Source organism: Saccopteryx leptura, chromosome 11, assembly GCF_036850995.1.
Source record: "Saccopteryx leptura isolate mSacLep1 chromosome 11, mSacLep1_pri_phased_curated, whole genome shotgun sequence".
Lineage (NCBI taxonomy): Eukaryota > Metazoa > Chordata > Mammalia > Chiroptera > Emballonuridae > Saccopteryx > Saccopteryx leptura.
The window spans coordinates 64,034,136-64,160,832 of NC_089513.1; the positions used below are offsets into that span (position 1 = coordinate 64,034,136).

Here is a 126,697-nt window from a genome sequence, read left to right on the forward strand (position 1 = left end):
TCCCCATTGCAGGGCTTACCTTTTCACAGCCCTGGGCACTATAGGAACTCGAGGGACTCATCCTGTGGGTAAACTCGCAGTGTCCTTAGCCCTAGCCGGTGCTAATGGCACCAAATACACACCCTTTGGTGCTGTTCATTTTAAGCCACCATTTAGAAAGCTGGCAGGATGCTCTGGCCCAGAGAAAAGTCAGAGAAAATCTAAATTTAGACTAAAGGATTTGGGCAGCCTTCTTGAAACTCCGGTTCCTATACAACCCTGGCTATATCACCTGTCATATCCCTTGTCACTTCCCTTTAAAACCTACTAGCAGTCTCCTGACAGCACTGGCCATTTCTCCAGACCTCTCCCTCCATCTCACTGGCTATCTCCCTCTGTAGTTGTTTCTACTTTATGTTAATAGCAAGCGTGGTGCCCTGCCCAGAGCCCTTTACCAGGCTGGAGAACCTAGCCCAGCTGCCATGAGAGATGCTGACAGCTCACTGCGTACCGGGAAGGGATACCTACCGGTCCCACTCTCCAGCGGCCAGGAAGTCCTGCCACGGGGCACGTAAGGCCGCCCTGAGTCAGGGTAGAAACAGCTCTGGGGGCAGTTTCCCTGCAGAAGTCCCCTAGGACTAGTCTCCAGTGAGACCATGTCCTCAGCCGATTCCTCCCTGCCCTGCCCCACGTCCCTCGCTGCCCTTCTGCTGAGGGTCCTCCCTCAGCATCACCTGACGAGGATCCCCGTCTCAGTCCTGCTTCTAGGGACCCTAATCTACCACAGGTTCCCTATGTTTGCACTAGTGAACAAAGTTTCCAACATCAGGGCATAAGGAGATTTTGCTTTTTTACATCACTCCTTCCTTTCCTCTTCTCTTCTCCTCCTCTCCCACTTCCGAGGCAGTGGTCTTGACCTGAGGAGGCTCTCCATCAGCTGTCCGGACCACCTTCTACGTGCTGTGGAGCCTGGCAAGCCAGCTATGACCCGGACAATTCTTAGCCTCGTAAGGCTCTCAAGGGCACCAGGATTGTTCTGAGTACTCAACAGGTAGTACTCATGGTGTTCCCTTTCAGACGGAACATCAAGGCACAGAGAGGCTGAGTCACTAGCCTGCGATGACAGGAGACTTGACTTGGGGTGGTGAACACACAATACAATATACAGAATATATATTATAGAATTGTACACCTGAAACCTATATAATTTTATTAACCAATGTCACCACAATAAATTCAATTAAGTAGATCAGAAACCACTTAAACAGCTGTTTATAGAGGACTATTAAATTATTATACCACAGCTACATCCTGAAAGACTAGGCATCTGTTAAAATGAAGAAGCTGCTTTTTAAATACTGATGTGGAACAACGTATGAAGTGTATGAAGGTATTTTTAACAAGCATCACAAAAGAGTGTGTATAATATGCTACCATCTTGTGTTTATTAGAAAGAGGTGTGTGTACATCTATATGTGTTCTCTGTCTACGCGCATGTGTCTGTGTGGGTATGTAAGTGTATGCTTGCATGTGTATATATGTGTGTGGATGTGTGCGCATGTATGTATGTAACAGGTAACAACCATTATCTTTGGGTAGAAGACTGGGAGCTTGGGGACAGGCCTGAGGGAGGCACACCATTTTCTAAATTTTTACTACATGAACCTAGTACCATATTTTTGGTGTATTACAAATCCTTTAAAGAGAAGTAGCATGGAGTAGAGCAAGCATGCGCATGGCCTACTGGAAAGTCAGAGACGGGTCTAATCCCTTCGGAATGTGGAGGAACAGCACCGTGTGGAAGGCTGTTCACTGAAGATGGAGGGCTTCCCTCTCTGTTCTACAAAGACAGGGGCTAAAAATTCATCTTGGGGTCCCAGGGAGTGTACATAACATCAGGGACACTAACTAGCTTCTTGCTAGAGAAGAGACGGTCATCACCTTGGAGATGACCAGGTGGCCACATTTAACAAGGTGGGCCAGAAGCCCTGTTGTTCTAGTAAGAGGGTGAAATGAGACCCCTTGTGGAGTGAGGGTTGATAGGCTCCCCCCAGGGCCTGACGAGGGGCTGGATGGTAGTTCCCAGTCTGCAGGAGGCAGAAGTCAGTTCTGCTGTGTGCTCCTGGGACGTCCGGGGCCCAGGAAAAGGGCACAGAGGACTGCCCAGCGAGGGGCTCCAGGCCCCTCCGTCCAGGCTGGCAGAACCCAGGTGGGGAGCAGCCCTAAGGTACGGTGCAGGTCTGTCTGTGGGCGAAGTCTAACTCCCAGCAGCAGGCCTGCAGGAAGCAGAGAACTTGGGGTTGAAGTCAGACTGCGCTCCACTGGACTGTGGAAGTCTCATGGAATCTCCCTCCAATGTTTAAAGCTATGTCATGCTTGATACATGCAAAATACAGTAACATGTCTCTATGATCCAGCATAATGATGAAGAGATACATGTGCCCAATCTTCATACCTGCCTGGGAGATACTTCCCCATCTGTCCCCTGCCTCCCTCCTACCCCTCCTGACCACATCTCTCTCCTACCATTTTAAAAACAGTATCTCAAAACAATACATTTTTTTAGTGATATAGGATTGTATCATTCTAAACTCAATTTTCTTTTCCACTCAACAGCAAGTTCTAAGAGTCACATGATAGTGCATATAGTTGTTCACTTAATCGTTTCATTTTCGCTGTATAATACTCTAGATGTGTCTATTCTCTTTCCACTAGACATTTGGTTGTTTTATTTTGCTAGTGTGGATGCTGCTGCTCTGAGCATTCCTGCCCCATTCCTGGGCATGTTGTCCCCGGAGGGCAGTTGTGTTCACCTTTACCAGATGGCACCACCCTGTTTTTCCAAGTCGTCCCACTGCACGTGGCCATGAGGAGCTTATAGAAAGAAACTACTTTAGATTCATCTCTGGGCTACACTGAGCCAGGACTTGGGGTTCAGGAAGTGGAGGATGGGGAAGACATGCCGGACTCCTCCAGCAGGTGCGGCAAAGCTGGTTGTCCATGGGTAGAAAAAGTTCCTACTTGTCCCAGAATCCAGAGTCTTAAAATGTGTCTGGTCTTCAATGGTTCCATCCCTGTGAGTTTATTCTAAAGAATGAACATGAGGGCCTGACCAGGCGGTGGCACAGTGGATAAAGCATCAGACTGGGACGCAGAGGACCCAGGTATGAAACCTTGAGGTTGCCAGCTTGAGAGCGAGCTCATCTGGCTTGAGCATGGGATCATAGACATGACCCCACGGTCGCTGGTTTGAGCCCAAAGGCTGCTGGCTTGAAGCCCAAGGTCGCTGGCTTGAGCAACGAGTCACTCGCTCTGCTGAAAGTCCCGGTCAAGGCACATATGAGAAAGCAGTCAATGAACAACTAAGGGGCCACAACAAAGACTTGATTATTCTCATCTCTCTACCTTCCTGTCTGTCCCTACCTGTCCCTCTCTTTGTCCCTCTCTGTCGGAAAAAAAAAAAAAAAAGAAACAGACATGAGAGAGTCAGGAACTACTATTTTTGCTCATGTGTGTTCAATGTTTGTATGTACCCAATGTCCTCAAGATCAAAGACATGGGCAATGACCTAAATGTTTGATAACAAAGGAATGGCTTAACAGTGTTCTCTATGCAAAATTATTTCCTAAACATTAGAAACTCATGGGGCCCATGGAGCACCATGGGGCATGTCGACCGGGTGTTAAAGAGTGGCCAACCAGACCCTTGGTTGTCTTCATGCCACAAGCATGGCTACACAAACATGAATCAGCATACAGTTGCGGCCTCCTAAAAAACAGGCAGTCAGAGGTCAACCAGCCTTCCAAGCAAGTGAATTACTCTCACAGACAACCTGGAAGAGGGCTATGTCCAAGGGGTGGGAGAGCAACAGGAGAGAAGCAGCCTGCGCCCCCCAGTGGCTCTGTGGGGCAGACTTCCCACCAAGTTTGACCATCTTTCTCTGGACAAGAGATACCACCTGGTTGCAGCTACCATTACCTTTATCCTAGTAAGAGACCTATAGCATCACTGGATAAGCGGCACCCTGAGACAGAGACCCGCTGAACTCCCGCGTTATTTTGCTGACACCATTTGAGCAGCCTTGGATCTTGCCTTTATTTGAGGCCAGAGGCCAGCTGCTGAAAGGCCCACAGACGTTGGCTGCTGCTGACCCACACTTCGAGGACCTACAGACACACCATGGGGGAACTCTGAGGGGGGCATCCTGAAGGCCTCAAGCAGATTCCTGAAAAGAAGGGGACTAGGACCAGCCTGAGAAAGGAGAGCACCGTAAGCATTATCAGAGTCTGGGGTGGGAAGGTGGCTAAGCTGCCAGTCTCTGCCCAGCTCAGCATGGCATTCATGAGTCCCCACCATAGGGTGTGGAGGCACCACAGCTGGTCTGGCCTCATCCCTGCCAAGCTGCCTTTCTGAGTTGTGTTCTGATTTCAGTTTTTCAAAACCTCAAGCATGCCCTGCCCTGTTCTTCCCAAAGTTCTGGTATTTTTATTTATCAGCCAAGGACACTGAGAAAGGACCCCATATATATAACCAGTCACTAAGGAGACATTCAGTTCCTCCTAAGGGACCCCCATGGCTGGCTGTCTCCCCAAAGCTGGAGGGGTGGATCCTCATTGCCAAGCACCCAACACATGCTATAACACACACACACACACACACACACACACACACACACGGGTGGAAAGTGGCCCAGGGCACAGGGCTTCACTGCACTGCTTTGGGCTTTAATCTCTGGCCCAGGCAGAGTGAAAGGTTAGATTTTCCCCAGGCTGAGACTGTTTTCCCCACAACCCCACAATTTAGCACCTCCCACATGATGCGCTCCCTCCATACCCCTGTCCCCAGGTCGCCCCTCACACTTGTGCTGTGCTGTGGAGGTAAGCCAGGCTCTCCACCAATCCTTTCTGATTTTCATAAGCACCTGGCATTCTTAGGCCATGTGGCAGCAGGGGACACTGAGGCTCAGAGACTCAGTGAGATGTCAAGATCAGACAGTCCCACACCCCAGAGCAAATGGCAAAATGAAGTGGGAAAACTCCAAACTGTCAGAAAGTAACAAAACACATTTATTTCAATAACATGAGTCCAATAAAACCTGCCTTCATAGTGCACCTTGGGCTCTGTGCGCACAAAGGCAGCCTAGCATCCAGCTGGACTAAGGTTGGGGTCAGGGCTGGGCCAGCAACAGGACAGGTGGCCTGCTCTGTGACAGGCAGAGTGAGGGCAGCTCACAGCTGGCTCCTGTGCCATGCCTGTGGACAAGGACAGCCCCAGCCCCAGTCCTGCAGGGGAGGCCCGTCTCCTTGGCCAGAGTGGGTAGGGTGGGAACCGTAGGCCGCCTTGAGCCAGCATTCTGCTCTGCTGCACCATGGCCAGGATCAGGAACAGAGCTGACAAAAAATGGCCTCTCTGCAAGTTAAAACGCTATGGCTCCGACTTCACCCACGCACAGATTCTAGGGAAGCACCTGCCAGCTAGAGTAGTTAGAGGAAGCAAGCATCAATCCACAGACAGGGCACGTGGCAGGCACAGCTGTACGATGCCTGAGAGGGCTGCACCCAAACCCAGCCAGGTGTGATATCAGCTCAGTCACACACAGTGGTGGTAAGAATGGGGTTCCCTGGGCCCGTCAGCAATGCCCACTCTCGGGCCACCCACCCCTGAGCGTGAAGTCTCGGCAGTGTGCCGGGCCCCGCAGGGGCGCCGCAGGCTAGTGCAGCCGCAGGTAGGCGGGGGCAGAGTAGTTGAAGAGCAGGAAGTCCATCCTGTAGAGGTCAAAGAGGCGCTGCTGGTAGAAGGGGCTGATGTCCTGGAAGAGGCGCGCGGCCAGATCGCGCGTGGTGGCGGCCTTGGCCCGGGGCGGTGGCGCTGGGAAGCGCAGACCCGGCGCGCCCACCAGGCCCAGCACGAAGGCCGCATCCTCTGCCAGGGTCTCGAACTTACCCACGACGTCGTAGCGCAGGCGACACGGGTGGCAGAGCGCGTGCGCGCGCTCCCAGTGCTCGTTGAAGGGCTCCTCGCGGCGCGTGCGCGGGTCCAGCAGGTAGGCCAGGAACTCGGCGAAGCGCACGTCGTGGCCGCGGGCCAGCGCGTCGGGGCGCGGGCGCGGCCGCAGGCGCCGCACGATGCGCGTGCCGTAGCGGCGCTGGAAGACGGCGCTGGCGGGCCGCGCCAGCTTGTTGTGGTAGGCGGAGGCCAGGCGCTCGAAGGGCTCGCGCACGAACAGGAAGGCCAGGTAGGCGCGCAGGCGCCGGTTGATTTCCGCGGGGCTGAAGTCGGCCAGGGAGCGCAGGCGGCCGGGCGCGTGCGCCTCGGGAGCCGGGATGGCTTGAGGGTCCCCGCCCCCGGGGCGGCTCAGAGCCAGCAGCACGCGCTTCCAGTTGGTGCAGGCCACCTTGGGCACGTAGCAGTAGAGCAGGCCGTGCGTGTCGTCCACCAGCACGTGGCGCAGGTCCTCCGGCTGCAGCAGGCGCTGCCGGCGTGTGTGGCGGCTGCAGGCGCGGCGCAGCAGATCGCGCCGCTGCCGGTGCACCTCGGCCAGGGCCGAGCTTGGACCCTGGGGACGACAGGGTTTGGGGTCCGGGCTGCTGCTGGACGTAGGCGGCCAGCAGCCTGTGTGAGCCAGGGCCCCGCAGCAGGTAGGGAACCTGGCCTAGAGCCCCAGAGCTGCCACGCATCACTGTATGATTTGGGGCCAAAGCCTTTGGCCTGGATCTGGATGGGGGGGGGGGGGGGGGGGGGAGGAATCTAACTGCAGAGGCAGGTGGAATGATGTGACTAGTCACTTGTTGGATACTCAGGATTGAGAAGGTCCTGATAACGAATATGACAGGATCAGAGTAAGACTGATAAAGAAGTCTGACTTCAAAAGACTCACCTTGGGAGCAAACTGAATATCTGCTGTTTACTAGAAGTAGTATAGTGTATAAGAATGGTAGTGATAATTCCATATAAATAGAGTTGAAAATGCAGCCACTTGCAGGCTATTAGGATTTTTTTTTTGTTTGTTTAATAATAAAACTAGCTAATTCTGTATTTATGAATTAGCATGTTCCTTTGGGTCTTGATTTCTTCACCCACCCAGTCCTCCCCCCAACAGATTCTAATCTCAGTACTTTGGTAGGAAGCTTGCTCTCTCTAAGCCTGTTCCTCTGTGAAACAATAACATCTAGCATTTATCTAGCACTGTTGTGTACCAGGCACCGTGCCATGCCCTTTACGGCTCTATGAATTAGGTAATATTAGGAGCAGTACACTTGGGTGCAGCCCTTCCTACCTACCCTGCTCAGCTATAGCAACAACCAGGCCAGTACCTCCAGCAATTCACCTGCGTTTCTTCAAGTCCTTCCTGCCCTAAACAGGATCTTCACCTCCAAGACTAACCCGACAAACCCCTGCCCCCCTCTTTGGTAGTTTTTTTGTCTAAGATTTCTTAGAAGAAAATGTATTTAATTTCTAAATATTGCATGAAAAACCTTTAGATAATAAGATAAATATTGGTAAGGATGTGGGAAACCAGAACCCTCATTCATTGCTTGTGAGAAGGTGAAATGGAATGATGTGGAAAGCAGTTTGATAGCTCCTCAGAAGAGGTAAATGGCCAGCAGTTCCACTCCGGGGTACGAAGTATGTACCCGAGGTAACTAAAAGCCTAAGTTACACCCAAACCTATACACAAATGTTTAGAGCACCATTATTCATAATAGCCAAGGAATGGAAACAACCCAAATGCCCATCCATTGGGTGAATAAACAGTATCTATGTGGTCAATCCATACAATGGAATACTATTCAGTCACAAAAAGGAACAAAGTTCTGATACATGTGAAAACATGGATAAACCCTGAAAACATCGTTCACATTAAATAAAAGAAGCCAGATCTGCAAGGCCACATGGATGATTCCATTTATATACCGTATTTCCCCATGTATAAGATGCTCCCATGTATGAGACACACACCTTAATTTGGGGGCCCGAAATTTGAAAAAGAATGTATTACATAAAGTTATTGAACTCAAGTTTTATTCATCATAACATTCATACAACTCCTCATCACTGTCAAATGCAAGTAAAAAAAACAAAACAAAACTACAACCACTGTGTAAGACACACCTAGTTATTAGACCCCAGTTTTTTCGGGAAAAGGTGCGTCTTATACATGGGGAAATACGGTACGTGTCCAGAATAGATTCATAGAGACAGAAAGTAAATTGGTGGTTATCATGGACTAGGGGTGGAGAAAATGGAGAGTGACTGCTAATGGGTAGTGGGTTTCTTTTTGGAGTGATGAAAATGTTCTGAAATTAGATGGGGGTGAATTTTGTGGTATGTGAGTTATATCTCAGTTAAGAAAAAAGCCTTCATAATGTTTCCATTTCAGAGAAGGCCAAAGCAGCATCTGCAGTCGTGGGACTATCCACGCAGTGCCTGCACGAGAATATCTGACACTGTGGGAGGGAGTGGGGACTGTGTGGGCACGCGTGGGCGTGTGTGGATGCGCCTTTACAGATATCCCACAGACATCCAACATACTTTAAGAGCAAAAGCTAAAGTAAAGAATGGGACTTAACATGACACACTTTGGATTTAAAAAGGGTAAGGAAGGAAATAAAACAGTTTCAAAAAAGGATGAATTGTGGGGACTCTCTTTTAGATATATGCTGAAATAATCACAGAATCAACTAGGCTAGGATTTGCTTCAAAATAATACCAGGTAGGAGGGGGACTGGGAGTGTGAAGATGGACAGGAGTTGATTGTTGTTTAGACGGGGTGATAGAAATGTGTGTGTTCATTATACTATTCTCTCTACTTCTGCATATGTTTGAATTTTTCAAAATGAAAAGTTAAAGAGAAGAAGGATAATGTACCTGTGAGATTTTGAAAAGGAGCATAAGCACATGCTAGAGCATATGATGCTATATACATGCCCAGAATGTGTCTGGAAGGCCTCACAGGGAACTGGGCACTTCCACGGGTACCTGGGGACCAGTGTGAGAAGGAGAGGTGCCCTGCACTGTGCACTCTTTGGGAATGTCGAATGCCCTATAGTGCTTATATCACTTTTTAAAAAGTCTCACTGTGGGGGTGGCTGCCAGGTTCAGCCGTGGCTGCAGGGGGTCTGAAGGCACTTGGAGGATTGCATTCTGACCCTGTGAGGCACAGTCTGGCTCCCTGTGGGTGCCAGAAGAGGACTGTCACCAGGGGCTCCACAGCCAAGGTCTGCTTTCAGCTTCCAGATGACCCAGCGTGTTTCCTGTGGCAGGGAATGGTGGCCATCTGTCCACCTGTGAGTCTCCCTGCTCCCTTGCCAGCAGACCCCAACTGTGTTAGGCCAGATACCCAGCCTGAGTTACACCTTCATTAAAGGGACAAGTCCAGGGGTGGGCATGTGGTTTGTTTCTGGCCGGGGCAATGTAAGGGGAAGTCTGCTGGGTGGCTCCCAGGAAAGACTCCTTCAGGAGAAAAAGTGAGGGCTCCTGAAGGAAGAAAATCCTTTGCCTCACTCCTTCCCCTTCTGCTAATCCATGAGGAGATATCAGCGCCGGGCTGGCATTCAGCTTACAACCATGAGGCAGCAAGGCTGTGGCAGAAGCCAACATCCACTGGATGTTGGTGAGCAAAGTATTGCCACTGTCCATGGGGATGCTGCTCTCTGAGTATCTTGAGAAGTACACACAAACTATTCTAATGGCTTAATGTAGTCTCAGTCGGCTTTTATGTTGTTTGCAGTCCCCTGAATACCTACATAGTCAATGCTATCTCCATTTTATAGGTTAAAACACTGAGGCTTAGAGGAAATGAGTGGTCTATAGTTCTCTGGTAGTGAAGCTCCAGCTCAGGTCCCTCAGGACTCAAAAGCCAGAGCTGTATCTGCTGGCATGGAGCTGCATCCAGCAGCAACACCTTCATCCTTCCCAGCCTGGCTACACTCAGTTGCTTGGATCCTTAGCCTGGCTTTAGTCTCTGTGACCCCTGCGATCTTCTGAGGGTCCTTAGCTTCCCTGTGCCTCAGTCTCCTCATCTGTAAACAGGGATAACAACAGCCACACCTTACAGGGTTGCTGTGAGGACTGAGTTCATTGAACTAGAAAGCCTGGTACACAGTTAGCACTGGTTGGCCAGGGTGTTTTTCTTACTAGTATTTCTCTAGCTGCAAGGTGCTAAGTTTCCAGGTCTTGACACCCCAAGGTCACTGGGTCCTTAAGATGTGAGGGGTCTGAGCCAGCCCATCTACCTCTCAAAAGTCTGTGGAGCTAGTGGAACTGGGGACCTTATAAGAGCCTAGCCTGCCCTTGACTCGCTGTGTGGCCCAGAGCAACCCAGTCACCCTCTCTGAACAAAGGCCTGCCTACCTGTAACCCAAGGGCATAGTCCAGATGAGCTCCACGTGCCCCTTCAGTTCAGTCCTTGGGGATTCAGTGAGAAGCCACTTTCCCAAACCCAGTTTGATCATTGTCCCTGGTTTAAAACCTTCCATGGCTCCCTATTATCTTTGCCCTCCCCACTAGACCACCCCAGGCCGTTGCCCACCCCTGGTTTGCCTCGCACCCCTTCTTCTCTCTTCTTCTCACTTCCAGCTACTCTGCCCCTACTGTTTGCTTCCCAGCTCTTCCTCTGCAGGTCCCAGCTGCACCGTCCCTTTCTCAGAGAGGGCCTCTCTCCACTTATCTGGACTAGGACCGTTGTACCACATACTTCCCCTTTAGACATGAATCAGTCACAGGTCAGCGGAAGTGGTGATCAGATAGTATCTTCCCCCCACTGGAATGTCAGTTGCACAAGGGCAGGAAACCAGCCTATCTTGTTGTGGCCAGCTTCCTGAGCAGTCTGCATACAGTAGGTGCTCAAAACTTGCTGCCTGAATCAGTGCCTCTGAGTGTGGCTGTTTGGGGGGGGGGTAAGCCAGGGGGTATTGCTCTCAGTAGGAAACAACTGTATGTGTTTGGGGCACTGTGTGGTCCTGGTGGGTCCAACAACAGAAGTGAGGTTCATGGCCCAGTAATCCAGCTGGTCCATTGCTTAAGGACAGGTATGGCAGGGGGTGCTCCTTCTTGTTTCCCTATTGTAGATGGTACTAAATTTGAGGGTTCACTTAGTTTCTCCCCACTGGCCTGTCAATTCCCTGAGGGTAGGCTAAGTATCTGTTTCACTCTCTTTCATATCCATAACTCAGAAAAGTACCTTGCAGAGTGGGCCAGTCTATTATTATTCAGTAGATGATAGATGGGTGAGGGGGAGACAACAGCTAGCTCAGTTTGCCCCCAAAATTTGCCCTTGTCACCTCCCCAGGAATTATAGTCTCTGAAAAGATCCTGTATTTGCAGAGGATGACTTTCTGTGCTCAGTGCGGGTACCAGACCCATGACAACTGGTCTACACTGGAGCTCTCGGGTTCCTTTGTCTGGAAGCAAAGGGCAAAGTCCCAGGGTGGATGTCTGTCCACCTACCTGGTCCAAGTCATAGAGCATCTGCAGAGGACTCCTCCTCTTCCCACCAAGCCAGATGGAGCCCAGGGCCCCGTTTTCAGTTTCTGTGGAGCATAAAAAAATAGGGGTGTCATTGCTTCATCAGACAAACTGGTTTTGGCACTAGGAGGCTCAGCCAGCTCATCTAGGGCACTGTTAATCCATTTCTGAGACTCAATTCCCCTCCTGTCCCACCTGCCTTGGGATGGGTGGGAAGTTGATGGAGTGTGAAGAAGCACTGACAGGGTGTTAATTGACCAGGGCAGAATGTTATGCTGCTTCCATATTCTACCCTGTAGAGTTGAAGGGTGGCAGGCAGGAGGGATGAGAGGAAAGGTAGTACCAAGCCCATAGCCCTCTGGGAAAGGCCTGACCACTCAACCTCATCTACCTCAATCTGCCCTCATTTCATGCCCCACCCCTACCATCCCCATGACCAAGGATCCCTGGGGGTTCAATTAGCTACCTGTCTGTCCAGAGAGAACTGGGAAGTAGTTGAGGGAGCACAACCTAACTGCAGGTTCTCCATCTCATCCACTGTGGACTCCTACAGCAATCTGTACTTTTATTAGCAGTGTGCTTGCTTCTTCATGGTAGGTAATAGGTTTAGGTGTCTCTCAGACTGGATTTCCCTGAGGGCATAAGTACTATCTGTTTCAGTGACAAATTCCTCAATCTTCCTAAAACTATCAAAAACACAGCTTGCTAATTTTATTCTTCACTCAAAATGTGTTTTAAGGACTATCTTCTTAAACATATTCAAGTAGTATGAATATATGATATTTTTAGGACTATAATCAATATAGGTGAGGAAAGGTTCAAGACCTTCTTGATCATATTTTTCTTATATATGATCATGCTTATTAATAAACTAATAAAGTATAACACAATCTTTACAAAAATCACCAATATTGGAAAATCTTTAGATTGACCAAGAAGAATAAATGAAGACCCAAATTAATAAAAACAAGAATGAAAGAGGACACATTAGTACCAGACCTTATAAAAATAAGAAGGGAATATAAGAGTATAATATGAGGGAGGCAGCAAGATGGTGATGGAGTAGGTGGACATACCAACTTCCACCTCCCAGAACCAAAGAGGGTTACAACTTAATTTTAAGAGCCATCATCTGGAAAAACCAACTTTAGACTAAACTAAGAGGACTCTTTAACCAAGGAATGCTGAAGAAGCCACACTGAGACTGGTAGGAAAAGCAGAAACGCTGAGAGGGCTGTCCAGCTCCCAGGAGCAAATGGTAGCCTGGAGAGACTCCTATGGCGAGAAGTGAGCTTAGCGGAGAGGGGAGAGTCCTGGGCCCCAGGAACAAAGCCCCAGCCTGCAGCCCCAGAGCCTAGAAGAAGTATATGGACAGTATTTAGCTGCAAAACAAGTCAAGATACTGTTTGTGAGAAAGAGACAGATTTCTCAGACCCAGGATTCTTCTTAAAGGGACCACACAGAAAACCTCTTTCACAACCATTCACCCGGGGGATGGGGAGAGATGAGAGGACCGGAGTAGCAGGAAGAGAGTGTAATCTAGGAGGTACAGGGAGAAACACTTTGAGGGACAGCCACCCTAAACCCTGGGCTCACTCACCCCCCAAAATCTAAAGTGAATATTTCCCCTGGAACTAGCAATACCAGCAAAAGGAAGCAGGACACCAGCCAAAAAAGCTCTCCTGAGGCACTCAGAGCAGAGTTGCTTAGAAGAAGGGAGCCTTCAGGAATATAGTATTGAGTGCTAGGGTCTGAGCTGCATTGCCCCCACCCACACTGCTGAGGGCTTGCGGGAGGGCTGGTGGTGGCAGGACATGTAAGTGTACTCCCGTGGGTGGGGGCGGAAGCCAGGCCAGCCATGACTGAGGCCCGGTGTGAGCTCAGTCTCGCTGGGCAGGGGCAAAGGGAATGCACAAAAGTGGTCTGGCCCAGCTGCAGGGCAGGGCAAACAAGAGTGGCCCTGCCTGCATTCCCACCCACAGGGGAAAGGCGAAAGCCAGGAAACTACAGAGACCCACAGCTGAGCATGGGCACGCAGCCCCACCTGGCACATGGAGCAGGGGCTTGTGGCCACGCACGTGCACAGCTCCGCCCGCAAAGGCGGGGTGAAAGCCAGGGAACAGGCAGAGACCTGCAGCTGAGCAAGAGTATGCAGCCCTGCCCCATGGTGCTGAGGCTTGCAACCCCGAAAGAGTACACAGGAGCAGCCCCACCCATGGGGGTGGGGTGAAGGCCGAGGCCAGCCAAGGCTTGGAGCCTGGGCATGTGAACACAGCCCTTCCTGTGGAGGAGAGCTGGAAACTGCAGCAACAGCCACAGCGGGCTAGGGCAGGCGCCGGCAATGCCCATACCCAAACGCCCAAGGCAGCAGCAGAAGGGGTAGTAGTCCTGCAGACATACCACACCTAGGGAACACAGAGCCCATACCCATTGGACTCCAGTGGCCACACCCTTCTTATACACAGACAAAATGGGAAGGCAGAGAAATGCAACTCAAATAAATCAAGAGAAATCCCCAGAAAAGGACTTGAATGAGACAGATATAACCAAATTACAAGGTGCAGAGTTTAAAATGATGATTGTTAGGATGCTCAAAGATCTTAGAATAACAATAGATGGACATAACAAAAATCTAAATAAAGAAATAGTAAATATAAAAAAGGACATCGAAATAATAAAAAAGAATCAGTCAGAAATGACAAATACACTATCAGAAATGAGGACCACAGTTGAAGGAATTAAAAACAGGATGGATGAAGCTGAAGATCAAATCAGCAAGTTAAAGGACAAGATAAACGAAGGCACAGAAGCAGAGCAGCAAAAAGAAAAGAGACTCAAAAAATTCTGAGGGAACTCTAAGAGAGCTCTGTGACAACATGAAGAAAAATAATATCTGCATCATAAGGGTTCATGAAAAAGAAGAAAAAGAACAAGGGATAGAGACTTTCTTCAATCAAATCATAGCTGAAAACTTCCCTAAATTGATGCAGGAAAAAGTCACACAAGTTCAAGAAACACAGAGAACTCCATTAAAGAGAAACCCAAAGAAATCTACACCAAGACACATGATAATTAAAATACCAAAGCTAAGAGATAAAGAGAAAATATTAAAAGCTGCTAGAGAAAAAAAGGCTATCACCTACAAAGGAGCCCCCATAAGGATGACATCCAACTTCTCAACAGAAACACTTGAGGCCAGAAGGGAATGGCAAGAAATATTCAAAGTAATGCAGAACAAGAGCCTCCAACCAAGACTATTTTATCCAGCAAGGCTATTGTTTAAAATTGAAGGAGAAATAAAAAGCTTCCCAGACAAAAAAAAATCCCCCCAAACTCGAGGAATTTATTACAACCAAATCAATGCTGCAAGAAATGTTAAGGGGCTGTTTTAAATAGGTCAAAGGGGGAAAACAATATAGCAAAAGAGGAATACAGCTTTAAAGAATAAAATGGCAATAAACAACTACATATCAATAATAACCTTAAATGTAAATGGATTAAATGGTCCAATCTAAAGACATAGGGTAGCCTGACCTGTAGTGGCGCAGTGGATAACGCGTCGACCTGGAAATGCTGAGGTCACTGGTTCGAAACCCTGGGCTTGCCTGGTCAAGGCACATATGGGAGTTGATGCTTCCAGCTCCTGCCCCCTTCTCTCTCTCTCTGTCTCTCTCTCTCTCTCTCTCCTCTCTAAAAATGAATAAAGAAAAAAAGAAAAAAAAAGAAAGACATAGGGTAGCTGCATGGATAAGAAAACAGGACCCATACATATGCTGTCTATAAGAGACACACCTTAAAACAAAAGATGCACATAGACTGAAGGTAAAAGGATGGAAAAAGATATTTCATGCAAATGGAAATGAAAAAAAGCTGGGGTAGCAATACTTATACCAACCAAAATGGACTTTAAAACAAAGGCTATAGTAAGAGATAAAGAAGGTCACTACATAATAATAAAGAGAGCAATCCAACAGGAAGATATAACCATTATAAATATCTACGTACCTAATATAGGAGCACCTGAATATATAAAGCAGACTTTGATGGATATAAAGGGTGAGATCAACAGCAATATTATAATAGTTGGGGATTTCAATACCACACTAATATCATTAGATAGAGCCTCAAGAAAGAAAATTAACAAAGAAACAGCAGACTTAAAGAACACACTAGATCAACTGGATTTAATAGATATCTTCAGAACTATTCACCCTAAAGCAGCAGAATATACATTCTTTTCAAGTGCTCATGGTACATTCGCTAGGACAGACTATATGTTAGGGCACAAAAGTGGTCTCAACAAATTTAAGAAGATTGAAATCGTATCAGGCATTTTCTCTGATGACAATGGCATGAAACTAGAAATCAACCACAACAGAAAAACTGAAAAATACTCAAACACATGGAAACTAAATAGCATGTTATTAAGTAACGAATGGGTTAATAATGAGATCAAAGAAGAAATAAAAAATTCCTAGAAATTAATGATAATGAGCATACAACAACTCAAAATTTATGTGACACAGCAAAAGCAGTACTGAGAGGGAAGTTCATTGCATTACAGGCATACCTAAAGAAGCTAGAAAAAGCTCAAATAAACAACTTGATCCTGAATCTAAAAGAACTAGAAAAAGAACAGCAAGTAAAGGCCAGAGGTAGTAGAAGGAAGGAAATGATAAAGATCAGAGCAGAAATAAATGACATAGAGGCTAAAGAAACAATACAGAGGATCAATGAAACCAGGAGCTGGTTCTTTGAAAAGGTAAACAAGATCAATGAACCTTTAACCAGACTCATCAAGAAAAAAAGAGAGAGGTCTAAAATAAATAAAATTAGAAATGAGAGTGGAGAAATAACAACTGACACATCAGAAATACAAAGGATTATAAGAAAATACTATGAAGAACTGTATGCCAAAAAAAAATTAGACATCCTAGGTGAAATGGACAAATTCCTTGAAACATATAATCTTTTAAAAATCAATCTGGAGGAATCAGAAAACCTAAACAGACTGATTACAACAAATGAGATTGAAACAGTTATCAAAAAACTCCCAACAAACAAAAGCCCTGGGCCTGATGGCTTCACAAGTGAATTCTACCAAATATTCAAAGAAGAACTGACTCCTATCCTTCTCAAGCTATTTCAAAAAATTCAAGAGGAAGGAAGACTTCCAAGCTTCTTTTATGAGGCGAGTATAATTCTGATTCCAAAACCAGGCAAAGACAACACAAAGAAAGAAAATTATAGGCCAATATTCCTGATGAATTTAGATGCTAAAATCCTCAACAAAATATTAGCAAACTGGATCCAGCAATAAATGAAGAAAATCATACACCATGATCAAGTGGGATTTATTCTGGGGAGGCAAGGCTGGTACAATATTTGCAAATCAATCAATGTGATTCATCACATAAACAAAAGGAAGGACAAAAACCACATTATAATTTCAATAGATGCAGAAAAAGCATTTGATAAAGATCCAGCACCCATTCATGATCAAAACTCTCAGCAAAGTGGGAATACAGGGAACATACCTCAACATGATAAAGGCCATCTATGACAAACCCACAGCCAACATCATACTCAATGGGCAAAAATTAAAAGCAATCCCCTTAAGATCAGGAACAAGGCAGGGGTGCCCCCTTTCACCACTCTTATTCAACATAGTTCTGGAAGTCCTAGCCACAGCAATCAGACAAGAAGAAGAAATAAAAGGCATCCAAATTGGAAAAGAAGAAGTAAAACTATCATTATTTGCAGATGATATGATATTGTATATAGAAAACCCTATAGTCTCAGTCAAAAAACTACTAGCCCTGATACGTGAATTCAGCAAAGTGGCAGGATATAAAATTAATACTCAGAAATCAGAGGCATTTTTATACACCATCAATGAACTGTCAGAAAGAGAAATTAAGGAAACAATCCCCTTCACTATTGCAACCAAAAAAATAAAGTACCTAGGAGTAAATTTAACCAAGGAGATTAAAGACTTGTACTCAGAAAATTATAAAACATTGATAAAAGAAATCAAGGAAGATACAAACAAGTGGAAGCATATACCATGCTCATGGTTAGGAAGAATAAACATCATTAAAATGTCTATATTACCCAAAGAAATTTATAAATTTAATGCAATATCAATTAAAATACCAATGACATACTTCAAAGATATAGAACACATATTCCAAAAATTTATATGGAACCAAAAAAGAAAACAAATAGCCTCAGCAATCTTGAAAAGGAAGAATAAAATGGGAGGTATCATACTTCCTGAAATCAGGTTATACTACAAGGCCATTGTGCTCAAAACAGCTTGGTACTGGCATAAGAACAGGCATATATATCAATGGAAAAGAACAGACAACCCAGAAATAAATAAACCCACACCCTTATAGACAACTGATATTTGACAAAGGGGGTAAGAGCATACAATGGAGCATGCTTCAACAAATGGTGTTGGGCAAATTGGACAGCTACCGGCAAAAAAAATGAAACTACACCACCAAGTTACACCATTCACAACAATAAAAAAATGGATAAAAGACTTAAATGTAAGCCATTAAACCATAAGCATCTTAGAAGAAAACATAGGCAGTAAGCTCTCCGACATCTCTCGCAGCAATATATTTGCTGATTTATCTCCACGGGGAAGTGAAATAAAAGACAGGATAAACAAATGGGACTATATCAAACTAAAAAGCTTCTGCACAGCTAAAGACAATAGAACAGAATAAAAAGACATACTACACAATGGGAGAACATATTTGACAATACATCTGATAAGGGGTTAATAACCAAAATTTATAAAGAACTTCTAAAACTCAACACCAGGAAGATAAACAATCCAGTCAAAAAATGGGCAAAAGAAATGAATAGACACTTCTCCAAAGAGGACATACAGATGGCCAATAGGCATATGAAAAAATGCTCAACATCACTAATCATTAGAGAAATGCAAATTAAAATCACAATTAGATATCACCTCACACCAGTCAGAATGGCGCTCATCAACAAAACAACACAGAATAAGTGCTGGCGAGGATGTGGAGAAAAGGGAACCCTCCTGCACTGCTGGTGGGAATGCAGACTGGTGCAGCCTCTGTGGAAAACAGTATGGAGATTCCTCAAAAAATTAAAAATCAAACTGCCTTTTGACCCAGCTATCCCACTTTTAGGAATATACCCCAAGAACACCATAGCAGTGTTTCAAAAGGGGAAATGCACCTCCATGTTTATGGCAGCATTGTTCACAATAGTGAAGATCTGGAAACAGCCCAAGTGTCCGTCAGTGGATGAGTGGATTAAAAAGCTTTGGTACATTTACACAATGGAATACTATGGGGCCATGAAAAAGAAGGAAATCTTACCTTTTGCGACAACATGGATGGACCTGGAAGGTATTATGTTAAGTGAAATAAGCCAGGCAGAAAAAGAAAAATATCATATGACCTCACTCATTTGAGGAATCCAACAAACAATGTGAACTGAGGAATGGAATTGAGACAGAGGAGGGATCAAAGGGACCAGAAGAAAAGAGGACAGAGGGAAAGGGGATGATAGGATGGGATAAACCTGAAGGGAAGGGGGGACGGCGCTATGGAGAGGGGGGCAAGGGAGATGTTGAGGGGAATACATGGGGTGGGGGGATGCATTTAGGGCAACTCTAGAATCTGTGTAAACACAATAAATTAAAAAGTATAATATGAACAAGAGTAAATGACATAACCTATATGAATTGGAAAATTCCTAGAAAGACACAAATTCCTAAAATTGACTCAAGAAGAAATACAAAATCTCAACAGACTAATAACAAGTAAATAAACTGAATTAGTAATTTTTAAAAGGAAGCCAGATTGAGACAGGTGGGGGGGCAGAGATGTCTGGAGGCATATCTTGGCTGCAGAGGTCCCCAGTGAAAAGTGAGGGTGTCCTAGATCCACATCAGTCCTCTTAGCCTAGAGCACCAGTTCTGGGAAGAAGAGTCATCATAAAATCTGGTAGGGACTCTGTTTGGGTGAGACAGAGGGCTGCTATAGACACAGGCATCCTCTACAAGAGCCCAAGCACAGAACCACTCACTAGCAAACACTTGCCCTAAAACTCCAGAGAAGGGACAGCAGTTAGAAAAGCACCAGAGACATATGGAGCTTCAAGGTGAGAACTAGAGGGGCAGCTTTATGTGGCAGGTGCCATTGTTACTTTGTTGAGGCCTTCTCTCACCCCTACACCTGGCAGGTGCTGGCAGGCACTATTGTTCTCTGTTGAGGCCTAAACCCCCTTCCACCAACCTACAGGAGCAGTCTGTACCCAAATCTGAGTCTCTATCAACCTGCCTGTCAGCACTCACAACACCCTAGTGATTCTCTAAGACTCCACCCAGCCAACTCAGGCATCTACCTCTTCTAGCAGCTTTTCCTCACAAGCAACTCTCCTCAGACTGTGCTTAAAACTTTCCTAAAATTTCTCAAAGGTCCACAAATCAAAAACAAGCATTGGCTGCCTTTGATAAGCCCTATACCTCTTTCTGAGCAGCTCCAATCCTGACACTTGAGGCAGCCAGCCTCATTTTTCAGCATAACCTTTCCCGGGCACCTTCAAACAAAATACAGGAAACTACTAACTGAAGATTACTCTGTAGCTCCTTCCAGGTGGCCCTCTGCCAGACACAGGCAGCAGCTGATCTGGTATGTGTGGGAGCCCCTCCCCAAAGGCTCTAGAACCAACATACCTTGTGTCTGGATTCAGACCACACTAGAGCACCACCCAATAAGCTTCAAAATTGACACACCCATAGGGGAATTCAGCAGGCATTAGAGCCCCACTAAAGTGAGTCTTGCTCCATGCAGTCAACACCACACAACAGCTCAACTGCTATAGTCTAAGGTCAGTCCTCACAGCAAGTTAGCGTGAGAGTCGACTCCTCCCACTGATGTGCCAACAGCAGTCAAGGCTTGACTACAACAGGGGGGCACATACAAACCACTCAAGAAACACACCTGGATCACGTGGCTCAGGTGACTGAGAAGATCGCACCACTGGGCCCCACAGGACACCCACGACATAAAGCCACTCTACCAAGACCAGGAGATGTAGCAGAATTACCTAGTATATAGAAACAGACGCAGGGAGGCAGCCAAAATGAGGAGACAAAGAAACATGTTCCAAATAAAAGGACAGAACAAAACTCCAGAAAAAGAACTAAATAAAATGGAGACAACCTATCTACCAGATGCAGAGTTCAAAACACTCAATCTCAGTGAGAACTTCAACAAAAAGATAGGAGTCATAAAAATTGAGATAGAAAACATTAGAAATAGGCCCTGGCCAGTTGGCTCAGTGGTAGAGCGTCAGCCTGGCGTGCGGGGGACCCGGGTTCGATTCCCGACCAGGGCACATAGGAGAAGCGACCATTTGCTTCTCCACCCCCACCCCCTCCTTCCTCTCTGTCTCTCTCTTCCCCTCCCGCAGCCAAGGCTCCACTGGAGCAAAGATGGCCCGGACGCTGGGGATGGCTCCTTGGCCTCTGCCCCAGGTGCTAGAGTGGCTCTGGTCATGGCAAAGCGACGCCCGGAGGGGCAGAGCATCGCCCCCTGGTGGGCAGAGCGTCGCCCCTGGTGGGCATGCCGGGTGGATCCCGGGCGGGCGCATGCGGGAGTCTGTCTGACTGTCTCTCCCTGTTTCCAGCTTCAGAAAAATACAAAAAAAAAAAAAACACAAACATTAGAAATAATAAGTCAGACGTCCTGGCCGGCTGGCTCAGTGGATTGAGTGTCAGCCCAGCCTATGGATGTCCCAGACTCAATTCCCAGTCAGGGCACACAGGAGAAGCAATCATCTGCTTCTATCCCCTTCTTTCTTCCCCCTCTCTCCCTCTTCCCCTCCCACAGCCAGTGGTTTGATTGGTTTGAGCCTTGGCCCAGGTGAGGAGGATAGCTCAGTTGATTCTAGCATTGGCCTCAGATGGGGGTTGCCAGGTAATCCCAGTCAGGTCGGATGCCTGATTCTGTCTCACTATCTCCCCTCCTCTCATTTTAAAAAGAAAGGAAAAACAAGCACCTGACAAGGCAGTAGTATAGTGGCTAGAGCATCAGACTGGGACGCAGATGACCCAGGTTCAAAACCCCAAGGTTGCTGGCTTGAGCACGGGCTCATCTGGCTTGAGCATGGATCACTGGCTTAAACATGGGATCATAGACATGACCCCTTTGGGCTCACAAGCTTGAGCCCAAAGGTCGCTGGCTTGAAGCCCAAGGTTGCTGGCTTGAGCCCAAGGTTGCTGACTTAAGCAAGGGGTCACAAGCTCAGCTGCAGCCCCCTGGTAAAGGCACATATGAGAAAGCAATCAATGAACAACTAAGGAGCCACAATGAAGAATTAATGCTTCTCATCTCTCTCCCTTCCTGTCTGTCCCTATCTGTCCCCTACCCCCGTTTCTCTCACACAAAAAAATTTTTTTGAAGGAATCAACAATAGTTTAGATGAAGCAGAGGATTGAATTAGCAATTTGGAAGATAAGGTAGCAGAAAATACCCAATCAGAAGAAAACAGAAAAAATAAATTTTTTAAAATGAGGATGGTTTGAGGTGCTTCTGGAACAGCATCAAGTGTAACACTATTTCATCAGAGGGGTAGCAGAAGGAGAAGAGCAAGAGCAAGGTATTGAAAACCTATTGGAAGACATAATGACTAAAAACTTCCCTAACTAGGTAAAAGAAATAGACATACAAACCCAGAAAGCACAGAGAATCTCAGATAATATGAACTGAAAGAGGATGCCACAGACACATGGTAATGAAAATGCCAAAGGTTAAAGACAAAGAGAGAATCTTAAAAGCATCAAGAGGAAAACAGTTACCTACAGGGGAGTTCCTCTAAGATTGACAGAGAATTATCAACAGAAACATTGCAGGCAAGAAGGGATTGGCACAAAATATTCAAAGTGGTGAACAGCAAGGATCTATAATCAAGATTACTCTACCCAGCAAGGCTATCATTTGAAATTGAAGGAGAGATAAAGAGCTTCTCAGGCAAGAAAAAGCTAAAGGAGTTCCTTGACATAAACCAGTATAACAATAAATGTTAAGAGACTTTTTGAAGAAGGAGGAGGAGGAGGAGGAGGAGAAGGGAATCAAAAATATAAATAAGAATATGATAATAACTACATTCCTATCAATAATTAGTTTAAACATAATGAATTAAATACCCCAATCAAAAGACATGGGGGGCTGTATGGGTAAGAAAACAAGACCCGTACATATGCTGCACATAAATGGCTCACTTCAGATTGACACACACAGGCTGAAAGTAAACAGAAGGAAAAATATATTTTATGTGAATGGAAAGAAACAAAAAAAAAAAGCTGGGATAGCAAAACTTATATCAGACAAATAGACTTTAAAATGAAGACTATAACAAGAGACAGAGAAGGACACTTCATAATGGTAAAGGGGTCAAGCCAACAAGAGAATAAAACACGTGGTAAACATTTACAATTCAACATAGGAGCACCTAAATATATAAAACAAATATTGACTGACATATAAGGAGAGATAGACAGTAATATAGTCATAAGTGAGGACTTTAACACCCGTAGACATAGATCATCCAGACAAAAAACCAACAATGAAAACAGCAGCCTTAAATCACACCAAATAGACCAAATGGATGTAATTGATATTGTTAGAATATTTCACCCCAAAGCAGCAGAATATACATTCTTTTCAAGCACACATGGAAAGTTTCCAGGACATCTTGGTAGGCCATAAATAAATCAATAAATTTAAGAATATTGAAATCATATCAGGCATCTTCTCTGATCACAATGGTATAAAACTAGAAATCAATTACAAGATGAAAAGTGAAAAACACTTGGAGGCTAAATAACATGCTTTGCTGTGCAGGAGGTGCAGTACAGAGTTGCAAGTACTCACAGATGGATTTTAGGGGGAAATTGATTATGATTAATAACAATAAAAAATTATCAAGGCAAAATCAAAAAGGGGTTTAAACTTATTTAACCTAAAGTAGAATAAAGAAAAAGAAATCAATGAAACAATGAGCTACACAACATCACCAGGCAAAGAAACATCAGCCTGGACTCTAGCTCTATACAACATCACCAGATGAAGAAACATCAGCCTGGGTTACAGCCTGGGTTACAGCTAGTTAAAGCAATAGACTAAGAAAAAGAATTATGAGTATGTACAAATCTCACCAAACCATGGAGGAACACATCACCAGACCAGAAGTGTTAGCCTGGGCTCCAAAGTCAGCCACCTGCTATGCACATGATGAGGAAGAGTTGTCTAGAGCTTCAGGGGTGGCCCAAGACCCTACCTTTTAATGGGAAAATTTTAGCTGAAGGCTATTGCATGAAGGCCCTTTATGCATAGCCCATAGGAACAAAGAAAGGTTACCACATTCTGCAATAATTGACTAGGCCAGCAACCAAGTGGTTAAGAGCATCCTTCCTGGTTTCCAGGGAAACTACAGTAGGATGTCTCATCCCACCCTGAGTAAATTACAGTCATTCTTGCAGCCATTTTTTGTAAGCGTCATTGTTCATCTTCAATTGAGTTCAAATTCATATTTTTTTATACACTGTTCCTCCACACATGTTACTAAATAATCAATGAGTTAAGAAGGAAATCAAGATATTCAAATGGATGATGTAAGAGTAATGGCAGTGTGAGAGATACTCCTGATCTCTACCCTTGAAATTTTAACAAATCAACTATAATGCAGCGAAGCAACCCCAGCTGGGCTTGCAGGCTTGCCTGAAAGATCGCACTGAATGGGCTAGAGGCGGAAAGGTTGAGAAGTGGAGAAGAAAATAAAACACATTTATGGTCTGCTCAGAGAGGAGAGGCACGGACCAACTTGGTTTGCCTGCAGTGGCTTCAGAGGGGAGAAACCCAAAGAGATGGGTTTTTCTCTGCCAGTGCTACAGAGAGAGGAGAAGCCTGGAGTGACTGGGTCTCCTGCTGGGAGGAGTAGTGAAATTGAGGATCAGGGGAGGAAATATTTATACTAAACCAAAGTGGCAACAGAATGAGGGATCATGGACTGTTCCCACAGTTTGACTGCATCCCGCACTCAACGCAGGGACAGATAAAATCAAAGTGTGCCCTCCCCAGTCTCCCAGATCTTGTCTTCTTCCCCTGAAGGGTACGGAGAGTGGCAGAGAAAGACCCCACAGCTAACTCAACAGAAGCATTCTCTCCCCTGAAGAACAGAGATATTCCGTGTCTGGTCCCCTGGTCTGTTGAGATGTGGGAAGGAATGCCTGGAGACCTGAAATAACCATTGCTAAAGCTATAAAGCCTTCACAACACACCCCACTCTCCAATGTGACTTCAACCCCACCTACATCACTATGACAGTAACGTCTCAGTGGAGGTCAGCCCAGGAATTTTACCAAGCTAAAACTTGTAATACAGGGACACCTACTGGAATAAAACAGACCAGCCTCTCAAAACTGAAATCTTTTTTCTTTCTTTTTTTTCTTTTCTTTTTTTTTCTTTTATGACTTTCATTTTCTTTATTTTTTATATTTTTATTTTTATATTTGTCAGTGTTTCGTTTTTTTATTTTTTTTGTTTTTGTCTTTTTTTGTTTTTCTTGTCATTATTATTAAAATTTTTTACATTGTATTTTTTCATTTTATTTTTTATTTCTTAGTTGTTTTTTGTTAGCAGTCTTAGCAACACCACTTTCAAATGCCATCAATGAAAAAGAAATTGAATACCATGGCTACACAAGACAGAGATGTAGTTCAGAAATAAAATGTAAAATGTACAGTAAAAAATTTTCAATCACATGGAAACCTCGGAGTTAAAATATAGAGAATTCAAAATTGAAGTTCTGAAAATACTAAATAAGATGCAAGAAAACACTAACAGTCAATTTAATAAGTTCAAAAAACAAATCATGAGCAAAATGAGTACTTCACGAAGGAGTTCAAAACTTTAAAAAAGAACAAAACAGCCTGACCTGTAGTGGAGCAGTGGATAAAGCATTGACCTGGAATGCTGAGGTTGCCGGTTTGAAACCCCAGGCTAGCCTGGTTAAGGCACATATGGGAGTTAATGCTTCCTGATTCTCCCCCTGTTCTCTCTGTCTCTCTCTTCTCTCTAATAAAAATGAATAAAAATAACAAAAAATATATTTTTTAAAAGAACAAAACAGAGATAAAGAACTCAATACATGAAAAATGAGTTAGCAGGTTAAAATAATAAAACATGCCAGATAGAGGAAAGAATTAATGACATAAAAGACAGGCAACTGGCTTGAAGCCCAAGGTCGCTAACTTGAGCCCAAGGTTGCTGGCTTGAGCAAGGGGTCACTCAGTCTGCTGTAGCTCCCCCCCACCAATCAAGGCACATATGAGAAAGAAATCAATGAACAACTAAGGTACCACAATGAAGAATTGATGCTTTTCATCTCCTTTCCTGTCTGTCCCTATCTACCTCTCTCTCTGTCTGTGTCACAAAAAATAAATAAAAGGATTTTAAAAAAATGAAGACATGCAACTAGAGATGCTAAGAGAGAGACTCATGAGTTAAAAAAAATGATAGAGCTCTACAAGAATTGTCTGACTTCATCAAAAAGAACAATATATGATTAGATATATTAGAAGAAGAAGAGAGGGAGAAGGGAATGCAGATCCTATTTAAACAAATAATGGAAGAGAATTTCCCAAGCCTATGGAAAGAGATGGAACCTGGAATCCAAGAAGCAAAAATAACACCAAGTTACCTCAATCCAAACAGAACTTCTCCAAGGTACACCATAATAAAATTGTCAAAAATCAATGTAGCCTGACTGGGTGGTGGCGCAGTGGATAGAGCGTGGGACTGGGATGCAGAGAACCCAGGTTCGAAACCTCAAGGTCACTGGCTTGAGTGTGGGCTCATTCAGCCTGAGCATGGGCTCACCAGCTTGAGCACCAGGTTGCTGGCTTGAGTGTGGGATCAGAGACATGAATCCATGGTTGCTGACTTGAGCCCAAAAGCCGTTGGCTTGAAGCCCAAGGTCACTGGCATGAGCCCAAGGTCGCTGGCTTGAGCAAAGGGTCACTTGCTCTGCTATAGCTCCCGGTCAGGGCACATATGAGAAAGTAATCAATGAACAAGCAATAAATGAGCAACTAAGATGCCGCAACGAAGAATTGATTCTTCTCATCTATCTCCCTGTCTGTCCCTATTTCTTCTTCTCTCTGACTCTCTCTGTCTCTGTAAAAAAAAATAAATGTAAAGAAAGAATCCTCGCCTGACCAGGTGGTGGCGCAGTAGATAGAGCGTCGGACTGGGATGCAGGGGACCCAGGTTCAAGACCCCGAAGTTGCCAGCTTGAGCGTGGGCTCATCTGGTTTGAGCAAAGCTCACCAGCTTGGACCCAAGGTTGCTGGCTCGAGCAAGGGGTTACTTGGTCTGCTGTAGCCCCATGGTCAAGGCACATATGAGAAAGCAATCAATGAACAACTAAGGTGTTGCAACGAAAAACTAATGATTGATGTTTCTCATCTCCCTCTGTTCCTGCCTGTCTGTCCCTATCTATCCCTCTCTCTGACTCTCTCTGTCTCTGTTAAAAAAAAAAAAAAGAAAAAAAAAGGAAAGAAAGAATCCTCAAGGCAGCTAGGGAAAAGAATAACATAACATACGAAGAAAGGCCCATTGGGTTATTATCAGACTTCTCAGAGGAAACTCTACAAGCCAGAAGAGAGTGGACCCAAATATTCAAAGTACAGAAAGAGAGGAATTACCAGCCAAGAATACTATATCAAAGTTATCCTTCAAATAGGAAGGAAAAATAAAAACTTTTGCAGATCTACAGAAGCTGAGGGAATTTATCACTAGAAAATCCTCACTGTGGGAAATACTCAAGGAAATTATTTGACCAGCTATAAAGAAAAAAACAAAACAAATCAAAACTACAAGTAAGAGTTCCAACAAGGTCACAATAAAAACACGAATAATCTGTGATAACCAATAACATAAATGAGGAGAGGATCTGCAGTAGCAAAGGAGGATGGAGTGCAGAAGCACTCATAAGACAAAGGACTCTTGTACATAAGAACATGTTTCTATTAATAACCAAATGTTAACCACCTATGAAAAAATGAAAAAGAAGAAACGGGAAAGAAGTATGGAATACCACCAAACAAAAACAACTGACAGAAACACAAAATCAAAGACCCAAACAAGATACAGAGCTACCAGATAACAAAACATAAAATAGCTATAGGAAATCCTCAAGTCTCAATAATTAACCTAAATGTAAATGGACTGAACTCAACAATAAAGAGGCACAGTGTAACAGATAGGATCAAACAGCAAAACACAATCATATGCTGCCTGCAAGAGACACATCTAAGCTGCAAGGACAAAAGTAGACTCAAAGTGAAAGGTTGGAAAACAATTCTCCAAGAAAATAATATCCAAAGGAAAGCAAGTGTAGCCATACTCATATCTGACAACACTGACTTCAAGACAACAAAGGTAACCAGAGACAAAGATGGACATTTCATAATGATAAAGGGGGCATTGTATCAAGAAGACATAACACTTCTTAATATATATGCACCAAACCAGGGAGCACCAAAATATATAAGACAGCTACTAACTTATTTAAACATAGAAGCAGACAAAAACACAATCATACTTGGAGATTTCAACACAACATTGACGGCTTTAGATAGATCATCCAAAAAGAAAATCAAAGAAATATCAGCTTTAAACAACACTCTGGATCAAATGGACTTAATAGACATTTACAGGACATTTCATTCCAAAATGTCAGATTATACATTCTTCTCCAGTGTGCATGGAACAGTCTCAAGGATAGACCATATGCTGGACCACAAAACTAATATCAACAAATTCAGGAAGGTTGAAATTATACCAAGCATATTTTCTGATCATAAGGCTTTGAAATTAGAATTCAACTGTAAAAAGGTAGTAAATAAACCCACAAAAAATGTGGAAATTAAACAACATACTTCTAAAAAATGACTGGGTCAAAGAAAAAATAAAGGCAGAGGTCAAAAGATATATACAGACAAATGAAAATGACAGTACAACAAATCAAAATTTCTGGGATGCAGCAAAGTAATAAGAGGAAAGTTTACATCATTACAGCCTTATATCAAGAAACAAGTGAGATCCTAAGTAAACAACCTAACATCACATCTTAAGAAACTAGAAAAAGAAGAAGAAAGCCAACCCAAAGTCAGCAGAAGAAAGGAAACAGTAAAAACTAGAGCAGAACTAAATGAAATAGAGAATGAAAAAACTATAGAAAAAAATAATACAAGAAAGAGCTGGTTCTTTGAAAAGATCAATAAAATGGACAAACCCCTGGCTAGACTCACTAAGGAAAAAAGAGGAAGGACTCATATAGACATAATCTGAAATAAAAGAAGAGAAATTACTTTACACATCATAGATACACAAAGGATCATAGTAGAATATTTTGAAAGATTATATGCCACCAAATTCAACAATCTGGAGTAAAGGGATAAATTCCTAGAACAATAGTCTTCCTAGATTGAATCATGAAGAAGTGGAAAACCTAAATAGATCTGTAAGCAGGGAGGAAATAGAAACAACTATCAAAAATCTCCCCAGAAACAACAGTCCAGGACCAGATGGCTATACTAGTGAATTCTACCAAACGTTCAAAGAAGATTTGGTACCCATCCTTCTCAAAGTCTTCCTAAAAATTGAAGAAGAAGCAATACTCCCCAACACATTTTATGAGGTCAACATAAACCTCGTACCAAAACCTGGCAAGGACACCCAAAAAAAGAAAACTATAAATCAGTATCTCTAATGAATACAAATGCAAAAATCCTCAACAAAATACTAGCAAATCTGAATACAACAATACATTAAAAAAATAATACATCACAATGAAGTGGGATTCATTTCAGGAGCACAAAGATGGTTCAACGAATGGAAATCAATCAACATAATACATTATATCAACAAAACAAAGAATAAAAATAATATCCTATTAATAGATGCTGAAAAGGCATTTGATAAGATACAACATCCCTTTATGTTTAAAACACTCAATAAAATTGGAATAGAAGGAAAATACCTCAACATAATAAAGGCCATATATGACAAAACATTAGCTAATATCATACTACATGGTGAAAAAAATGAAGGCTTTTCCTCTAAAATCAGGAACAAAACAAGGTTGCCCACTCTCTCCACTCTTATTCAACATAGTTCTGGATGTTTTAGCCAGAGTGATCAGGCAAGAGAAAGAAATAAAAGGCATCCATAATGGGAAAGAAGAAGTAAAGGTATCACTTTTTGCAGACGACATGATCCTGGATATAGAAAGCCCCCAAAGACTACCAAAAAACAATTAGAAACAATAACCCAATACAGTAAAGTCACAGGATACAAAATCAATGTACAAAAGCCTATTGCTTTTCTACATGCCAACAATGAAACTTCGAAAAATGAACTAAAAAAAACCCAATTCCTTTTATAATTGCAACAACAAAAAAATACATAGGAACAAACTTAATAAAGGATGTAAAGTATCTATATACTGAAAATTAAAATACATTATTAAAAGAAATTGAAAAAGACAATGAAATGGAACAATATTCCATGTTCATGAATTGGAAGAATCAACATAGAATGGCCATATTACCCAAAGCAATATACAAATGTAATGTAATCCCCATCAAAATCTCAATGTCATTTTTTAAGAAAACAGGACAAAAAGATCACCAGGTTTGTATGGAACCATTAAAAAAACCCAAATAGCCAAAGCAATCCTGAGGAAAAATAATGAAACCGGAGGTATCACACTACTTGACTTTAAATTATACTATAGAGCCACGATAATCAAAACGGCATGGTATTGGCCAGAAATCAGACATACAGACCAAGAGAACAGAATTAAGAACCCAGAAAAAAACATATCTATATGAGCAAACAATCTTTGACCAAAGAGCCAAAAACACACAATGGAGAAGAGAAAGCCTCTTCAAGTGCTGGGAAAATTAGAAAGCCACATGCAAGAATGAAACTTGACTATAATTTGTCCCCATGCAGAAAAATCAATTCAAAATGAATCAAAGACCTAAATATAAGATCTGAAAGAATAAATTACATAGAAAACATAGGTACTAAACTTATGGACTTTGGCCATAGAGAACATTTTATTAATTTGACCCCAAAGGCAAGGGAATTAAAGGCAAAAATAAATGAACGAGTCTACATTAAACTCAAAAGCTTCTGCACAGCAAAAGAAACCAATAACAAAACAAAAAGACAGCCAATCAAATGGGAGATGATATTCACAAACAACAGTTCTGATAAGGGGTTAATATCCAAAATATATAAAGAACTCACAAAGTTCAGCAACAAACAAGCAAAGAATCCAATTAAAAAATGCGGAGAGGACCTGAACAGAAACTTCTCTAATGAAGCCATGCCAACAACAAATAGATATATGAAAAGATGGTCATTGTCGCTAGCTTTTTAGAGAAATGCAAATCAAAACTACAATGAGATACCATCTTACACCTGTTAGATTGGCTGTTATTCACAAGACAGGTAATAACAAGTGTTGGAGAGGCTCTGGAGAAAAAGGAACTCTTATTCACTGCTACTGGGAATGCAAACTGGTACTACCATTATGGAAGACAGTATGGAAGTTCCTCAAAAAAACAAGTCTAGAACTACCATATTACCCAGCAATTCCTCTACAGAGTATCCAAAAAACCTCAAAAACATTAGTACGCAAAGTCACATGCACTCCCATGTTTTGGATACTCAGCAATTCCTCTACAGAGTATCCAAAAAACCTCAAAAACATTAGTACGCAAAGTCACAGCATTGTTCACAGTGGACAAGACATGGAAACAACCAAAGTGTCCCTTGATAGAGGATTGGAAATGGAAGATGTGGTACATCTATACAATGGAATACTATTCAGTCATAAGAAATGGTGGTACATTGCCATTTATGACAACATGGATGGACCTTGAGAGCATTATACTAAGTGAAATAAGTTTAACAGAAAATGCTAAAAACTATATGATTTCACACTTAGCTGAGATATAAAACTGAGACTCATGGACATAGATAAAAGTGAAGTGGTTATCAGGGGGAGTGAAGTGGGGGAGAGGAGTAAAGAGGGACAAATATATGATGACGAAAAATTATTTGACTTTGGGTGATGAGGACACATGCAATCAACAGTTCAAATTCTGTAGAGATATTTATCTGAAACCTATGTGTTCTAATGCAGTGGTCCCCAACCTTTTTTGGGCCACGGACTGGTTTAATGTCAGAAAATATTTTCACCGACCGGCATTTAGGGTGGGACGGATAAATGCACAAAATAAAATTATGCGACCGGCATAAAAACTGTGGTATTTTAAAATATAATTGTCAAACTTACGAGACAAGCGTCAAGAGTGAGTCTTAGACGGATGTAACAGAGGGAATCTGGTCATTTTTTAAAAATAAAACATCGTTCAGACTTAAATATAAATAAAACAGAAATAATGTAAGTTATTTATTCTTTCTCTGTGAACTGGTACCAAATGGCCAACGGACCGGTACCGGTCCACGGCCTGGAGGTTGGGGACCACTGGTCTAATGGACCAAGATCACCCCATTAAATTTAATTTCTAAATTAAAAATTGGTGAAAAAGGTTAAGTGGTGCATATGTACAATGGAATATGACTCAGCCATAAATAAAAACAATGAAGTCTTGCCATATGCAACAGCATAGATGGACCTCTAGGGTATTGTGCTGAGTGAAATAAGTCAGACAGAGAAAGACAAATGCTGGATAATTTTACTTACACATGGAATCTAAAAAAAGAAAATAAATGAACAAGTAAAACAGGAACAAATGCATAGATACAGAGAACATATTGATGTTTGCCAGATGGGAGGGGGCTTAGAGTGATGGGTGAAAAGAGAAAGAGATTAAAATGTATGCATTGGTAGTTACAAAATAGCCATGGGGATATAAATTACAGCATAAGGAATATAGTCGATAATATTGTAATAAGTTTGGTGGGTACTAGATCTATCAGGGTGATCACTTCATAAATTGTAGAAATGTCTAATCACTATGTTATACACTTGAAAGATATTATGAATTTTAACTGAAAAATAATAAATTTTTAATATAAAAGTTTATACATCATAAGCAAGTGGGATTTACTCCTTGGATGCACAGATGATTTTCCATAAGAAAATCAACCAATTTAGTACACCACATTAACAGAAATAAGGGGAAAAAACCACTCAAGTGATGCCAAAAAGCATCTGACAAAATCCAACACACTTTCATGGTAAAAACACTTTAAAAACAAGGAGTAGAAGTAAACTTCCTCTGCCTGACCAGGCAGTAGTGCAGTGGATAGAGTGTCAAACTGGGATGCAGAGGACCCAGGTTGGAAACCCTGAGGTCAGCCAGCTTGAACGTGGGCTCATCTGACTTGAGCGCAGGCTCACCAGCTTGAGTGCAGGGTCGCTGACTTGAGCATGGGATCATAGACATGTCCTCGTGGTCTCTGGCTTGAAGCCCAAGGTCTCTGGCTTGAGCAATGGGTCACTGGCTCGACTATAGCCCCCGGGGTCAAGGCACAAATGTGAAAGCAATCAGTGAACAACTAAGGACATTAAGGAGCCACAACGAAGAATTGATGCTTCTCATCTCTCTCCTTTCCTGTCTGTCTGTGCCTATCTGTCCCTCTCTCGGTCTCTCGCTCTGTCTCTGCCACACAAAAAAAGTAAATTTCTTCAACAGAATAAAAGTCATATATGAAAAACCCACAATGAACACCATAATCAATGGTGAACGATTGAAATCTTTCCTTCTAATATCAGGGACATGGTAACAATGTTCACTTTCACCATTTCTATTCAATATTCTAGTCAGAGTGATTAGGCAAGAAAAATAAATAAAGGGCATTCAAACTAGAAGGAAGTAGTAAAATGATCTCTGTTTGCAGATTATATGATCTTATATATAGAAAACCCTAAAGCTTCCAGAAATAAAGATCTGTGAGAACTAATAAGTTTACCAAATTGGGAGGCTACAAATCAACACATAAAAATCACTTGCATTTCTGTGTACTAACAATAAAAATTCTGAAAAGGAAATTACAAACAATTCCATTTACAATAGCATAAAAAATAATTAGGAATAAATGTAACCAAATATGTGAAAGACAAATGAAAACTACAAAACACTTTTTAAGGAAATTAAAAGAAGATATAAATGGAAACACATTCTATGTTCATGGATTAAAGACTTAGTACTGTTAAACATCAATAATACCAAAATCACCTACAGATTTAATGCAATCTCTATCAAAATGCCAATGACATTTTGTGCAGAAATAGAAAAACCCATCCTAATATACATACAGAATCACAAGGGACCCCTAATAGCCAAAAAGAAAAAGAAAAAAATTGGAGAACTCATGCTTCCTGATTTCAAAAGTTAATACAAGGCTACAGTGAACCAAACAGTGTCATACTGGCATCAAGACAGATGTACACACCAATGGAATAGAATATAAAGACCAGAAATAAAGCTCACATGGATATGATTTTTAGAAAGGGTGCCTAGACCAACAGTGCCAATGACAATCTTTTCAACAAATGGTGCTGGGAAAACTGGATACTCAAATACAAAAGAATAAAGTTGGACCCTTACCTAAACTCAAAATAGATCAATGACCTAACGGAAGACCTAAAAACATAGAACTCTTAAAAGTACCTTGGACAGTGGATATGGGAATGATTCCTTGGATATGACATCAAAGGCGCAAAAGAAAAACTAGGTAAGTTGTATTTTGTGAAAAAACTTTAAATTTTTAAACCAGCCTGACCAGGCAGTGGCACAGTAGTTAGAGTGTCGCACTGGGAAACAGAGGACCCAGGTTCAAGACCCCGAGGTCGCTGGCTTGAGCACGGGCTCATTTGGTTTGAGCAAGTCTCACCAGCTTGAGCCCAAGGTCACTGGCTTGAGCAAGGGGTCACTCGCTCTGCTGTAGCCCCCCGGACAAAGCACATAGTAGAAAGCAATCAATGAACAATTAAGGTGCCACAACGAAGAATTGATGCTTCTCATCTCTTTCCCTTCCTGTCTGTCTGTCCCTTTCTGTCCCTCTCACTGTCTCTCTCTGTCTCACACACACACACACACACACACACACACACACACACACAAATTGTAAACCAAAGGACACTATTCATGGAGTAAAAAGGCAACCCACAGAACAGGAGAAAATATTTGCAAATTGTATATCTGGTAAATAATATATAGAGAACTCTTAAAACTCAGCAATCTAAAAACAAACATTCAAAAGTGGGCAAAAGACTTGAAAACACATTTTTCCAAAGAATATATGGCTAATAATCAGATGAAAAGATGCTCAACATCACTAATAATTATGGAAATACAAGTCAAAACTATAAAGAGATACCTGACAGCCATTATTATGGCTTCTATTAAAATAACAAAAAATGTGTTGGCATGGATATGTAGAGATTGGAACTCCTGTGCGCTGCTTTTGGGAATGTAAAATGATGCAGCTGCTGTGGAGAACAGTATAGAGGGTTCTCAACAAGAATAAAATTACCACATAATTCAGCAATTCCACCTTTGGGTATACACCCCAAAGAATTGAAAGCAGGTGGCAAAGAGGTATTTGTACACTCATGTTCATTGCAACATTACTCACAATAGCTAAAATGTGGAAGCAACCCAAGTTTCCATTAACTGATGAATGATAAACAAAATGTAGTCTATATATACAGTAGAACATTATTCACCTTTGAAAAAGAAGAGAATTCTTTTTTTTTTTTTTTTAATTTTTCTGAAGCTGGAAACTGGGAGAGACAGTCAGACAGACTCCCGCATGCACCCGACCGGGATCCACCCGGCACGCCCACCAGGGGTGACGCTCTGCCCACCAGGGGGCGATACTCTGCCCCTCCGGAGCATAGCTCTGCCGTGACCAGAACCACTCTAGTGCCTGGGGCAGAGGCCAAGGAGCCATCCCCAGCGCCCGGGCCATCTTTGCTCCAATGGAGCCTTGGCTGCGGGAGGGGAAGAGAGAGACAGAGAGGAAGGAGGGGGGGGGGGTGGAGAAGCAAATGGGCACTTCTCCTATGTGCCCTGGTCAGGAATCGAACCCGGGTCCCCCGCACGCCAGGCCGACGCTCTACCGATGAGCCAACCGGCCAGGGCCAAGGAAGGGAATTCTGACAGATGGAACACATGGATGAACCCTGAGAGCATTATGCTAAGGGAAATAAACTAGTCACTCACACACACATACACACACACACACACACAGACACACACAGACAAAACATTGTATTATTCCTGTTATGTGAATACCTAGAGTATTCAAATTCATAGAGACACACAGGTGGATTGGTGGTTGCCAGGGGCTGGGGGGTTGGGAACTGGGAAATGGGGAGAGAGTGATAATGGCTAACGTTCTGGAATTACACGGTGATATTGCACAACCTTTGAATATGCTAAAAACCACTGAATTGTACTCTTTAAAATAGTAAATTTATGGAATAGTAAATTATATGGAATGAGAATTATATTTCAATGAAAATAAAAATATAGCTCATAAAAAAATATATCCAAGAAAATTTAATGTGAATCTAATTTAAAATTTTAAACATATCCAATGGCTATCTTGATATATTCTTTCAAAAATATATTCTTGACTTCATAAGAATATTAAATATAAGAATTTGGGAATCCTTAAGAATTTGGGAACATATAAGAAAAAATATATATTCACAAGAAGAATGAATGTTTCCAGGAGCTATGGTTTCAACAAAATAGTTTAAAGTGCTGCTCAGAAGAATACATTCATTCAAAAGATTCAAGAGTTTTCTTTAAATTTTTGGTGAACAAATAAACTTGGATAATTTGATGAACTGCTCTGTTTACAAACTGACTATGAGCAGTAGTTCTAACACTTTAGTCTCAGTGGACCTGTTAAAACACAGGTTGCTAGGCCCCATACCCAGAGTGTCTGCCCAACAGGTCTGGGGCAGGGCCCGAGAACATGCATTTCTAGAGTTCCCAGGTGAGGCTGCAGCACTAGAGCAGTGCTTGTGAGGAGAACAGCGCCCGGACCAAGGCGTGCGCCGTAACAGGCTCAGTGTGCGCCTGGACCAAGGCGTGCGCCGTAACAGGCTCAGTGTGCGCCCGGACCAAGGCGTGCGCCGTAACAGGCTCAGTGTGCACCTGAAGCCTGCTGTCCAGGACCCCGACCACACTTCTGGCAGCCTTGGGCCCCTTTCTACTCCAGTGTCCCCAGGGCACATGAAAGAGGTGAGACCCTCTGGGATGGCCTGTGTCTTGGAATTCATCAGTGGTCCCAGAACTTGAACTTCTGTCTCTAAACCCAGGTCCAGGGACCTCTGTGGCAGCTGGACATATCCCAGGAATGCCACTGTCATCCAAGAATGAGCTGACAGGAGAGGGCAGCTATTGGCTAGTGCAGGCGTGGCCAACAGTTTTTGCTCCTGGGCCAGATTAGAAAGAAAACTTGTTTCACGGGCTGGACAAAATATTAAAATTTAAAAGTGTTAAATATAAAAACAATTCATTTAAGTAAACAAAATTTTATTATGTAATTTGTTTATGAATAAATGTGAGTGAAAAAAATTTTAATATACAATATTATTTTAATGAAAATATAATTACATACCGTATAAATATTCAAACTATATCACAATCAATCAAAACAATATTTAATGAATAGAATGAGCTTGAACGGGTTATAACACAAATAAAACAATTATTTCGTTTTACAAACAGCCTGGACACGTTTTCAGTTATCAACTGCAGCTATTGTCTATGCTACAATGCCACTTGATTCAGCACACTTGACCACAAAAATAACGAATTGTTTGACCTTGGGTGTGCATTCCAACTTCTCCTAAAAGAATGTGGGTTTCACATCACCACTAAACATCAAACAGTTCACATCAAGTACAGACGAGTACAAAAGTTGTAAATCTTTATAATGGAATTTTTTTTTTAAATAAAGAAGTATAGCGAATCCATTCGACCAATTATTGAAAGTTAACCCTAGATTAGTCACAAGCAAAATTCTTTTCTGTGTATCACTATCTTCTTAAATATCTCGATTTCCAATAATCAAAGACGCTTCCACAACTGAGTAGCTGAGGTTTTAAAGTAGCGGAGAATATTAACAATTTAATCGCGGGCTGCATAAACTCAGTACACTGGCCGGAACCGGCCCGCGGGCCGTATGTTGGCCACGCCTGGGCTAGTCCCTCAGAGGTCCAGGGTAGGGGCTGGTAGGCCTTGGCCACCACCGCTGACCCGAGTGTGGCCGCAGCCACTGGGAACTTCTGATCCCACAGTGCCACAGATTTCTCACGTTTTGTAGATGGAAAAGTGGAGGGTCCAAGAGGAGCTACCTCTGGCATGAGGTCACCCAGTGACAAGTTTCTCCTGGGGCAACAACTGGGAATTCAGGAAGGGCTGCTGCCCACCAGGGGTTGTGGGAAGAAGAACCCCAAATAACAGAGAAGAAACCTAGGTCCATCTTTACTCCAGAGCTCCAGAGCTCGGAGCCTTCCAGAAACACCAGCCCTTGGGTAAGGCCTGTCATTTCCTGGGCAGACCACAGCCTGCAGGAAATTGGGTCCCATACCAAACCTCAGGGCCAGTGGGTGGAGGGCACAAGGAAGCAGACACCAGAGAGAGGCCCCGAGTAGCTGTGGCCAGTGATTACAGGGCAAGGCCACCCCCGCCCAGCTCCAGCACACAGATCAGAGAAGCCCAGGACCACCAGGATGAGCCAACCAGCTACAGAGAGGGACCGATGGGTCTAGGGAGTCAGAAGGGAACGCTTTGAAGATCCCAGGGTCCAGTAGGAACTGGCCCCAAACAGGGCCACCTGGAAGCCTCCCCCGACCTCTGCTATCGTCACCCAGGCCCCCACTCCCACCCCCTGGCCTGTTTTTCTTCCCTTGCCCAGAACACTGTGGAGCAGACAGACCAGGAACAGCCGGCTAGGCAGGCCCCAGTCTCATGGTCAGGGAGGGGCCTGGGCCTAAGCCAGCCAGAGACAGCCCAGAGCAACCACAGGCAAAAGCACATGGGCTTCTGCTTGGAACAAAGAAACAAAATTGGCAGGAGTTTATGGACAGAAGGGGAGAGAGAAGAGGGAGAGGGAAATAGGAGGGAGGGAAGAGGGACCCGGGTGCCAAAGACACAGACAGACCGAGACAGAGAGAGAACGACACGGAGGACAGGAGCTAGGAGGAGAGGGGGAGGAACAGAGCGGAATCGTGGAGATAACAGCAGGATATTGAAACAGCTCCGACAAACGAGCTGGGTGTGAAGGGGAGGCAAGCAATGGGGAATGCACCCCATTATAACGCAGTCGGAGAGAGCCAGTGGTCTGTGCCCACAGGGTCCAGGCCATCGTCACCAGGCAGCCTAGACTGCGGATAGGCTGTGGTCCCAGCCCAGTGGGCAAACGTGAGGATCCATCCAACACCCTGTGGTGCCCACTGTATGTGGGCCAGAGGCTCCTGGGATTGCACAGCAGTCGGCAAGCGAGGTCAGGCTTTGGCCTGGTTAGGGAAGCCAGGCCCAAAGAATTCTGGGTGGGCACCATGCAGTATACTCAGTGATTTATGCACATTAATGCTTTCTCCTACTGGGTAGGAACTATTATTATCCCCATCTGGCAGACGGGAAAACTGAGGATCAGAAAGGCAGAGAAACATGCCTGAGGCCTCACAGTAAGGAAAAAAGGCCAGAGTCAGGACTTGATGCCAGTCACACACAGCATGTGTGTCCTTCATGCGAGCTGTGTCATCCTGCCTCTCAAGTCCCACTCTGCCCTGCACAGGACCCGTTTGCGCAGCACCCACAGGCCAGTGGGCAGAACACCACACAGAGAAAGCAGAGACACTCTTTGCACGCTCAACCCCAAGGAGAGGCTCGGCTGTCCCGCTGGGCGGGAGGGTACAGTCCTGCACGGGGTGAGGCTTCATCATTTTGGGAAACACTGATGACCCCCAGTCTGGTAAGCAAAGATTATGACACACGGCTTCTGGTTAATGAGTTCTAGCTGGGCTAGTGTTGCAAGACCAGAGAGGCGGGAACCCCAGGCCCGCCTGCCCGGGTCTGCCCTCCCCCCATGGGGACCTCGGCCTTCTCGGGTGACCTATGCCCCTAGGTCAGGGACATTTCCTCTGGTGATCAGGCTGACCAAGGAACATGTTTCAATCCCTTTGTAAGTAAAAAGCGATTCTGCCTCTTTTTCTTTCTTTCTTTCTTTCTTTTTTTCTGGAAAGAAAAAGAGATCCCTCCACTTATACTTAAAATTCAAACTCCGCATGGAATAGATAGCTATCTGATCAGATCATTCTTGAGTATTAGTCACATCAGCGCTGCCTCCAGAGCCATCAAGAAGTCCCAGTTCTGCATCTTCCACAGCAGCCAGCCCGGGGCAAGCCTACCACTATGCCCAGGAGAATCCCGGCTGGTTTCCTGTTTCCACTTGCTCCATCTTAGTGATCTTAAAACCTACATAGCTTCCCACTGACAGACAACATTTCCAGCTCCTTCCCAGGGCCCCCTGGGTGCATCTCCCACCCTCCCCAGCTCGCTTGCTCAGCACCAGCCACACTGCACATACTGTATGAGATGCATCCCTACGTCAGGGCCTTTGCACTAACTATTCCTTCCACCTGGGAAGTTCATCCAGGAAACGTGACACTGGGCATATGCTTTGTGTTCAGATCTCAATTCAAATGCCCCCCCCCACACACACACACACCAGGATTTTCCCCAGTCTCTCCTTTGAATGTGTTCACACTTCTTACTGCTGAAATGACTGGGCTCTAACTTATAGTACCTTTTCAGCTTCTACCCCACCACTCCCTTATGAATCCTAAGCTCTGCCCACCACCCATCCTTTAACACATCAGGCTATTTCACACCTTCAGATTTTTGCCTGTGCCATTCTCTCTGTTCACAATTCTCTTTCTTCATATTCCCACCTGGCAAACTCCTATGCAGCCTTAAAAGCCCAACCCAAATACCCCGGCCCTGTAGAGTAGAAAGCATAAGGGTTTAGGATAGACTAGGATTTATTCTGGTCCTACACTTCCTAGCTGAGCAAAGCACTTCATTTCTTCTGATCTTAGTTTCTTCCTCTGCAAAATGGGCCTACCAATCCCTACTCTGGTGAGCCCTCCCTCTTGCCAGCCTGCCTTTTTCAAGTAGTCTCGAGGCCTGAACCCTCTGGCAGTGTGTGGGAATGGAGAGTAGGGTGGTGAGCATCTACTGATTAGACTCCCAGTGGCCTGTCCCCTGCCTTCTGCAAGCCTACACATTTCCCTCCAGGAGCAAACTTGCTTACATGCCGTCCACGGGGTTCTGATGGGCTGTCCTCCTCCCATACCTGCTGGAATAGGCATGTGACTAGGCCTGACCATTCAGAGCATCCCATCCCTTTCTGTCACAGCGATTTTCTCAGCAGTGAGCATTATGTGACCCAGTCCAGGCCAATGAGACATATCTTTGGGACCCCGGCTGGAGTTGTTACTAAGCACCCTCTTTTTGGCTGTGGGAGCTGAGAGAGAAACCACCATAGAGAAAAGTCAAACTCAGAGGTGGAGACCTGGTGTGAGACCCTGGATCCATCCATGCCTGAAGGCAGCCACATCTGGCTTAAATCAGTCTGAGTTGGCTTGTCCTCACTGAACCACTGCCTTCTGGGTGGCTCCCAGTCTCTGATTCTTCTCTGGCCTGTGAGAAGCCAGAGGCCAAGACTGGGGAAGGACTGAGGCTGTGCAGAGTAGGGCACTGGAGGAGGCCTGAGCAAGGGCATTAAGGGCGAGCCTATGGGCTGGATCTCTGCATGTGGTTGAGTGCAAGGCAGTGGACACAGAGCAGCTGGAGGCAAGATGTCTGCTCAGGCCTCCAGCTCCCCCTGCAACAGCCCCTACAGGCTGACTCTGCCCCTAACTCTGCAACGAGGTGCTGCTGCTGAGTCCAAGGGGCCCTGCTCAGCTCCAGAGCCAAGCCAGTCTCGGTCCTCATTCACCTCCTCCGCGCCAGCACCTTGGCTCCCGGTAGTCACTGGGCGTTTCTGCAATTTATTCCGTAAAGGACCAAAATATTGGTATTTTATTATAAACGATGGATGACTGAGGGCCGCAACACTGCAGAACTGTGAGGAGCTGTGACAGCTGAGACCCTGTGCTCAGCCTGTAGTTGTCCATATGGACTATGTCTCCAGGTGCTATGGTACCAGAGGGATCAAGAGAGGGTAGAGGGATGAGGAAGGGGACTGGGGAAAAGGGGCCGGGGTCCCAACCTGAGGTTCCTGGGTCATCCCCCCTGGAGACTCTCCCCCAGGAGGGAAGGTCTCTGTTAACACACATTAGCCCTGGACTTAGACGGGAAGCTCTGGGCTGTAAGAGAACAGGCGTGACCTGGAGGAAGGGGAGAGCAGGGAGACAGCCTGCAGGGAGGTGGTCGGCCCCTCTGGGAACAAGTCCTCTCCTCCCTCCAACCTTATTCTGCACCCTTCCTTCTCCTCCCCTGCCCCAAGGTTTCCCAGCAGTGGACAGAAGCCGGCCAGGCTCCAGCGGAACCACCGTTACTTCCAACATCAGGGAAGGTGCTCAAGCCCTGAGAAGCCAGGGAGGGGAGGGAGAGTCAGACGGGCTGGGGTGGGTGGGGTGGCGTTGGGCCTTGTGGGCCAGCTGGTGGGGGTCTAGTGTACAGCTTGGTGGCACTCTTCAGGTGTGCCTCAGGGGTGGATGATGCAGGCTGGAGATGTGCATTTTTAATACAAAAAAAACGTAAGCTCTATGAGATCAGGGGTATTATAGTTGTGTTTCCAGTGCTAGACAGAGGCCTGGCACAAGCAGGTGCCCAGCAAATATGCAGTCAACAAACAGTGTTACGAAGAAGCACAGTTGCAAAGAGTAGACGACAACGAGGGTGACAGTGGAGCCACCTCTGGGGTCCTGGAGGTGAAGGTGGGGTGCAGCAGAAGGTGGGCAGCTGTCAAACCTTCCCCCAACGGACTCCCCACCCCCAGGATCAGGAGGACCAAGCGGCTGGTGGGGTCTTGGGGGCTGAGGGGTGCTGGGGTGAGCTGCCCCAGACCTCCCCACTGGCAGAGGGGCCGGTGGGGTCTTGGGGACTGAGGGGGTCTGGGGTGAGCTGCTCCAGACCTCCCCACTGGCAGAGGGGCCGGTGGGGTCTTAGAAGCTGAGGGGGTGCTGGGGTGAGCTGCCCCAGACCTCCCCACTGGCAGAGGGGCAGCAGGAGCCCCAGCCCTGAGCTGGCAGCCTTTCAGGAGTCCCATGCCCAACTGTGGCACTTTCTGCTTTGGAGGAGGGACAGCGCCAGACCTGGCTGCCTGAAATGAGATACTGGGATTGCTCCTGGCTTCTGGCCCTTTAAGAGGCCACAAACCACAGCCTTCACCCCCTTCCAACTCGGGCCACGACTGCAAGAACACAGTCAGAGATGCTGAATGCCCTGTTGAGGGCACTCCCAAAGGTCCTGGACAGCGGGGTCCACTTCCAGCACAGTGGGCCGGCAGAAGGCCTTTCCCCCCAGCTGTCTGCCCTCCCAGCCTGCCAAGGCCGTGAAGGTTCTCCATGAGCAGATACTCACTGGTTTCTGAGTTTATGGCTTTAGCTCTTGGCTTGGGAGGGAGAAGAGCCGGCAGGGTAGTGGGGGTCAGTTAGTTTGATTAATGCCTGCTTGTCCAGGGTCACCCTGAAAACTGTGATGGCTGGAAACAGGCCACGGAGAAAGGTCTAGGACAGGGGTCCCCAAACTTTTTACACAGGGGGCCAGTTCACTGTCCCTCAGACCGTTGGAGGGCCGGACTATAAAAAAAACTATGAACAAATCCCTATGCATACTGCACATATCTTATTTTAAAGTAAAAAACAGGAACAAATACAATATTTAAAATAAAGAACAAGTAAATTTAAATCAACAAACTGACCAGTATTTCAATGGGAACAATGGACCTGCTTTTGGCTAATGAGATGGTCAATGTGCTCCTCTCACTGACCACCAATGAAAGAGGTGCCCCTTCCGGAAGTGCGGCGGGGCCGGATAAATGGCCTCAGGGGGCCGCATGTGTTTTGGGACCCCTGGTCTAGGATCTAGCAGGAGCAGAGAGGGACGTCGGGAGGCAGGCGGGGCTGTGCCCTGGCCCATTCCAGCCCAGGGTGTGTGAGAGCAGGGGTCAGGAAGTGTCTGCCTGAGCAGATCTGGTGAGGCCGGCCGCTGGGTGAGGGGGTTATGGCCAAGGGCACTCACACGGCAGAGTAGCCCAAGTGTGGGGGCACAGCCTAGGCAAGGGCAGGAGGGGGGGTGAGCCATCCTCTCTAACACCTGCTCTCCCAGGAGAGGGAGGAGAGGGCAGGAGGAACAAAGAGACTAGCACCTTGGCTTTTTTCTTCTGTCAACCCTGGGTGGAGGACAGGCAAAAGAGATGTGTCCAGGGGGAGACACAAGGCCACACAGACACTCACCTCACAGGTGAGAGCCAGCCAAACAGGCACCCTCTGCAGATACTGCCAGGGCACACACCCCACACACGGCGCCTTCGATGCGATGGCACCCTCTCTCTCACCAGCACCAGGGCTGAGCCTGGCAGCTGGGAGCCACTGTGCCTTCCTGAGCCCAGTTACTGGGCAGAGGTGTGTCTATAAAGGACGGCATGAACAGACACTGTCATGTCCACAGACACCGGCACTACAGCCTGTACTGTGCCAGCCCGAGCCCAGTTCCTGGGCAGAGGTTTGTCTATAAATGACGGCATGGACAGACACTGGCACTACAGCCCGTACTGTGTCAGCCTGAGCCCAGTTACTGGGCAGAGGTGTGTCTATAAAGGACGGCATGAACAGACACTGTCATGTCCACAGGGGACACTCCACTCAGCTAGGACATAGGAGCACTGGCCATGAGCCAAGAGCACTACCCCCAGATGGCCAGCCAGGTCACGGAGAGGGGGAGGGGAGGGGAGGGGATGGAAAGAATGACCTCAGCTCCCACCCGTGGGCTTCGGGAGGTGTCCAGGTCTGGCCAGCTGTATCTAAACATGGAGGGAATGGTGTGAGTGGCAGGGTGACTGGTGAGCCCTGAGGAGGCTTCTCCAAACCTAGGTCTCCAATCCAGAGGCAGTCAGGGAGGTTTGAGGGTAAGCAGGAAAAAGAAGGCCCTCACCTCAGGAGGGAGGGAGCACAGTGCCACCTTCATCATGACGGTGCCATGAGGAAGAGTCCAGGGGCAGGACCTCTCTGTGTGCTATCTCATTCAGCGCACCAGAAGCCCCGCAGGAAAGAACTCGCACACCCCACGTTAGAGAGGGGAGTACTGAGGTCCTGAGAGGGGAGGGCATAGGGCGCCCAGCACAGAAGGCTTTGGGATGACCCTCTCCCACACCTCCCTAGACCCAGATGAGCCCCTCCATGGGTAAGTGCTGCCCCCAAACAGTCTCTTCAGCCTCATCGTTGGGCCACCCCAACTCCACTGCTCAGTGGTCGCCACCCGCCCTGGGGTGTTTTTATAATACTTACTCTCTAGGACCCCTCTGAGAGTATTCTCACAGGGTATTCTCCAAGGATGTTCACAGAGCCCACACCGGGTGAGGAGGAGAGTGCAGCCCTCACCCCAAACACACACGCGCACACACACACAAATACATGCACACACGCATGCGCGCGCTTGCACACACACACACACACACACACACACACACACACACACACGCACATCAGAAAAGGCAAACAGGCCTGACCTGTGGTGGCGCAGTGGATAAAGCGTCAACCTGGAAACACTGAGGTTGCCGGTTCAAAACCCTGGGCTTGCCTGGTCAAGGCACATATGGGAGTTGATGCTTCCTGCTCCTCCCCCCCTCCCCTCTCTATAATGAATAAATAAAATCTTTAAAAAAAATAAAATAAAATAAAAGGCAAACAGAGACTGGGTCAGTAGACCAAGCCAGTGGCTCAGCGCCTCAAAGCCGGGGCAGACTGTGCAGCCAGCGGGTTAGCCATCACCCCCAGTCCTCCACTTCTCTGGCTGTTCCTCCGAGAAATGGGCAGGTGAGGGGGTCTGAGGAGATGATGTGAATAGAGTCTCAGCACGCGTCTCGCCCGGAGCAGTTCTGACTGGCTGCCTCGGTTTCCCCAACCAGACCATGAAGTAGATGCAGAGGAGCCCCAAGTCCCTGTCAATGTGACTCTGAGGGTGGAGCAGGGTGCTCCAGGCAGCAGCGCTGATGCACAGAGGGACCACCCTGGGAACGCAGGGGCATCAAGCTTTCTCCCACGCGTGTACGGCTCACCCGGCGTGGGCTTCCAGCGCTAAGAGGATGGGGTGAGGTAAAGGAAGCTTGTCTTTCCAGGTGGGCCAAACGCGCTCCGCCACACACCACTGACCCGAGTCGCCAGGCACTGGCCGTGAAGCCAAACAGTCTCCCCTCCCCGGCGTTGGGAGACCTGCTCCTGAAGGGAGCAAGACCTTGGGGGTAGCAGGGCACAGGCGGACATCTAGAGACTTTCTGGGCCCATCCCTACCCCTACCCGACCGCTACCCCTACTCCTACCCCTACCCTTAGCCCTACCCCTAGCTCAGGAGCAGGCAGCAGGTGCCCCTGCTCTGTCCAAGGGTCTGGCCGCAATGGGGCGGCCCCGGCCCGGCTGGCACTCACCCGGCAGCAGGGCGCGGGTTGCGACTCCCAGGAGCAGGAGCGCAGCACTCAGACTCGATGCCGCCAAGATTCGCTGCCAGCAGCGCCTCCCCATCCTGTGCCGGCCCGGGCACTGCAGTCCCGGTGTCCTGCGGGTGGCGGTGCTGGCCCAAGCCCGCCCCCACCGGCCCGCCGGCCGTACCAAGGCGCGCAGAGAGGGGGTGCCAGGGCCTTCTCACGTGGCAGCAGGGACGCAGCGCTGGCCTCTGGGGACTGGAGAGGTGGGTAAGGGCGGGTCTGTGGGCCGAGTCCAGTCTCAACGCCCCTCCCCGCCCACACAAACGATCAAGCAGGGCAGCTGTCCGGAGTGCAAAGGGTGGAGGCTAGATAGAGGGAGCTCTGTCGCCCCTTCCCTGTGCTGTGCAAGCCGGGGGCTGTACAAGACTCCCCAGGAGCTCTCATCCTTGGGATGAGGTCTGAGAGCGTCCCTCCCTTCCCCCAAGACCACCGTGGAGTCTGTTTTCCACAGGTGTCTCCCGATCTTGCCTGACCTGTGTGGCTCATGCAGGTCCCAGCCAGACTCCGGGAAGAGAGGTAAAGGTCTCAGTTCACGTCCTGCATGGGCATCAGGACTACTGTGCCCCACTGGTCATCCACAACTGTTTCAGACTCCAGGTGAACACTCAGAATTCGCTGAGTGAGGAGATGCGAGTGAAGTCTGACCTTAGGAAGATAAACCCATCCAGTTGCCCTGTGGGGTGAGGAGACCAGGACTGACCCCAGGGTCTTGCTGCCCAGAGGGCAGGCCAGCAGGGGACCAGAGGGCGCCGCTGGTGCTGTACAGGTGTGTGCATGTGCACTGAGCCAACACTTAGCAGTTGAGTGTGTGGGCAAAGCTCCTACAGTAGTATACAGCCAGTAGCCGCGGCCACCATCACAGCCGCCTGGCTCATGCAGGTTCGCATTGGATTCGGACAGTCAGTAATGAAGCAACGGAGCCAAGAACTGGTGGGCCATCATCATTATCCTAGCTTGCACCTGGTGGGCAAGAAATATACACAGTGGGAAAACACTTTCCTTTCCATTCAGGGCTCCCAAAGCCACTGACTTATCCGAGTTTCCTAGAATCAAAGTTTTCTACCTACCCAGCCTTATTCACCTCTGTTCCCCATCTCCTTCTCTCTGCACAAACTGGCTTCTCCTTCAGCACTCCGCCATCTTGGCTGCTTCTCCTCTCCTCCATGTGGCCTTTCTCTGCTCTCTCCTCTAATGCTAATCTCAGGAACCAGAGAGAGGAAGCTCCTGGTCTGCTCCATTTTATAGTGTAGAAATCAAAACCTTTAATTCAATATACAAACAAAGAAGTCTCTGATACAAAGTCACTTAGGGTGGGAAAGCCTTAGTTAGTCTTAAAACTAAGCCTTAGGGTATAACGACCCTGCCTGCTTACAGCCTGTCTCCCACACCCAATGCAAACTATAAGTGAGCAAACCTATATATCATATAATATTTACAAACTTATTTGACCAACAAGTAGAGTCCAATTTTATTTTTTCTCTGTATTTTTCTGAAGTTGGAAACGGGGAGGCAGTCAGACAGACTCCCGCATGTGCCCAACCGGGATCCACCTGGCACGCCTACCAGGGGACGATGCTCTGCCCATCTGGGACATCGCTCTATTGCAACCAGAGCCATTCTAGTGCCTGAGGCAGAGGCCACAGAGCCATCCTCAGCGCCCGGGCCAACTTTGCTCCAATGGAGCCTTGGCTGTGGGAGGGGAAGAGAAAGACGGAGAGTAAGGAGAGGGGGAGGGGTAGAGAAGCAGATGGGCGCGTCTCCTGTGTGCCCTGGCCGGGAATCGAACCCGGGACTCCTGCACGCCAGGCCGACGCTCTACCACTGAGCCAACCGGCCAGGGTGAGTCCAGTTTTTTAACGACTCTTTAAAAGTCTGGTGATTGCAAACCCTGCTGGTGTCACTTACTCACCTACTGGTTGCGTGAAATCAGGAAATCAGCCTAACCTCTCTGTGCTCCAGGTCACTGTTCGATAAGGCTAATACCAGGACACATCCAATAGTCTTGCAAGGACTAAATGAGGTACAGGACATTAGTGAGTGCCATCTAAGTATTAAATCTTAGTATTGCAGGACAAATCAAAAGAGGACAAAAATGTCCAGACAACTTGATGAAGGAGGTAGGATTTATTTAGCCGGCAGAGCAGCGTGACCCCCAAAGAGGCAACAAAACACGCGCTTCCGAAACTAGAGTTCTTACATCTTGTACACCTTTACAGCTTTAGCTGTCACGTGACAAATGCCTGATTTCTATGATTTCTTTGTTTGCAGACCTACAGGACTTTCATATCTTAGGGAGGGGAAGGGGACAGGTGGCCAGAGGGTCTGTCCTTGATAATCCTATCACTCATTCTTCTTGCTGGAGCTGCAAGTTCATTTCAAGGAACTGATAACAAGCAAGGTCCACAGCTGTGGTTTGTTATTTTTCAAACTTCTCTGTCTGCCCTTGTTCCCTCGGTCCTGAACACTGAGGTCACGGGCTGGAGCGTAAGACCCCAGACATTGCAGGCCCCCCTCTTCTGCATTCTTCTGGCTTCTCCTCCTTCATTAGTGTTGTTGACTTTATAGTTACAGCCTTGTTGGGCGGATAAAATGTATTATGCTCACTTTGTTAAAGTTAACGCTGCCCATGTGAGGCCGTCACCCAGGTGATATTAATGTGTGTTGAGAATCCTTGTAGCCTGGGGCTTGGTTTGGGATTAAGCCTTTCCCACCCGTTTTGATGTGCGGTGGTACAATCCAATCATGCCTCAAAAAGTGACTTTGTATTAGAGACTTCCCTATTTTGTATATTAGATTAAGGGTTTGGATTTCTACACTATAAAATGGGGACGGAGCGGGAGCTTGCGCTCTTGGTTCCTGAGATTATCATTAGAAGAGAGAGCAGAGGAGAGCAGAGAAAGGCCACTTGGAGGAGGCCAGGAGAAGCAGCCAAGATGGCGGAGTGCTGAGTGAGATGCCAGTTTGTGTGGAGTTTGTATCTGGGATAAGAAAGGACATGGGGAACTGAGGAGAATAAAGCTGGTGAGCTAGAAACCTTTGATTCTAGGAAACTCGGATAAGTCAGTGGCTTTGTGAGCACTGAATGTGACTGGGTTTTGGAGCCCAGTGTGTGTTTTTACTTGCCTGCCGGGTGCAAGCTAGAATTAAAGACTATGGCCCACCAGTTTGTGGCTCCGTTGTTTCTTTACCGACTGTCCGAATCCAATGCGAACCTGCATGGGACTGGCGGCTCTGATGGTTGCCCTGGCCTTGGCTTCTGGCTTTACAAGCCTGTTTCTGGCAAGTTACAGTGGTGATAATAAAAATTCCTACTACATTTAAGTTTTTTGGGGTGAAGTGTTTGGTTTTGTGTGTGTATGTGTGTGTGACAGAGACAGAGAGAGGGACAGAGACAGATGAGAAGGGAGAGGGATAAGCATCAATTCTTTGTTGCGACACCTTAGTTGTTCATTGATTGCTTTCTCATATGTGCCTTGATGGGGGGAGGGGCTACAGCAGACCGAGTGACCCCTTGCTCGAGCCAGCGACCTTGGGCTCAAGCTGGTGAGCCTTGCTCAAACCAGATGAGCCTGCGCTCAAGCTGGCAACCTCGGTTTCTCGAACCTGGGTCCTCTGTGTCCCAGGCAGACACTCTATCCACTGTCGGGCTTTCAAACCCTGGTCCTCTGCATCCCAGTCAGTTGCTCTCTCCACTGTGCCACTGCCTGGTCAGGCTACATTTAAGTTTTAATTATTTTTATTTACTTATTCATTTTAGAGGAGAGAGAGAGAGAGAGAAAGAGAGAAGGGAGGAGCAGGAAGCTTCAACTCCCATATGTGCCTTGACCAGGCAAGCCTAGGGTTTTGAACCGGCAACCTCAGCATTCCAGGTTGAGACATTATCCACTGCGCCACCACAGATCAGGCCTACATTTAAGTTTTAAAGGTCTATTTAAGGAAGCATATTAAGTAAATAATAGTTCTTTTGGCTTAAAGATATAATTCCAAACGGTGATGATAGGTCTCAAATAGCAGAGCAGTGGGAAACCTAGCTCTCAGATAAAACTGGAAGCTCTTTATTATGCCTTTACAGGTGACTTGGACAGAGAGCAGGCCACGGTGAGGGCTGCTGCTGCTCTGGACCCAGGATCCAGGGTTCCAGGTCATTCGCGCTCCCTGCAGGCCCCAATCTAATATACACCTGCATTGCTGAGCCTCCCCACAAAGCAGCATTCTCTGTAAGCCCCAGCCACTCCAGATCCATAGAACAGGAGTCTCTGTCTCCTGGCCCGCCACCTGGTGGTCAAAGTTGAGAACATCTTTGCCCATTCCTGTACAGAAAAATCCGTTGAAACCGGTGGTAAAGCCCCAATATTGGGGTCTTGGGGTGGGATGGTGAATATGCCCCGCCGGCAGCCCAGTGCCTTAGTAGCTCAGCCCAGTGCCTGAGAGGATGCCCGCTGCAGCCTCTGTCCTCTCACAGGGGCTCCAGTGCATTCATGCACTTATTCATTCAACACACACTGAATACTGGCTTTGTGCTAAGGCTCCAGTGGTGAGAACAAGGCACATACGCTCTCCTCCCTGATGGGAGTTTTAATTATAGGTGGGAAAGGCAGAGAAAACAGGAATAAGTAGGTAGAATTATGGCAGGTGGCAAATGATGCTGTGGAGGAAAGAACGCAGAATAAAGGGATGGGATGTGTGCATGTGGCACACACAGGGACGTAGTCTGCAAGCCTCAGGGAGGAAGTGACTTTGAGCAGAGGTGTGAATTGGGGAGGAGGGCCAAGCAAATGTGAGGACAGGGAGGAGGAGGAGCTTTCTAAGTAGAGTAACGGCCCTTGTGAGGACCCCGAGGAGGTGATTGGGTTGCTGTCACTAAGTAACAAACTGCCCTAAATTTTAGCAGCTTTAAACAACCGTTTACATTATCTTCACAATTTTGTGGGTCAGAAGTTAAGGAAGGGAATCAGTTGGGTGCTTTTCACGAGGGGTCTTATGCTGCTGCACCTGAAGGGCAGCTGGGACTGGTCATCTGGAGGCTGGCCACCTGGTTTTCCCTGAGGGCTCCTGTTGGGCAGATAAAATATATTATGCTCACTTTGTTAAATATGGCGCTGCCCACATGGAGGCCGTTGCCCAGGTGATGTTAATGTGTGTTGGGGGCAGGCTGTGGGCAGGCAGGATCTTTGTAGCCTGGGGCTTAGTTTTGGGATTAAGCCTTTCCCACCCTTTTTGATGTAGGGCGGTACAATCCAATCATGCCTCAGAGAAGTGACTTTGTATATTGGATTAAAGGTTATGAAGCTACACTATAAAATGGGGCAGAACAGGAGCTTACTCTCTTAGTTCCTGAGATTATCTTTAGAGGAGAGAGCAGAGAGCTGCCATGTGGAGGAGGCCAGGAGAAGCAGCCAAGATGGCGGAGTGTTGAGTGAGAAGCCAGTTTGTGCAGAGTTTGTGCATGGAGAAGGAAGGAGATGGGGAACAGAGGTGAATAAGTCTGGTGAGCTAGAAACCTTTGATTCTAGGAAACTCGGATAAGTCAGTAGCTTTGTGAGCACTGAATGTGAGTGGGTTTTGGAGCCCAGTGTGTGTTTTTTACTTGCCCGCCGGTGCAAGCTAGGATTAAAGGTGATGGCCCACCAGTTTTTGGCTCTGTTGTCTCTTTACCGACTGTCCGAATCCAATGCGAACCTGCATGGGCCAGGCTGCTGTGATGGTGGCTGTGGCTACTGGCTTTACAGCTCCCTTCACAGGAGTTCACTGGGGGTGGACTGGAGGAGCCTGGGGTCCTGGCTGCCTGGGCTTGGCTCGCAGCACCTGCCTGTCTTTCTTTAATCCTTACTAGTTGTTGGTCAAATAAGTTTGTAAATATGATACATATGTTTGCTCGCTTGTGATTTATATTGGGTGTGGGGGACAGGCTATAAGCAGGCCAGGTCGTTGTAGCCTGAGGTTTGGTTTTAAGATTAAGCTTTTCCCCACACCCTTGACTGATTGTATGATCTGGGTGGTGCACTCTCATGAGGAATCCAATTATGCCTCAGATAAGTGACTTTGTATCAGAGACTTCCTTATTTGTATATTGGATTGAGGGTTTTTGGTTTTCTACACTATAAAGTGGGACAGACCAGGAGCTTGCTCACACAGTTCCTGCTATCATGATTGCAGGAGCTTCCCTGATCCCTTGCCCTTCATGGGAAAAGCTGGTTTTCTGCTTTTCCCTTGTCTTCTTTTGTGGTTTGCCTGTCTTGGTGAGACACCAGTAAATAGAATGGCCCACCATCCTCCGACTCTGCCATTTCTTTACCGTCTGTCCGAATCCAATGGGAACCTGCATGTGAATGGCCACGATGGCGGCTCCTGGCCTTACACTAGTTCTAACATTTTATTTATTTGGTTTATCCAAGAATCAAACTTTAAAAACACCAGAGGTTTTTTTTTTAATTAAGGTGATATTCACATAACAAAAGTAGTCTTTTTAAAGTGTACAATTCAGCGGCATTTAGTACATTGACAATTGTTCAGTAGATAAAATATATACATATTATGCTCATTTTGTTAAAGATGGTGCTGCCCACATGGAAGCCATCACCCAGGTGATATTAATGTGTGTTGGGGGCGAGCTGTAGGCAAACAGGATCCTTGTAGCCTGGGGCTTGCTTTTAAGACTAAGCCGTTCCTACCCTTTTTGATGTGGGGTGGTACAATCCCATCATGCCCCAGATAAGTGACTTTGTATCAGAGACTTCCCTATTTTGTATATTGGATTAAAGGTTTGGATTTCTACACTATAAAATAGGGACAGATTAGGAGCTTGCTCTCTTAGTTCCTGAGATTAGCATTAGATAGGAGAGAGCAGAGAGGAGAGCAGAGAAAGGCCATGTGGAGGAGGCCAGGAGAAGCAGCCAAGATGGCGAAGTGTTGAGTGAGAAGCCAGTTTGTGCAGAGTTTGTGCAGGGATAAGGAAGGAGATGGGGAACAGAGGTGAATAAGTCTGGTGAGCTAGAAACCTTTGATTCTAGGAAACTCGGATTAAGTCAGTAGCTTTGTGAGCACTGAATGTGATTGGGTTTTGGAGCCCAGTGTGTGTTTTTACTTGCCCGCCCGGTACAAGCTAGGATTAAAGATGATGGCCCATCAGTTTTTGGCTCCGTTGTTTCTTTACCAACTGTTCGAATCCAATCCAAACCTTCATGGACCTAGCGGTTGTGATAGGGGCCATGGGCACTGGCTTCACAGCGCTCAAGGAATAATACACCTCTATCTTAGGTGGCAGTTTTCATATTCCCAGTGGAATAGTTATTGGCTTCACTTGAACAGTTTGGCCCCCATAACCGTCAATAGCCACTGGGGTCCCAGCAAACCTCTCTGGGTTCCCATAGAGGAGGGAACATTCTCACCTGTATCCACCAAGGCCAACACCCATTGTACATTGAAAGGGGACCAGTGGATAGCCGGTTCCACGTGTGGCTTCCAGTCCCGCCCATCCCTGTTATACAGGTCCCTCGGCCCTTTTCCTATTCAAACTGGTACAGTGGGTCGTGGGGGTTCTCCTCTCCCTCGGCCATCTCTATCATATAATCTTGTAACCGAGCTGCCTGTGCACCAAACGTTTTATTGGTAGCTGCTGGGGCCTTTTGTCTCAGTGGCTGGAACTTCTCTGTTCTGGTTTAAGCTGCCGCCAAAGCTCCAAAAGAATTTTATTAGACTGGCCATCCAATTTCCCCTTATCTGCTCCAGCGCAATCAAATCTTCCTGCATCTGTGTTCGGGTAACCTTTATAGGCCCTTTTCCCTTGTTAGTTGGGGGGGCGACATAGGCAGCAGCCCTCACTGCTCTATGATCCCGAGCGGCCTCCAGCTCTCCCAAATCTGCTACCATCTGTGTAACTGCATTGATGGGCTGCCCCACATAGGGGCCCAAAATAGCCACAAGTGACCCAAAAAGGGCTGACGGGGCGCTAGCAAGGATAAAGTCCCTCATTTTTACCATAAACACTTCCTCGTCTGGCCCATGAAACCCCAGGTTGAAAACAGCATTTTTCATACCTAGCTCCCGAAGGACCTTTACTAACTCATTGTAGCACTGCCACCGACTCACTGCCCCTGGCAATTCTCCAGCATTCTGTCAGACCATATGAATGGCAGCCATCACCCATTCTAACAGGGTCTGGTCTCCTGGGTTGCCATGGCAGTTCTGAAGACACTACCTCAAGGAAGAGTGTGTGGTAATGGCAGCCAATTTCTCCATCTCTGTTCTGGAGAGCATCATGTCCCCTATGTCCCATAATCATAGTAACCAGACTACCAGGGATTCAGTAGGTTTCTGCCTAAATTGTGCCCCAACTCCATCAGCTCTGCCTGGGTATAGGGCTGGACCACAGAGTGTTCCATTATCTGGGCAGGAGGCTGTGGCTACCCCGAGGGACTCTTTTCTGCTGGGTTTTTACCTTCTTGGTGACCACTGGTCAGGCTCTCAGTGTGCATACGGCAGCTTCAGCCTGAGCCTTCTCATCCTCAGAAGGGGAGTTGCAAGCGCCTGCTTCCGCTGACTCAAAGCCAATCCACCGGCACGGATGCTGCTGCTCCTTTGGTGACCGTTTAGGCTCCTGTGGCTGCTGGCTTTTGGCCAGAAGCTGAGACTTGAGCTCTTGAATCTGCAGTTGTTTCTCCAACAACTGCTGGTGCAAACGTTCAGCTTCCAGGGCAAACTGCAACTCGCCAGCCCGTCATTCCTTCTCCAGTGCTCGCTCCAATTCCAGCCTTTTCTGCCATTCTATTTGCAATTCATACTGAAGCTTTCAACCTTGGGCAGCTTCTCGCACAGAACTCCTGGTTTCCTCTTGAGTAAAAAACATGCAGCCCACGGCCTCTAAAAGGACAGCCATAGGGAGCCAAAGCAGCAACCAGTACTCTACCCCACTCCTCAAGGGTGGTGTCTTCATACCAATCTCCAAATCCTGCTGCAAACTATGCCAGTTGTAAGGCCAGGGGCCACCACCACCGCCATCGTGGCCATTCACATGCAGGTTCTCATTGAATTCAGGCAGACAGTAAAGAAATGGCGGACTCAAGAACTGGTGGGCCATTACATTTAATCCTAGTTCGCACCCGGCGGGCGAGAAATACACACAGTGGGAAAACACTTCCCTTTCCATTCAGGGCTCCCAAAGCCACTGACTCATCCGAGTATTCCTAGAATCAAAGGTTTCTACCTCACCAGCCTTATTCACCCCTGTTCCCCATCTCCTTCTCTCTGCACAAACTGACTTCTCCTTCAGCACTCCGCCATCTTGACTGCCTCTCCTATGCAATACTAATTTCAGGAACAGAGAGAGAGAGAGAGAGAGAAAGAGAGAGAGAGAGAGCACCCCTGGTCTGCCCCATTTTATAGTGTAGAAATCAAAACCTTTAAGCCAATATACAAATAAGGAAGTCTCTGATACTTATCTGAGGCATAAATGGGATTTCTCATAAGAGTGCACCACCCCACATCATGCAATAGTCAAGGGTGTGGGGAAAAGCTTAGTTTTGAGAAGACCTTAGTATCAGAAGGGAGAGAAAGGCTTAGTCTTAAAACTAAGCCTTAGGTTGGCCCTGGCTGGTTGGCTCAGCGGTAGAGCGTCGGCCTGGCGTGCGGGGGACCCGAGTTCGATTCCCGGCCAGGGCACATAGGAGAAGCGCCCATTTGCTTCTCCACCCCCCCTCCTTCCTCTCTGTCTCTCTCTTCCCCTCCCGCAACCAAGGCTCCATTGGAGCAAAGATGGCCCGGGCGCTGGGGATGGCTCCTTGGCCTCTGCCCCAGGCGCTAGAGTGGCTCTGGTCGCAGCAGAGCAACGCCCCGGAGGGGCAGAGCATCGCCCCCTGGTGGGCAGAGCATCGCCCCTGGTGGGCGTGCCGGGTGGATCCCAGTCGGGCGCATGCGGGAGTCTGTCTGACTGTCTCTCCCCGTTTCCAGCTTCAGAAAAATACAAACAAACAAACAAACAAACAAACTAAGCCTTAGGCTATAATGACTTTGTCATCTTACAGCCTGTCTCCCACACCCAAAGCGAGCAAACATATATATCATATTTACAAACTTATCTGACCAACTTCAGGCAGATATTACTCTATATACTCATACACTCCCTCCTTGGGCAGCAGCATTCTGGCTTCCCTGCCGAATCACAGAGAGCACTCACTGAGAGCCAGCGCTTCCCAGGCACCTCTGCTGCTGATGCCGCACTGCATCTCTGCCGCGAGTCCACACACGTGAGTGGATAGATAATGGACAGTGTAAGGCCAATATCCAGGGCCACCATCACAGCCGCCTGGCCTATGCAGATTCGCATTGAATTCAGACAGTCGGTAAGGAAACAATGGAGCCAAGAACTGGTGGGCCATCATCTTTATTCCTAGCTTGCACCCAGTGGGCAAGTAAAAACACACACTGGGCTCCAAAACCCAATCATTCAGTGCTCACAAAGCTACTGACTTATCTGAGTTTCCTAGAATGAAAGGTTTCTAGCTCACCAGACTTATTCACCTCTATTCCCCATCTCCTTCCTTCTCTCTGCACAAACTGGCTTTTCCTTCAGCACTCTGCCATCTTGGCTGCTTCTCCTGGTCTCCTCCACGTGGCCTTCTCTGCTCTCCTCTCTGCTCTGTCCTCTAATGCTAATAATCTCAGGAACCGAGAGAACAAGCTCCCGGTCTGTCCCCATTTTATAGTGTAGTAATCAAAACCTTTAGTCCAATATACAAAATAGGGAAGTCTCCAATACAAAGTCACTTACCCAAAAAGGGTGGGAAAGGCTTAGTCCTAAAACCAAACCCCAGGCTACAAGGATCCTGCCTTCCCACAGCCTGCCCTCAACACACATTAATATCACCTGGGCGACAGGCTTCCACGTGGGCAACACCATCTTTAACAAAGTGAGCATAATATATTTTATCTGCCCAACAGACAGCACACAAAAGTGTGTTTCTGCTTGCTTCCCCCGGGAAGCAGCCTCTCTGCTGGTGAGGACCCCAAGAACAGCACACTCACTGCTCTGGCCAGAGCGAGACTAGCTGAGCAAAGGGCTACAGCCAGACCTCCGAGTTCCAATGGTCTAAGTCCTAGCTCCACCTGTGACTAATCGTATGGCCTTGGGCAAGTCCTGTCACCTCTCCAGACCCCAGTTTCCACATTCATACGATGGAACAGTGAAGCCAACAGGCCGTAAGAGGACGAGGTGAACTGGCTCCAGTGGTATACTCAGCAGAGTGAGTCCTTGGCCGGTGTTAGCTGCTCTTTCCATTCTCCAGTGCAGGCCCTGCGGTGGGTGGTGACATAATCGATTTTTGCTCCTGCAGCCTGAGTGGTTAATTAACACCCACTTGTGTATACTGGCACATGTCCCAAGGCCACAGGACTGGTCAGAATCTGAGCTGGGGATGTTGGGCTAGGATACCTCATGCACCAGTCAAGACCCCTGGCCTCAAGCCCTGCAAAGGAAAAGGTAAGAAGTTGAGCCCCATTCCTGCTGGGAACCTTTGTCTCTGGGTGGCTCACACCTCAGTGTGCAGCTTCCCCGGACCACTGGGATTCCACTGCAGCTACTTCCTGGCTGTGTGAGGGAGACCAGGCCTCAGTTTCCCATCCATAGCACAGGGCTAAGGAGGAGCGAGGGGCCCTTTCTCACAGAGTCAGTAATGAAACTGGGGATGAGGACCATCTCTAGGCAGGCCCTCCATAGAACTCTGGGAAGGGGTGAAATAGCATGCCCCAAGGTAGAAGCAGAGGAGGGTACTCATGCTGCTGGGTGGGCTCCTGCAAGGTTTGTCACCGCCCAACACACACACACACACACACACACACACACACACACACACATGGCCCAGGAAAGGGGTATAATGGGCAATGCCTGCTTTCTACATCCATGCCTCACTCTGTACCTGGTTCAATAGAGAACCCAATAGAAACCCCAATAGAGCCATACTAGCACCCAAAGTCATATCCTAGAATCACAACCCACTCAAGCCCCACTAACAGGACAAATGAACCCTCACCTAGCCCTCTCCTGTGTACGAAGCCTGCTTCTCCCTAGAACACTGCCCCTGTCCCCTCTGGTCGGCCCAGTGGCCAGTGACTCTATAACCTGCACATGTCTCCTTCTGTAGGCCCTCGGCCCAATGAGGGGCTGGAGGAGGTGGCTCTGGGGCTGGAGGTTCCCTCCCAGCCAGACCTGGACTGCCCAGTCTCTCCCTGGCCTTCCCATAGAGCCAGCCTCCACCTCAGTCTCGGCCAGACATGTCTAGCCTCCAGGAGCTGTGCTCTGGCCTGCCCCTGCGGCCCCTTCCGGAGAACCAGGGACGCTGGGCTGGGGTGCCACATGCCCCAGTCAGGACCCCTGGCCTCAGCCCTGCGGAGGAGAAGGTAAGAGGTTGAGCCCCATTCCTGCTGGGACTCTTTGCCACCCTATGGGTGGTCTGGGTGGGTATGCCCTACTTCCTACTCTGTCTGCAGGAGCTGAAGCCAGGGTCTCCAGGAGCTCCCCGTGAGGGTGTGTGTGTGTGGGGGGGCTGTGTGCCAGACTTCGTAACACCCCACATCCCTCATTTTCTCCCCATGACCACCTTGGGTATGGTACTATGGTCTCCATTTACAAGGACCCTGAAGCTCAAGGTCACCCAGCCAGTAAGTGGAGGTACTGTGATGCCTCAAGTCCAAGGAGGACTGGAGTCAGCGTCAAGTGCCCCCAAAGCACAGCAGGGGAACATGCACCTTCCTGACCCAGACTCAGACAGAACTTTAATGTTCTAACCGGTAGTCGGTCAACTCCTGTATCCGTTTATGGGGGGACACTCTCCCCCCCCCAAATCTTCAGATGAGTCTGCAGCTTCCCGGCTAGAACCCTAACGAAGACACTAGAGCAGGGGTGGAGGGTAGGGGTGTTACCAGTGAGAGTGGCGGGGAGGCCATTCACCCCTGCTTGATCTCCCACAGTCCCTCCAGCCAGCACCTCAGGTAAGTCACTGACCCTTTGGGGACCAGCTTGTCTCCTCTGTAAGGTGGGGATGAAGACAATTACAACACATGGGAATAGAGGTGACCAGATGAAATGAAATACACAGTTGTATCAACAATTTTCTCCTCCACTGTCTTGACTCAAAAATTACTCAACAATTTCAGGAACAGTCCGGGGAAAGTAGAACGTATTAAGCACACAGATTTAGAGAGGAATTCCCGCACCCCACCGGGGACAAAGACTGCTACCCTTCGAGGGCCCCTACACTTTCTGCAAGTGCCCCCCACAAAGGAGACAATGGAGCCCTGGGGGGCGCTGCGGAGCGGTGGGAGCGGGGAGCTGCAGGGAGGCTGGGAAGAGAGGGCCTTGGGGAAGGGTGGGGGCGGGGAGCTCCGCCCCTCTCTTCTCACCCCTTTCCAAGCCGTCATCGTCATCGCTTGCCTTATCTGGCCCAGCTCCGCTGTGTCAAAGCAAAGGTTCTTGTTTTCTCCCACTCGGTCAACTCCCTGCTGGCCACCAATGCCTTGACCTTTGACAAAGAGGGCGTGAAGGGCTCCACCAGCGGCACATCTCAGGTGACACCTGGTGGTTCTGTGCTGGCAATCAGCTCCCACGGCATCTTGTGCTGAGAGGCCTGGGAGCTGAGGCGCAAGGGCAACCTCAGCTTTGCCCGTGTTTGTTGTTATTGTCCTGAAGACCGCAAAGCCCTTGGAGAAGGGGCGACTTGATTTGGGGAGTTTGAGCTGTTGAAGAGGCTAGATTCTCCTGTCTGGGTGCCGCGGTTGGCCAGCCTTCCGCATTTATCTTTACCTACCTTCCCCCCCACCCTTCCTGCTAATATTTGATTTTAAGTCCCACAGTTCCTAACACAGATCTCCTATATAAGTTGAAGTTTCCTAGGTGATAGGAGCTAGCAGCATCTTTTGTTCTAAGGAGGTCACTCTAGGCGGGCTCCTGGATGAGGGCTGGTCGCTAGAAACACCAAGCCACGATTTGAAACGATTGAGATTTTCAGCCGTACCACCATACTCCAGAGAGAGGATAGGGGTTGGGTAATGAATTAATCATTAATCACACCCATGTGCTGAAGTCGAACCCGAAGAGTGGGGGCTTCCGGGAGGGCGCAGAAGCTTCACAACCCTGCCCCAGACCTCGCCCTGTGTATCTATCTCTCCATCTGGTTTTTCCTCCTGTAGCCTTTTTCATATCTTTTATTATTTAACAAACCAGTAAGTATGGTGTTTCCCTGAATTCTGTGAGCCACTCTAGCAAATTATCACACCCTTGGAGGGGGTCGTGGGAATCCCGATTTATGGCTGGTTGGTGAGAAGTAAGGTGACAACCTGGACTCGCAGTTGGCGTCTGTAATGTGTGTGGAAGGGCAGTCATGTGGCTTGACCCCTGGATCTGTGGGGTCAGGTAAACAGTGTTAGGATTGAGTTGACTTGTAGGACACCCAACTGGTGGTGTCAGAGACTTACTTGGCCGGTGTGGGGGAAAACTACACATGCAGTCCCGGAAGTATTCTCTGTGGGAGCTATCTCTCCGTGGAGAAGCGCGAGGGTGTTTCCGAGGCAGTTTACAAGCCCAGTAGCAGCTTCAGCAGCGGCCCCTTGATACTTTCCCTTTGGCTCGTTTTCTATATTTTTATTTAAATTTTTATATGTTTCTTTGACTTTTGACATAACCTTTGAAAAGTCACTTTATGGGATAAGCAAGTTAAATATTATAAAAGTGTAAGTTCCACCACTTCATCTCCCTGAGTCACCATTTTTTTTTTATTTTTTATTATAGAGGACTCATGACTTTATCAGATGAGTAATGGGGAGCTTATGAAGATTTCTGGGTGGAGAAGTGACCTGCTGCTTAGCAATACTCTCCCAGAGAGTGTAGAGGTTTCTGCCGAGTTCCCACAGCGGCGGGTGGTCTGGAGCAAGCAGTTGGCAGCGCAGAGGGCCATGTGTGTGGTAGGTGAGCACAGGGCATGGCACGGAGGGGTGCCAGACACTGCTCTAGGTATGCCAGTCCAGTTAGTCCCCAAGACAGCCCTATGAGGTACATGCCGTCAGCGCACACGCAGTTTGCAGAGAGGGGTTGGGAGCTCCGGGGGACAGGGTGTGTGTGCAGGGTGTGTGTTGTGTGTGTGTGTGTGTGTACACATGCGCGCGTGCATGCGTGCGCTCTGCAGCAGACACTCCGGTGCAGACTGAGGCTTAGAAGGGAGGAGCACTGTAGTCTCTCCGGGGAGGCTCCCTGCCTGAGCCACAGTTTGAACTCAGGAAGTCTGGCTCCAGTTTAGACCAGAGCTGGCTAAGGGCCCTAATAGGGCTGGGTTAGAGGGGTACAGGGGTGGGGTTGATTCAAACAAGGCTGAACCAATTTGGATTATGGATGTCATTGTACAGAAATAGTCAAAACCTTCCAAGTGGGTGAGGTTTGCCCCATAGGATCACTGCCAGGTTAGAATGAAAGGAAGGCACAGGCCAAATTCTCTCTCTCTCTCTCTCTCTCTCTCTCTCTCTCACACACACACACACACACACACACACACACACACACACACACACACACACACACCGTTTTGGGAGCTAAAAGTCAGCAGCTGGTATCCGCGTAGGTAACCAGCCACCGAGCAGGAAATGTTTGGTCCTGGCAGAAATAACTTCCAGGAGACAGTTCTGTCTCCATCTTGTTAGTTTCCTAGGGCTCCTGGAACCAGTCTCCACAGGCTCAGTGGCTAAGACAGCCCAAATCTCTCATCCTGCGATTCTGGGTGTCGGAAATCTGAAATGGGTTTCACTGGGCTAAAAGCAAGAAATATTAGTGGAAAGACCCTGATATTGAAACCATATCTGTTCCTTTGCTCTCTTCCTGAGTATCGTGACTCTCATCTGGGGGCTCAAATGTGACATATCAGATGGTCCTGGTTTATGTTTACATGTTTTAAAAGTTTATAATGTACCTTTAGTAGCATTACATATATTATAAAATATCAAGTTAAAAATAAGTAAATAAACGCAGCCAGGCTGGTTCCTTCCAGAGGCCCCCGGGGAGAACCTGTTTCTGCGCCTTTTCCAGCTCCTGGAGCATCCGGACCTCCTGGACTTCTGTGTTCCTCGGCCCCTGGCCTCTTCCTCCATCCTCACAGCCACCAGCCCAGCAAACTCAAATCTGTGTTTCTGACTCTGACCCTGTGCTTCCTTCTTACAAGGACTCTTGTGTTTACACTGGGCCCACCTGAGTAATGCAGGATGTTTTCCCATCTCAAACACCTGCATTTAATCTTATTTTGTAAAGTCTCATTTGCCATATAATGTAACATATTCACAGGTTCCAGGGGTTAGGACTAGGCTAGGACATCTTTCGGGTCCATTATTCTGCTTATATGAATTAATCCTTTGGATCTAAGAAAAAAAGACCACTGAGCTTGTTAGGCAAGGTGGGGGGTGGAGAGGTATCTAGAATATTCTACCCAACTTATGTGTCTTGAATATGTCTTGTTTCACTAATGAGAACCCACTCGTCCCATGCATCATCCATCAGCAGGCCCCAGCCTCGCCCGTGGGAGTCCCTCCGACCCTGTGCTGGGCAGCGTGCCCTCTGGTGTGCACTGAGATGTGGGAGCAGAAGCACTTGTGTTGGTATTACCTGAATGGCATGCCAGCTGAATACCCCCTCTCCCCCACTGAGTGTGAATTCCCATGTGGGGCTTCCACTAGCTCTCCATGGTGGCATATGGCATTAAACTGCAGCCTGAAAACAAGGGAGTTGCAAAGCTGGGCATGGGCAGGAAGCAAGAACTGCTCCCCAGAGCCTGGGTCTTGAAAGACCAGGTGGATAGAGGTCTGGCTCTGCATGCTGGGCAGTGTGTACTGTCTCAGTTATTTTTATTATTATTATTATTTTTTTACAGGGACAGAAAGGGAGTCATCAGAGAGAAGGATAGATGAGGGATAGATAGGTACAGACAGATAGGAACAGAGAGAGATGAGAAGCATCAATCATCAGTTTCTCTTTGCAACACCTTAGTTGTTCATTGATTGCTTTCTTATATGTGCCTTGACCGCAGGCCTTCAGCAGACCGAGTGACCCCTTGCTCGAGCCAGCGATCTTAGGTCCAAGCTGGTGAGCTTTTTGCTCAAGCTAGATGAACCCGCGCTCAAGCTGGCGACGTCGGGGTCTTAAACCTGGGTCCTCTGCATCCCAGTCCGACGCTCTATCCACTGCGCCACTGCCTGGTCAGGCTGAACTGTCTCGTTTAATCCTTTCAACTACACTGCCCAGTCGACCGTGATGAAAGATGAGGAAACTGGGACAGGGATGACCTGCCCAAGCTCACACAGCGAGCAGGTAGCAGGGCCAGGCCCAGATTCAGCTGCGCCTACTGTTCTATGCTTGTACGGAGGTGGCTGACAACATCCCTCCGCCAGCCTGCACTCACTGAGCCTCCTGCCCTGCTGAGGTTCCCAGGGTCCCTGGGAACTAGGGTCATTCCCTAGGCCTGCCCAGGCCTGTTGCAACGCCTTGGGCAACTCCCAAAATCTGTCCGAACACCAGTTTTTTTCATCTTAATGCTGAAAACTACTCCCCATCTGAAACTTGGGAGTATTGAATGCAGGCTAGCAAATAGAGCTGCTTCTTTTTAAATGTTTTCACCCAAGAAATAATTACTACATGCCTATTTTGTAACTCTGGACATAGGGGATAAAGTTATTGAACAAAAGTGGAAAAGAAGACAATTTTCCTAAATTAAGTACAAACAAAATTGCAGCTAAAAAGACATAGTTTATACTTGATGTAGAACAATTCATAGTAAGACATGTCTAGGCTAAATCATGAAGTAATGAAAAATTCAATAGTGATAAAATCTTATACAGGGGAAATAGGCAAATAGATTTTGTGTTCTATTTAGGATTCGGGAAATATATACCCCCTTTATATTTATGGCACAACAGATCATTTTAGAATAGATTAAATTTCTTACAGTCTTTAAATACATTTCATATAATAGCTGAGTCATTTCTACTAACTCACACAATCCCAAACCTGCTAATTTTGATAGAAAACTTTGTTGTGTTTATGAGTTACTAGTTATCTGAACAACGTTGCAAAAAAGCATTTGACACAGTTAAACCAGGCCTTCCTCATCTCGCTCCTTGGATGAGTAAGTGCGAAGACCCTGGAGCAAGACTAAAATCATCAGGGAAGTCTAGAGAGGAGCGATAGGGTTGGAGGAGAATGTGGCAGTTTGGGCTCCTTTCCTTAGTTGGATCAAGAGCTCTTAGAAGACTTCTCCTCTTTCTGGCTCTCGATTGTGGACCAGACCTTCCTGGATCTGGCAGGATCTCAGTCCCAGAGCTGCAAGTATAACGTCAGGCTATTCGCCCAGTTGGGCACTGGGGTCAAGTGCTTCTCTGCACTCGTTCGCGGGGCCCGTGGGCTCCTGGCAGGTCTCTTCTCACTCCCTTTGATTCCGCGTCTCCCATGTAGGCACAAACCTCAGGGCAGGGCCCCGTCTGGTCCTTGCCTGGAGTTAAGCAGCCTGGTCCCCAGTACACAAAGCTTTTCTTGGGAAGGCTTCATGCAGGAGGTGACGTTGTAGATGGACCCAGGCTGAGAACTCGGCAGTCTCTGGGCAGAACCACAGGTTTCTGAACGGCACGGACAAATCCAGGCGGGGTAGGATGGATCTTCACGGAAGCTGTGAGATGCGTGGCCTGGAGCCGCCACCCCTGCTGCCCCTGACCACTCTCCTTCTCCAGCTGGCGCTGAGGAACGCCCTACGGTACTTCCCCCCGGATGTCCAGGAGCTGCTGGCCCCTGAATTTGCCCAGGAGCTGCGACTGTACGGGCACATCTACATGTACCGGTTCTGCCCCCGCCTTGAAATGAGGTGAGTGCTGGCGGGTGCAGCTTCAGAGGAAGCCTGAGTGGAAAGAGAGAGACCTCGGAGGGATCACGCCAGAGGTCAGGAGCCCCGCAGAGTCAGCAGGGAAGGGAAATTGAGGCTGGCTGTCTATACTAGGTGGCCATAGATGTAGCGTGCTGAGTCGATGCCCCTCACACAGAGAAAGGAGGTGGCAGTGTTATCACCTGTGGGGCTCTGCAGACTACAGCTGACGCCCCCCAAACTGGTCAGAAGATGGGGCAATCCTAATCAGATGGGTTCCTCTGGCCCACTGTCAAATTCTGGAGCCAAACTGTATACAAAATCCCTTTCTAAACCCCGTGTTCTGTTGTCTTGCCAGAGGGTAAGGAGAGATTTAGAGGGTGGCTCGGCCAGTGTCTTCAAATAGCCCAGGCTCGCCATCGTGCTGAATTGTGCACAGTCCTGGCGACCCTGCGAACCTGAGTGGCTGGGCTTCGCCCCATGTTGCACAGCAGCAGTCTGGGGTGGGGCAGGGGGATCTGCCCGTCCCAGTTCCCAGATGTCACCGCACAGCAGCAGTCTGGGGTGGGGCAGGGGGATCTGCCCGTCCCAGTTCCCAGATGTCACGGCACAGCAGCAGTCTGGGGTGGGGCAGGGGGACCTGCCTGTCCCAGTTCCCAGATGCCACTGCACAGCAGCAGTCTGGGGTGGGGCAGGAGGCTCTGCCTGTCACAGTTCCCAGATGCCACTGCACAGCAGCAGTCTGGGGTGGGGCAGGGGGATCTGCCCGTCCCAGTTCCCAGATGCCACCGCACAGCAGCAGTCTGGGGTGGGGCAGGGGGCTCTGCCTGTCACAGTTCCCAGATGTCACTGCACAGCAGCAGTCTGGGGTGGGGCAGGGGGATCTGCCTGTCCCAGTTCCCAGATGTCACCGCACAGCAGCAGTCTGGGGTGGGGCAGGGGGACCTGCCTGTCACAGTTCCCAGATGTCACCGCACAGCAGCAGTCTGGGGTGGGGCAGGGGGATCTGCCTGTCACAGTTCCCAGATGCCACTGCACAGCAGCAGTCTGGGGTGGGGCAGGGGGACCTGCCTGTCCCAGTTCCCAGATGTCACTGCACAGCAGCAGTCTGGGGTGGGGCAGGGGGACCTGCCTGTCCCAGTTCCCAGATGTCACTGCACAGCAGCAGTCTGGGGTGGGGCAGGAGGCTCTGCCTGTCACAGTTCCCAGATGCCACTGCACAGCAGCAGTCTGGGGTGGGGCAGGGGGATCTGCCTGTCACAGTTCCCAGATGCCACTGCACAGCAGCAGTCTGGGGTGGGGCAGGAGGGTGTACCTGTCTCAGTTCCCAGGTGTCACTGCACAGCAGCAGTCTGGGGTGGGGCAGGGGGACCTGTCTGTCCCAGTTCCCAGGTGTCACTGCACGGCAGCAGTCTGGGGTGGGGCAGGATCTGCCTGTCCCAGTTCCCAGATGCCACTGCACAGCAGCAGTCTGGGGTGGGGCAGGAGGCTCTGCCTGTCACAGTTCCCAGGTGTCACTGCACAGCAGCAGTCTGGGGTGGGGCAGGGGGACCTGCCCATCCCAGTTCCCAGATGCCACTGCCCCGCCCAGAGGTCACACTCAGTACGCATCCTTGCTCTTAGATGTGCCAGAAGCCCAGACTTGTGTGGGACCTCTCCAGGGAATGTAATGAACCCAATAAAGCAGGAACCACACTTCCTCTCTCCTGTTGGAGCCTGATGCCTGGTACCGGCTCTAGAATTGGTGCCCAGGGGCACAGACGGTGTGAAAGAAAGAATAAACTGCGCCCAGAGTAGAGGCTCCTGGAAAGTAGATACACGCTTTGCTTCAACGTCATCATTCTCCCAGTTGGAGCCCGCCGAGAAGGGAGGGAGGGCGGCCCAGGGTGGAATGGAGCCGAGTGACCTGGACCTAGGAGGGGGGGAGGGGTGCAAAGCATGTGTGAGCACCAGAGCTGGTTGACCTTGGTTCCGGCTGAGAGCTCCCAGGCAACTTCGGCAGCAGGACAGTGGGTCTCACTGTCCACACCTGGGTGCCCTCCCATCGTCACACCCGGTGTCTCGACTCTCCTTGCAGGGCCTACCCACTGAAGCAGTACCCCTGCCGGACAAAAGCTGCAGCGGCCATCATGCACATGATCATGAACAACCTGGACCCGGCCGTGGCCCAGGTAACAGCCAGGGGAAGCGAAGCACGGGAGCCAGCTCTGTCCCTGAGAACTGTGCTGTGAGACCCGTGTGGAATTCACTGAAGATTTGTGTTTAGAAATAAGGACAGTTTCCCAGATAGCACCAACACCAGGACATCAACATTGGTATAGTAGGAACATGTGTATTATTAAATTTTTTAATAGCTACATGAAAAAGTAAAAGGAAACAGATTTAATACTGTATTTTATTTAACCCGCTATATCTGTAATATTTTAACATGCAATCAGTAAAAATATTATTCAGATATTTTACAAGTTTTTCCTACTAAGTCTTTGAAACCAGGAATGAATTTTACACTGACTGTGTCGATAGCCTTGCAGGTGTTAGCCTGGCCCCCTGAGCCTGTCGTGGGCCGCCTCCTGGAGAGCCAGTCTGTGCCTCGGGCCCCATATCTGAGGAAGGACAGTACTTGCGGGTGTTAGCCTGGCCCCCTGTGCCTGTCGTGGGCCTCCTGGAGAGCCAGTCTGTGCCTCAGGCCCCTTATTTGAGGAAGGACAGTACTTGCAGGTGTTAGCCTGGCCCCCTGAGCCTGTCGTGGGCCGCCTCCTGGAGAGCCAGTCTGTGCCTCAGGCCCCTTATTTGAGGAAGGACAGTACTTGCGGGTGTTAGCCTGGCCCCCTGAGCCTGTCGTGGGCCGCCTCCTGGAGAGCCAGTCTGTGCCTCAGGCCCCATATTTGAGGAAGGACAGTACTGCGGGTGAATCTCTGAGGGCAATATGGCCCTAGAATTTGACTACCCAGCCTAGTGAGAGCTTCCTGAGCAGTGGCCCTGGCCCCAAAAACCTGATCACAGGTGGACCCCTGACATTGACCCCAGACTGAGTCCCAGACCTAGCTCTGTCCCTCATCCCAAGCCAAGCCCTTGCCCTAGTCACAGATGGACCGATGTTCCTGCAAAGATTGCTGTCCCTGGACTTAACCCCTCTGGCTTCTTCCTCTGCCCCACCCCTTCTTCTTTTTTTTGTATTTTTCTGAAGCTGGAAACGGGGAGAGACAGTCAGACAGACTCCCGCATGCGCCCGACCGGGATCCACCCGGCACGCCCTCCAGGGGCGATGCTCTGCCCACCAGGGGGCGATGCTCTGCCCCTCCGGGGCATCGCTCTGCCGCAACCAGAGCCACTCGAGCGCCTGGGGCAGAGGCCAAGGAGCCATCCCCAGCGCCCGGGCCATCTTTGCTCCAATGGAGCCTTGGCTGCGGGAGGGGAAGAGAGAGACAGAGAGGAAGGAGGGGGGGGTGGAGAAGCAAATGGGTGCTTCTCCTATGTGCTTTGGCCAGGAATCAAACCTGGGTCCCCCGCACGCCAGGCCGACACTCTACCGCTGAGCCAATCGGCCAGGGCCTGCCCCACCCCTCCTTAAAGGGCTGTCAGCCACTTTGCCCCATACAGCCCACTGCAGGGAAGGGGACCCGCCCTTTCCAGGCCACCATCTCAAATGACACCGTGTCTTCTACAGTTTCCCCAGGAACTTGTGACCTATGGAGGAAATGGACAGGTGTTCAGCAACTGGGCTCAGGTACGCAGAACATGAGGCCTGGACCCTGTGCCCAGACCTTTCCCTCAACCGCGTCCTCTGGCCTGGACTCAGGGCTCAGCTCTCTGCCTGCCTGCTGCCTGAGATCACAGCACCGGTGACAATTCGGAGATGCTGAAGGTCCTGAAGGAAGGAGTGGCGTTCCTGGAGGCACCGGGAGCCGCTAGGCTGGGAGGGGTGGAGTGCTGGGCAGGACTGCTGAGGCCTGGGGAGCTCTGGGAGCCTGGGTGGTGCCCGGGGGCCCATGGTGGGTCCCCTCCATGCTTTGCTCTCCCCTGCAGTTCTGGCTGACAATGTCCTACTTGTCGCGGATGACAGAGGAGCAGACCCTGGTCATGTACAGTGGACACCCACTGGGCCTCTTCCCAAGCAGCCCTGGAGCGCCCCGGCTGGTCATCACCAACGGGATGGTGGGTGCTGGGGAGCCGGGCGCGGTGCTGGCCCCGGGGCAGCGGGGAGAGCCAGTGCCCCTGACACCACCTACCCATCGTTTCCTACCCATTGGCTCCTGTCCCTCTTTTCCAGGTCATTCCCAACTACTCTTCTAGAGCGGAGTATGAGAAGCTCTTTGCTGTGGGGGTGACCATGTAAGTCTCTATTTCAGTTGACACCTGATCATTCCGTTAAATATCACATATTTCCACTTGCATTGTAACACAATGGCAGCAGTATTAAATACAATTTTGAAAAATACAATCACAGCACTGTAGCAGTTTCATATTTACATATTCCCTAGTAGTTTTGTGAATATGCCTACAATTTTTATATACTATAAGCAAATGGACATACAATTTAAATCCTGCATTTTCCCAACATTTTATTATGAACAATTTGTAACATACAGAAAATTGAAAGAATTAACTGTGAATACCCAAAATTTCATAATTAATATACTACTAAACTCATTTTATCCTGTGTCTGTCAATCTGTCTGTCCCTTTACCCATCCATCTGTTCAATTCAGGTTTTTTTTTTGTTGTATTTTTGTTTTTGTTTTTTAGAGAGAGAGTCAGAGAGAAGGATAGATAGGGACAGACAGACAGGAACAGAGAGAGATGAGAAGCATCAATTATTAGTTTTTTGTTGCGAGACCTTAGTTGTTCATTGATTGCTTTCTCATATGTGCCTTGACTGCGGGCCTTCAGCAGACCGAGTAACCCCTTGCTCAAGCCAGCGACCTTGGGTCCAAGCTGGTGAGCTTTTGCTCAAACCAGATGAGCCCACGCTCAAGCTGGCAACCTCGGGGTCTCAAACCTGGGTCCTCCACATCCCAGTCCGACGCTCTATGCACTGCGCTACCACCTGGTCAGGCTGTCCAATTCAGTTTTGATGCATGCCAAAGTAAGCTGTAAATATTATGGATTGAAATTTAATATTGTTCATAGGGGTTTGTTTGGGACGTAAAATTTACATGTAATGACATGCACATATCTTACGTATATCATTTAATGAGTTCTAAGAAATGCATGCACCTGAGAAGTGCAAACCCCATCAAGATGCAGAATACTACCATTTCATTTGTTGTAAAATTAATACATGCTCCAGGTTGACTACTTTTCCCTCAGACATTATAAAAGGAGATACAATGTAAAAGAAATCCCTCTCCCATCCTAGACTTCCTAATTCACAGTGTCCCTTGTGTCCTTTGAAACAGTTCTTATGCCTGACCTGTGGTGGCGCAGTGGATAGAGCATCGACCTGGAAATGCTGAGGTCGCCGGTTCAAAACCCCGGGCTTGCCTGGTCAAGGCACATATGGGAGTTGATGCTTCCTGCTCCTCCCCCTTTCTCTTTCTCCCTCTCTCTCTCCTCTCTAAAAATTAATAAATAAAATAAAAAAAAAATAAAAAAAAAATAAAACAGTTCTTATGCATGTGGTTACAAATATAAATGATGAGACCGTGGTGATGGCTCCGCACTTGCCTCTTTGACAATACAGCTTAGAGCCTGTTCCATTTCAGGAAACATGGGTCAGACTTATTCTTTTTTTACCTGCAGTATTCAATGGCACCATAATTCATTTAGCTCACTTTCCTCCTGATTTGGGTTGTTGCCAGTTCTTTGGGATTATAAAGAACACTACAATGAATGAATGCCCTTTGTGGATCTCTGGGAGTGATGATAACCATGTAAATATGATCAAGTCTGTGATATTGGGAACCAATTAATTCGGCCATGGGTGAACACTTTATAATATGATTATAATAGTCGCCACCATTTGTTGTTCTAGGATTTATAGAGTTTTTTCTTTTTATTCATTCATTCAGTCATTCATTTATCTTTTAATTGAGCTTATTGAGGTGACACTGGTTAACATAATTATTCAGGTTTCAGGTGCCCAATTCTACAACGCATCTCCGTACACTGCATTGTGTGTTCACACCTCCAATTCCGTCTTCGTCCACCACCAGTAGCCCCCTCTGCTCTCCTCCATCTCTGCCCTTCTCCTGGCAGTCACCACCCTGCTGTCCGTGTCCATGACTTATTTTCTTTTGTCCTTTTAGCCCAATCCTCCCACACCCCTCATGAAACTCCCCAAACAGCTGTCAGCCTGCTCTCTGTTATGAGTCTATCTCTATTTTGCTTGTTAGTTCATTTTGTTCATTAGATTCCACATATGAGTAAAATCATATGTTACTTGTCTTTCTCTGACTGGCTTATATTACTTAGCAAAATGCTCTCCGGTTGTTTCAAAAGGTAAGATTTCCTTCTTTTTTATGGTTGCATAGTATTCAATTGTGTAAATGTACCACATTGTTTTTATCTACTCATCTACTGATGGGCACTTGGGCTGTTTCCAGATCTTGGCTATTATAAATACTGTGGCAATGAACATAGGGGTGCATATATTTTTTTGAATCAATGTTTCAGGATTCTTAGAACTATTCCAAGAAGTGGAATCACTGGGTCAAAAAGCAGTTCTATCTTTGATTTTATGAGGAAACTCCATACTGCTTTCCACAGTGGCTGTACCATCTGCACTCCCACCAGCAGTGCAGGAGGGTTTCCTTTTTTCTACACCCTTGCCAACATTTGCTGTTTGTTGATTTATTGATGATAGCCATTCTGACAGGTGTCATATAATATCTCATTGTGGTTTGATGTGCATTTTTCTGATGATTAGTGACATTGAGCATCTTTTCATATATCTATTGGCCATATATATGTATTCTTTAACTCTTTAGAAAAGTGTCAATTTGGGTTCTTTGCTCATTTTTTTTTTTTTTTTTGTATTTTTCTGAAGTTGGAAACTGGGAGGCAGTCAGACAGACTCCCGCATGCGCCCGACCGGGATCCACCCAGCTCGCCCACCAGGGGGCAATGCTCTGCCCTTCTGGGGCGTCGCTCTGTCGCGACCAGAGCCACTCTAGCGCCTGAGGCAGAGGCCATAGAGCCATCCCCGGCGCCCAGGCCAACTATGCTCCAATGGAGCCTCGGCTGCGGGAGGGGTGGAGAAGCAGATGGGCGCCTCTCCTGTGTGCCCTGGACGGAAATCAAACCCAGGACTTCCGCACGCCAGGCCGACGCTCTACCACTGAGCCAACCGGCCAGGGCCTCTGCACATTTTTTAATTGGACTGTTTCTTTTCTGGTGTTGCATTTTATAAGTTTATTATAAATTTTGGATATTAATTCTTTATTAGATGTATTGGCAAATAAGTTCTCCCATTCAGGAGGTTATCTTTTCATTTTGTTGATGGTTTCCTTTGGTCTGAGAAAAGTTTTTAGTTTGATGTGGTCCAATTCATTTATTTTTTGTTTCTCTTGCCCAAGAAGATGTATCAGAAAAAATATTGCTACAAGAAATAGTCAAGGTTTTGCTGCCTATGTTTTCTTCTAGGATTTTTATGGTTTCTAGTGTAATATTTAAATCATTTTTATGTGTATTTTATTGATTTTAGAGAGAGGAGGGGAGGGAATGAGAGAAAGACAGGCACACTGATCTGTTCGTATATGTGCCCTGACCAACGGTCTAACCAGCAACCTCTGAGCTTCAGGACGATGCTCTAACCAACTGAGCTATCCAGCCAGAGCTAATATTTAAATATTTAATTCATTTTGAGTTTATTCTTGTGTATGGTGTAAGAAGATGGTCTAATTTTACTTTTTTGCATGTATTTGTCCAATTTTTCCAACACCATATATTTACCCTGTTGAATAATCTTGCCTCCTTTGTCAAATATTAATTGACCAGGTAGGTATGGGTTGAATTCTAGACTCTCTATTCTGTTCCATTTCACTATGTGCCTGTTTTTATACCCCAATCATGTTGTTTTGATTACTGTGGCCTTGTAGTATAACTTGATATCATGTAGCATGATTTCTCCAACTTTGTTCTTTTTTCTCAAGATTGCTCTGGAATCTTTTTTGGTTCTATATAAATTTTTGGAATATTTGTTCTAGATCTGTGAAGTATATACCATTGGTATTTGAATAGGAATTGCATTGAATCTATAAATTGTTTTGGGTAGTATGGACATTTTAATGATGTTAATTCTTTCTATCCATGAACATGGTACATGCTTCCACTTATTAGTATCTTCCTCAATTTTTTTTCAATGTCTTATCATTTTCTAAGTATAATTTTTTTACCTCCTTGGTTAAATCTATTCCTAGTACTTTACTGTTTTGTTGCAATAATAAATGGGATTGTTTCCTCAGTTTCTCTTTCTGACAGTTCATTTTTGGTGTATAAAAATTCCACTGATTTCTGAATATTAATTTTATATCCTGCCACTTTGCCAAATTCACTTATTAACTCTAGTAGTTTTTTGGCAGAGACTTTAGGGTTTTCTATGTACAATATCATGTCATCAATCAATAATGACAGTTTATGTACAATATCATGTCATCAATCAATAATGACAGTTTTACCTCTTTCTTTCCAATCTGGATGACTTTTATTTCTTCTTCTTGTCTGATTGCTGTGCTAGGACTTCCAGTACTATATTGAATAAGAGTGGTTGTAGCTAGCATCTCTGTCTTGGTTCTGATTTTATTTAAAAAAAAATTTTTGCTATTGATTTGGAGAGAGGCGGGGGAAGGGGAAGAGGGGAAAAGGGAGAGAAAGAGAAATAGAGAGGCATCAACTCATTGTTTTACTTAGTTGTTCCATTTAGTTGTGCACTCATTGGTGGCCTCATGTATATACCCTGACCAAGGATCAAACCCACAACTTCAGTGTACCAGGATGATGCTCTGTCCACTGAGTTACTTAGCTAGGGTTTGTCTTTGATCTTAAAGAAAACACTTGTAGTTTTTTCCCATTGAGTATGATGTTGGCTGTGGGTTTCTCATATATGGCCTTTATAATGTTAAGCTATGTTCCCTCTATTCTCACTTTGCTGAGAATTTTTTAACAAAAATGGGTGCTGGATTTTATTAAATGCTTTTTCTGCACCTATTGATATAAACACATGATTTTTGTCCTTCATTTGATTTATATGGTGTATCTGTTTATTCATTTATGGATATTGTACCAACCTTGCATCCCCAGAATAAATCCCACTTTGTCATGGTGTTTGACTTCTTTAATGTATTGCTGAATTCTGTTTGCTAATATTTTGTTGAAGATATTAGCATCTATATTCATCAGGGATATTGACCTATAAATTTTCCTTCTTTGTAGTGTCCTTATCTGATGTTGGAATAAATATAATGCTGGCCTCATAAAATGAGCTTGGGAGTCTTCCCTCCTCTTGAATTTTTTGGAATAGCTTGAGAAGGATAGGTGTTAATTCTCTTTGAGTTTTTGGTAAAATTCACCAGTGAAGCCATCTGGTCTGGAAGTTTTGTTTGTTGGGAGTTTTTTGATTATTGCTTCAATTTCACTAGCTATAACCTGTCTATTCAGATTCTCTGATTCTTCCTGATTCAGTTTTGAAAGATTGTATGTTTCTAGAAGTTTATCTGTTTTGTCCAGATTGTTCAATTTGGTGGCATATAGTTCATAATACTTTCTTACAATTCTTTGTATTTCTTTGGTGTCAATTGTTACTTCTCTTTCATCTCTTATTTTATTTTGGTCTCCTCTCTTTTTTGCTTGATGAGTCTGGTTAAAGGTTTGTCAATCTTATTTATCTTCTCAAAGAACCAGCTCTTGGTTTCATTGATCTTAATTTTTATTGTTTCTTTTAAGACTTTGTTTCATTTATTTCTGCTCAGATCTTCATTATTCCTTTATTTTACTCACTTTGGGCTTTGTGTTTTTCAAATTCCTTTAGAATTTAAAAGTTAGATTGTGGCCCTGGCCAGTTGGCTCAGCGGTAGAGCATCGGCCTGGCGTGCAGGAGTCCCGGGTTCGATTCCCAGCCAGGGCACACAGGAGAGGTGCCCATTTGCTTCTCCACCCCTCCCCCCTCTCCTTCCTCTCTGTCTCTCTCTTCCCCTCCCATAGCGAGGCTCCATTGGAGCAAAGATGGCCCGTGCGCTGGGGATGGCTCTGTGGCCTCTGCCTCAGGCATTAAAATGGCTCTGAACGCAACAGAGTGACACCCCAGAGGGGCAAAGCATCGCCCCCTGGTGGGCATGCCGGGTGGATCCTGGTCAGGCACATGCGGGAGTCTGTCTGACTGCCTCCCCGTTTCCAGCTTCGGAAAAATGAAAAAAAAAAAAAAAGTTAGATTGTTTATTTGAGATTTTTCTTTTTTTCTTGAGGTAGGCTACAAAACAATGAATCTCCTTATGTCTGTTTTCGCTGTGTCCCATAGATTTTGGATTGCTATGTTCTCATTTTCCTTAGGATTTATAAGTTCAGTCTTCCACATAATCCTTTAGAATAAGTACTCTTACTGATGTCACCCCATTAAAATAAAAATTTATTTATATAAAAAAAAGAATAAATACTCTTATTACCATATTTTGTAGACGAAGAAACTGAAGCTCAGAAACCCAATTCCTTTTTTGTCAGTCATTGGTAGTCATGCTTGCTGTTGTTAATATTACGAGGCCTGAAGAACCTCTGCTGTACCAGTGGAGGCAGCCACAGGGTCAGAGGAATGGGGTCCACTGATGGCTCCTCTACCTCTTGTGACCTCCAGCTAGTCACTGTGCTTCTGTTTCATAGATACAGAATGGAAGTTGAGAGGGTGGAGCTATAGTCAGATCTGGTCTGGCTGCACCTGACTGCTGTGGGCAGTTTAACTAAAGAGAAGATTGCAAATTGTTAATGGAAGTAGGAAAAAGTTTAAATGTACTACATAAAGAATCTGATAACTACAAACTAAAGCAAAGTCTTTTCACTATTGGGATGACAAAAATGAAACTACAGATAACACCCAGTTGCTAAGGAGAATGTGAGGAAACAGGCAGTCTCAGATTGTAGGTAGGGTCTAGGTCAGTACAACAGGCTGGAGGTGGCTGGGAGGGCTACATCTAGTGACTGGAATGAAGGAACTTTGACCCCACAATTTTACCTCCAAGAGTTATCTTGGGAGTAGCATGCAGCAGATCAGTTAAGCACAAAGAATCGAGTCAGAAGGTCTTAAAATCAGTTTCCAGTTTTGTTCTAGTATAACTTTGGAACTTGGATCCTATCAGTAAAGAAGGGATATTAATAAGAGTATGATAATTAATTTAATAATGAAGGTGACACCCTTAGCATGTGACACTCTGTTTGAGTGGAGGCAGACCCACCAAGGAGCACAGCCTAGGAGGGACTGGGTGGGGGGGTTGGTGGCTTCACCTGTCTCCCTAGATGAATGTTTATTATATTAACACTATTCTCTTATGTTGTGTTAATAGCCATATGACCTTTCAAGGTAAGGGTACTGCATCCCTACTTTTTGGAAGAGTAAACAAAGGTTCTGAGTAGTCCAATGGCTTGCCTAATTAAGAGATAAGCTTGATATTTAGACAGATCTGAGAATCAGGATCCACCCCTGATCCAGAAGAGAAAAAGGGCTGGAGAAATTGTTGGCCACAGGAATCCAATAGAAAAGAGATATCAACTTAAAATTTATAAGGGAGATAAGCAAGTGGCAGTAAGCCTTGATGCTCTCCTTACCTCAAGAAGAGTGCAGCCTGACCTGTGGTGGCGCAGTGGATAAAGTGTCAACCTGGAAATGCTGAGGTTGCCGGTTCAAAACCCTGGGCTTGCCTGGTCAAGGCACATATGGGAGTTGATGCTTTCTGCTCCTCCCCCTTCTCTCTCTCTCTCTCTCTCTCTCCCCTCTCTATAATGAATAAATAAAATCTTTAAAAAAAAAAAGAAGAAGAAGAGTGCAGTAGCCTGACCAGGCAGTGGCGCAGTGGATAGAGCATCGGACTGGGATGCAGAAAGACCGAGGTTCGAGACCCTGAGGTCACCAGCTTGAGCATGGGCTCATCTGGTTTGAGCAAAGCTCACCAGCTTGGACCCAAGGTCGCTGGCTCGAGCAAGGGGTTACTCGGTCTGCTATAGCCCCACGGTCAAGGCACATATGAGAAAGCAATCAATGAACAACTAAGGTGTCGCAACAAAAAACTGATGATTGATGCTTCTTATCTCTTTTCGTTCCTGTCTGTCTGTCCCTATCTGTCCCTCTCTCTAACTCTCTCTCTGTCCCTGTAAAAAAAAAAAAAAGAAGAAGAGTGCACTTAAGGCAACAGCAAAATGTTGTCATTCCCCCATTACATCGCCATCAATTCAAATGTGTGATAATTATGAATAATACCATCAATTCAAACAGGCATGGCCATGCATTGCTTGGCAGTCACTTTGGAATCTGACAGTAACTGTTAATATTTTTAATGCTGGCATCTGACAACCCAGCACTCCTCCTTCCTGCTGTCTACCTAGGGAGGCAGATAAGAGATGACTCACCGCAGGGTTATTCCCGTTATTCCTGTAGCAAAGTTGGAGCCATCCCAATGATCAACGGGGAGAGAACCTGCAGCTTCTGACGCTGCATCGACTTGGAGCCACACAAAGGAGCGAGCAGGATCTGTAAACGCTCATGTGGAAAGGGCCCCACAGGCCTGTGTCTAGGGGGAAAACAAGCTGTAGAAACAACGCCTGCAGAATGAGGCCATTTATGTAACTAACACTACGCATGCAAAACAACACTGCGAATGGGTTCCCTGAGGTCTAACTTACACACAGCGCAGTGCACTAATCTGGAGCGTGCCTCGCTGTGCCAGCACCTCCAGCTGGAGACCAAGCCGTCTCTGCTTCCCAGAGCTCCCAGCCTTCCTTGCAGCAGGCAGATTCCCCAGATGGAGGTCACTGAATGAACGTAACCCTGCAGAATGTACTCCTTCATGGCTGGCTTCAACGCTGGGCCGATCACGCGCAGAATGACTATGTCTTTTCTCCTTTCTGTGTAGCGTTCCATTCCTGCAAGTCATTTCTCTTTCCTCCTGGTGATGGACTTCTCAGCTATTTCAGGGTTTGTGCATTGCAAATCAAGGTGGTGTGAAAAGTGGTGCACATGCTTTACATGAGCATAAACCTGGAAGGTGGAAGTGCTGGGCCCTGTTCACCTTTTGTCAATATGGCTAACTAGTCCCCAGTGTGATTTTGCCAACAGTACTATAGTTTTTAAAAGGACACTTGTTTAGCCTAACCAGGCAGTGGCGCAGTGGATAGAGCGTCGGACTGGGATGCGGAGGACCCAGATTCGAGACCCCGAGGTCGCTAGCTTGAGCGCAGTCTCATCTGGTTTGAGCAAAAAGCTCACCAGCTTGGACCCAAGGTCGTTGGCTCAAGCAAGGGGTTACTCAGTCTGCTGAAGGCCCACGGTCAAGGCACATATGAGAAAGCAGTCAATGAGCAACTAAGGTGTCACAATGAAAATCTGATGATTGATACTTCTCATCTCTCTCCATTCCTGTCTGTCTGTCCCAATCTATCCCTCTTTCTGACTCTCTCTGTCCCTGTAAAAAAAAAAAAAAAAAAAAAAAAAAAAAAAAGGACACTTGTTTATAAAAGGTCTAAGAGGCCAAAGGTGACCAGAAATGGAGGGTTGTACCTTTTCTAAAATGTTTTGTTTTCAAAGAATATGTATTAATGCACTTTGGGGTAATTAAAAATGAATTTTTAATCATCTAAAGTGGTTAGCTGGCACTGGGCTTACCCTCCTGCTTGCCTTCTCTGTGGTCAGGTATGGCCAGATGACAGCAGGCAGTTATTGCTACATCGGTCCCCAGGGAATTGTCCACGGCACAGTGGTGAGAAACAGGGGTCACACCTAGCCTCAGGGGATGGAAGGTGGACATGCTGGGAGTGGACAGTGAGCTCCCAACTCCTCTCCCTACAGCTCACCGTACTGAATGCTGGGCGTCGCTACCTGGGCGTCCAGGACCTGGCTGGGAAAGTCTTTGTCACCTCTGGACTGGGCGGAATGAGTGGGGCTCAGGCCAAAGCCGCAGTCATCGTTGGGTGCATCGGTGTGATAGCAGAGGTGAGCAGGCCAGGAGAGCTGAGTCCTCGTCCCCGTCCACCTCTCTCCTTGCTTCTGGAGTCACGCACACTCACAGCCCTCTCTTCTTTCACCCTCTCCTTTGCCCCCTCCACAAAGCCTCCCCGGGTAGCTTCCCAGGGAAGCATATATTGCTATCTCCTGCCTTCAAAGTGCCCACCATATTACATGGTCCGTGCTTGTCGCTGCATCACTTCTGTTACCCCACAGAATGCCTGGGATATAGCTGAGGGATAATAAATGTTTGTGAATTAAATGAAGATAGACTCCCCCAACTCAAACATTTCACAGTCAAGTGGGGGGAGCAGTTGAGTTGCCCATCAGTAGAGGGCAGGGTCGCTGCTGCTTCTCAGGGGCTGTCACAGCTTTCTCTGGCAGTGCCAAGGACAGGAACGGAAGCAGGCAGAGGAGGTGGGCAGCTCTAAGAAAAGCCTTGGCGATATACACCAGTGTGAAGTGCACTTAGTTGCTCCTATACCTGTGACGTACATAGCTGTACTTGTTAGGAACCCTTTGGCTGCAGGTAAAGAAAGCCGAGCAATGGCAGCTCACGTAAATATGGTTTTATTTTTCTCATGTAATCAACACCGTTGGCATTGGTTCAGAAGCTCAGTGATGTTAAGACCAATATCTCTAGATTATTTTGGGCTTCCCTGTGGGAACAAAATGGCTGCCCCAGCCCCAGACATCCCTTCTATATTCAATGGCAGGGAGAAGGGAGAAGGAGAAGTACTAGTTGTGACTGACTCTGTTTCAGAAAAAAAAAAAAGCAATCTCAACACTCTGGTCAGTATTGAATCCAATGGATGTTCTTACCCACCAGGGAGCTGGAGACAGTGGACAAGATATTTGTAGTTGGCTTGGACACGGTTCGTCTCCTGAGGCTGAGCACAGAGCCACCCTACACAGGTTCTGTTGATAAGGAAGGCAGGAGGGAGAGTGGATATTGGCAAGCAGCTTCTGGTGTCTGCTCTGACACTATGTTAGGAAAGTGGGGGCCCTACACGGGAGGATGGAACCCAGCGGAGGGCGACACCCTGGGATGATCTGTGCCCTTCCTGATCGCAGGTGGATAAAGCAGCCCTCATGAAACGTCACCAGCAAGGTTGGCTGATGGAAGTGACTGACAGTTTGGACCAGTGCGTCAGGAGACTCAGGTACAAAGCTTGACCAGTGAGCATCGAAAATGGGGAGACCTTGCCTGACCTGTGGTGGCGCAGTGGATAAAGCGTCGACCTGGAAATGCTGAGGTCTCTGGTTCGAAACCCTGGGCTTCCCTGGTCAAGGCACATATGGGAGTTGATGCTTCCAGCTCCTCCCCCCCTTCTCTCTCTCTCCCTCTCCTCTCTCTCTCTCTCTCCCTCTCCTCTCTAAAATGAATGAAAAAATAAAATAAAATAAAATAAAAGTGGGGAGACCACAGCATGGGGCCCAGGGGCTTGCTTGCTCTGCATGGGTCTGTTCAATGCCTGACATTTGGCCACAGATGGCCACCCCGCTAAATGACCACCCAGAGGTGGTAGAGTAGGAAGGATCAAATTTTTTTAAAGATTTTATTTATTGATTTTAGAGAAAGAGAGAGAGAGAAAAAAAAGGGGGTGGGAGGAGTGGGAAGCATCAACTCGTAGTAGCTGCTTTTCGTATGTGCCTTGAAGGGGCAAGGCCTGGGGTTTTGAACGGGAGACCTCAGCATTCCAGGTCGAATGCTCTACCCACTGCACCACCACAGGTCAGGCAGAAGGGATCTTCTAATGTCTACTTCTTGCTGGTCATTATTGCTGGTGTGTAGGAAACCCCTAAGTTTAAGTACTTTGGTGGTCAAGCACGTGGTTCTAGCAGATTTTTCAATCATCCTCTTGTTTTTCCTCAATACTCAGCCACAGTTTTGCAAAGAATGTGCCTGTGTTTCTCACTGTGGTGACTTCGGTGCTCCTCACAGAGCCTGGCACATAGTAGGTGCTCATTGAAACTATCGGGGAAACATGAATCTTTGAAAGATGGAGGTTTCCTTCAGTGTGACTCCACCAGTGTCAGTATAAGTCGATCTTCCTCCCCACTTGCACTAAGATGGCCTGCGTAGTGTCCAGAGCAGCCGTTCCCTCCTGAGGTGTCTTAGTGGGAACGAGGGAGGACTTCCCTGAGGCTGCTGCTAAGATGCCCTTTTGGAAGCAGGCTGTGAACGGATTTGCTTTACAGAATTGAGCCTGTGTGGGGAGGATGCGCCGTCACAATGGCTCTCCGCAGCTACAATGTTCTAATCAAAGGGGGCTCGTGAAAATGTTCAAGTACACACGGAAGTTGAGAAATATTCCTATTTCTAAGACAGGATATGATTGGACATAGATCTTTCTAAAATACTAGTCAGACCACGTTGCACCCCTGTGTGAAACTTTTAGCTAACTCTCCATTAATTATAGGAGAGCCTGACCTGTGGTGGCGCAGTGGATAAAGCATCAACCTGGAATGCTGAGGTCGCCGGTTCGAAACCCTGCACTTGTCTGGTTAAGGCACATGTGGGAGTTGATGTTTCCTGCTCCTCCCCTCTTTCTTTCTTCTTTCTTCTTTCTTTCTTTCTTTCTTTCTTTCTTTCTTTCTTTCTTTCTTTCTTTCTTTCTTTCTTTCCTTTCTTTTCATGTTTTTAATTTTTTTTTTTTTGTATTTTTCTGAAGTTGGAAATGGGGAGGCAGTCAGACAGACTCTCACATGCGCCCGACCGGGATCCACCTGGCACGCCCACCGGGGGTGATGCTCTGCCCATCTGGGGCGTTGCTCTGTTGCAACCAGAGGCATTCTAGAGCCTGAGGCAGAGGCCAAGGAGCCATCCTCAGCGCCCGGGCCAACTTTGCTCCAATGGAGCCTCGGCTGCAGGAGGGGAAGAGAGAGACAGAGAGGAAGGAGAGGGGGAGGGGTGGAGAAGCAGATGGGCGCTTCTCCTGTGTGCTCTGGCCGGGAATCAAACCTGGGACTCCAGGCCGATGCTCTACCACTGAGCCAACCGGCCAGGGCCCTTTCTTTCTTTTCTTTCTTTCTTTCTTTCTTTCTTTCTTTCTTTCTTTCTTTCTTTCTTTCTTTCTCTCTGTCTCTGTCTCTCTCTCTCTTCTCTAAAATGAATAAATTAAAAAAAAATTATAGGAGAAATTCCAAACCCTACTGTGTCGCTAAAGGCTCTTGCCTGATTTGGCTCTTACGCCTGTCGATGCTGGTTAACACCCTGAACACACACACTTGTACATTCTGCACACATGCCCATATACACATCTGAATGCACGCACACACTCACACCCACACTTCCAACCACGCTGATGGTCTTGTCATCTCTAAATATAACTCTTCCATCTGCCTTCTCCCTCTTGTCACTCACAAAAAACTTGGACCAGCTTATTTCCTTAATCTCTACAGCCACACACACACACACACACACACACACAGTCATTTCACATCAGTTTAACAAACCACCTTCAGCTGCCTGTCTCATCCCATTTCTACGCCCTAAGCTGCAGAAGACACAGGTTGGAAGGGCGTGGTCCTCCCAGGGGCTCGTGGTTCCGGTTCCGGTTCCGGCCATTCAGCGGAGATGCAGCCCGCCCTCTCTGTCATCCCTCACTGCTCCGGACTGTGCGCCTCTCACTGCTTTGTGCTCCTTGCACACCTGGGAGAGAGGAGCACCTGGCTCCGGCTGGCATCTCTGCCAAGCAAGGCCTTCAGTTCAGGGGTCCCCAAACTTTTTACACAGGGGGCCAGCTCACTGTCCCTCAGACCGTTGGAGGGCTGCCACATATAGTGCCCCTCTCACTGACCACCAATGAAAGAGGTGCCCCTTCCGGAAATGCGGCGGGGGCCGGATAAATGGCCTCAGGGGGCCGCATGCGGCCCGCGGGCCATAGTTTGGGGACCCCTGCTTCAGTCCATCTGTGTCTTTGAGGGGGTGCCGCACTCCCTCACCGCCCCACCTACTGTTGCTTTCTGATGCCTCTCAGATCTGCCCGAGCTTTCATGGATTCAAATCTTTGTTCCCCAAAATATACTTTTATTTTCTTGTACTTTTATTTTTCCAAGTAATGTTTAGAATTGACTTTAGTGACTTTTATGATTCAAGGATCAACTTGAGTGAGTCCTAGGAAGGTCCTTATTAGAGTTATTAGAGGCCTAATTCTAAGTATTGTCTCAGAAAGGGTTGTCACCGTTGTCATCTCAGTTCTCCTGTCTGGAACACTCAAGTCTGCCGTTTCCCTTATGGCCCGAGTTCTCAAAGAACGAGCCTCAGGCACTGAACTTGCGCACGATACTCTCGGTAGCCTCTCGGGTTTTCCGCAGTCTAGCCATCTGGGTGGACCCTGTGTGTAGGTCGAGTGCACAGCTGTGGGCAGTTGTGATGGGGCTCTCTGTTCTGTTCTTGTGCCCTTTAGGGAAGCAAGGAAAAAAAAAGAAGTGCTCAGCCTTGGTTACCACGGCAATGTGGTAGATCTCTGGTAAGTGCAGGGGTGAGAATCAGTAGCCTTGGGGACCCCGTGTGACCCTCTCTCTCCAGCCAAGGTCCCAATAGCGGCCAGGGGCTCCTGGAACACAAAGCTTGAGTATTGGCTTGAGGCTCTGCTCCCTGCTTTCCCCACCTGGATCCCGGGCCGAACTCATAGCAGCCTTCCTTCAGGTGTTCTTCGCAGGAGAAGGGTGTGCGGGGATGGATGTAGGATCAGTCTCGGCCTCTGGCTACTGGATGTGTGGTCTGGAAACCATGCTACAACCCCCTCCTGGCTGGGTGCTAAACTCAGGCAGCGGCTGCTGCCAGCCCCTGCCCAGGGCAGGTGCCATCCCGCACTGACGAGCCAACATCTTCTCCAGGGAGCGCTTGGTCCACGAATTGGACGTGACAGGGGAGCTCTTGGTGGACCTGGGATCAGACCAGACATCCTGCCACAACCCGTTCAACGGTGGCTATTACCCTGTGCAGCTCGGCTTTGCAGAGGCTCAGAGCCTCATGGCGTCGGATCCGGCCACGTTCAAGGGCTTGGTCCAGGAAAGGTGATGCAGCTCCCAGGGCTGTGTGGGGTACGCGGGGGTGGGAGAGGGGAATGCGCACTGGAAGGATCTTTTGGACTGAGCAGCTGCGGCCTCTGCCTGGTTCTCCAGTGGCCAGCTGAGTGGCCTTAGGTAAAACCCTTACCCTCTCTGAGCCTCTGTCTGCCCCTCTGTCAGAGTGAGTGGAAGTCAGCAGAGCCAGCTGGGGTCCATGGAGTGAGGCTGGCAGGTGACAGGGATGGGGCAGAGAGATTTTCAGAGTCTCACTGGTGGGCAGAACTGACAGCTGACTACTGGCCTGTTGCAGCCTGAGGAGGCAAATCTCAGCCATCAACAGACTGGCCAAGGAGAACTTCTTCTTTTGGGACTATGGCAATGCCTTCCTCTTGGAGGCCCAGAGAGCAGGTGAGAGAAGGGAGGCTTGTTCGGGGGCCCCCTCCCCCCCGGGCTGGCAGTGGGCACACTCCCTTCCATCCAGGCAAGTGTGGCCCGGTGGGTGCCCAGGGGAAGCAGAGCCATGGCATGCAGGCTTTGTTGTGCCCTTACCTGGTTTTCTGGAAGCTGGCCCTGCCAGCTTGACCTCTCTGTCCTCAGTTTCTCCATTTACCTTAGAAATATAAAGTGAAGTGCCACCTTGACCAGGCAGTGGTGCAGTGGATAGAGCGTCGGACTGGGATGTGGAGGATCCAGGTTCGAGACCCTGAGGTCGCCAGCTTGAGCACGGGCTCATCTGGTTTGAGCAAAAGCTCACCAGCTTGGACCCAAGGTCACTGGCTCGAGCAAGGGGTTACTCGGTCTGCTGAAGGCCCACGGTCAAGGCACATATGAGAAAGCAATCAATGAACAACTAAGGTGTAACAACAAAAAACTGATGATTGATGCTTCTCATCTCTCTCCGTTCCTGTCTGTCTGTCCCTATCTATCCTTCTTTCTGACTCTCTCTCTGTCTCTGTAAAAAAAAAAGAAAGAAAGAAAGAAATATAAAATGCCATAAAGAGAGGTGATACAATGCTTGGGTATGAGCTCCATTGCAAAAAATTGCAGCTTTACTTTTTTATGAAGGAAAGTTCTTTCTGTAAAACAGGTGATTCATTCATGGATTATAGTTTAGATTAAGGTACAAAAGATATTCACTGGAAAGTCTCCCTCCCAGCCGCTCTCTGGCACCAGCCCCCCTCCCGTCCCTCCCTGGAGCCCGGGCTCTGGGGTGCCCATCTGGACACAGATGCGTGCAGCACGCACGGGCATGTGTACACACTGCCTTGCCTACTCCGCCCGCCAGGGCTGCACTTGCTGTCTCTTCTTTTCCCTGAAAGGAGACTCACAACCCTTTGCCCTCAGGAGAGAGCACCTCTGCAATCCTTCCTCGGTTCTGTCTCAGTTTCCATCGGGACGGTGGTGGATGTCCTGACCTTGGGGTGTGGCCTGCCAGCCTCGCCCCTCTGGGTGACTCTGTGTGGTGCTCTGTCCACAGGAGCTGACGTGGAGAAGAAAGGGGCGGAGAGGACTGAGTTCCGCTACCCCTCGTACGTCCAGCACATCATGGGGTAAGTGACGAGGCTCCGCACAGTGTCTGGTCCTGGACATTCAGGTCAGAAAAGCCCCTCCTCTGTCCAGGGCTGAGGCCCCAGAGTGGCCGCCACACCAGGTCGTGGGATTTCACCACAGAATGCAGGTGAAGAGAAACTGAGACCATGGGAGACTTTGTACAAAGCCTCAAAGAAAAGACAAGTAGGCGGAACGGGCCTGGAGCCAAGGTCACTTCCTGACGAATCCCCCAACATTCAATACCCATGAGCCTACATGCTGTCCACCCCATGGCCAGGGCCGTGCGCCTGAGAGAGCGGCTGATGGCTTGATCCATGGAGGCCAAGACCTACTGGCCCCTGAAGCCCTCGTGCCCACCTGGTGTTGTAGGGCAGGTCTGGGGAGACCAGTGGCCCAGGACAAGTGGGAAGGAGTGGGACCCAGAGGGAGACTGGCTGAGGGTGGAGGTTTGGAGGCGTGTCCCTTAAGGGACACGGGGGAGGGCTAGAGAGGGAGGAAGGTGAGAAGGCAAACATCTCCTGGGGTGGACGTGGGCGGGGCAGAGCCAGAGGGGCTGGGCCAGAGCGCTGTGCAAAGGCCACAGTCCAGGGGCCTCTGGGGCCTCCCTGGGGAGGGATGCAGGGGGGTAGCCCAGGAGGGCCTCCCGGCAGTGTTGGAGGGCCCAGGCTGATGCCTCCCTCTGCATGAAGTTTACGTAGGAAGGTCAGTTTGCCTAAGGCAAATTTGTCCTCGTCCCCATATTTACTATTTCTCCCAACTGTTTTTAGTTTTTGCTGACTGTTCGTTTGTTTATAACAGCAGTTTTCAGAATTTCTGCTTGTCTGTGTCCCAGCTCTCTACTCCTGCAGCTAGAGCTGTTTCAACTCGGAGAGGGGAATCAGAGACCTAGAGGGAGGGAAAGCACTGAGGGGACAGAAGGGGACCGAGGGATCAGGGGGGCAGCGGAAGAGGGAGACATGGGAGGGTGAGGGAAGGGAAGAAGGGCTCCGGGAGGGGGTGGAGAGCGAGGGAGGGGCACTGAGGGAGGACTGCGAAGGGACTCAACTGGAGGAGGAAGGAGGGGCTAAGGGGAGGGGCTAAGAGGAGGGGCTAGGGGAGGGGCTAAGAGGAAGGGCTAAGGGGAGGGGCTAAGGGGAGGGGCTAAGGGGAGGAGGTTGGACAGGGAGAGGGGGACCGAGAGGATAGAGAGGAACCGGAGGAGGCGGGGCCTCTGAAACTTCCTGTTCACTTAGTGACTTAGGGGATGCCAGCAACAATTCTGGACATTGACGCCCCTCTCTTTTACTACATGTGTCCATACACAGTGGCCCCCAACAGACCCCAACTTGTACACAGCCTTCCCCCCTTCTCGGTTCTAGAACATATGCCAGCCTCCTTTCCTTGGGCCATAGTGATCCTGGCCCAGCCAGAGAAATACAGCCCGCTTGGGAAGATGACTAGGCATCTTGTCCTTGCAGGGATATCTTCTCCCAGGGCTTTGGGCCTTTCCGCTGGGTATGCACATCAGGGGAACCCCAGGACCTGGCCGTCACAGATCAGCTGGCCACATCTGTGCTGGAAGAAGCCATTGCTGGCGGAGGTAAGGCTGTCAGGCTAGACATGCTCTAGGGTGGGCGGCCCCCAGAATCTCCCACAGAGAGCCTGCCTGCCTGGCAGTGCAGGGCAGTCCTCGCTGCCCCGCCTCACCCCCCGCCTGGCCCCGGAGAAGAGGCATGCACCATTCCCAAGTGTGCCTGTTGGCAGTGCTTCTGGCTCTCTCTCCATGGCTGCCTGCTATGCCCTCTGAGCCTCGGTCCTCCACATGGACCAGGCCCACTCAACCAATGTCACATCGGAGCCTCTCCGATCTGTCTGTGGCTTTTCTAATACGGAACCTTGGTTCTGCCTTCTCAGGTGGATGAGAGGTTGTTTAACCACAGTCCCTTCTTGTGTAGTGGACTCGGCATGTCGCTTATCACTTGAAGAAGAGAGGCAGCTATTGTATGAGACTTCCTCACTTCTCTGCAGCTTTTCCACAGGTCCAGGGTAGCCTTCCGTCCAGGTGGTTTCCTGGGCGGGTTGCTCAGCCTTAACTTCTTGCTTTAAACGCCCAGGGGCATTTTCACCCTGCTATCCATAGCTGGCTCCAGAGGGTGCAGGGAACCTGGGTAACAGGGACCCAGGGCTGGAGAACCAGGCTGAGGGCGAGGAGGGTCACCGATATGGGAGGAGCCAGGCAAGGAGAGAGGCCTTCTCTCAGGAACCTGGTCAGAGGCCTCCTGAGGCCTCCTGGTGTTAGAATAACTGTATAGCGCTCAGTAGGTAGCTGATGGGTGTTCTATAACCAGCCCCTGAGAAGCCCTGAGCTGTTGCATCTGTTCATGGCCAACGTCTAAATACTCTCAGAGTGGCTTGTTTCAAATGGGGCTCCACCTAGAACAGTGCAGTGTTTCCACTAGGCAGAAAACCTCGAGAGCATAGATCCTCCTAAAAGGTAGTAAATTAACAAGTGATGCCTTACCAGGTAGTGGTGCAGTGGATAGAACATTGACCTAGGACACTGAGGACCCAGGTTTGAAACCCTGAGGTTGCCAACTTGAGCACAAGCTCACCAGCTTGAGCGAGGAGTCTCAGGCTTGAGTGAGGGATCATAGACATGACCCCATGGTTGCTGGCTTGAGCAAATGGTCACTGGCTCAGCTGGAGCCCCTGGTCAAGGCTCATATGTGAAAGCAATCAATGAACAACTAAGCTGCCTCAATGAAGAATTGATGCTTCTCACCTCTCTCCCTTCCTCCCTCTCTCTCTCTCTCTCTCTCTCTCTCTCTCTCTCACACACACACCCCCAAAGATGATGAGTTATGAGCATTATTTTAATTTTTAATTCACTTTTTAAAAGTGTAAGTTAATTTAATTGGAATTCAACAATGCCTGTGTTAACCACCGACTCACACAATTCCTGAGGATTTAACAGTCTGCTCTCAAGAGCTGGTGGGAGCTGCGTGTGAGCTCCAGGGCTGTCAACCATCTCTGCACGCCCTCCAAGCTTTAGCCAACTGGCCTGTCTTACTTGTATGGGCAAGCTTCTTCTCACCTCAGGGCCTTTGCACTTGCTGTTCCCTCTGCCTAAAATGTTGTTTTCTCAGATCTTCACGTAACTAGTTTCTCCTTAGTATTTAGGACATAGTTTGACCATCACCTCCTCAGACAGGACTTTGGCCCTCCTGATTCCTGACCCAGCAGGCTAGTGACTACCGCACCACACTCTTATTTTCTTCACACTCGGTGGCAGTCTCTGTTTCTGCGCCTGGAATGGCAGTCAGTAGATGTTTGTTGAGGGAAGGAATGAATTAGACAGCGGGCTGCACACTGCTGTGCATTACTTCACATGACTATTGGCATTGCTGGTTCTCAGAATCAGATGGCCAAGCACGCTGAGGAGGGAGGCTCCCTGCCCCCGAGTCTGGGCTCCAGTCATGGGTGAAGAACAGGTGGCTGTCGAGCATCCTGTGAGAGGGAGGGTCGGTGCCGCACCATGGGTCAGGAGCTCCTGGTGCCTGTGACACTCCTCCCTTTCTCTCTCCCTGCAGTGAATCCAGCTGTGAAGCAGCAGTATGTGGACAATATTCGCTGGATCCGGGAGGCTGCCAAGCACCAGCTGGTGAGGACTTGGCCTGGTGGGGGGCAGGGGTAGGCCACTGCACTGGCCCCTTGGCCAGTAGATGTGAGATCTGAGAGGGTGCCAGCACACCCTGTAAGACTGCTTAGGTGGCAGACCCACTAGAGTCAGTAGCTACCTCACCCAGGGGGCTGCTGGACAGAGAAGTTGGGGACCTTTCAAAAGGTGGCCTAGACAGTGACCAGGGACAGTCAAGTCACTCTTTACCCAGTTACTCTACAAGTGGTTCTTTTGAGAGACAGCCCGAGAGGCGGGCCTCTTGGCCACTCAGCTGTATGACTGGGCAAGTGGCTCAGCCTGTCCGAGCCTCCTGTCTCATCCATACAGTGGAGATGCTGGGGACGGGGCGTGCACCTGGCTGTGGTGGCATGCTTGGGATGGGCCCGGTGTGGCTGTCCGCACAGTGGAGATGCTGGGGACGGGGCGTGCACCTGGCTGTGGTGGCATGCTTGGGATGGGCCCGGTGTGGCTGTCGGTGCAGGAGGCACTGACAGGGCCAGCGCTGCCTTGGCCTCGTTTCTGTGACTGACTGCGCTCGGGTGAGTGTGAAAACAAATGCGACGCAGGAAAGTGGGGACTGCTCTGCAGTAATGATCAGAACAGTGTCTCTGAGCAGCTGACTTGTGAGTTCAGGTCTAAATGCTTGGCGTTGGGGGCTGAGGGAGCGGCCACGGAAGTCAGGGAAGGCAGAGGGACCAGCCAGTGCACAGGCAGCCTTGCTGTACCCAGGAGAAAATGAAAACTTGCCGTTTGGTTCATATGCCTTTGGCCACAGCTGGGGTCAGATAACCGGGAGGAGAACTCACCTGCTTTGAGCAAAGCCCTCTTGCCTGTGCTTCTGAGGTCCCGTGACATCCATCCGAACGCTGCTTCCTCACCCAGTGGTCTGTACTCATGTTTTGGCCACAAAAACCTTTGTGCAGACAGAGATCTCTGTGACCAGCCGGAGTGTGAGATGCCCAAGGCTGTGGACTGTTTATGTTTTATTTATAGTATAGCTTTCCCAAAAAGGATTTAAGGTAACTGGTGTGAGTAAAGTAAGGCGTTGACTGGAAAGCCACAAGGAAGAAAGAGGCACTAGGCTAACCATCCAAGAAACTGCCGAGGCCGAGCTCTGCATCCGGGCCCCTGGCCAGGCACAAGGCTCCTCCCATCTAGGCTCCGTTTCCGGACAGGCTGGCCAAACAGCTGAGGGAAACACCTGCACCCTCCTTGGAGAAGCCAGGGTTTCTCAGCCTCAGCACTACTGACATCAGGTTCCGAGTTTTTTTTTCAATTTTTTTTTTTTAGATTTTATTTATTGATTTTTAGATAGAGAAGGGAGAGAAAGAGAGAGAGAGAGAGAGAGAGAGAGAGAGAGAAAGAGAAAGAGGAGGGAATCAGGAAGCATCAACTCATAATAGCTGCTTCCTGTATGTGCCCTGACCAGGAAAGCCCAGGGTTTCGAACAGGCGACCTCAGTGTTCCAATGCATTATCTGCTGTGCCACTACTGGCCAGGCTAGTTTTCAATTCTTGTAAAGTATGCATTAACATGCAATTTACCATTTCAACCATTTTTAAGGTACAACTCAGCAGCTTTATGTACATGCCCATTACTGGGCAACCATCACCACCATCCACCTTCAGAACTTAGTCTAACATCCCAAACTACAACTGTGTTCATTAAAGAACAGGTTCCCATCCCTCTCTCCCCAGAGGTTCTGCGTTGTGACGTTTGAGTGTGTAGCTACTCAGCCGTGCCACCTACCAGCGGGGTGACCATGGGCAGGCTGCTCAGCCTCTCTGGACCTCAGTGTCCTCATCTGTAAAATTGAACCTACAGTGAGGATAATAGCATCTTCCTCATAAAACTCACCAGTGAGTGCCTGGGTCAAGTTCTTGGAGCTGTGCCAGGCCCGATCAAAAACTGTGGTGTTATTATTAGTACTGGAAGGACTTGAGCAGGGTAATGCTCATAATAGGTAATATCCCTGGAAATGAGTAAGTTAGGGTCCCAGAGGCAGGTGGATGGCCACGGGAGGGGTTGATGGGCTAGATGTGGGGGCTCACCTCGGGCCCGCAGACTTTAGGGCTACTGTGTACCTTGAGGCTCCGCCAGGACCTCCCTGGAGGCTACCATCTGGCTGCTGGTGGGACACGTCACCCATGTCTCTCCCGAGTATCACCGAGTCACTGAGGTGCCTCCTTTTCCCTTTCTCCCCCCAGGTGGTGGGCTCCCAGGCGAGGATCCTGTACTCAGACCAGAAGGGCCGTGTGGCCATTGCTGTGGCCTTTAACCAAGCCATCGCTCGTGGGAAGATCAAGGTGACATTTCCTGTGCTGCTGGTGGGGTCCGCCCTGTGGCTTCTGTCAGTGCCCACTCTGCCCCAGGGTCCCATGCTCTCTGAATGTGTCAGCTGAGGGTCCGATAGCTGGAGGCAGGGAGTGATGAGGTCTGTCCGCAAACCTAGGCTCTGACGCTGGTCCCCGTGTGACTTTGGGCAAGTTAAGTGCCCTCTTGGAGCCTCAGTTTCCCTCCTGTTAAAGGAGAATCATATTAACCTCAAAGCATGGGTGTGAGGATTGAGTTGGCTTCCCCACAAGTATTTCATATCTCTTTGCTGAATGATCTTTTTCAAACTGTGACAAACTTCGTATTTTTCTCTGAGTCAGCCCAGCCCATCTTGGAGGACACGGAGCCCTGAACACACTCATTTGATGGAGCCTCTTGCCCCTCCGTTTTGTAGGCTTGCATGCAGAGTTCTGGTGACAGCCCTGGGTTTAGAAACACCAGGAATATTAATGACTGGACATGCAAAGGAAATCGGAATTGATGAAAGTGAAGGCTGTCCCTGTGGAGGGTTCTGGGTGGCACTGGGCCTCTCTCAGTGAGTGCTGCCGGAGCACCACTGCTCAGCGTGTCCTGAAAGCCCCTGGTACTAACCATGGAAGGCTGGCGTGGCTCCGACCAACCTCCCTCTGAGCACACTCCCATCCAGGCTGGGGTCAGAGGTCGGCGCTAAGATCTAGGTGTTTTAATCCTCCCTCCTCCCTCCCCCTCCCTCCCCCATCCCTCCCTTCCCTCCTTCCTTCCTCCCTTCCTTCCCTCCCTCCTTCTTTCCTTCCTTCCTTCCTTCCTTCCTTCCTTCCTTCCTTCCTTCCTTCCTTCCTTCCTTCCTTCCTTCCTTCCTTCCATCTATCCATCAATTGATTTAATGCTTTCTCCGTGCCAGGCTTGCTCTAAGCACTGAGGGGTGATGTGGCAAAAAGCAGGGTCCCTGGCCCTGGCCGGTTGGCTCAGCGGTAGAGCGTCGGCCTGGCGTGCGGGGGACCCGGGTTCGATTCCCAGCCAGGGCACATAGGAGAAGCGCCCATTTGCTTCTCCACCCCCCTCCCCCTTTCCTCTCTGTCTCTCTCTTCCCCTCCCGCAGCCAAGGCTCCATTGGAGCAAAGATAGCCCGGGCGCTGGGGATGGCTCCTTGGCCTCTGCCCCAGGCGCTAGAGTGGCTCTGGTGGCAACAGAGCGACGCCCCGGAGGGGCAGAGCATCGCCCCCTGGTGGGCAGAGCTTTGCCCCTGGTGGGCGTGCCGGGTGGATCCAGGTCGGGCGCATGCGGGAGTCTGTCTGACTGTCTCTCCCCGTTTCCAGCTTCAGAAAAATACAATAAATAAATAAATAATAATAATAATAATAAAATAAAAAAAAATAAAAAAAGCAGGGTCCCTGCCTCAGCCTGTTTACTAATGAAGAGAAACCATCAACACACACCTAAATTCAGGGAGATTTTATACGGTGACAAACACTGTGAAGAAAATAAGTTGAGGTGGCAAAATGGGGGTCATGAGGTACAGTGAGCAATGACTTTAGGTGGGATAGTCAGGACAGGCCCTGCTGAGTTCCTGGTGCAGAACTGAGGCCTGGATACCCAGAAGGTGCCAGGATACCCTGGGCAGGTGGTTCCAGAGCAGAGGTGGGGGGGGGGGAGCAAACTTGGCCTGGTCAAGAAAAGGAGCCGAGATCCTCTTGATTCAGGGCACAGGGAGTTACCTTTTGGCAGGCTACCTCCTCCTACATGGGGAGCCGTGAACTTCCGTGCCCACGGGGGAGGGCGGGGAAAAGCAACACTCAACGGTGTCACCGACTCAGGGGCCAGGCTGCCTGAGGGGAAAGCCCAGACTCTAGTCTGCTGTGTGTGGGCTTAGATCCCAGCCTGCCCACTTACTACTGGCTCTGTGACATTGGACAAGTTTCTTAGCCTCTCTGAGCCTCAGTTTTCCTTTCTATAAAATGAGCATGATAACAGTCATGCCTACGTGAATGGGGTTGTTGACAAGACTCAGTGAAGTAACACATACATAGCAATTTGGGGCCCCTGGGTGTATAGAAAGTGTCCAAATAAGCAAAATCTATTAGTAGCTGTAAGGCTGGTGGTGGTCACGGCCATGCAGATTCTCATTGAATTCTGGCAAACAGTCAAGGAACTGTGGAGCCGGAAAACGGTGAGCCACACCAATTTACTGGAGGCTTGAAATGACAGACAAGCCAAAAGAAGGCAGAGAATGGGGAAAAAAACAAAAAGAAAGGAAAACCTGTTTTTTCCCAGAGGAGGGGAAGGGATTAGGAAACCAATCTCACCTCTCAGCGGTGGGCACGATCTCTTCTGTCGCTCCCTGAGGGGGAGCACTTATATCCTTACAATAGTGCTGTCACAGGCTCATACACTAATTGCCCAAGGGGCTCACAGTTGGTAAACACAGCTGTTTCTCCCTCTGTAGTTGCAAGATGTCAAAATCATCTGTGCTTTTTCTTGCTAAAGGTCTGTTTTCCAGGGGGCGGTATCTGAAGGGCTTCTAATAACGGCCTGATCCCACTCTGCCCTCCGCCAGGCAGGTGTGGTGGACACTGTTGGCTGACATCTCATATCTTTGCACCCTGCAGGCGCCAGTGGTCCTGAGCCGAGACCACCATGATGTGAGTGGCACAGACAGTCCCTTTAGGGAGACCTCCAACATTTATGACGGCTCTGCCTTCTGTGCAGGTGAGGAAGACAAACAATTAAAGAGAAAATTTTTTAATGTTGGCTTTGGATTTTATTTAAAAATCAATTGATCCAGTTAATTAGTCACGTTACAAAACATGTGCTGGCCTTTGAGAGGATTGGCATAGATAGGGTGACCAGCCCAGCACAGAGTATATTCCGGGCATGGGACCCCTGGGTTTTAATTGGGCCAGTACTAGGCAAACTGGGACAGTTGGGGGTCCTAGACTTGGGTGTGCTTCTGGCCTCATCACTTCAAGTCTCTGAACCTCAATGTCCTCATCTGTAAAATGAAAATAACAATAGCACCTACCTGAAAGGCTTGTTGTTATGAAGAATGAATTGAATGAATACACATCCAGCATTACATCAGGGTCCCATAACCAGTGCTACTACAACTGTTACAATTATCAATATCTTCATAATGGCTGATGAGTTCTATTCCTGGGGTAGCTTTCTTATTTCTGGCACCTGAGGGCTCCTTCTGTTATGGACAGTATCCCAAGGGAGGGAGGGGGACATTCAGGAGATTTTTTTTTCAAAGAATAAGTCCATTTTATTGAAGTTATCAAATTTATAGGACTACAGTTGTATTCTTTTTTTTTTTTTTTTTTTTTGTATTTTTCTGAAGCTGGAAACGGGGAGAGACAGTCAGACAGACTCCCGCATGCGCCCAACCGGGATCCACCCGGCACGCCCACCAGGGGGCGATGCTCTGCCCCTCCAGGGCATCGCTCTGCCGCGACCAGAGCCACTCTAGCGCCTGGGGCAGAGGCCAAGGAGCCATCCCCAGCACCCGGGCCATCCTTGCTCCAATGGAGCCTCACTGAGGGAGGGGAAGAGAGAGACAGAGAGGAAGGAGAGGGGGAGGGGTAGAGAAGCAGGTGAGCGCTTCTCCTGTGTGCCTTGGCCGGGAATCTAACCTGGGACTTCTGCACGCCAGGCCGACGCTCTACCACTGAGCCAACCGGCCAGGGCCTACAGTTATATTCCTTTATTAGCTTTTTAATGTCTATAGCAGTGGTAGTCAACCTGGTCCCTACCACCCACTAGTGGGCGTTCCAGCTTTCATGGTGGGCGGTAACGGAGCAACCAAAGTATAAATAAAAAGATTTAATTATAGTAAGTTGTTTTATAAAGATTTATTCTGCCAAACTTAGCAAAAATCTGACATAAAGTACTTGGTAAGTAATTATTATTATATGCTTGAACTTGCTGTAACTCTGCTTTATAAATTTTATAAAGTAAAGTTACTTTCCTAGTTTATAAATCACTGTTACTGTGGAACCGGTGGGTGTTTAGAAAATTTTACTACTAACAGATACAAAAGTGGGCGGTAGGTATAAAAAGGTTGACACCCCTGGTCTATAGGGTCAGTTGTGATATCCTCTCCTGTGATGTCATTCTTGATAATGGCTAGTTGTGTCTTCTTTCTTTTTTATTGGTCAGTTTGGCTAGATAGACACTTATTAATTTTATAGCTCTTCTCAAAGAAAAAGCTTTTCGTTTATTTGATTTTTTTTCAATTGATTTTCTGCTTCCAGTTTCATTGATTTTTGCTCCAATCTTCAGTATATCTTTTCTTCTACTTGCTTTGGGTTTAATTTGCTCTTCTTTCTTCAAGGTAGGAGCTGAGGTTACTGATTTGAGACCTTTTTCTTTTCTAATATAAGTACTTAATGCTATAAATTTATCTCTAAACATGCTTTAGCTATATCCTACAATTTTTTAAATGATGCATTTTCATTTTCACCCATTTCAAAATATTAAAAAACTTTCTTTGAGACTTTTCCTCTGGTCCATAGATTATTTAGAAGTATGTTATTTACAAGTATGGGGGGATTTTTCAGATATTCTTTCTGTTACTAACTTCTTATTTAATTTCATTGTTGTCTGAGAACTTACTGTGTGTTATTTCTGTTCGTTTGTTTTTTTAATTTGTTGTGGATTTCATGGCCCAGAATGTGGTCTCTCTTGGATAACCTGAAAACATATCTTCATCTGTTACTTGGTGAATTCTTCTTAAAATGTCAGTTAGGTTAGGTTGTTTGATAATGCTGTTCAGGTCGCCTCTCTTCTAATTTTCTGCCTATTCTATGAATTATTGAGGGAGAAGTGCTGAAGTTTCCAACTCAGTTAGTGGATTTGTCAGTTCCTCCTTTCAGCTGCTACCCATTTGCCTCAGATGTTGTAAAGCACATTCATATCTTGTTAGGTGCACATTCATTTCAGTTCATTATATCCTTTTGGAGAATTGACCTCTTTATTATTATGTAATGTCTCTCTCTCTCTCTCTCTCACTCTTTTTAAAAAAAATAATATTCCTGGCTCTGAAATTCTCTGTTATTAACATAGTTAATATTTGTATCCTATGACCACTGAAATAAATTACCACAAACTTAGTGCCTTAAAACAACATGAATGTGTTCTCCTACAGTTCTGAAGTCAGTTTTTTTTTGTTTTTATTTTTTTAATATTTTATTTATTGATTTTTAGAGAGAGGGGAAAGAGAGAGAGAGAGAGAGAGAGAAGGGGGGAGGAGCAGGAAGCATCAACTCCCATATGTGCTTTGACCAGGCAAGCCCAGGGTTTCGAACCGGCGACCTCAGTGTTCTGAAGTCAGTGTTAGTAGGCCAAAGTCAAGGTGCTGGCTCGGCCATGGCATCTGGGGAGACTCTAGGGGAGAAGCTGTTGCCTGGTGTTTTCCAGCTTCTACAGCTGCATTTCTTGGATTTCGTGGCTCAGGGTGCTTCCCAGCCTCCACAGCGCAGCACCAAGAAGACGCATTTTCAGTGTTTTTCTTGGTCTTCTCTTTGAGCGGCCAGTAGAGCTTCTGAAGGAAGAGCCTGCCAGAGGGTGCACACCCTGTATCCGTGTGCCTCGCGGCCCCAGGGCTCGTGCTTGTCCTTGAGCACTTGGTTAGACACTGAAGGAAGAGCCTGCGGAGGGTGCACACCCCTGTATCCGTGTGCCGTGGCCTCAGGGCTCCAGGGCTCGTGCTTGTCCTTGAGCACTTGGTGAGACACTTTGTCAGGCAGCGAGGTTGGGTTATGTTTCCTTGTGCAAATGTCTGTCTCTCTGCAGATCTCAAATTACCTAGTTGCCTTGGAACCTCAGTTATCTGATGGGGTCAAGAAAAGTCATTAATTTGTGCTTTGTACCCCACCCCCATTCTTTTGTTTGCTTGTTTGTTTTAAGGGTGGGAGTGATGCTTTTTGGCTTTCTACATATCTAAGCTAAAATCACTACTACGGCCCTGGCTGGTGGGCTCAGTGGTAGAGCGTCAACCCAGCATGTGGAGGTCCTGGGTTTGATTCCCAGTCAGACCACACAGAAGAGGTGACCTCTGTTTCTCTACCCCTCTCCCTTCTCTCTCTCACTCTCTCCCTCTCCTGCAGCTATGGCTTGATTGGCTTGAGCAAGTTGGCCTCAGGTGCTGAGGATGGCTCCATACGCTCCACCTCAGGTGCAAAAAAAAATGGCTTTGGTTGCAGTGGAGCAAGGGTCCCAGATGGGCAGAGCATCACCCCCTAGTGGGCTTGCCAGGTGGATCCTGGTCAGGGTGTACGCAGAAGTCTGTCTGACTGCCTCCCTCCTCTCACTAAAATAAAAGTAAATAAAACCACTATTACCTTCCTTCTGATTCTGTTTTATTTCTGCTTCTGGGCACTTTTTCTGGCATTCAGTGCTAGAGACCATACCTATAGGGAAGGATAATAGTGAGCAAGTGGATTATCAATTTTTCCTGCTTTTTCTCAGCTGTGAAAACATAAATTATTGCTGTTTCTACAGTCAGCTGTCCTTCAGGCCTGAAAGCACTGATGCCCACTTGTGCACTGGTGGGAGCCTGGCCTGGCCTGACCTGGCCTCAGCCCACCTTATTCAGGGAATAATGGGTGGTGGTCTCTGTTTCCACAGACATGGCCGTGCAGAACTTCGTGGGCGACGCCTTCCGAGGAGCCACCTGGGTCGCTCTCCACAATGGCGGGGGTGTGGGCTGGTAAGAGTTTCAAAGAACAGGGTGGTGGGGGCGCAGGCTCCTGTGGAAGGCACAGGGATCCCCTTGAGGGTCCTGAGGCTTGCCTCCCCCAAGCTCCCTCTGCTGAGGGCTGGGCCGTGATGGTGTCCTCCCGTGAGCTGGATGCTGGAGTGATGGTGTCCTCCCATGAGCTGGATGCTGGAGAGGCAGAATGTTGGGTGGGAAGCATGGGGTAGGGGGGGAGTGTCTTCCACAAACCACTTTTCCTTCTGGGCTCTCCCCTGTCACACAGGACATGAAAGCTGTAAGAACAACGACTGCCCCCTTTATGTCAGTTTTCACTTTGCAATCACAGATATTTTCTCAGGAATTCTCACAGGGCCGTCTTTTCATGTCACCCGAGATTCCCAGGGTAGATGTGCCGGGAGGCAGGGGTCACCTGAGTTCTGGGCTCCCCTGGTTCCCTGGCTCAGGGCTCTGCCCTGGCAACTGCTCTTCCTAGTCTGCAGCGTTAGGAGATCGGGGTTTTGGGGGAGGGTCTGATTCTGGCTGACAGTCACAGCTCCATCATGAAGATGTCCACTAGACTTCTACCTGCAACATGTGCACGCTTCCTCACACCACTCAGCCGTCTTCTCCAACGCTACAATTCCACTCAATCCTGTCTTCTCCAACGCTACAATTCCACTCAATCCTGACACGACCTGCCTGGGGAGAGCCTCAGACCCCAGTGGCTAGATATGGCTCAGTCCCACGGACTGACCTCGCCCCACTTCAAACCGCACGCCCAGGCTGCTGGCAGCTTCTGACTGAACTGCTACGGATTGGAAGTTCCCACGACCCCCTTTTTGAGTTCTACTAATTTGCTAGAGTGACTCAGAGAACTCAGGAAACCGTTGACTATGTTACCAATTTGTTACAAAGGAGATTTGAGGATACAAATCAACAGTCAGACAAGAAGACACCCAACAAAAGAGATTCTGTCTTTGTGGAGTTTGAGACCGACACAGTGGCATGTGGAAAGCGTTCTGGCTCCCCAGCCTGGTGGCTGAACCCCATCTTTTCTGGTTTTTATAGAGGCTTCATTACATAGGCATGATTGATGAAATCACTGGACATTTTTGATCAATTCAACTTTCAGTCCCGCCCTCTTCCCCGAAGGTCTGGGGGTGGGACTGAAAGTTCCAACCCCCTATTCAAGATGGGTTCCCAGGCAACCAACTCCCATCCTTAGCTAGGGGTCCAGAAGTCACCTCATCAACATAACAAAAGACATCTTCATTGTTCTCAACACTTAGAATTCCAAAGGGTTTTAGGAAGTCTGTGCTAGAAATGGGATGGAGACCAAATATATATTTCTTACTATCAACTTAAAAAAAACTCCAAACCTGTAAGAATTTTTTATGAGTTTATTTGAGCCAAACTGTTGGACAATTGCCGGGAAGCAAAGTCTCAACGGATTGAGAAAATGCTTTGAAAAATGGCGGTTTCACCACTTATTTTACACATCAGAATCCAAGGGGAAGACTAGGGGCCTACAGGAAATTGATTGGTGATAGAGAGGCGGGAGAAAGCAAAAGGTGGATATCTCTGGGATTGGATAAAAGTGAAAATGTAGAAACTAAAACCTCTTACATAGGGAGGCACAAGATAGGTTAAGTTACTTAGCACGATAATAACAATGAGAGGGTTTGTTGGTTCCTGCTCTGGTGGGATGCCTGCCCCCAGGGGGCAGAAAAAGATACTCCTACAATCCAAAGGCATGTCATCAGATACATTATTGCAGATGCAAAAGGCAACAAACAGGCTTCAAAGCAAACATTGGTCCGATAGAGAATTAACTCCCTAGGACATGACTACCCACCATAAACAGCTTCTAGTTAAAAAGTTTCCATTTCAGACCATCCTGTGTGTTTACTTTAGGTCCCAGAGTCTGTAAGGACACCCATGTAGGCTTTCCCTGAGCTTGTCAGGTTCAGCATGTAGCCCCTTTTTTGTCCACATTACTATAAATCGCAATATCACATCTACTGATAAGTATAATGAATAACTGTAAAGCCAGTAGCCACGGCCACCATCACAGCCGCCTGGCCCATGCAGGTTCACATTGGATTCAGACAGTCAGTGGAGCCAAGAACTGGTATGCCATTAGCTTTAATCCTAGCTTGCACCCAGCGGGCAAGTAAAAACACACACTGGGCTCCAAAACCCACTCATTCAGTGCTCACAAAGCTACTGACTTATCCGAGTTTTTCTAGAATCAAAGGTTTCTAGCTCACCAGCCTTATTCACCTCTGTCCCCATCTCCTTCTCTCTGCACAATCTGGCTTCTCCCTCAGCACTCTGCCATCTTGGCTGCTTCTCCTCTCCTCCACGTGGCCTTTCTCTGCTCTCCTCCAGCATGGGCTTCTCCTAGAACATAATCACTCTTCTCTGGAACAATGTGATCTCTCTTGCTTTTAAAACCTTTTAGCAAGAAAGCCCTCCCCCAACACACATGAATACAATCACGCCCATCCCAAGCAAGAAGAGCAACTAGTATCACCTGGGCGACGAGCTTCCACGTGGGCAGCGCCGTCTTTAACAAAGTGAGCACAATACATATATTTTATCTGCCCAACAATAACTAATACTTATTGCATGTGGATCCCATTGCAAGCACTTTCTAGACTCTTTAAACCCACTTTTTTTTTTTCTAGGCTCTTTTAAATCCACCCAGTCTTAGAAGAAAAAATGCATTTTACAGATGAGGAAACTGAGGTACCAAGAGGTTAAGATGCTGCAGGAGCGGCACCTGCACAAGGTCCGCCTCTGTGGGGTCACCTAGGGAAGCTCGCAGGACAAGCTGAATTCCTGGCTACCCAGTGCAGCAGGGGGCACTGCGGCTTCCGGGAGGCCAGCTCCCTGGGCCTGGCCAGCTCTGAACTGCCCTCGGAGCCCGTTTTGGCAAGAGCAAGCCTGACCTTGCCCCCCAGAGCCGAGTCTGTCAGCACTCGAGCTTCCCAGGGCATTCCAGCGGGCCTGCTTGGCCGGGATGTTGAGCTGCAGCTCAGTCAGGTGGATCTCATTTATGGCAAATGTAACCAAATGCATGTCTTTTCTGATACGAAGGCTGGGGAGAACCAGGACCAGAAGGGTGACTGGTTATGGGTTACCTGGCTTTTTGGCGCTAGGTATTTTTGTTGTTGTTGTTTTTTTTTATTTTTATTTTATTTATTCATTTTAGAGAGGAGAGAGGGAGAGAGAGAGAGACAGGGGGGAGGAGCTGGAAGCATCAACTCCCATATGTGCCTTGACCAGGCAAGCCCAGGGTTTCGAACCAGCGACCTCAGCATTTCCAGGTGGATGCTTTATCCACTGCGCCACCACAGGTCAGGCCCTGGCGCTCGGTTTACTAAGAGGGTTCTGGAGGTGAAGAGTGACTCTGAAGGAGGAGTAACCTGCCCAAGGCCACAGAGCTGATGGTAGAGCTGGGACCTAGACCCAAACCTGTTGCCCCCCAGGATCCACTCATCATGGCAATGGGACAACAGAGGGCAAGAAGGGACAGAGCAGAATAGCTGAGAGTCTACAGCAGGAGAGCCTCAGGGCAGGGGACAGCAGGCCCAGAACTCAGGCAGGACACTGCTCCCTCTAACCCCCTGTCGTCAGGACTCCCAGAACAGGGAATGCAAATTCCCAAGTTACTCCGCCCCCAAGGCTTCTCCCAGGCTCTGCGAACAGCGACCCCAAACCGGCAGGATGCCGGCATCAACACCTTGTATCCTTGGATGCTCTCGGAGGCTCTTTTGGGAACACCTCAAATCATGTTGAAATCCATTAGACTCACACATACATAATTCAATCCATCAGATACTCCTGCAGAGCTTACTGCAACAATCAGCAGGGGAAATCAATAATGTGTCCCATGGCCATTCCTATTCCACAAGGAAACAACTTCCAACTCCAGCTTTCTTTTTTTCTTTGTTGAAGGGCAATTTATATTTCTAAGTCGGAAGTTTACCTTGTTATTACTTGATGTGCTTCTAGTTTTGTGAATTGTTTCCTGGGTCCCTGTTTTTGTATTTTATGTTGCCCGATGGTCAGTGTCCTCTGTGTGCTGTTTTGCGCTCCTTCCGTGGCCCCTGCCTCCTTGGAGCTCCTCTTTCTGAGTGTTCATTTCAGAAAGAACACTGCTCATTTAGAGAGGGCTCCCTGGTTCTCTTGCCCGTGCAGGGAGGGTGTGGTCAGTTCTGCAAACTAGGCGGGAGGAATAGGGCCTCACTGCTGAGCTCTGGGCCTTTCTCTCAGTCCTGTGTTTCATGCTCACTCTCTCACCTTCTGATGTCCCTTCTGTACTCACTCCTAGATCCGGCCCCAGCGCCCATGTCTTTGAGGAATACATTGATGTACTCAGTCAACCATCTTTGCTCAGATATTGACATTTTTTCCACTTAGAGCAGTGGTTTCCAACCCCCGGGCCACGGACCAGTACCGATCCGTGGGCCATTTGGTACCGGTCCGCAGAGAAAGAATAAATAACTTACATTATTTCTGTTTTATTTATATTTAAGTCTGAACGATGTTTTATTTTTAAAAAATGACCAGATTCCCTCTGTTATATCCGTCTAAGACTCACTCTTTTTTTTTTTTTAAATATTTTATTTATTGATTTTTTAGAGGGAGAGGAGTGAGAGAGAGAGACAGAGAGAGAGAGAAGGGGGAAGAGCAGGAAGCATCAACTCCCATATGTGCCTTGACCAGGCAAGCCCAAGGTTTCGAACCGGCGACCTCAGTGTTCCAGGTCGACGCTTTATCCCACTGCGCCACCACAGGTCAGGCTAAGACTCACTCTTGATGCTTGTCTCGGTCATGTGATACATTTATCCGTCCCACCCTAAAGGCCGGTCTGTGAAAATATTTTCTGACATTAAACCGGTCCGTGGCCCAAAAGAGGTTGGGAACCACTGGCTTAGAGGACGTCTCAAACTTGAACTTGCACAGAAGTCCCAGGGGGGCTTGTTGAAATGGAGATTCTGATGGGGCAGATCTGGAGGGGGGTAGATGCCGCGTCTCTAACCAGCTTCTGCGATGCTGTCCCCGCCGGCCCGAGCGGTACACTCTCAGCAGCCAGAGCACTGAGGGCTCCTGCCATCTGCACACACAGACCTCCCCATCCCTCCCATCACCAGGGCAGCGGGGAGCATCTCTGTGGGCACCATTAACATGACGAACACAATTAACATAAGTAGCAGCATGGCTTGTGAATTGGGTTTGTCTACGCAAGTTGGGCGTTGAAGCTTTGTCTCTCATTGACAAAATGGTCATAATAACGGCCACTGCTTTGTAGACTAGTGGTGAAGATTAAATGAGCTAATAATAGCTAAGGCTCATATAGTACAGAATATGCATGAGCTCTTCCAAGAAATTTGCGTGCTCGGTCACCTAATCACCACTACAGACCCATCTAAGGAAGAAGAAGTACCACCCACCAAAGATAAGGAGGGAACCTTGCCCAGATGTCACAGTGACCCGGGGTTGCAGGAGACCTGGCCTGCACACATGTGCCAATCCACCTCCAACCTCTTATAAAGGAGCCAGCACAGCGCCTGGTGTGTGGCATCTGCCCGCAAACGTTAACCTCTGTCCTGTGCCTGTCATTTGTAACCACAGGTTCAATAAACATAGGCATTTTAAACTTTGATAGCTACTATCAAATTTCATGATCTAAAATTCCTGTTTGCAGTACCTCATCACAGTAACTGGGATCACTCACTGATGATAACGTGGGATTTACCAGCCTGGTGGGCAAGGAGTAACAAATTCTTGTTTTTTTGTTGTGTTTTTTTTTTTTTCATTTTTCTTAAGCTGGAAACAGGGAGAGACAGTCAGACAGACTCCCGCATGCGCCCGACCGGGATCCACCCGGCATGCCCACCAGGGGCGATGCTCTGCCCACCAGGGGGCGATGCTCTGCCCATCCTGGGTGTCGCCATGTTGCGTCCAGAGCCATTCTAGCGCCTGAGGCAGAGGCCACAGAGCCATCCCCAGTGCCCGGGCCATTTTTGCTCCAATGGAGCCTTGGCTGCAGGAGGGGAAGAGAGAGACAGAGAGGAAAGCGCGGAGGAGGGGTGGAGAAGCAAATGGGCGCTTCTCCTGTGTGCCCTGGCCGGGAATCGAACCGGGGTCCTCCGCACGCTAAGCCAACGCTCTACCGCTGAGCCAACTGGCCAGGGCCAACAAATTCTTGTTTTGATTTGATTTGCTCACTCGCAGTTTTGGTTCTTGAGTTGTGTGCCCTTTTCTTATTGATTTGCAAGCATTCTTCATCTGTTCTAGAATACGATGGATGTACTGGGTTCGTGTCACTTGTCTCTGAACTTTGTTTAAAGCATCTGTACAGCTAGGTTTTCTGGGAGGCAGATGCTGAGGTGAGGTTGGGAGTGTGCAGAAGGGTTCTTGGGGAGCACCTCCTGGTAAAGGTGGAGGTGAGGCAGTGGGGCCAGGAGCCCTCAGTTTTCCTGTGGGCCTGACTGACAGTCTTGCTGCTGGCCAGGAGCTCAAGAGCCTTTGTAGGAGTCTCTTTGGGCAAAAATGGGCAGGTGCCATGGTATTGCTCAGTCCCTACCTCAAGTGGGACCCTAAGTATGTAATTATTGTTGGGGGATGTGAGTGAACCACAGCTGGGCTTTCTGGAAAGGGATACCTGGACAGCCCCCTCTTCTCACAGGAGGGCTTTACATATTTATCCAGTGGCTTTTCTATTCTGGCCCTTTGTTTTTTTAAATGTCACTTTAAAAAAACTTCCCCCACTCCTGACTTAAAAGAAACATTCTCCTAAACTTTCTTTATTTATCTTGTAACTTTAAATATTTCTTAGTACATATGGATTTTGTTTTTCTTTACGTGTGATGCAGGGTTCTACTTTTATGTTTTTCTTAAAGGGCTCATTGTCTCAACACTGAGTAACCCCAAATGCTGCACTGATCGCAATGCTGCCATTAGCACCCCGTTTTCTCAGGCTCAGCATGTTCAGGGCTCCCCCATGGGCGAAGTTTGCAGAAGACACCCAGAGCTGAACAGCTTTGGTCTCTAACACTCTGGGCATGCCAGATCCTAAAATGAAAGACATAGTTCTAATCTCAAAAAGACCTCTTTGGCTGAAGGACACATGGGAGACCTCACTTGATGACTTTTGCTGCCTTCTGCTTTCTTCCCTAATAACCAGCATCAGCCTCTGACAGGTGAATGGTTATGAGCTTAAGTCTAGTCAGAGCATCCCACCCTAGAGGCTGAGGGAGACGTGCTGGGAGTCTGCGTACAGGCCCGGGGCCGGCCAGGTGTGGGCTGGCACCAACACTGGGCTCCCAGCCAGGCAGGAGCCGTGTCTGTGCCCAGAGCGGGAGCACTGGTGGCTCCTAGGGCAGAATGCTCCCCACTTTCTTGGGGGGAACTGATTGAAGTTGTCAGTAGAGTCTAGGCTGGGCAGAAAAGCAGGCCTGACAGTTCTGAAGGATCTGAGACTAGAGAAACTGAATGTCCCTTCTGGGTGTGGGAAGGAGAAAGAGCAAATTCATTGGCACTGGGTACTGAAAGGCCATATGCTGTAGTCCCAGGCATCCGTGTTTGGCAGTAGAACCCCAGAAGGTAATGACTAGACTGAGGGGTCTCCTGTGTGTGTAACTGAAGGGGTCACGTGAAGTATAGTGAGACAGCTGAGCCAGAACTCCAGTGGGATCTAGCAGGCATTGGAAATGATGTCAAGGGTGAGGATGGAGGTGTGGGGGTGACAGGAAGGAGAGGGTCCTCGTGGCTAATGGAGAAAACCCACAGGGCAAATGTGCGAACAGTGTAATCGTATTAACATACTCACATAAGCCTGACAGGAGGTGGAGCAGTGGATAGAGTATCGGACTAGGATGCGGAGGACCCAGGTTGGAAACCCCGAGGTTGCTGGCTTGAGCGCGGGCTCATCTGGTTTGAGCACGGCTCACTAGCTTGAGTCCAAGGTCGCTGGCTTGAGCAAGGGGTCACTTGCTCTGCTGTAGCCCCTCCCCATCTCCCCACCCCCATCAAGGCACATATGAGAAAGCAATCAATGAACAACTAAGATGCCGCAATGAAGAATTGATGCTTCTCATCTCTTTCCCTTCTTGTCTGCCTGTACCTATCTGTCTCTCTCTCTCTCTCTCTCTCCCTCTCTCTCTCTGTCTCTATCACAAAAAACAAACAAACAAACAAAAATCATAGATAAGATTCAAATGACCTCTGTTAAGAAACAAATGGACACAAGAGCACATCATACCTGTGAGAGAAGGTGGTCAAAACAGAACTCAAAGAAATGCAATGACTAGAAAACAGGAAATGTTAGAAATAAAGGAACTCGGCTTTCAAATCAACTGATCAGGACCCCAAAATACATCTAAAGCAAGTAAAAGAAGAGATAAGGAAAACAGGAGCATAAGGAGAAAATCAGGAATAACAATTGAGTTGAGTGATACAAGAGACCCCCAAGGAAGCATACCTTTATAGGAAGCACTGTGAGAAGCACAGGAGAAGGAGGTCACGTCACCCTCGGGAGGTCAGGCTTCAAGCAAGAGGTGACACGTGAGTGGATCCTGAAGGGGGGCTCGGGGCCCATGGAGTGAAGCACAGAGGCATGAGCGGGACACACAGAAGCGTGAGGCATCCACAGACTGTCAAGAGGGCACGGGCTCTGGCCCCAGGCGCCGACGACAACACATCTTCAAGCAAGTCTTCCAGAACATTTCAACACTCGCATGTATTTCTGTCTGTCCTGTGAGAGTCAGAAGTGACCTGGGCCCTAGCCGGTTGGCTCAGTGGTAGAGCTCTGGCCCGGCATGTGGATGTCCTGGGTTCGAGTCCAGGTCAGGGCATACCCCTCCCCCTTCTCTCTCTCCCTTCTGCTCCCACAGCCATAGCTTGGTTGGAGCACGTTGACCTGGGCTCTGAGGATGGCTCCATGGCCTAACCTTAGGCACTAAAATAGCTCCATTGCAGAGCAACAGAACAATACCCCAGATGGGCAGAGCATTGCCCCATAGGGGGCTTGCCAGGTGGATACTGGTCAGTGCATATGCGGGAGTCTGTCTCTCTGCCTCCCCACTTCTCACTTAGAAAAAAAAAATTTAAATAATAATATATTTTTTAAAAATGAAGTGACCTGGAAACTCTTTGCCTCTTGCAGGGGTGAGGTGATCAACGGTGGGTTTGGCCTCTTGCTGGATGGGACCCCGGAGGCTGAGCAGAAGGCGAAGATGATGCTCAGTTGGGATGTCTCCAATGGAGTAAGTCACCCCAGATCTGTCTCTCCCCTGCTTTCCCTCCCCATCAGTGACTCTCTGTCCCTTCTAACTGTGGACCTGAGTCAAGAGTGCTGCCCTTTTTACCCCAGAAATGGTCAGGAGCCCATCCTGCCATTCATTCTCATTCACGTCTCACCTGGGCAGCGGCCCTCATCGCTCCCGAGCAGTTTCTAGAGGCTCCTTTGCTTCTCCTTGCCTTACCGTCCAGTTGAGCCTCTCTCCGCACAGGGGACTCCCAGCCTCCGACCCTGCCCTCCCAGTGAGAGCACCCTTACTGCTGATAGAAGAGGCCTTCTTCTAAAGCCTTACCGTTCCATCATCTGAGGCCAGTCAGGGAGCACAGGGCCTAAGCTAGGACAGCCTCTGGCTGGGCAGCAATGATTAGCTTTGCTGTGATCCAGGGTTGGTTCTCAGAATGTGTGTGTGTGTGTGTGGGGGGGGTCTCTATCCTCGCTAGGACCACAGCAGGGGGCAGCTGGGACAGAAAAGCACACTGGCAGTTGGGTGCTCATGAGGAAGGGCATGTGCAGCCGTGAGCAAAATGGGGAGCAGGGCACCGGAGACCAGAGAGTTTAACACTGGGTGGCCCAGAGGGTGGACGTGAGAGTGGAAGTAAAGGGGGTCTTGGAGGGCCCAACTCTCCGGGGGCCCCCAGCGGAGGGGCGGAGTCTTTATCCTGAAGCCAGTGAAGCAGAAAGAGGAGAACTGGAGGATGTGGGTGGGCAAGAGTGGCGGCAGGGAGGCTGGGGAGGTGCTGGGACCGTCATCCAGGGAGCGCTGGCTCCGGAGGTGGAGAAAGGGAACGGACGTAGAGAGATTTTACAGCAGATCAGAGATGGGTGTTCACCCTATGAGACCAGAGAGGAGGGTGCTGAGATGACTCCTGGATGTCTGGCCTGTGTCCTGTGTGGAGTGGGGAGGCTGGGCGGGAGGATGGCCAGTTTTAGATTAATTAGAGAGGCAGGTAAATAGTCATTGGGCCAGCAGAGGAGGAGGTCGGATCCTTGGGTGGTGCCAGGACAGACTGAGCTCTGACAGCACAGGGGGCCCCCAGGGGTTTGAGCCCAGCCCCAGTGTGTGCGGAATGTCTTGTTGGGAACCTGGTGATGTTGGCGCCGGCTGCTGCATAGCCCTCTTCGCACCCTGCCGGCAGGTGGCGCGCCGCTGTTGGTCCGGGAACCGGAAGGCCTACGAAATCATCCGTGAGACCATGCAGGAGAACAAGGGCCTGGTGGTGACTCTCCCACATGAGGTGGCAGATGAGCACATGCTCCAGCAGGCCTTGTGGCCATGAGAGGGAGTCTGGGAGCCTGCCGTGGTCCCCTTGCCTCCCTGGTCCCTGTCCTCACCCTCACAGCCACACCACCCCTTCAGCCGCACACCTCCCTCCCTCTCTCGGGTCAGCAGCTGTCCACTCAGGCGTCATCTGGCCGCACTGCACTCTAGGGGGAGGGCGATTGCTCTCCCCATTCTACAGATGAGCCAGCTGAGGCCCAGAGAGGCGAAGCCATTTCTCTGTGACCACGTCACTCCCCTGGGAACCTGCGAGGGCAGTAAGAGTCTTGCCAGGAACTACATCAGGCATCCCCAAACTATGGCCCCCTGAGGCCATTTATCCGGCCCCCCACCGCACTTCCGGAAGGGGCACCTCTTTCATTGGCGGTCAGTGAGAGGAGCACTGTATGTGGCGGCTCTCCAATGGTCTGAGGGACAGTGAACTGGCCCCCTGTGTAAAAAGTTTGGGGACCCCTGAACTACATCCTCAAGTCTGCTGGAGAGTAGACTCCGGGAGCTTTGGAGGTAGGCTTTTTGTGAGGACTGGCTGAACTGTGCATCAACCAAGTCCCTGCTAAGCCTCTCGCTGTTCCTTCTCCTTCCAGCGGGGCAGGCTTTCCCACGGCCGGGTTTCCTCACTTTGGCTGCCTCCTGTCCACCGTGCAGCCACCCATGCAGCTCTCTTTCCATCTGCTAGCCTGTTCATTGGGCTATGCAAGTGCTTCCATGTTCCCGGCTCTGGGGACAAAGGAATATTGACCAGGTCCTGGGCTTGGAGGGACCCAGGGAGGAAGATAGGAAAAGAAAGGATTAACTAGAGAGCTATGAAAGCTGGCACGGGCAGGGTGGAGGCAGCGTGGTGGGATGGGGCAGACAGTGCTCTGCCCTAAAGGAGAAGGATACTTTGTTGGGAAGAAAAGGAGAGAGCAGGGATGCTGTCCGTGATCGATCACTTGTGACAGGAGTCTGTTCAGGAGCTTCCGGTGGGACCGGAAGTCCCATAGGAGCTGTGTGGGACCTGAGGCTGGATTCTTGCACACCCCACCCCTGCCAGACCCCAGAGCCCAGCCTCAATGAAGATGACACGTGCAAAGGGGATTATGTGACCATGCTTTTCTAGGCCTTCATTTTGAAGCAGGGGCTTCTCTTTTTTTTAGGTGTGATGGTGGTTCTGCTTTATTACCCACCCACCCCCAAGTTATAAAAAGGAGCTAAGTGGAGAGATAAATTCCCTATCCCTCGTCTCTTTCACCCTTCTTACTGATACTGGGACCTGCCCCCTTTCCTGTAAACACACAGGGTCCTAGAGAAAACAAGGGAGACACTGTCCCTACAGCAGGTCCCTTAGCTGCACTGGGCCTGCTGGTTCTTCACACCAGGAGACCCCCAGGACCTGGCTATGCAAAGCAGGGCAGCTCTGGCCATGTACCTAATTCTTACTAGATTCTGGTCTTCGTGAAGCCCCTAGCTGGGCCCAGGACAGATTTAAAAGTGGCTTATATTAAACAAAGAATTAAGAAAGAGATTAGGGGATAGGTCTCTAAGCAGCCATAGAAAAGTTTTCACCCCTCCTCCTTCATGTCTGCAGAAAGGGGGTCTAGCTGGATTCTGAGTCCTCAATCACTCAACACTGTTTGTCTCCTCCCCGGGGGTCATGTTCCCTTTTCCCATACTTACAAAACCCCAATATACCCAGTAAAAGAGTTGATTTCCCAGCCTTCCTTGCAAGTAGGAGCAATAGCGATCACCGGCCATGAGATGAGGCGGAACCTGCTGCGTCGGACTTCTGGGGCAGCTGTTGTTTTTCTGATCAAAATGTACAGATGTGGCTGGATTGGTTTTTGCCTTGGCCCCTTCTTCCTGCTAAAATCTCAGGTGTGATGCTGGAAGCACAGCAGCCATGCTGTGACCATGAGGTCAGCAGAGGCATAGGAAGAAGGCGTGTGGAAAGACACAGGTGCCTGGGATCTTGGCAGCTCATGGTGCTGCCATCCAGCATCAGCCAACCCCTCTCCAGACTCCTTGGTCCTCAACTGTTCAAGTCATGTATCAACTTAAAAAAAAGACCTCTAGACCTGTAAGAATTTTTTATGAATTTATTTGAGTCTGTATGGCCAGTATCTATGGCCACCATCACGGCCGCCTGGCCTGTGCAGGTTCGCATTGGATTTGGACAGATGGTAATGAAACAACGGAGCCAAGAACTGGTGGGCCATCATCTTTAATCCTAGATTGCACCCAGCAGGCAAGAAATACATATGGTAGGAAAATACTTCCCTTTCCATTCAGGGCTTCCAAAGCCATCGACTCATCTGAGTTTCCTAGAATCAAAGGCCCCACCAGCCTTATTCACCTCTGTTCCCCATCTTCTCTCTGCACAAACTCTGCACAGACTGGATTCTCCTCCAGCACTCTGCCATCTTGACTGCTTCTCCTTGCAATCCTAATAGCAGGAACCGAGAGAGAGCAAGCCCCCGGTCTGCCCCATTTTATAGTGTAGAAATCAAAACCTTTAAGCCAATATACAAATAAGGAATTCTCTGATACAAAGCCACTTATCTGAAGCATAAATGAGATTCCTCATAAGACTGCACCACCCCATATCATGCAACAGTCAAGGGTGTGGGGAAAAGCTTAGTGTTGAGAAGATCTTAGTATTAAAAGGGTGGGAAAAGCTTAGTCTTAAAACCAAGCCTTAGGTTATAAGGACCTTCCTTGCTTACAACCTGTCCCCCACATTCAATGCAAACTATAAGCGTGCAAACATATATATCATATTTGCAAACATATTTGACCCACATTTCAAACTGTCTAAAACTGCCAGGAAACAAAGTCTCAAGAGATTAAGAAAATACTCTGGAAAATGGCAGTTTCACCACTTATTTTTGTTAAGCTTAATCCGGAGGGACTCAAAACATTGGATACATGAACAAGATCCGTCGATTATACACCAAGGCTTTATTGTCTAGCTTGGCCAAGCAGCGGCAACTCCGACAGAAATCTGAGGGAGAGCACGCTGGCCCTTTGTTCTACTTAGTTTTTATAGTTTTGCAAGCGGGAAGTATAGAAGCAAAAATTGCAATTAGGTGCCCTTTACCACTATTGGTTATAGTCATATGCCCTTTAACATGATAGGACCATGTTCAATTTGCAAGCCATACATCATTTTGGAGAAAACAAAATTTACAAGTCAACACAATGATAGAAAGATGTCTCTTTACATATTAAGAGACATTCCTATATTTTCTAATGTTTATCTGCCATCTCTTTGTCCAGAGTTACACACATTAACTATATGCATTTATATGGGAGAGGTAGTTTCCGTGGGGACAAATGCCCGCAAATGGCTCATTTACTATAAGAAAAGGTTTATTTTGGCTTTTCTCTCCCTGCACCTGGCTAGCCATTCACCCCTTTCCCCACAGGTGTGGTGGAATGTCAGGGAATCCATGTTTTCCTTCCCTTTGCATTTACAATACAATGCCCAGGGCCATCCTGGTTTTATGCCAATCACACAGTACAGAGATTATTCACAAAATTTCTCTGCGCACCTTAACCCAAATTAATAAAATGTTCTTTAAGCCTCTTAAAATATTAATATCAATTCTGTAGCTTTTGGTACTTTACAACACCTGCGGGGGAGGTGGCGCAGTGGCTCCTCAGGGCTCCTCAATTTTATTCATCAGAATCAAAGGGGAAGGCATTAAGGGGTTACATGACTGTCTCAAACCAGCCTCAACAAGTCTATTCCGGGGTCTCGAGTGGGAAAAGGTATGAAATTGAATTAAAGATAGACAGAAACTTAAAGATATATACATACTTGATGGGTTCGGGAGGACGCCATGGCTTGCCAACAGTCACTACTGTTCCTGAGCCACAACATGGCTTCCCCAGGAAAGACATCCATCTTTATTCATGGAAAAACATGGTCCATTAGCAATTCAATTAAGTTTCCAAGGCAACTCAAAAACAACCCCCACCATACCATTCAATCTAACTTTATGCCAATAAGAAACTAGCTTCCAGTCTCTTCGGGAGAACATGGGTGGGACGAGCGAGAATCAGGCACAGCCTTCTGCAACTCAATCAGGCAGGTGAGGTGGGGGCTGGGCCCAACACCTCTGTCCCCTAGTATCCAGACCACAAAATACCCTGTTTATTTTTCAGTCCCCAACACATGACATTGATTGGTGACAGATTAGGGAGGCGGGAGAAAGCAGAGCAGAGAAATCTCTGGGATTAGATAGAAAGTAAAAGTGTACATGCTGAAACTTCTTTTATATAGACAGGAACAAGACAGTTAACAGTTGATGAGTCACATGAGAATAATAACAATAAGAAGGTTCCTGCTGCTTGACCAGGCAGTGGTGCAGTGGATAGAGCATTGGACTGGGATGCAGAGGACCCAGGTTCAAGACCCCGAGGTCGCCAGCTTGAGCGTGGGCTCATCTGGCTTGAGCAAAGCTCACCAGCTTGGACCCAAGGTCGCTGGCTCGAGCAAGGGGTTACTCGGTCTGCTGAAGGCCCACGGTCAAGGCACATATGAGAAAGCAATCAGTGAACAACTAAGGTGTTGCAATGAAAAACTGATGATTGATGCTTCTCATCTCTCTCCATTCTTGTCTGTCTGTCCCTATCTATCCCTCTCTCTGACTCTCTCTCTCTGTCCCTGTGTAAAAAAGAAAAAGAAGAAAAAAAAAAAGAAGGTTCCTGCTGTGGAGGGATGCCTGCCCTTGTTGGTGGGCAGGAAAGACACATTATCAGGTTATCAGGTACCTTATCGTAGATGCAAAAAGACAACAGACAGGCTTGAGTAAAGTAAGCATTTGTTATAAAGTACTGCACCCCAGATTCTGAAAGTCACCGTACCTCATTTCATCAAGTTCATGTAGAGACACCCAGTCTAGATGAATTTGGAAAAGTTTTATTGAAGGAGGAAATTTATTAAATATGCCGGCCGCATATATCTTACACGGGGCAGCAGTCCCAAATCATGTGTATCTATAATATTCTAGGGGCTGGTTATATACCCTTAATTATACATGGGCGAGGGAAAAGCCTGACATCATGGCATAAACTTATAAACTTTGTTTTCACCTATACAGGTTTGGGAAAAGGATGAAGTGGGGGGTGGGACATAATTCATTAGCAAGTTCACAACATTTGTCTATAGGAACCACAAAAAGAAGCCTCATACATTAAAACTTACAAGGCACCACAATGACAAAAATATTACTCTACATATCAAAAGACATTCCCACATCTGCCAGTGTTCACCTTCCATTCCTTTGTTCAGAGATATATACATTAACTACATGCTTTCAGGAGGGGAGGGGTAGTTTCCATGGGGACAAATGCCTGTAAATGGCCCATCAATATAAGAAAAGGTTTAATTTAATCTTTTCTCTTCCTGCACCTGGCTAGCTATTCATTCGCTTTCTTATAGGTGTGGGGGAAGGTCAGAGAATCCAAATCTCCTTCTCCTCTGCATTTACAATTCAGTGCCATCGGCCATCCTGGTTTTGATGCTAATCACACAAGCATAGAAATCACACTTACAAAATCTTTCTGCATGCCTTGCCCAAATTAATAAAATGTTCTTTAAGCTTCCTAAAATATTAATATTAATTCTGTAGCTTTTGGTACCTTACAACACATTGACCTTTGTTAGAGGAAATGATCAGCCTGGGACATGACCACCCACCATGAACTGCTGCCAGTTAGATAGGTTTAATTTCAGACCATCCTGTGTGGTTCCCTTAAATCTCTGAGTCAGCAAGGCCACTGTGCAGGCTCACCTGAGCTTATCAGGCTCAGTCTGTGGCCCCATCTCATTCTTTGGATCCACACATCTCAGCATGGCTTCTCTTCCACACTACAAGCACAGAGAGTCTAAATCATCACAGCGTCTGTCAACAAGTCTTCAAGGAAAGCCTTAGTTTCATTTCTTTCACGCTGCCGGCACGAGTTTCATTTCAGGGCTTGCGGCAGGTGACCAACCGCAAAGGAATGTCCGGTGAAGTCATGGATGGTTAAAATTGCTGAAGATTGAAAATCCACCAACATCCGTAATTAGTGGAAAAGCATCCCTGTGCCCAGTGATAGCAGCAGCCAATCAGCAAATGCCCCGCTGCCCTTCCTACTTCCCTAAACCTAGCCCTTAAAACACAGCCTAAGTCTGTAGCCGGGGCTGCTCTCCCTTACGAGACAGCCTGGCAGGTTTCCTTTCATTAAAGCCTGTTACACTGGTCTTTCAGACTCCAATTGATTCTATCAGAAAGGACCCTGGTGCATATAGCTGTGTGAACATTCCCCACTTCTAGGGAGGAACCAAGAAAATATGTTCAATTTTAAGACTAGGCTCTCCTTTTCTCACCCAGCACTTCCCCTCATTAAGGACAGGTAAGGCTCGATGGTTAGCTTTGGGCCAAGGTCTCAGGTGGCTTCTTTGCATGTGCAGGGGCCTCAGAACCCTTCTTGGCTCCATACCAAGCCATAACAGTGAGCAAGCCCCTTCACCGGGCCACAGCACCCCAGCCTGCTGCAGCTGCCAGCAGGGAGAAGGGATGACTGACAGCTAGATTGGGGCCACCATGGGGCTCAATGAGAAGTTGAGGTAGCTGACCATAGCCTCAGTAGCTGTGGAGTGGATTATACAGCATGGCTGTCCAGTATGCCCAGTTTAGTCTTATTTATAAGAAAGATTCTGAGATGTCCTAAATTAAATTATAGCTGGTAGAAAGACAAGGATGATTAACCAGTTGTATGGCCAGTAGCTGCTGCCATCATAGCTGTGAAGCCAGTAGCCAGGGCCACCATCACAGACACCTGGCCCATGCAGGTTTGCATTGGATTCAGACAGTCGGTAAAGAAACAACGGAGCCAAAAGTTGATGGGCCATCACCCTTAATCCTACCCGGCGTGCAAGTAAAAACACACACTGGGCTCCAAAACCCACTCATTCAGCACTCACAAAGCTACTGACTTATCCGAGTTTCCTAGAATCAAAGGTTTCTAGCTCACCAGACTTATTCACCTCTGTTCCCCATCTCCTTCCTTCTCCCTGCACAAACTCTGCACAAACTGGCTTTTCCTTCAGCACTCTGCCATCTTGGCTGCTTCTCCTGGCCTCCTCCATGTGGCCTTTCTCTGCTCTCTGCTCTCTAATGCTAATCTCAGGAACCGGGAGAGCAAGCCCCTGATCTGCACCACTTTATAGTGCAGCAATCAAAACCTTTAATTCAATATACAAAATAGGGAAGTCTCTAATACAGTCACTTATCTGAGGTATGATGGGATTTCAACACCCCACTTCCAAAAGGGTGGGAAAGGCTTAGTCCTAAAACCAAGCCCCAGGCTACAAGGATCCTGCCTGCCCACATCCCGCCCCCAACACACATTAATATCACCTGAGTGATGGCCTCCACGTGGGCAGCGTCATCTTTAACAAAGTGAGCATAATATAGTTTATCTGCCCAAGAGTGGATATGCAGGTTCTCATTGCATTTAAGCAGATGGTAAAAAAAACAGTGGAGCCAAAAAATGGCGGGCCATTTTGTTTTTATTAAAGTGTCATACCGGCAGACGAGCAAATAGGCCAGGATGACCGCTTTCGGAGCTTCCAAAGCTCTGACACATTCTCCGGTTCCACAACTCAGAAAATCTTCAGTTCCACAACCTGGAAAATCTTCTCTGGTTCTTCCTGGAATCAAAGGCCCCCACCAGCTTCAGCAGAGCTCCCCAAACCCCTCAGCTCCAGTTTCACATCTGCACTCCTTCTCTTCCTGCAAAACCTAGGCTGGGGGAAAAATCCCTCCTCCAGCAAACATTAGCAATACAGGGGCCCCTCCCAAGCAGGAAGGTAATCTGCAATTTGCAATCTGCCGCTCTGACGGTAAGCACGCAGCGTTTCACAGACTACATACACAGGGCGCCGCCCAGGCCAATGCAAGATATAAGCGAGCAAACCTAAAAAACACATTTTACAAACTTATTTGCCCAACATCAGTTAATAGTTTTGAGCCGCCTGACCTGTGGTGGCGCAGTGGATAAAGCATCGACCTGCAGTGCTGAGGTTGCTGGTTCAAAACCCTGGGCTTGCTTGGTCAAGGCACATACGGGAGTTGATGCTTCCTGCTCCTCCCCCTCTCCTCTCTCTCTCTTTATCTCTACTCTCTCTTTCTAAAAATGAATAAATCTAAAAAAAAAATAGTTATGAGCCAACTAACAAAAGGCTGATATATCTCTGAATGTATGCTGGAGCTTTGAATCAACTTCCATGTGGCTATCTAAAAAGAAACAGTTGACCACCAGACACCACTGCATCCTGCTTATGCAGGAACTTTCTGAACTGTTGCCCATAATCAATCAAAAGTAGTAAATATTTTTTCCTTATGTACTGTGTACCTATCTTAGAACTGTCCCTGCTTCATTCTCGCCCTCTGCCCCTTTATCTATAGCCAATGTAAATTCTTTCAAAACAACTTCTTGCCTGACCAGGCAGTGGCGCAATGGATAGAGCATCGGACTGGGATGTGGAGGACCCAGGTTTGAGACCCCGAGGTCGCCAGCTTGAGCGCTGGCTCATCTGGTTTGAGCAAGGCTCACCAGCTTGAGCCCAAGGTCACTGGCTTGAGCAAGGGGTCACTCGGTCTGCTGTAGCCCCCTCTCCTCCATCAAGGTGAATTTACTAGAAATTCTAACTGCCCTTATTTTGTCCCACCTGGCTGCCTGACCTCACCCTTACTTACTGGATAATCACCCCTGAGGCAGAAGAGTTCCAGAAAGCTGATCAACCGCCCAAGAAGGAGCATTCCAGAAAGTTGAAATCCTAAAACCATAAAAGGGAGCATACCAGAACTTTTGACTCAGCACCCCCTCAGGCTCTCCCAAACGCTATAAAATTTGCCTCATAGTCTGTAACCGGTGCTCTTCTCCCCGGGAGAAGTTCCCGGCAGGGTTCCTTTCTTCCTTTAAATAAAGCCTGTTACTCTGGTCTTTTCGGACTCCCATGGATTCTAACACAAGGCACATATGAAAAATCAATCAATGAACAACTAAAGAACCTCAATGAAGAATTGATGTTTCTCGTCTCTCTCCCTTCCTGTCTATTCCTATTTGTTCCTCTCTCTGGCGTTCTCTGTCTCTGCCACAAAACAAACAGACAAAAAACAAAAACAAAAACAACTTACTTCTTTAAAAGAGCCCTATCAGTTCCAGGATAATAGACATGTTGTTTTCCCTGCCTAGCCCTGTTGCTGGTGGTTTAAACTGCACACCCAGCACCTGGTCCTTTTTCTGGCTAGCATATGGCTCAATAAAACCTTTCTTTCAGAAAAGCTTTAAGCTTTATTTTCTAAGTTTTTTATCACTAGAGATATGCAGTCCACTTAGATTTTTTTTTTTTTGTATTTTTCTGAAGTGAGAAGCAGGGAGGCAGAGAGACAGACTCCCACATGTGCACGACCAGGATCCACCCAGCATGCCCACCAGGGGCGATGCTCTGCCCATCTGGGATGTTGCGCCATTGCAACCAGAGCCATTCTAGTGCCTGAGGCGGAGGCCATGGAGGCATCCTCAGTGCCGGGGCCAACTTTGCTCCAATGGAGCCTTGGCTGCGGGAGAGGAAGAGAGAGACAGAGAGGAAGGAGAGGGGGAGGGGTGGAGAAGCAGATGGGCACTTCTCCTGTGTGCCCTGGCCGGGAATTGAACCTGGGACCTCCACACGCCGGGCCAACACTCTACCGCTGAGCTAGCCAGCCAGGGCCTAGAAATATTTTTATCAAAACGATTAAGATAGAAACAATTGGCTATGATGGGTGCCGGTATCAGCTGCCTTGAAAATTTGAGGATTTGAATGTCTCTGGCCTCTCCCTGGCAATCTCTGCTCCCAGGGAGCCTGGAGCTCCCTGGTTCCAGATGCTTTCCTTGCTGGCCAGCCCAGGCCAGTCAGGAGGGCTTGGTTCTCTTGCCCTTGGCTTTCCAGAGTAGATTCCTACATCAGGGACTGTGTGCTGGACTTGACCAGCAGCTGCATTTTTTTGGCCTGTCCTTAAAACAATTTTTTTGACTTTGTCACCAATTTTTATAAATTGGGAGATTTCACTTAAAACTTCAGATAGCATTTACTTGAAGAAATCAATAAATCAGGTGACACTGTGTCTTCATTGCCTCAGTGACAGCTGGAGGCCCCTTGGGGCTGGGCTTATTTTTTCCAATTTGCCAAAGTTCCTACCAATCCCTATTGTACTCCAATGCCCAATGTGTTTGTTTGTTCTTGGGCATGAGCTGCTGATTTCTTACACGTATGTGTCATGTGCATGGTCTCTGCTGGGACTTGAATCTGTATCTGTGTTAGGGTTCTCCAGAGAAACAGAACCAATAGGGAATAGATCTAGCTAGCTATACATATAACAGATAGATAGATATTGTTAGGTAAATAGAGACAGGTCAATCTCATTCTGTAGTTAGAAATCGGTTTGACAGCCGGCTGATCACTGAACCCTGTGGGAAAAATGTGTTTATCAATCACTTGAAGACAGGCCAGTTAAGACAGTTACTGAGGCTGGTCCAGGAACTGAAAACTAGTGAGTTAACAGAAAACCCACCTGCTGATGAACTCTGCATTCCCCACCTTTCAGTGTAAAACAAAGTGCCTTTTCTCTGCTCTGGGCTGATGCGGCTTCAACTGCCTCACCCATTCTCACCCGGGAGTTTTTAATCAACTTTTACTGTTACACATTTTGGCCTCCTGTTCTTCGTGCCGCTCTGTGGTTCCCACCTTTCAGATATAAATGATATATATATTATGCAGCCCCGTGATCTGCCATCTGCTAGCTGGAGACCCAGGAAAGCCATCGGTGTGATTGAGCCTGAGTCTGAAGGCCTCAGGTCAGGGAAGCTGATGGTGTCAATCTGAGTTCCAGAATAGGGGACGATGAGAGGCGATGTCACAGCTTAATCAGTAAGGCAAGGAAAAGGGGACAAGCTCCACCTTCCTCTGGCTTTTGTTCTGTTCAGGCCCTCCACAATTGCCTGATGCCCACCTACTTTGAGGACAGTCACCGGTTTTATGAATTCATTCACTCAAATGCTAATCTCATCTGGAAACAACCTCACAGACACACGCAGAAACGTGTTTAAAGTGGTCCACTCAAACTAAGATAAAATGAGTCATCACTGGGATCCTTGATAGAGGTTTTCTTTCACTCTGTGATGTTATATAAGAAATAGATTTTTTGATCTTCCTCCGTTTTCCAGTACAGAGCTTCTAAAACCCTTGGGATTCCCTAAGTGATAAGAGCGATAAAGGTGTTTTGATATTCAAAACAAATGCGTTTCAAGCACATCTGACTTTATGTTTAAAAGGTGATTTTGCTTTTTTGTTTGTTTTTTTACAGAGACAGAGAGAGAGTCAGAGAGAGGGATAGACAGGGACAGACAGACAGGAATGGAGAGATGAGAAGCATCAATCATTAGTTTTTCGTTGCACATTGCGACACCTTAGTTGTTCATTGACTGCTTTCTCATATGTGCCTTGACCGTGGGGCTACAGCAGACTGAGCAAACCCTTGCTCGAGCCAGCGACCTTGGGTCCAAGCTGGTGAGCTTTGCTCAAACCAGATGAGTCCATGCTCAAGCTGGCGACCTTGGAGTCTTGAACCTGGGTCCTCCGCATCCCAGTCTGATGCTCTATCCACTGTGCCACTGCCTGGTCAGGCTAAAAGGTGATTTTGGAAAGCACCTACTGGTTAGTGGGGAAAGAGGCTGGAGTTTGGATCAGTTGCCAATGGCCAATGATTTAATCAACCATGTCTGTGTAAGGAAGCCCCCATAAAAAAACAAAAGGATGAGGTTTGGAGAGCTTCCAGGCTGGAGGCCGCGTGGAGATTGGGAAGAGTGGTGGACTCAGAGCAGGTGAGCCACTTGCCCTCCCCACGCCTTGCCCTATGCACCTCTTCCATCTGGCTGTTCCTGAGTCATGTCCCTTTATAATAGTAAACCTAAAAATAAAAAGCCAAAGCGAGTAGTAACAAACACTTGCTTAGAGGAGAGCTCAAAGGATACTCTGAACCTCCAGAAAGATAAACAAATGTGGGTCCTAGAGCAAATAATCCTGAAACATTTCTGGGGGCAGAATGACAAACTGAAGCTGTCCACTTCAAGCACATCATGAGAAGGCAGGGCTCTTTGGAAAAGGCCATAAAGCTGGAAAAATGGAAGGCGGCAGGAAAAAGACCAAATATAAGATGAATTGACTCCATAAAAGAAGTCATAGGCATGAGTCTATAGGAGCTGAGCAGGGCTGTTGGGGACAAGACATTGTGGACATCCCTCATTCATAGTCACCAGGATTTGGGGCCAACTCATCAGCTTGTAATACACACAAAAGTTATTTTGCCAAATTCAAACATTCCAGTTTCAAGGAACAAAACAGTTCCTCTGGAATAGCTGTCCCGACTCCATTTTCAACTGGGTCTACTCATGCCAATTCACACCATGAACTGGTCATCTATTAAGTAAAATGCTCCTCTAACTTCTGTGAGCAGCTCTACCAAATTAATCACACCTGAGGAAGGGAGTCATGAGAACTTCCAATCTACTACTTGTCAGTCAGAAGCACAGGTGACAACCTGGACTCACAACTGGTGTCTGAAGATGGGAGGTGGAGTCTTTGTAGCACTGAACCCTTAACCTGTGGTATCTAACTCTATCTCCAGGTAAACAGTGTCAGAATTAACATAATTGTTTGGTGGTATTTGGGGGAAAAACCCCCAAAAGAAACGCACATTGGAAATCCTGCCCACTTAATTGGTAATGCTAAGTCCACAGTGGTGCCTTTTCAGCCTGTTAGAGGTACTGGGTCATTTCTCCCCAAATGCAAACAAATACTGGCTGATTTCACTGGGCATAATGTTCTCAAAGTTCATTCGTGTGCCACGTGTCAGCATTTTCTTCCTTTTAAGGACCACGGGATAAACTACATTTTGTTTATCCATTTATCTGTCAGCGGACACTGGGGTTGCTTCCAACTTTTGGCTATTGTGAATAATGCTGTTATTATGAGCATACATGTAAAAGTATCTGTTCTATTCCCCCTTCAATTTTTTTTGAGAATATACCAGAAGTGGAATTGCTGGGTCATATGATAATTCTAGGTTTAGAGTTTTTTCGTTTTGTTTTGTTTTGTAGCAGAGACAGAGAGAGTCAGGGAGAGAGACAAATAGGGACAGACAGACAGGAAGGGAGAGAGATGAGAAACATCAATTCTTTGTGTGGCTCCTTAGTTGTTCATTGATTGATTTCTCATATATGCCTTGACTGGGGGGAGGGGGCTACAGCAGACTGAGTGACTCTTTGCCCAAGCCAGCGACCTTGGGCTCAAGCTAGTAAGCCTTGCTCAAACCAGATGAACCCGTGCTCAATCTGGCGACCTTGGGGTCTCGAACCTAGGTCCTCCACATCCTAGTCCGACGCTCTATCCACTGTACCACTGCTTGGTCAGGCTAGGTTTAGATTTTTTGAGGAACTGCCATACTGTTTTCCATAATGGAAAAAAAGTTTCATTACAAAAATTACTTAAAAACAATCATGATCTTAAAATCAAATAGTGCCAATGGAAGTGAAGTTTAAAGTGAAAGTACCCTTTTTCTCCCTACTTCATAGTCACAGGTACTAGAAGCTTTTTAAGGATATGTAACTATCGATACATAAACAGACATAGTTTTTCCTCCTATACAAACAGATCCTCCTAAATAATGTTCTACACTGACTTTTCCTAACAATATATTTTTAGTGGAGACATACGGAAAATAGAAGTCCCATTTTAAAGTTCACATAGTCATTCTATTGTGTACCAGCACCACTGCCTAATTTCAGAACATTCCCATCGTCCCCAAAAGAAGCTCTGCAGCTATTGGCATCAGTCCTAATTCTCCCTCTCCCCCACCCCCTTGCCACCACTATTTTCTGCCTTTATGGATTTATCTATTCTGAACATTTAATATAAATCAAATCATAAAATGTGTGTGGTCTTTATGACTGGCCTTAGTATGTTTTCAAGTTCATGCGTGTTGTAGCGGCACCTGTACTCATTTCTTTTTATGGCTGAATATTTCATTGTGTGGATAGACCACACAATTGTATTTACCCATCCATTGATGGACACTTGGTTGTTTCCATTCTATTGTGGAGCATTTTGAATAATGCTGCTGTGCATATTCACATACAAGTTTTTGTGTGGATGTATTTTCATTTCTCTTGGGTATATGCTTAGAAGTAGAATTGCTGGGTCATGTGGAAATTCTATAGTTATTTGTTTGAGGATCTGCCAAGCTTTTTTACACAATGGCTTCACTATTTCATATTCCCACCAAAAATGTATGAGGGTTCCAACTTATCTACCTCCTCACCAACACTTGTTCTTTTCCACTTAAAAAAATTATAGCTATTTTAGTAGGTGTGAAGGGGTATATCTCATTGTGGTTTTCATTTACATTCTTCCTAATGATCTATGTTTTTGAGCATTTTTTCATGTGCTTATTGGCCATTTGTATTCTTTATGTGGAGAACTGTCTATTCAAATCTTTTGTCTATTTTCAAATTGGGTTGTCTTTTTGTTGTTGAGTTGTAAGAGTTTAAAAATCTATTCTGGACATTACAACCTTATCAGATGTGATTTGAAAATTTCTTTCCCATTCTGTGGATTGCCTTTTCATTTTCTTGTTGGTGTTCTTTGAACCAAAGGAGTCTTTAATTTTTTTTTTTTTCATTTTTCTGAAGCTGGAAACAGGGAGAGACAGTCAGACAGACTCCCGCATGCGCCTGACCGGGATCCACCCGGCACGCCCACCATGGGGCGATGCTCTGCCCATCCGGGGCGTCGCCATGTTGCGACCAGAGCCACTCTAGCGCCTGGGGCAGAGGCCAAGGAGCCAACCCCAGCGCCCGGGCCATCTTTGCTCCAATGGAGCCGTGGCTGCGGGAGGGGAAGAGAGAGACAGAGAGGAAAGCGCGACGGAGGGGTGAAGAAGCAAATGGGCGCTTCTCCTGTGTGCCCTGGCCGGGAATCGAACCCGGGTCCTCCGCACGCTAGGCCGACGCTCTACCACTGAGCCAACCGGCCAGGGCCTAGGAGTCTTTAATTTTGATGAAGCCTAATTTGTTTCTTTCATTGCTTGTACTTTGGGTTTCCTAAGAAACCATTCCCGCCTGACCAGGTGGTGGTGCAGTGGATAGAGCATTGGACTGGGATGCGGAAGACCCAGGTTCGAGACCCCGAGGTCGCCAGCTTGAGCATGGGCTCATCTGGTTTGAGCAAAAGCTCACCAGCTTGAGCCCAAGGTCACTGGCTCGAGCAAGGGGTTACTTGGTCTGCTAAAGGCCCACGGTCAAGGCACATATGAGAAAGCAATCAGTGAACAACTAAGGTGTTGCAACACGCAACAAAAAACTAATGATTGATGCTTCTCATCTCTCTTCATTCCCGTCTGTCTGTCCCTATCTATCCCTCTCTCTGACTCCCTCTGTCTCAAAAAAATAAAATAAAATAAAATAAAAAGAGAAACCATTCCCTAATCTAAGATCACACAGATTTATACTTACATTTTTTTCCTAACAGTTATAGCTTTTACATTTAAGTCTCTGATCCATTTTGAATTACTTTTTGTGTATGGTATGAGGTAGGAGATCTAAATACATTTTTTTCACATGTGGATATCCAGTTGTCCCAGTAGCATTTGTTTAAAAAATTATTCTTTCCTCCTTTGAATGGTTTTGGAAAAATAAATTTTTGTCAAAAATTTATATATATATATACATATAAAGATGTTTCCTATTCTTTTCAATATTATTGATACACATTATTTTAAAAGTACTTTTCATACTAAAGCATTCATTTATTTAATTTTTTTCAATTTTTCAAAAGACTTTATTCATTTTAGAGAGAAGAGAGAGAGAGAGGGAGAAGGGAGGAGGAACAGGAAGTATCACCTCGCTTATGTGCCTTGACCAGGCAAGTCTAGGGTTTTTTGTTTTTTTTTTAAATTTATTTATTTTTTACAGAGACAGAGAGTGAGTCAGAGAGAGGGATAGACAGGGACAGACAGGAACGAAGAGAGATGAGAAGCATCAATCATTAGTTTTTCATTGCGTGTTGCAACACCTTAGTTGTTCATTGATTGCTTTCTCATATGTGCCTTAACCATGGGCCTTCAGCAGACTGAGTAAACCCCTGCTAGAGCCAGCAACCTTGGGTTCAAGCTGGTGGGCTTTTGCTCAAACCAGATAAGCCTGCGCTCAAGCTGGCGACCTCGGGGTCTCAAACCTGGGTCCTCTGCATCCCAGTCCGACGCTTTATCCACTGTGCCACCGCCTGGTCAGGCAAGTCTAGGGTTTTGAACCCCCCAGCTCAGCATTTCAGGTCTACACTTTATCCACTGTACTAACACAGGCCAGGCAATAGTTACAGCTAGTTCTCGACTTACAACCACGATTGGTTCTGACAGACCGGTCATAACACGATTTGGTCATAAGTTGAGTAGACTATATGTACAGTACTGTGAAATGATGTTATAAAAATAACTTTAAGTCATATTTTATCATAATTTTTTCTTTATTGTTATATATCATAATTTTCTTTGTTCATTTTATGCCATTTGTATCATCTCTACACCATTTTGTTTCTTATTTTTACATTCATCAGGTTTAAGTAAAACACTGCATTACCAGTACAACTGGTTTAATATTTGCAAAGACAATTTCCTCTTGGTAGACATCTTGGGAGGGGTTTGACGAAAAATATCCAGGACACAAAACACAAATTGCTGTACCGAGTCTGGGATAACAGTTGAAATGGTGCATGCGGAGATGGTAGTGCTGCCGGAAGCTGGTCCACGCTGTCGTACGTCCAGCTGGGCAATGCTTGTGCTGCCAGACACAGAGCAGTCGTGGCTAGAGATTGTGGTTGTAAAGTCGAGTGGTAGTAAGTTGCATAGGTCATAAGTCGATCAATATTTGTATTGTATTTTCTGAGTGTCTTCACTGCTAGCCTCTGGGCATATAGATGTGAACTGGATTAACACAGTTCCTGTCCTTAAGGTGTCTACATTCTAGAGCAGTGGTAGTCAACCTGGTCCCTACCGCCCACTAGTGGGCGTTCCAGCTCTCATGGTGGGTGGTAGCAGAGCAACCAAAGTATAAATAAAAAGATAGATTTAACTATAGTAAGTTATTTTATAAAGATTTATTCTGCCAAACTTAAGCGAAAATCCAACATAAAGTACTTGGTAATTATTATTATATGCTTTAACTTGCTGTAACTGCTTTATAAATTTTATAAAGTTACTTCTCTACTTTATAAATCAGCATTACTGTGGAATCGGTGGGCGGTTAGAAAATTTTACTACTAACAGAGATACAAAAGTAGGTGGTAGGTATAGAAAGGTTGACTACCCCTGTTCTAGAGGAAACACAGACAATGGATAATCAGAGACAGGGACAAACAAAAGTGTTTGCAATTCAGAGTTCTAAAAAGAAACAAAGGGGGAGGTGGAGAACGAGGGCTTGGGTAAGAGTGTACGGAATCAGAAGGC

The 126,697-nt window shown here is 47.6% G+C and overlaps 2 protein-coding genes across 2 annotated transcripts; one reads left to right on the forward strand and one right to left on the reverse strand.

The window, feature by feature from the left end:
• Positions 1-5,280: 5,280 nt before the first annotated feature.
• CHST13 (carbohydrate sulfotransferase 13) lies at positions 5,281-46,481 on the reverse strand. The gene is made up of 3 exons (XM_066353564.1): positions 46,236-46,481; positions 11,428-11,510; positions 5,281-6,535 (listed from the first exon to the last, which is right to left on the reverse strand). The coding sequence occupies exons 1-3, from the start codon at positions 46,327-46,329 to the stop codon at positions 5,690-5,692; spliced, it is 1,023 nt and encodes a 340-aa protein (XP_066209661.1). The 5' UTR covers positions 46,330-46,481; the 3' UTR covers positions 5,281-5,689.
• An 11,189-nt stretch (positions 46,482-57,670) lies between these two features.
• UROC1 (urocanate hydratase 1) lies at positions 57,671-111,805 on the forward strand. The gene is made up of 21 exons (XM_066352970.1): positions 57,671-57,765; positions 58,427-58,682; positions 65,037-65,167; positions 67,242-67,335; positions 68,832-68,891; positions 69,191-69,319; positions 69,435-69,496; positions 78,989-79,055; positions 79,145-79,288; positions 80,375-80,463; positions 83,713-83,775; positions 84,146-84,325; positions 84,630-84,727; positions 85,797-85,869; positions 87,328-87,449; positions 89,440-89,510; positions 91,736-91,834; positions 94,448-94,547; positions 98,466-98,547; positions 107,714-107,813; positions 108,985-111,805. The coding sequence occupies exons 2-21, from the start codon at positions 58,557-58,559 to the stop codon at positions 109,123-109,125; spliced, it is 2,031 nt and encodes a 676-aa protein (XP_066209067.1). The 5' UTR covers positions 57,671-57,765; positions 58,427-58,556; the 3' UTR covers positions 109,126-111,805.
• The last annotated feature ends 14,892 nt before the right edge of the window (positions 111,806-126,697 follow it).

Coding starts and splice junctions, on each gene's coding strand:
- CHST13 (XM_066353564.1), bottom strand. CDS start 46,329: ATGGGGAGGCGCTGCTGGCAGCGAATCTTGGCGGCATCGAGTCTGAGT. Junction 11,511..46,235: donor AACCCGCGCCCTGCTGCCGG/GTGAGTGCCAGC, acceptor TATGCTCCACAG/AAACTGAAAACGGGGCCCTG. Junction 6,536..11,427: donor TGCTCTATGACTTGGACCAG/GTAGGTGGACAG, acceptor TGTCGTCCCCAG/GGTCCAAGCTCGGCCCTGGC.
- UROC1 (XM_066352970.1), top strand. CDS start 58,557: ATGTCTAGCCTCCAGGAGCTGTGCTCTGGCCTGCCCCTGCGGCCCCTT. Junction 58,683..65,036: donor TCAGCCCTGCGGAGGAGAAG/GTAAGAGGTTGA, acceptor CTCCTTCTCCAG/CTGGCGCTGAGGAACGCCCT. Junction 107,814..108,984: donor GTTGGGATGTCTCCAATGGA/GTAAGTCACCCC, acceptor CCCTGCCGGCAG/GTGGCGCGCCGCTGTTGGTC.